At 40.1% G+C, this 144,179-nt stretch overlaps 4 protein-coding genes across 5 annotated transcripts; 2 read left to right on the top strand and 2 right to left on the bottom strand.

The window, feature by feature from the left end:
• Positions 1-1,291: 1,291 nt before the first annotated feature.
• On the bottom strand, positions 1,292-39,947 carry LOC309384124 (uncharacterized protein). The gene is made up of 12 exons (XM_081937316.1): positions 39,826-39,947; positions 34,814-34,915; positions 32,734-32,808; positions 32,321-32,472; positions 31,563-31,675; positions 30,760-30,917; positions 24,174-24,359; positions 22,858-22,965; positions 14,870-14,950; positions 12,171-12,322; positions 4,795-4,907; positions 1,292-1,849 (listed from the first exon to the last, which is right to left on the bottom strand). The coding sequence occupies exons 1-12, from the start codon at positions 39,866-39,868 to the stop codon at positions 1,708-1,710; spliced, it is 1,425 nt and encodes a 474-aa protein (XP_081793442.1). The 5' UTR covers positions 39,869-39,947; the 3' UTR covers positions 1,292-1,707.
• Positions 39,948-47,486: 7,539 nt separating this feature from the next.
• Positions 47,487-52,450, bottom strand: FBXL12 (F-box and leucine rich repeat protein 12). The gene is made up of 3 exons (XM_081956805.1): positions 52,319-52,450; positions 51,561-51,633; positions 47,487-50,532 (listed from the first exon to the last, which is right to left on the bottom strand). The coding sequence occupies exons 1-3, from the start codon at positions 52,420-52,422 to the stop codon at positions 49,732-49,734; spliced, it is 978 nt and encodes a 325-aa protein (XP_081812931.1). The 5' UTR covers positions 52,423-52,450; the 3' UTR covers positions 47,487-49,731.
• Positions 52,451-52,483: 33 nt separating this feature from the next.
• Positions 52,484-60,316, top strand: UBL5 (ubiquitin like 5). The gene is made up of 5 exons (XM_081956818.1): positions 52,484-52,625; positions 53,080-53,172; positions 54,449-54,532; positions 57,994-58,031; positions 60,089-60,316. The coding sequence occupies exons 2-5, from the start codon at positions 53,117-53,119 to the stop codon at positions 60,130-60,132; spliced, it is 222 nt and encodes a 73-aa protein (XP_081812944.1). The 5' UTR covers positions 52,484-52,625; positions 53,080-53,116; the 3' UTR covers positions 60,133-60,316.
• A 12,002-nt stretch (positions 60,317-72,318) lies between these two features.
• On the top strand, positions 72,319-105,910 carry PIN1 (peptidylprolyl cis/trans isomerase, NIMA-interacting 1). 2 transcript variants are annotated; one of them, XM_081935320.1, is made up of 4 exons: positions 72,319-72,445; positions 83,694-83,894; positions 96,947-97,057; positions 105,605-105,910. In XM_081935320.1, the coding sequence occupies exons 1-4, from the start codon at positions 72,388-72,390 to the stop codon at positions 105,712-105,714; spliced, it is 480 nt and encodes a 159-aa protein (XP_081791446.1). In that variant the 5' UTR covers positions 72,319-72,387; the 3' UTR covers positions 105,715-105,910. The 2 variants fall into 2 exon arrangements, with proteins under 2 accessions (XP_081791446.1, XP_081791447.1); XM_081935321.1 differs by lacking the exon at positions 72,319-72,445 and adding an exon at positions 75,017-75,135.
• The last annotated feature ends 38,269 nt before the right edge of the window (positions 105,911-144,179 follow it).

Raw genomic sequence — 144,179 nt, forward strand, 5'->3', positions numbered from 1 at the left:
AAGTATTTTGATACATTATATTAATGTATTTTATTTAGAACTTATATTTAAGATTGCTCATATGAATCTCAGAAAATGGGACGTGTCTCTATGTCAGGGGTGTCGCACTCTGTTTCATTGAGAGCTACATCAGGGTTGTGTTTGACCTCAGAAGGATGGAGTAGGTGTGGCCAGAATATGTGTGGCCAGCTCAATGTCATTGGTGTCGGGGGCATCTGTGGCAGCACGAGCGCTCTGCCAGAGAAAATGGGCTCCTGAACTCTATTTTCACCTGCAATGGCCTCGTGCAACCCTCCCAAGCTCCGTTTTCACTGGCAGAGGCCTTGTGGGCCAGTCCTTCGCTGTTTCCAGGGCAGCTCTGTGGGCCAGATCTAAGCATCCTTTGGGCCAAATCTAGCTGCTGGGCCTTGAGTTTGACGCCCCTGCTCCATGAGGACACATACCTTTGAGTCAGTCTTGACTTCTGATAGCTGCCCAGGCTAGCCCCTGCAGTTTAGTCAATAATTCAGAAATAAGATTTGTCAATATTTGCTTCCTTGAGCTGAGATAGAATGACAACCCAACTGGCTTTTCCCTAGAACTCACAATCTCAGAATTTTAACCACCACACCACTGACTTTCTTTGAATTTTACTCTAAATAGAATACACATTCCAAGGCCAGGTCACTTTGAAATCAAGTGGAGAACCACACTTTTTGTAGCAGCGATATTTTCACAGAAAAACCTTGTGAAATGAAAACTATTCCACTTCCTGCTGAACCAGATTCAGCCCATTGCAACATTGCTCATTTCTCTCTCTTAAAGGATGCAAGGGGAATGCAAGAGTAAGAGGAAATAAATATTGCTGAACTAACAATTGTGATTTAGCTCTGCAGTGCTTTCTTTATCACAGTGCTTACAATATAATAAATAAATAAATAATAAATAAATAAATAAATAAATAAATAACTAAATAAAGGCTGTTACAGTTCTTAACACTGTATGTTGTAGATATCTTTTCCCCTACTAGATCTTTTGATTTGCCTAAGATGTTTTGAGAGCTTTGTTTGGTTTGTATGCTACAGTGATGCTGTGTGATTGTAATAGCCTGTTGGTTATCCCTAAGATGTTTCTGAAGTAAGGCAGTGTTTTTCTTCCATGGTTATCTCTGTATTTATTGATCGCTCTCACCCTTTTCCCCAGCTATGGATTGATTTTATGATCAAGGCGTACGGTTGTGTCCTTATGCTCTCAGAAAATGTCAACATTTTTTTAAGGAAACATTTTATACAGATACTATGAGAACACAGTCTTTCCAAAGGGAAAAAGGACGGTGTTATTTTGCATGCTTTCTCCAAGTTTTTACATTAAAAAGACAAACCAAATGAAGAGAACACCATTAGAATGCTAAGTAAAAGAGATGAGATTTTGCATCGGTAGACCTCTGGATCCGTTATGTTGCTTAAAATATGACGATGAACTGTGGAAAGTTTGAATGTACATGTCCCACGAGGCCTCAAAGTATATTAAAAGCCAGACTAGCAAATTCATGGGTTCAGCTGCAGAATTACAGAATAACTAAATGCTGCAATTGGCCGTAATAGTAAAAATAAAAATCACTTGGGATTTATAACAGTAATGTCTTTTAAAGTGAAATGTAAGACACCTCTGGGAACATCTGCAGTATTTGGCAATTACGCCCTCAGTTCTTCTGTGCCATGAGAATTTTTAGAAGATTCTTCGCAAGGGTTTTTCACAGATATAGTAGCATAAATATGTGCAGTAAACATCGTTCCATTCTCCGTTGCCCCAGAGATGTGCACAGTCCTCATTTGAGAGGTCATTATTAGGCTCCCCTTGCTTCCAGTACCTGAGATTGGGGAGGAAAAAAACCATGTGTTTTAAACAATAGTCCACTAAAGTCTACAAAAGCTCGAGCAGTAACAAAAAAAATTATTCTATAAACTACCAGAAGATTTCTTTCTTTCTTTGCTGTTTTGAAAAGAAATCTAGCATGATCAAATGACTTTGTGGGAAGAAATTTCCCTCTGGGTTCAGTTCCAAGCTGGGAGAAAGACACTGGAAACATGGAGGCTGCTTGGAAAGATGGTTTAATGATGAAGCAGAACCACATGGGTTTGTGGTTCTGGTGCAGCTGACAAAATGGAGTTGGTTGGGGTGGTGGTGATTATGACTCCTCTTGGGCTTTGCACTTAAGCTTCCTGTTCCTGTGCAAGTACCTGTATTCTATTGGCTGTTGTCAGACTCCCATGGGCCATGTAGGAATTATACAGAGGTCATAGCTGGCTCTATAGGCAAAAGAGGAAATGCCAATCCTAATATTTGTCTGAGCTAGGTTTGATTGACATTTGGACTGCTCTGAGATGATGCAATAAAGGGGCTTGTGTTCTGAAAGGGTGTTGGGTAATTCCTATTGTGGCTTAATGGCTTTCATCCTGTTTTGGCTCTTGGGTGATAGAATTTGCTTATGAATAGAGCTATATAGATACTTGTCTTCTTTCAATAAGCTATTTATCTTTTAAGTGCTGACACCTGCTACAGGTTATTAAAATGACTGAATCTGCTTTGTGTCTTTAAAAAAAAACCACGTTTCTCTATTTCTCATCTGGGGAAATATAATATTCTGCCTTTTTTAAAAAAATATTTCTCAAAATATTTCATTCTTCTGGGGGATGGATGCTTATTTTCTACAACTCCTAACAACCACAGAGGTGGGAATGGAGATGCAGACTAAGGTTTTTATGGAAAAAGTGCCTGGGTGCAGAGGCAGGAATCATCTTGTTTTGTCTCTAAGTTTGACCAGGACAACAGTGGAGGGCAAAAGAAATTCACCTATGTCACATGTTGTTCTACTGAAATTCTTCTCTATGTGCTAATAGAACCTTTGTAGGAAATGTTCAGTCAGAGAAAGAACAAGTAATCTCTCATGTGGATCCTGTCTGGATTGATGTACCAATCACTGTTCTATTTTTTAAATGAAATGTTCCAGATATATTGTCATCATTGTCAGCCATTCAGTTGTGTCCGACCCTTGGTCACTCTATGAATCAGCACTCTCCATGGTCTGCTTCCTCACATGGCCTCCTTCAGATCTGCCATGGTCATTCTGGGGCCATCCTTTACAGTGCCCACCAGAAAGTACTCTTCTCCTTTTTCTGCTGATCACTCCCAGCATGGTTGACTTTTTGAGTGAATCAGCTCTCACGGCATGACCAAAGTATGACAGATTCTGTTTGATGAACTTGGCTTCAGGTGATATTTTTAGTGAGGTTCAGCCTAGGATTACTTTATTTGCTGCTTTTGAAGTCCATGGGATACATAATGCAGGTAATCCTGGAGGTATGAATGCAATAGAGCCTGCCAATTACATTAGTAACCCAAGGATTCGTTAATTGGATCATGTTAAATAAACGTGATCCCTCCCTGCTTTACCCAATCCATTTGCTAATCAAATGTGCAGATCGTTTAGTGCACATGAAGTATCTCAGGGTCGGGAAGACCATGAGGGGGCTAAGGCCTCCCTCATGCTTCCCACCCCACTTCTACCCTTTCCCACAGGTCTCCACAGGCACCCGGCTGTGAAGACTCATCATTCAAAGATCTCAATGATCAAGAAAGCTGTCTCCTCTCCAGCCTCTCTGCTGTGGTTTCTTTGGAGCACTGCCTGCTCCCAGTGCTCCAAGAGCAAAGCAGCGAGAGGAGAAGCAGAGCAGGATGGGTGCGCTCTGCTCACTTTGGCTGACTCACCGAGGCTGCCTGTGTAGGACACCTGATCCATTTTTGGAGTGCTGGACAGCCTGGGTGAGTCTGAAGGAGCATGAGATTCTGTCCCCAAAGGTTTCTGTTCTTTGCACCAAAAGCTTTTGCAAAGGGATGGAAGGCTTTGGGAGAGTCATCTTGTGCTGCTTCAGGCCTCCATCCCTTTGTAAAAGCTTTTGACATGGAGAACAGAAGCCTTTAGGCAGTGGTGGGATTCAGCCGATTTGCACCGGTTCAGGTGAACTGGTTATTAGATTACCCACCCCCACTATCAAAGGGGATCCTGGGTGCTGTGTTGCATTGCAATGGGGAAAGAGGCAACAGAGCAGCTGGCACGAGGGAAGGAGAAGGCTGCTTTCTCTCTTCCTTCCCTCATGCTGGCCACTCCATTGCCTGTTTCTCCAGCGCAGCACCCAGGATCCACTTTGATGGTGTAACACTAAACTGTAAATGTTAATTTGAAAGACAGGGAGAGTTATTAAATACATGAATTAATCATCTTAGCAACAGCTTCTTCTAACAAAATGTAAATCAAATCAAATAAAAAAATGCAGGGGTCTTTTTCCTGCCTTATCTGCTCTCCCTAGTAACATTTAGGACTGGAGAACAGCCAAGGAATAATTCTGAGTTTAGATTAATAACATTTGTTAGGATAAAGGTTGAAGTGAAAACGTAAGAACTCTAGCAAATAACTCTGCTTTCAAATACGGATCTTTATATAGGCCAAAATATTAGATTCTGGCTTTCCTCTTCCTGCATTTTGGTGTAACAAGAGGATCTTCTCAAGACATCTGCCTCTAAGATTTATTTCTCTAATAATTATTATGGTGTCATGTTGTCAGAGTGAGTTGATGTGACTGAATTCTCTCTTGGAGAGCTCAGCCCATTAGACCAATGTGTGGTTTTTGACTTTGAAAAAGTTTGTTTCTGTTTTTAAAAGAAGCTTTTGAGAGATTATACAGTATATGGGAAAACATTCAGATTGACACTTGGGACCTGGAGATAGGCAAACAAAATGTAATGTTCAGTGCTTACCTGAAGCCATTTCTGTAACTGCTACCATCCACCCATTTCCATTCCCCCTCTACGTCCATATCTGTAAGTCCTATCCAATGACGGGCATTCCTGGCTCGTGTCTGAAGGAAATTCTGCAAAAGAACAGGATAGAGAAGTAGAGCAAAGGTATGAAGATTGGGGTAATGTGGAATCTGTGTCTTGGACCACAATGTTGTTATTGGGCTACACAAATATGGGTTTGTTTGTAACCAAAATGCACTGTCCGTGGAAATGAGTTAAGTATCAACAATCTTTGAGGGAATCCACATTTTGCACAAATATACACAAAACCTGAGAAGAAGAAATGGGTGAGAGGAACAGCCTGAGCAACAAAAATTTCCAAAGACTTCCACTGAAGAGTATATATATTTAGAGGCCTAAGACTACAAGGTAATTGGTGCAAAATAGGAAAATAAAATGGTGCATCCTGGGAGAGGATGTAGCACTTCATACAGCAAATAGGGCTAGGAAAACCATGCCTTGATTAGCGTGGTTGAACTACAGCTCTCAATAGTTCGAGGAAGGTTGTCAATAGTGAAAGGTGATGGGAATCACGTAGTTCAGCAACTGCGGGGTGTCCAGAAATTCTCTACTCTTGCTTAAACATTGTCTGACTACCTTGGCTGCTGTATAAGCTGTTGCTTTGATGAGAATGGATAAAGCAAAGGCAGCCAGAATTGAAATCTTCAATTAAAAGGATGGAACGTAGAGTTCAAGTAGTCCTTGTTTAGCAATCACAAATGGATTCAATAACTCAGTCATTAAGCAAAACCGTTGCTAAGTGAAACCTTGACCATGCTTATGATCTTACCTCAACTTCCCTTTATAGACCTGCAACAGTCATAAATGTGAGGATTGGTCATATAATTACTTTTTAATCACTGCTGTAACTGTGAACGGTTGCTAAAGGCAGTTACCAAATCAGGGTCGGCAACCCGCGGCCATGGAGCTGCATGTGTTTCTTTCATCCTTCTGCTATGGCTCCCTGCCATTGATCGGCTCCACAATTGATAGGGCTTTCGGTTAAGACAGGTAGAGGAAAAAGGATGCCGTGCTAGGAGGAGACTCTATGGTGGGGGAACTGGACTTCCAGTCGACTCCAGAATTGAATGGGGGGTGGGGGAGCTTCTGGTTAGGACCTTTGTGGCTCTTTGAGTGTTTAAGGATGCCGACCCCTGCACTAAATGAAGGCTACATGTAAATCTCTCTGGTGCCTAGTATTCTAATAGTATTCCAATGAGGTGAATACCTCCTAAGAGCAGAGGTCCAGCAGTGATTGGTAGCAACGGACATTTGTGCTAAAATTAACTAGAAACTTTGCTGACATAGGAGGAGAGCTGTGTGTTACATGTTGGCAAATGATCAGGAATTTGGTAGCACCTTTTCTGACTCACTCATTTTATTTAAAAGCTGCAGTTTGGTCCATGAGATGCACAGGTGAGCCTAGCTTAGACTAGTGTGGGTAAAATACAGAACTTTGAATAGAAGATAGTTAGATTGTAATGGCCCATTTTGGGCTGGATCAGTTTCCTAAAATGAAGTCACCTGGAAGCTCAAAAGCAAACAAAGGCAATTGCACACGTGGAGAGCTTTTGCGGTTTCTAAACTCAATCAAGACCAAGTTCCCCAACCTTTCCGGCTTTGAGGACAGGCCGTGGGGTGGGCAGGTGCACAGGCAGATCCATTGCAAGGGTGGACTTCAAAAATTTTAGCAAGGGGTTCTCTGCTTAGTTACTGGGTAGGCATGGCCATGTTGGGTGCGGCCTAGTCAGTCTCCTGCACCACAGGGAGAGGGGCTTTTTGCCCTTGAGGCTTTCCTCAAGCCTCTGGGAGGGCGAAAACAGCCTCCCCAGACTCCCGAGGCCCTCCAGAGACCAGAAACAGGCTCATTTGTGGCCTTCCCAAACTTCTGGTAGGCCATTTTTCGCTCTCCCTGAGCCTCTGTGCGCACCCTGTACTTACCTGCATCCAAAATGGGGTGCGTGTGGACTCCTGGGAGGGGTGGGATTGGCAGGGCCAGCCAGGAGTGGGATTTGAGGGTTCTCTGAACTGCACAGCTAGATGTTCTCCTGAACCCCTACGAAGCCCCAGCAGCCCATCCCTGCATTTGGGCTCGTCACTCATGCAAATGGAGCATGCTTGCCCGCTCTTGCCCAGGGCTCGTGGAAGTAGGGAGTGCTTGCCCGCCACTTCCACAGCCTGGTTCCAAAAGGCGCAAGGCCCACTAGTAGGCTGCAGCCCGGGGATCGGGGACCTGTGATCTAAGAGGTATCAGCATAAAGGGAATTATGAGTAATGGTAAAGGACAACCTTTCAAGAAAGTCCATCCACATTTTATAATGTATTTATTTATTTACAGGGCTTATAATATACTCCATTCAGCTGATATCATGTAATGCGTATCTTCCCAAATATGTAATATGAGATTAATAACAGAAATATATGTTCTCACAGGGGATACTTTTGTACACTTCTGAAAATTTGCAGTGGGGGTGGTGGTATTTTGACACCACTGTTAGGTGAGTTGATTTATTTCTGATTCTGTTGCAATGAAATCAGAAATGGAAAAGAAAGCTATCTTCCTGTTTATAAGGATGAAACTCTTTCGAGCTGTTTTTTTTTCTAAAGGGAGGCATCCTTGCCTTTCCCAACTCCTTGAATCCTATGCTTGATCGATTATTCTGTTCACATGTCCTTAAAGAGAAAAAAAATAGCTGGAAAGGTTTCGCTTCCCAGCAAATTCTCCCCCTCTCTGTCTCTCTCTCTCTCTGCATATAAATGAATGCATGGTTCCTCTTTAAAATGCAGCTAGGATTGATGTCTGTTATTTGCTCAGCCTTGGAATTGTTCCCTAGTTAATTTTAACTCTACTTCCTGGGAATGAAAGGGGGGAGGATCATTTCTTTTCTTTTCTTTTCTTTTCTTTTCTTTTCTGTTTTCTTCCATTTCCTGCACCTTTTTTTTTTTTACAATTTTTATCTTTTGTAGTTTGTTTTATGTTTCTCTGAATAATCTTTAATTTATTATAAATAAAGCAGGAATAGTTCTCTAGGTGAAGCAAATACGGTGAGCTTGGCACCCTATTGCTGAAGGAGACAAGGCAGGAAGGAAAAGCCCCAGACCAGACCAAATGTATTTGGGGTGAGGGGCGGGGAGCAGCAAAAAGACCAATGTCACAAAAGAATAACAGAGTTGGATGGGACCTTGGAGGTCTTCTAGTCCAACCCCTTGCTCTGGCAGGAAACCCTATACCATTTCAGACAAATGGTTGTCCAATCTCTTCTTAAAACCTGCAGTGTTGAAGCATTTACAACTTCTGGAGGCAAGTGGTTCCACTTGCAGGGGATATTTTAAAGTTATTATTATCAGAATAAAGACATAAAGAGTTAATAAAAGTTTAACTAAGAAGGTATTAAGTAAATATAGGATGCAATATAATAAGTTGTAATTTTCCATAATGTAGATTAGCATATAGCTTATACATCATATTCTTTGTTTAAATTATCTAGAGTTAGTATTTTAAAAGTATAGCCACACTATTACATTTCCAAGGCACAGCCATGTTTGCCCAATGTGTGAACCCTGGACAGACACAGCTTCTGGTTTGAGATATGTACCAGGCACTGAGTTGTACAGAAAAACAAGATAGGAGAATACTAAAGAGATGAGAAATGAAGGGGCTAGGTGCTTAGCAACACAGGCCTAACTAATTTTAAAGTTTAGGTAGAATAGCAGATTATAGGCAGGCTGTTATTGGTGACTGACCTGGGCATATCAACTGGCAAGGAGGGAGAAGTGGACAGTGATAGAATTGTATAAAATATGAATTGTATACAATATGCTGAGATCTGTAACTGGGTGTGGACTTCTATTCTTGTGCCCAGCTAAAGTTTCACCAGCCTTTACAAACAACTTTTAATAAATCTTACTTCTGGTTGGCTCAAGTATTGTGTGAATCTGTTACCCACACGCTGATTAATCAAAGAGTAAGAGAAAGCAAACCAGGTCTAACCCCTGTACGAGAATCATTTGTATATATGGGGAGGGGGGGAAGGGAAGGGGGGCTGAATTCCTTATTCTGTAGTTGCGGATATATGTCTCAATGTGACCATAGATCCATCACTTTCAGGTGTGCCATGGCATTGCAGTGAAAGTTGTTCCTCTTTTGTACACTACAATGCAGATACAAAAGGGAGGAAGAAGTATGCATCATGGCAGCCCGATTCTGTTTTTGTTATTTGTCCCCATCTCACCCCTCCTGTGAATGCTGCAACTTATCATGTCCACTTTACAACAGACTACACTGAGTTCTTAAGAGTCCTGCTTTTTTCTGCTTACTGTGAGTGCGCATGGTGATGGGGCCTGAAGATTCATGATCCTGCATGGTTTGAAGTAGGAGACCTTGGAGTACAAAGTGCCAAGGTGCCTCTTGTTGCTTCAGTAGTGTACTGTTTTTAAATGCCTCTAGATGATTTTTTTCCCTTCTTCGTTCCTATAGGCATTATTTAGAACGTAATTCCCCTTTTCCCTAATCTAATGCTGATCTTAATCCTAATCTCATCATGCAGCCATGTTTATAGCCGCTTGTAAACGTTTTTAAAATGCAAAAGTGCCAACATTTATTTCTCTTTCAGCAGCTAATAAGGGGCTTTTAAGTACGGCAGAGAGATAGTGATTAGGCATCTTTGCCCTTATAGTAAATGTTCAGATATTTTTCCTCCAAGAAATGCATGCATCCTATTGTAAAAACCTGGATGAAGATAGGCTAGCAATTTATTTAATTTGTTACATGGAATGGGCATGATGTGAAGGGATTTTAATACCCCACAAAGTGCTATGGTTCATGGCAGGTCATGGATAGAATGTTATTTTTTTTATACTTTCTTATTGGCCAACTGAAGAAAAACCTATGATGTTCAGTCTCTGTTCTCTTTGTTTTGAAGTTGGAGGAATGAAGGTCTGGCATGTTTAAAACATGTCAATGAGAGACTGGGGAGTGGTGTGGTGTAAACTAATCAAGGAGAGAAGCAACTTAGAACTGAGGAGAAACTTCCTGACAGTTAGAACAATTAATCAGTGGAACAGAAGTTGCCTCCAGAAGTTGTAAATGCCCCAACACTGGAAGTCTTTAAGAAGATGTTGGATAGCCATCTGTCTGAAACGTTATAGGGTTTCCTGCCTAGGCAGGGGGTTGGACTAGAAGACCTCCAAGGTCCCTTCCAACTCTGCTATTGTATTGTATTGTAAAGATGACCTATAGCAGTGATGGCAAACCTTTTCAGCACCAAGTGCCAAAAAGGGAGCACTTTGCACACACACGACCAGGAAAAGGAGCTGCCCAGGGGGCATGTGCGCACCAGAAAATGAACTTCTGATTTCTGGCGTGCCAGCAACTCTTCCGGTTACTGCCGTGCATGCGCACGCACTGATCAGCTGCCAGTGCGCATACTCACACCGGAAAATGGAAGACCAGCTCTTCCAGTTTCCGGCACTGCCACATGCATGAAGGCCAGTTGATGATCGCGTGCGCATGCATGCCAGAAACCCAGAAGAGGAACAGGTGATGCCACGTATGCCAGGCGACATGGCTCCACATGCCACTTCAGGCATGTGTGCGATAGGTTCACCATCCCGGACCTATATTGAATTCATGTATGGTATTAGGATACGTTTTATTTGATTTTGACTCAGCTGCTATATGAGTGTAGCCACTGGTTTGAAAACCATGGCTTATTAGTAGTTTTATTATACGAAAGCATACAATTCTATCTGATATAGGTAAATAAATAAGTTAAATAAATCATCGTTTACATAATTTGTCAGTCAAGTCATAGGTTCTTCAGAGGATGCTTAGCAATCTATTAGGTCACATGTGAGCAATGTGCTATGAGGACCACATGCAACACACAGCCCTTCAGTGTAGCTCAAGAGCCTAATCTCTTTCCCTTTTCTTCCCTCCCCCTCCAGGAAACCAAACTCCCCTACTAGCCTGGCCAAGAGTTATTTCATAGGCTTGGAGGCATGCATAGGCAGTGAAATATGCATTTCCAGATTGCAGCCTATTCACTCTGAACACATGCAAGTGAGAGCCTATGGATGAAAAAGGAAACAATGCTGTTTTTCAAACTGTGTGATTGAGAAAAAGATTTATAGGATTTTAATTTAAGGTAGGAGAAAAGGGAAATGATAGTTCTGACCTAAAGATGTTTTCCAAAAGGCAAATGGATTTTCTTTACTTTTTTCCTTAAAGACATTTCTGTTCTCATCCAATAAGTTTCTTCAGTGATAGCAAGATAGCATGATATAGTATGATGATATCAGTTTTCCAATATTTTAAGGGGCTGCCACAAAGAAGAGAGGGTTAATTTATTCTTCAAAGCACCTGAAGGCAAAACAAGAAGCAACAGGTGGAAACTAATCAAGGTGAGAAGCAACCTAGAACTAAGGAGAAATTTCCTGACAGAACAATTAATCTGTGGAACGACTTGCCTCCAGAAGTTGTGGGTGCACCAACACTGCAGTCCTTTAAGAAGAGATTGGACAACCATTTGTCTGAAATGGCACAGGGCCTCCTGCTTGAGCAGGGTGGTGGTGGTGGTGAGCTAGAAGACCTCCAAGATTCCTTCCAGCTCTATTATTCTGCTCATCTGTTATTAAGTTCTTCAGCTTTTTGGATGAGAGGTGAAACATCTTCCAGGAAAAAACAAAGAAAGTCCAGTTGCCTTTTGGGAAGCACCTTTGGGACAGCCATGACCTGGATGACCGAGAATCTCTATAGAGGGCAGTTCTGACCATATGCACAACTGCTGCACATTACTGATTCCATCTTTGCCAAATGGCATGTGTTCCCTTGGAGCAAAATGTTTGCCCATCCATGCAACCTTTAGCCTTTATAAAAATATGCCATGGTTTTTGTAAGCTTTTAGGTACCCACTCATCCATCCATAGATCCTTCGAGCCATACGGTATGTCTCACACAGGTAGTCTGATTTCCACTAATTTTGTCTTATTTATTCCACTTATTTGCCATAACATTTGCCCGCCACTCTTTTCCTTAGAAACTCAAGATGGTCACTATGGTTCTTTTGCTTTCTCTCTCCCCTTTCATTTTATTCTTGCAGGAAGATAGGTTTAGGCTGAGAGGATACGTTTGAATCAAGATAACCTCCTAAGATTCATGGCTGGGTGGGGATTTAGGCTTGTGTCTTCCTAGTCCAAATCCATCTTGCATGTAGACATGGCAGAGAAAGTCTCTCTGAATGTAGCAAGCTTCTTAACCTTCATACTCTCCATATCTCATAGTTATGAGACCCGTCTGCTCTCCAAGGAAGCAACCACAGTTCCCCTCTTGTTACCTGTTCGGCCATATCATTGATGACAACCAGTTGGGCACGATTGTCCCTGCATTGATCATGGGCCAAACTCCAGGTAATCTTCTCCAGGGAGAAGTAATAACATTTCCCATTAAAGTACTCCCACTGTGCGTGGTTAGGACCACAAGGGAACACTGGTTAAGTAAAAAAAAAAAAGAGTGTTAATTCAAACTGGAATCCTGATTTGTTTGTTTATTTATTTATTTTATTTAGTTTGTCACTCATGTACAAGACAACAGGAGTAAGAATAAACATGAATAAGAACACTGGAAATGGGTACAAATCAATGGGACATTAGGACAGGGACATTAGGCACGCTGGTGCACTTATACACGCCCCTAGGTACAATCCTTATGACTTTTGGTCAATTGCAATTTCCATCTCCATTTTTGAGTCAGAATTCTAAGTTTTCCTTGGGCAGATACAACCAACCAAGCACTTAATGCCAGAACCAATCTGAAACTTTTGGGGCAGAAGGATGGAATATAAATAAAATGAAGTGTGGGGGGGAGGATTAAGGAAATACAGTTTATACATGTTTGGATGTGCACGCTTCGGATCTTGCCAAGCAATGAAAGACCTGAAGACATCTGACTTGCTAGGTTTTTAATTAGGCTGCCAGTTTCTGAGAGTCATGGCAAAATAAATTCCTATCCTGCCACAAGCTGAATCTCAAACTGCTGACTAATCAGAAACAAGTCAACAAGTGTTTAATCCACTAGGTGGCTGACTGGCACCGCATTGAAAGAAAGCATTGATTAATGTCATAAAATGTTTTTATAGTACGTGAGAAAATCTCTTTGCAAGTAAACCACAAAATCTCACGTCAGTTTTGGGAATGATTCTTTTATTTTTAATTACTATCAATAATGGACCAATCTTATATAGGTACGGAACAGATGTGGAAGATAAGTTGCTTCTGACTCCCCAGGTCTCTGTGGCTGATAGCCGAAACCATTTTTATTACATATACATTTTAAGCATACTTAATCTGATTGATTTCTTTTCTAAGGGGAAAAAACACAAAATCACACCTCTGTCTCAAATCTTGCACTGTGCATCACTTACCTATGAAAAGTCATTATCTATGGGAAAATCTACTCTCTCCCTGATGTTTTGACAAATAGCGTCTTGAGGGACAGAGTTTAACTTTGTGGGTCAGGATTTTGGCAGAAAACAGCACAAGGTCTAAGGTGCCTTTTCCTGAAAATCTTAATAATCAAGGTGCGTCATTTGGGTCATAAGAATCAAAGTCAAGGTTGTTCTTCATTCTCCATTTGCTAATCTGTGCTGGGTGGACTGTGAATGAGTGGCTTTTTAAAAGAAAGAAGAAAAAGAAATAAAAGAACAACAGACTCATAGAAAACACGCCTATTCAAGTTTCCTGTCTTGAAAACTCTGTGGGTTATTTATTTAATTTCTGTGCCTACCAGTGGTGGGTTTCAAAATTTTTTAGAACCTCTTCTGTAGGTGTGGCCTGCTTTGTGGGAGTGGCTTGCCAGCCATGTGACTGGGTGGGAGTGGCTTGCCAGACATGTGACTGGGTGGATGTGGCCAACTTGTAAAATGTGGTGAAACTCACTTAACAACGCTCTTGCTTAGCAACCAAAATGTTGGCTCAGAAACTCTGGCATTTGAGCACGCAAGTCTTAAAGCTGTCAAGTTACAAGACCCTTGCACTCCTAACCCTTTAGAAAAAAAACCCAGGGGTGTTCAAACTTGACAGCTTTAAGACTTGTGGACTTCAACTCCCAGAATTCCTCCTCTCGCTCTTCATCTTGATGATGGGCGGATGAGCAGGGGGAGGGAGCTGGAACCAGTTCTAAACGGCACTGTAGATTTATGGAACCTTTTTCTATAGAAAAGGTTAGAACTGGCAGGAACCCACCCCTGGTGCCCACCCATCTTAACTGGGTGATTCTGGGGCACTTTAAAATTCTTTTTACAATTCTTTATTACCACTCCATTGCAATCAGCATGCCTCCAAAATACCAGTTGCAGGAGAACCATGATGGGAGAGAGGTACATTATCACCTTCTAGTACTACCCCTGTTGGGTTAATTGGGTTGGCCATTGGGAGAAGCAGAGAGCTGAACCAAAATGGGCCTTGACCTGTTCTAACAGAGCTCTTGTTCTTAAGGTCTTAAGACCTTAAGGTGGTGTGATAAGTATCAAAATGCTAACATACCTAGAAAACTAAATGTCTCCCTTGAGACATTTTCCCCCTCTGGAGACATCACTTTATCATCTCTGTTCCAATTTCAGTCCTTGAGATAGTCCTTGCAATGAGGAAGAATATGTATTATCTTTTTTTAAGTTACAGTTCTAACTCCATTCCTTTCCTATTAAGTAGGGATGAGAAAAAGACCAATACAGATGAAGGGCCAGTCTGCTGCCCAACTTTCTATAATTTCTTATAAACAAGAAAAATGTAAAGGTAAGAAGACCCCTTCCACCTAGTTCTTGGAGTTAGCCATGGCCCTTCCAGTATCCACCTGTATATTCTCTTTTTCCTTTCATGAAATAGTACCAATAAGAAAGCAGAGGTAGTAAATGCAGAAAACAATAGAATCGTAAAGCTGTGATTATTTAGAGACCAGAAAACTTAGTGAAATAATGCTGTCATTTTATAGCCGGGAACTCTAGGAAGATAACTAGGAAGGGTTATAATAAAGACTTACATTTGTCATCAACGTCATCCACTGCTTGTGAAAAAGGCATGCTTTTACTTATTTTGTTCATTTCTGATGAAAGAGTTGTGGCTGAAAAAAATACAATGAAGGGAGGGAAGGTCAGATTTTTAGACTCGGCAACTTTTCACACTTTAAAAATGCTGGGTTTGCTTGTCTAGCTTGTTGTGGTTTAAAGGTGTGCAAGATCCCAGCTATTGGAATTTCTAAAGTATGATAGCAATAGCACTTAGACCTATATACTGTGTCAGGCCTGCAGTTATATTCCTTTTAGGATATGTGGCCTGCTACACTCTCTATTATTTTCCTATGCTGTTTAATTAGTGTAGTAATTGGGTGAGGGAATAGTAAGGAGTAGAATTGTAGAATGTGTTGTTGTCATTCCTTTCTAGAAGCCCAAGGTCATCTTTTGTCTCCGCACCTCTGCACCTGACCGGATCTAGATGGGTGGAGATGCCAGCGTGGCCAAAGAAGATTGGACCATGTGATGGATTTATGGGTATGGGGATAAGATCATTAACTTTCAACTGGGTGGAATCCCAGGAAGCTTTTAGATTTGGGATTCCACAGTTTGTTGCCAACATGTGTGTCTTATTAAATTGGAACTTTAAGGATAGCTCTGCCTTGGACTCTGATTTAATTCTGCATGATATTTGGAACACTGACATTCTCCCTTCTTACTGTCGTTCTGTGGTTTTCTCGACAAAACATCCCTCAACAAGGTTTTTGGTACTTGTTGGATCCCTGGGGTTTTTGTCTCTGCTGCAGGTGCTGCAGGTTCTGGGCTCTTGGGTTCAATCGTCCCTGGGTGGCCCTTTTCCTCCACTGGTGGTAGCGACCCAAATGCAATAATCAGTTTCCTACTGCCGTCTTCCTACTTTATCGTAGGCTTCCACTTGTCAAGCCATGCAAGCCCCAAGATAATTGATTCCGGCATCTCTAGAGCCACAATGAATCTGAGAAGCTCATAGTGGTGGCCCACCTGAAACTCTACCAGTTCAGTTATTAGCGTGGGTGGGGCCCCTCCAATTAGCGTTCCATCTATCTGCTCAACCCGAATGGGATAGGCTAGAGGTCTTGTGCATATGCCCAGTTGCTTTACAGTAGACATGCTGATTAAGCATCGAGTGCAACCGGTGTCCACAACTGCTTCAACTTCCACCCAGTTGAAAGTTCATGATCATATCCCCACACCCATAAATCCATCACATGGTCCAATCTTCTTTGGCCATGCTGGCATATCCACCCAGTTGGTTCCGGTCAGGTGCAGAGGTGTTGAGAAAAAAGATGACCTTGGGCTTCTATAAAGGAATGACAACAACACATTCCACAATTCTACTCCTTTCTATTCCCCTTCTCAATTACTACACTAATGAAACAGCATAATGAAATAATAAAGAGTGTGGCAGGCCAAAGATCCTAAAAGGAATATAACTGCAGGCCTGACAGAGAAGTTGTTCACCCCATCATTTCTTCCTCCCATCAAAAGGCAGCCCAAGTCACTAACCGAAGCCAGGATAAGCTGATGACAGCTATGAAATTGGCGCTCCCAACAGACCAGTGGCTCAACAATAACCAGGATATCCTAACGATGGAAAATGGATTAGCCTGGAAGGGGTCAAAACTGTATGTCCCCACGGGGTTGAGGCTGGAAGTTCTACAGTGAAGGCATGAGGCAGAAGTAGAAGGCCACTTTGGATTCCTAAAATTGCTCCACCTCGCCAGGCATCAATTTTGGTGGCCAAAGATGAAACGAGAGGTGGAAGATTACGTAAAAAGCTGTGCTACTTGCGCAATGATGAAACCACTGCTGGAGAAGTCCCCTGGAGTACTACAACGAGTGGCCAGCCCTAACCGACCGTGGGAAGAGGTCACAATGGACTTCATCATGGAACTCCCAGACAGCAGTGGGAATAGAGTAATCTGGACTCTGTTCTGGATTCTCAGAGTAATTGATTTGGTTTGCTCAGGGTTGCCATCTGCAAAGAAATTAGCAAAAATGTTTGTGAAACACATTTATAGCCTGCACGGATTGTCCAAGAGGATCATTTCAGACCGCAGAGTCCAGTTCACAGCCAGGTTCTGGAGGAGGTCCTGAGATCCATTGGGTCCACACAAGAACTGAGCTCAGAGGTTCATCCCAGCATGAACTGCACAGCAGAGAGAGTGAATATGGTGGTGGAGCAATACATCTGGTGTTATGTAGACTATCAGCAAGACAACTGGTCGAACTTGCTACCCTTCACCGAAGTGGCGTACAACAATGCGGTCCACAGCAGCACGGGATTAACGGCTTTCCAGATTACCAGTGGCATGGAATTTGTTGCCATGCCTGAGCTGCCTAGAGAACCTTCTTCCTCCATGTCTTTTAATGAATGGATGGACACGCTAAAGAAAGGATGGGAGAATACGAAGAAAGCTCTAGCAGATGTGGCAGATGCCTACAAGAAGCAAACTGATAAACATTGCTCGCTCCAAACCCCCTTCCGTGTGCGGGACAACGTTTTTGTATCTACCAAATACATGAGATTAAGAATGCCTGGCCAGAAATTTGGTCCAAAATTTCTAGGTCCATTCCCAATAGTGAAGATAATTAACCCAGTTATAGTTCAACTCAGTCTACCCAGAAGTCTGGGGAAAATTGACCCAAAATTTCATTGTAGCTTGTTGAAGCCAGTAATTGGGTCCATCATAAGACCGTCCACCCAAGCTTTCTCTCCTCCTGTAGTGATAGAAGGGGAAATACAATCTGAGGTGGAAAAAATCATAGACTCCAGGCTGATTACAGTACTTAGTGCAATGGAAGGGTTACCCTTTGTCTGAAGCTACTTAGGTGAAAAACTGGAACTAAAAGTGGAGAAGTTAGTAAAACAATTCCATGAGAAGTTTCCCGATAAGCCAAAGAGTACCCCCCCCCGGGGGGGAGGTGGTTAATTTTGTTATGTTAACTTTTATGTTATTCACTTGTCAGGAAATGTTTTTCTTCTGGGGGGGGGGGTGCCTGTCAGGCCTACAGTTATATTCCTTTTAGGATATTTGGCCTGCCACGCTATTATTTTCCTATGCTGTTTCATTAGTGAAGTAATTGGGAGGGGGAATAGTAAGGAGTAGAATTGTAGAATGTGTTGTTGTCATTCCTTTCTAGAAATCAAGGTCATCTTTTGTCTCCGTACCTCTGCATCTGACCGGAACTAGATGGGTGGAAATGCCAGCGTGGCCGAAGAAGATTGGACCATGTGATGGATTTATGGGTGTGGGGATAAGACCATGAACTTTCAACTGGGTGGAATCCCAGGAAGCTTTTAGATTTGGGATTCCACAGTTTGTTGCCAACATGTCTGTCTTATTAAATTGGAACTTTAAGGATAGCTCTGCCTTGGACTCTGATTTAATTCTGCATGATATTTTGAACGCTGACATACTGCTTCACAGTGCTTTATAGCCCTCTCTAAGCAGTGAAGAATTAGCATATGGCCCCACAACAATCTGGGTCCTCATTTTACTGACCTCAGAAGGGTGGGAGGCTGAGTCAACCTTGAGCCCCATCAGGATTGACTTCCTGGCTGTGGGCAGAGTTAATACTGCCTTCTAACCACTGCACCACCAGGGCTCCTGTGTACATCTTAGCATGATGAATGGACCCAGTCCACACTGACTCGTTCAAGGCCAAGAAGATGGTCTGTAGAATTTATGAGCCCCCACATTTCCTACAGTTTGCAATTGTTATAGAAATTGAGGATGCTGCCCAACAAGACTGTGGTGCAGAGTTCTGCATACAGAGGGTAGATGCACAGGCTATTTATTGGAAGCATTCCAAGATGAGGAGCAGCCTGGCCATAGCCGATTGACAACTCATTCCAGACAACTCATGCAGTAGATCTCCTAGTAATAGTAGTGCCCTTTGGCGAGGCTAGGAACTGGGTGGATAACCAACAGTCAGGACTGAAAGGGCCCATTGTTCAAATCAATGACATAACCATTTCAACTGGAGGAGTGAAAGATGATTCCATCAACAAGTAATTGATCCTAGAAATTGAGGCATCACACATAAGCCAACTGTGCCCAGACTCTTAAACATCCACAGAGGGAAATTAACCTCAGAGATGAGTGACAAGACAATTTCACTCCAGGGCAAATGACTGCCCAGGCTCAAAAACAAGACGATCTCTAGTTCTGGCAACTTGCAGAGCTTCCGGAGCAACAATTGTCATCCCTTCCTTTCTGCTTTCCTGGGAACATAGTTGATGCCAATCTCAATTCCCAGGTGGGCATTTTTGTGAGACAGGAACTTGCTTCCACTTCTCCCCTTCAGTTCTCAGTGTTACAAATCAGGACTCGCCTCTCATCCACCATCAAGAGTTGACACAATAGTCAGATAGGGGAGATTCCATTCTATACCCTACAATGGATGTCTCTGCATTTGGGGAGCGGCAGAGGTAGAAGACCTGGCTCACATCCTATTTGATTGTTGCCTGTATAAGAGGGTGAGAGACAGGTGCCTTGGTCTATATACTAAACGAATGATCGATTGGGAACTCCATATCAAAACAATTTACCTCATGTGTGGCCAGAATTTGAAAATAACATTTATTACAGCAAAATGGTACAGTTGAGATCGGCATATGTGGGACTGATTGGGGTAGGTTTTAGGGGTGACACTGAAATATAATTTCACCATAGTTTATTTATCCATATATTAAATTATTGTATTTTATTCAAATCTCATTTTAAATTGTATTTTATTCCAATTCCATTATAAAGTCTATTTTATTCCAATTCCATTTAAAATTGTTTTTATCAGATTTTAGTAATAATTTGTGCTTGGAACTCTGCACTTTAATATGGCCCATGGACTAATCATTAAAATAAATTAAATAACTAACACCATCAAGGTCTGGTTGAAGAAAAATATTTCAGGAATTAAAAGCAGCAGATGGATCCTATGGGCCTATTGAACTGTCTCTGACCAAAGGGTCAAAAATAGACATAGAATAGAATAGAATAGAATAGAATAGAATAGAATAGAATAGAATAAAATTCTTTATTGGCCAAGTGTGATTTGGCCAATTTGTCTTTGGTGCATATGCGCTCAGTGTACATAAAAAGACAAGATGCATTCATCAAGAATCATAAGGTACAACACTTAATGATAGTCATCGGGTACAAATAAACAATCAGGAAACAATCAATATCAATATAAATCGTAAAGATACAAGCAACAAAGTTACAGTCATGCAGTCATAAGTGGGAGGAGATGGGTGATAGGAATGATGAGAACGCTAATAGTAGTAGTAATGCAGCCTTAGTGAATAGTTTGATAGTGGTGAGGGAATTATTTGTTTAGCAGAGTGATGGCTTTAGATTTCCAATCTTCTTCCTTCAAAGAAGGGAAGAATTCCTTAGTTTCTACCACACTTACTTCTGCCTTTCACTATTGTCCAATTCAAGATGCTGTTTTTCACTTTTAAAGCTCTTCATGACACGGGATCAGGCTATTTGGGGAACTGCCTTTCCCCAATTACATCAGCCTACCCATTCGATTTGTCAGAGACAACATGCTGCAAATACCGTCAACTAAGGACCTACATTTGGTGGGTCCCAGCAGGAAACATGCTTTCTCTGCTATGGCATCCACCTTCTGGAATATTCTTCCTTTTTATATTTTAGTCTTCTATTGCTATACACCTAGAGTCGCATTTGTGAACTGGCAGCTATACAAATTTTATTGATAAATAATAAATAATTCTGAGAGAATGAAACATCAGCCGGTGGGATAGAAGAGATCTTTTCACTGCAGGTCCTAATTCTGACTTTGGTATCCAAAGAAACTTTTATCAGTGGAATTTAGAGCTAGGAAATGCTATTAAAATAAAAGGAGTTATGGTCATAAATTCCTTATTAAGTAAGCAGACTTCTGCAAAATGACAGAAAAGTCATTTCAAAGAAGACACTCGCAGATATTTGGCAGCATGAGTCTACCTACCGTATGAGAATCTCTCTCAGAAAGAATATACATTGATAAAGAGTCTTGACACAAGACTATTCTCTGTTCCGGAAAGAAGTTGGTGTTATCTCAGGTACCTGTTTATAAATGGATAGATGAATAACTCAATAAACATAAATGTAGGAAAAGGGAAACTCATGTTGAAGTTATCTGAAATAGGCAGCTCTGATTCATCTTAGTTGGGCAAGGTTCAAACGGATGTTAAGCAATTTTTTACAAGCCTTGCTATAGAAGCGTTCTTGGTACTTGTGTGAAAGCTGTGCCACGCTAAACTAACTGAAATCTTTTTGCTACTATTTTTATCTATTTTATTCTGTAATAGAATTCTGCTTCAGTAGAAAGAAGAAAAATGGGTTTTGCCTCAGAAAAAAAGGATTTCAAGATAAATATTGCATTTAAGTTCTCAAGAGTCTAGTCTAAGAAAACGTTTGAAAGTACGTATATGCCACTCAGTTAGATTGCTAGTTTATTAATCCAGTGCTATCAGTACTAAAATTTAGGAGTCTTCTAACATTTCATTTATTAATTTTTGTTCCAAAAGATGCATTAGGCTTTTTTCTGGTTAGGTCTTATTTTAGGGAAATATGGTTCTAAATGAGTCCATCTGGCTGACGATCTTTACTGGGGCTTATTTTTGGGCTACAATTTATTTTACGAGCATCCTGAAAAAATCATGCTAGGGCATATTTTCCGGTTGGATTTTATTTTCAGGGAAACATGGTGTGTGTGTGTGTGTGTGTGTGTGTGTGTGTTGTACCATCACTAATATTCACTAATATTTCAGTAAAAACAATCTTCTTCCCATACCTCATCTCATCAGTAATCAAATTGTAAAGTCAAATTAAAATAGTTTATAACAATTTTGTAAAATAAAACTATAAAATCATTCAGTCCTAATTTGCAAAAATCTATTAAGAGCTACCAGAAACAAAATTTCAGACATGAATTTTTCCAGAGTCCATATGGAGATGCTAAGGATCCAGGAACTAATCCATGTAAAACATATTCTCCATTATTGAGCTACAGCTGTGCCATCTCTGATACTTTTAGTTGCTCTGGGATTTGGGTGTCCAAACTTTTGGCTTGCCTAGGCCTCATATAAAATGTATAATATATATATATATATATATATATATATATATATATATATATATATATATATATATATATATATATATATATATATATATATATATATATATATATATATATATATAAACATAATATCAAATAATAATGTTAAAAGTTTATGATCTTGTGGGGCCGCATTTCTAGCTGTCCAGGGTAATGGGGCCCATGGGTTAGACATTCCTGCTCCAGTGTTTTCAGTCTGCTTACAAATTAACTGCAATTTACCCAGTCAAGATGTTAATAGGAAGGAAGGATAGTGGCAGAATACAATCTCTGGCTAAATAGCTGGGGAAAGTTCCTCCTCAAAACTCTGTGGCTTGTCCAGCAAGTGTGCATCAACCTTTCTCCAATTTGCTTGTTTTCCAGATGAGTCAACTCTTATTTCAGTCTCAAACTGTATGTCTCTTGGTTGTCTAGAGACTAGATAGCCTCACATCTTTTGGGGTGGAGCTTCCCTTAGAAAGCTGTTTTTGTGCAGGCTATAGCAGGTTTGTCAGGACTCAAGTGTTCTCATCTACTTTCTCAAAGGAACTGTCTCACTTCAGGATCCCAAGGATTATCATCTCAGAAAGCCCTCAAATGGAACATGATCCACTGTAAGTAGGATTCCTTGGATCCTCAACCCTTTTGGCTTTCTGCCATATCAGCTCAGAAATGATGATCTGCAGAAGGAGCAGCAAATGCTAGCTATGTTGTACAAGGCTTCATGGGGTCTTTGACTTGGGAATGCTTCAGTGAAGTTTAAGATTACTCTGTAATGAATAACAACATACACCTCTCTACCCAACTGAAGGAGACCAAGCCAAGGATTACTCAACAAAGAACAAAATTATGAAACACATACCTTTGGAAAGAAATGCAATGTAGAAAATAACTGTTAGGAGAAAAGAGACTGCCAGCAGAACATAGATATGGAAGTCAGATCTCTGGATGTAGTAAAGGTAATTCCTTTCTTTAAAAAAAAAAGAAAGAGAGAGAAGGGTCAAAGAAGTAGCAGGAATTTTGTTTGATTGCCATTATGCCATTAGGAATCCAGAAAGTTATTTTTTGTCAGTGAAATAACATATGGATTTTTGTTCTTGTTGAATGCTTGTACTACGTACCGAGCCAATGTTGCAATGTTGTTGGCTGAGCTTGCATGCCATCATCAAATATTACAGTTCATTTTCTGGAAATACCAAATGTGGTTGCACATTATTCCCTCGATATTTATTGATCGGTGAGGTGAGACCTGCCATTATTTGTAAATGGTATTATATGGTGATCAAACAATTGTGAGGAGACCCAGTTTGACCTGGTGGTTAAGGCACCAGCCTAGAAAAGAGGAGGCTGTGAGTTCTGCTCCCACCTTAAGCACAAAGACAACTAGGCAGTGGTGGGATTCAGCCAGTTCACACCACTTTGTGAGAACCGGTTGTTAACTTTCTGAGCAGTTTGCTGAACTGATTGTTGGAAGAAATCATTTGGGCAGAGAACCGGTTGTTAAATTATTTGAATCCCACCACTGCAACTAGATGACTTTGGGCCAGTCACTCTCTCTCAGGAAGATGGCAAGGGCAAACCACTTTTGAAAAATTTCCCTGAAAATTACAGGGAGTACTGTAATCTAGGTGGTCAAAGAGGACTTGAAGGCATATGCACATATTCAAAAGTATGTGTGTGAGGGAGGGACTCTTGGATTTGGTAGAAATCCAACAATTCTAGCTGAAATCCACATATACCATCAGCACGTCGGAAACAAGAAATGGCCACTAACCTACTCAATAGATCAAGAAAACAACCCACCAATGAAAATATGTCTTCAGAGCAACCAAATCAGGGCAGCAATAGCTTAAAACAGCTGTGCTCCCAAGCTGCAGTAGAGCTCAACATGCATAATCAGAAACATTCTAACGCAACTTTATTTTCTGAATCTTTAATTTTGGCAGTTTATCCATTGTGAAAGAAAATGAAAGAAGAACTGCAATAGAGGATTGTCCTCTAGCATCTTTTCAAATAGAAGTCTGCCTCCAGAAAATACGACACACACTAATCACTACTTAAGTACACCAACTCTATGATTATAAATTTAAAATGTAAATTTTACATCTCAACGTCGGAGGAAATCTGACACTTCAGCTGCTGATTACTGATTGCCAAGAAGGAAAAAAAAACATTTACTTTTATTAGTGCGAAGATCATCGTGACGTATTTCATCCTCCATTTGGTTGAGATCCTTCTTTGTAGAGTTTGATTTTGTAAAATAAGGACACCGCAGTTCACCTTGTCTTTTTGACCGAGAGGCCAGGCACCAACTGCTAGTGGCAGAACAGTTTACATACCAGCTCTGTTGCCCTCTGGCCTCAACTTTCTTTTTTTTTCCTCTCTTTTTTTTTTAATGTGGTCACCTCCTCCAACCTCATTGATTGAACATTACAGTATTTTTTTTTAAAAAAAACTGTTCTTGGGGAAATTGCTAATGATTTTTTTCCCTGTTCAAAATGGTCTTGGCCAGAAATCAATACTTTCACCTCCTTGCATGCAGCAGTCGATTTCTAAGTGAGCAGTATTGAAAATTGTCCTGCTTTATTTCCCCCCCCTTAATATTTTAATTAGCGCGGGGGAGACTTTAATGTTGTCTCAGCTATAGCTTAGGTAGCGATTGAGGGGGATGGGATCTTTTCAAGTTGTTGTGTGACATATATGGCCCTAACTCTAAAAGGCTTGGGTATCTGATATTCGAAGAATCACCTCTTTGCCCGTGTTGGACTAAGCAAAGCCCAAGCACAAAAAAAAGATGACAGATGTCTCACAAATCATAAAAGATACACGCTATATAGGTTCCAAATAATGATGCCAGGTTCGATGACAAACCCAAACGTCCTTCAGAAAACCTGCATCTTCAGCTTTTTAAATGGGTAGCATTGGAGCCAACTGAACCTCCTGTGGGAGGCTGTTCCAGAGGACTGACCTCATTACCCCCCCCCCCCCAAAAAAAATGCCTCCAGACTTTGCTCCCCTCCCCATCTTCCCAAAGTGGAAGAGACCAACTGCTTCTCCCAGCATGACTGAAGATGTTGGGCAGGCTCAGAGGTAGAGAAATGGAGTCTTTCATGTTCATTTGATGTTGTCTTAAATTGCTCTGAACTCTACTGGCATTAAAGTTTCCTTGTTTCACCCTCCCCCAAGAACAACCCCTCCCAATTAAATTTATTAATCAATGTCATCTCAGTGATCTCATTGAAGATTGTAGTAGGCTCACATAATGGGAGTGTCTGAATGCTGCTGCTTTACAACCAAAGACTGAAAAAGTTGGCAATTGCTGATCTAGAGGCTTGTAGCTTGCTCCGTGTTCCTGCATTCAAAATGGCTTGTTCAGTCCTGATTGTTGGCTCCTTCCTTCTTCCTAGCTGACTTTCATTGTTGACCAAGGCCATCGTGTGACTTGGGCTTGATGACATTGAAGGCAAGGCTAGATTACCTCATTGGGTTGTCAATTCTTGAGACTTAAGAAGTTGGCATATGAAGTAGAAATGAGATGTCCCAATAATGGGATAGAATCTCTTATCATTGATATGTGCAGTTCTTTTGAAAGCATATTCCTTAATACCATTAAGGAATATGCTGGGCAAATCCATTGAGCAGTGCTTATTTCGTACCACAGCCATGCATATGTTCAGTATGCTGCTAAACCTACACTCTTAGGAAAAAAACTGCTATATTTGATAGATAACTTTTAAATCTATCACTGGAGTGTCCCACAAGAAGCTCCACAGTCTGACACCAGAAAATGTTAAATCTACATGAATACCAGGCTAGCGATGTCCATTTGACTCTTTAAATCATACTGCATATAATGAATGAAATAAACACCATATTTTCACTGGACATCATTTTTATATATTAGGTCTCTAAGTCACAAAGAAAAGGGAGCACAAGAATAACTGTGGGAAGGGGTGAGGTGGTAAAAAAAAAAGTCAAGATAGGAACCACAATTGTGTGATCAAAACTTTCCCCTGTTTTAACATACATGCAATAAACATGAAAAGGGGACAAGGGCTTCAGGGCTTTGTTGATATCCCCAAAAGATGCCCCTGAAAGGACATCCAACATCTGCTATACAATAGAGATAATACCTTGAAATTGATATTTTCAAGCTCAGACCCATATTTGCCTTTATTACACTTTTCATACCATCTTGCTATCAAGGATCCAATGTGGTTGGTGTGTCATAACTGCATATAAACACTAATACTCTAAACACATATTTTTGGGAAAAAATCCTTCAATCATTTGAAAAGTAAAATAATTAAAAAGTGCAACTAGGCTCTGATAGGTTTTTATCTATCTTTAAAAACCTTTACCTATCTTAAAAAACTGCTTGAAACCCATTGTAACTGAAAAAAATGCTCTATATGTAGAACAGCAAGATGTTGCTGCAACCATTGATCACACTTTTCAAGGAAGTATATTTTAAAGGTTGTCTAGTAACAACAGGGAATGAAAACGTTCATCCCCATTGATTGCTCTGTTTCTCCTAATAATTGGCAAGATGCTTATGTCTTACTCAGTTGGCCATTCACTTTCTTCCTGCCCCTCAGGTTAATTCATTTATCCCCTTGAGCCATTCTCCTTTCTTAATTCTCACCTGGTTCTTAACATGGGTTTCCAGACCAATGGAAGGAGGAGATTTTGGACTTTCCTAGCAGACCTTTGAGGATGAGTTTTGCTTCATGGCTTGAGAAAAGGAAAGTGGGAACTGTCCAAAAGGTGCTTTTTCAAGCGGCTGCCGGACTTTCTTGTTTTTCTTTGAAGGCATTTCACTTCTTACCCAACAAGCTTCTTCAGAGATGCAGAAGCTTCTTGGATGAGAAGTGAAACATATTCAAAGAAAAACCAGAAAGTCCAGTTGCCTCTTGAAAAAGCACCTTTGGGACAACTATGACTTGGATGACTGAGAATCTCCAAAGACAACTGGGAACCCCTTCTCCATCCCACTCTCTAGGAATCTAAGGAGTGGGGTATGGAATGGTGGAAAATGAAAGGCTGAAAATAAATGAAAAAGCTAAAAAAAAGTGTGTGGCTTCAGAAACATTTCAGTAGTGTCTGCTACAATTTCAGAATGTCAACCATTCTGATAGAGCACAGGAAAGATCTGCATTCCACACTTGGAATGCTGCATCCAGTTCTGGTCACAACAAAATAAAAAAATTGAAACTGGAAAGAGTACAAAGAACAACAACCAGGATGATTAGAGGGCTGGAGGCTAAAACATATGAAGAACGGTTGCAGGAATTGGGTATGTCTAGTTTAGTGAAAAAGACTGGGGAAGACATGATAGCAGTGTTCCAATAATTGAGGTGTCCAGATCTTCTTCAAAGTAATAGACCAGCATCAGCTCATTGACTCATACCAAGAAAAGTTGGTCTTATTATTTTCCAAAACTCAGAAGGCAAGACAAGAAACAATGGATGAAAACTAACCAAAGAGAGAAGCAACCTGGAACTAAGGAGAAATTTCCTAACAGTGAGAACAATCAACCAATGGAATGGCTTGCCTTCAGAAGTTGTGTGTGCTCCAATGCTGGAGGCTTTAAAAAAAGAGACTGGAGAGCCAATTGGCTGAAATTGTATAGGGTCTCCTGCTCGAGCAGGGGATTGGACTAAATGACCTCCAGGGACCCTTCCAACTCTGCTATTCTATGTTCTCTTTCCTCCCAATGGATTGATTGCTTCGTTGTAATAATTAGCTCATTAGGAATGGTTATAACCCAGGAAGGTAGAGCATGCTTACTATATTATTTGGAACAGCTGGAGGAGGAGGTTTCTCTGTTTTTCAGACCTCTGGCAGTTGGCAAAGATCACTGCTGGAAGGTGAACTGAGTCAGGATCCATAGTTCTTGTTGGTTTAGGCATCTTGTAAATATTATGCCGTTTCCTAATCTTGGTAGCAGATAAAAGCAAAAACTGTAATACTTATTGTTGCTTTTATTGGCGATGTTATTTTGCTCAGATTTTATTTTTTTTCTCAATTATAAGATGCTTGCAATAATTAATAGGAAAGTAGGGATTATATTAAAATTAAAATATTACCAGTATTCAGTGGAAGAGCTCAATTATCCTCAGCAGACCCAGACTGAGGAAATTTAGACTGACTGGTGATATGTCAGCAGAAATGCTTAACTCAGAAATCAGCAACCTGTTCTCTTGTATTTATTTGAACTACATCTTCCATGTTCCCTCATCCTGTTTGGCATAATGGGAGATAAAATTAAGCATTCTAGGAGAGTATTGCTGCTATTATATTTCTCTTTCTGGAACTCCTTTGCTATTTTAGCTAAAGATGTTGAGCTAGAAACCAAGGGACTATGACTTCTAGTCCTTCCCCAATCTGTGACTCTGGGCCAAGAGTGGGCTCTATTACATTTCTATCTCCTGCTTTAACCCAGTAGCAAAACCATAGGCTCCATATGGAAAGCATTGATCTCTCAAGCCCTTTGAGGTGAAAGGCCACTCTTAACATTCCAGCCGCTGCCAGCCAAACACTTATGAGCCTTTTTCCTTTGCAGGATCCCACTCCAAATAGGATGGAGCAACCAATCAGCCCTTGGATGCAGAGTGTTCCAATGGAACTCAGTTCAGTGTGACCTCAGCTTCTCATTGTGTCCCTGAGAATTGCTGCAGATTGCATCATCTCTTTGCACCTATGAGCTGATTCTACCAGCAGGACAAGTGATGATATGTAAGGGGAAGTATCTTCATTCACTTCCCTTGTGTCTGTTTTCCCACTAGTCTAGACTTAGTTAAATTAATATCTGTTTAACAGACCCTACAGTTGTGGAATTTCCTGTGATCTTCTATCCAAATATTTTCCTTAACTCTTCTAGATTAGCTAAGGTCAGCTAAATGCTCTCAAACAATCCTTTGTGGAGGTGACAGAGTAGCCTTTGTAAATTAGAACATAGAATCATAGTGCTGGAAGGGGCCTCGAATCTCTGCTTGTCCAACTCCCTGCTCAAGGCAGGAAACTGTATACCATCCTAGTGAAATAGTTGTCAAGTGTATTCTTGAAAACTTTCAGTGATAGAGCACTCACAACTCCAGGAATTAAGATTTGACAATGCTCCCTTATGGATCAGACTGTCACTCAACAAAAACTCCTTTTCCACACACCTCATATAGAGGAAAGGCTTTATATGGCACTCAAACCTTTGAGGGCTTCCAAAATTACAGAAGCAAAATTGATATAGAGACATTAAAAAATCCACTCTCCTCCCCCTCTTTATGTGTAAGAGGTCATAGTTTCCCTCTTTTCTGCTAAAGGTTCTTAAATTACTTCCTTTAAAAAAAATACTTTCCCAATATATTTGGGGAGACATCAACTCCCCTTCTTGTGTGTCCTGGTCTCTCTCTCAGCAGCCTGGTTAAGAAAAAAAGGTTTTTCCCCCCATCAGATGGATCATGAACCTATGATCCAAGGTGCTTGTGAAGTCTCTGATTTAGCATCTTAACACAGTGATTCCCAAACCTGAGTAAATTATCCCAAATTTGGTAAAAGCCATAATGACACATGAACCTATTGCCTAATCACAATAGGAAAGTTTAAATAAGAACTTTCTGATAAGTGGTGAAAAAGTATTTTTGATAGGAGATTTTGTGGTAACAAAAGAAAAAAGTGTGGGTAAGAAAGGAAGCTCTGCTCTAAGAGCTGAAAGTTTGCTCTCTACAGTCCCTTGCCATGCTAAGATTCAAAGCAATGCTTATTGGGAAAGAAAGCATATTCAAACCCATCTGTAAAAGTGGATAGAGATCACTGGTTGAACTGGTGTCTTGTGTGATTTCATACATGATGAAAGTGTGTGTTGGGAATGTGTCCCATCCTGAAGAGTTCCTTGATTTGCTAATGTGTGAGATTAGATGGAGATGTTGACTTGCATATGTCCATAGCGGTTTCCAGAGATGATGTGACCTTGTTGCTCCTTCATGTGTGGTCCAAACCTACCAACTTACATGGCATCAAATCCTCATGACCAAAATCTAACTCATACTTGATACATACTTTGGCCTTTTGCAGTCTAAGAAACAATGTGTTTTCTTGGCTTTCATTTGTATAATTGGAGTGCAGAATCGCCCAGGAAACAGCCAGGATGACTAAACCATTATATGCTGTGTTAGGTTTTGTGTTAGCATGTCATGTAATAAACCATTACGGTTTATACGTTATGGCTTAGCTTGTAGCCTATTATACAAAGTCAACTGTGGCTGATTCAGTATCACACAGTTTAGTAAATATGTCTTAATATAATGCTTGAACCCTGGTAATTTTAACACAGCATCACCTTCTTCCCCCTGTGGTTGCATTTACAATTGTGCAAATATGAGGTTTAACTAGTGATTTTTTTTGATAGTTTAAGTTTAATATTTTCACATTATTCAGTGACTCGTATAATGACATAGCGATAGTAAGAACATTTATATTATACCTAATGACATTAAATTTATCTCCCTTATGTAATGATTTCAGGGATAGATTAGTATTTGATTCCTCCAGAATGCAGGAAACAATTGCTTAGAAAATTTACATGCATAATTTGATTTAGCTACAGAATTGCCAGATAATCGAGTGCTACCAATATAGTACTGTTTCCATGTTAAATTGAGATCTTTGTCTAACAAAAGTGTAGTGCTGCTTTGTCAGTCATGATGCGAGGGCTGCAGTCTTTCCTCCCAAATTGCTTTCTAGACATTTTGCTTCAAGGCTCAGGGACGCTTCGAGGCAGCTTTGGGTGTGCTCGGTCTGGGCTTTTCACAGACGTAAAAGCTGTCGGATGTGCAGATGTAATCATTCCATTCACCATTAATCCAAACTTGGGCGCAGTCCTCGTCACGACCCTGGTAAGTGTTGGGTTCACCTCTCTTCCAATTCCTGAGATGGAAGCAAGAGGTGGTGTATGTTTTTATCTCCAATAGTCAAAAAATAATCTCAAATTCAATAAACTTATCTCTGGAGCCACCAAGCTATTGTTTCCTAAACATTTCTATATAGTAAACATTTTACTGATAAATGTTTGTAAATGAGAATGAAAATTCCTCATCAGACTCACAGCGAAATAGATTTCCTAAATAGTATAGACCCCAATTCACCTTCCCTGGAAATAAATGGATTTATGTGGCTTATTTTAGGTCATGTGATTATAGGATTACAAGTCTAAAGGACGTTTAGAGGCATTATGTTGCTACGAGTGATTGCTGGTTGAGTTCATATTAAGCCAACATAAAATCATTTTATAGCTTGGTATGATGTTTGAAGCCAGTCTTTCACTTATTCTGCCTGTCAGAATTCAGAGATATTGGGAAAAAATGGAATTGAAGTTGAGTTTCTGTTTCATGATGCAAATGGTAGCCATTAAATTGGTGATGTACCACAGTTCTCAATATGTCCCTCTACCTTGACAGTGCTAGCTTGGCAGCTGGGAGGTGAAGTTCAGCAACAATTGAAGAGCCATGTGTTCCCCAACTTTTCTAACAACAACAACAGCAACAACAACAACAACAACAACTCAGTGCTCACTGAAAGCCATTTCTGTAATTACTGCCATCCAACCATTTCCAATTTCCTTCCGTATGTTGGTCATGGAGACCAATCCAAAAACGTTCATTTCTGGTCCGAGTCTGTATGAAATTCTGCAAGAGAAAAATCCAAGAAATTTAAATGATGGCATTTGGACTGTGGCAGTGTAAGAGTTTAAAATGCTATTTCCTTTGTAACCATAAAACAGAAGGAGGAAGAAAAATGGTGGTCGAGTTACTTCTTATTGTTGATCAGGAATCTGATGAATTTGATGATAGCTCAAATGTTAAGATGGCAAGGCTAAAGTTCAGGCCTCAGCAGTCCTTTGAGGCCAAGGAAAGTTTCACGGGAAACCACTAGCCTAGGGGTTAGGCCTGTGACCAAAACCACAGAAGGCATGCTTGACTATTTTTATAATTTCTATATTTCTATACCTTGTGATCTATTGTGTGCCAGCTTTCTCTTATGTAACTAAAGCAAAGAAATGTGTAAATATCTTCCTCACACTGTGTTCCTCCACCTTTAGGGGGATCCAACTTTATTCAGCTGAATAAACACATTTGACTTATTAAGACAAACTCAGATTCAGTCTTTTATGAGACTGTGAACCTGCGTAACATTATAAATTCTAGAAGTGAATGCCAGCTGAACCATAGCAAGGCACACGAAATAGGAAACAAATTTTACCTTAGGTTTCTCCATGCTTGTTATGTCCTGGGAAGAAAGTTTACATCAAATTTGTAGGTGTCCCATCTTACCTGTTTTCCAAGATTATCAATGATGACCAACCGTGACTGTTTGCGTTCACAGTCTGCCTTGGCTTCATTCCAGGGAACTGACTTCAGGGAAAAGTAGTAACACTTTCCACCAAAATATTCCCATTGTCTAGTGTCAGCACCACATGGGAACACTGAGTAAAAAAAATAAAGTCAAAAATTGATACTGGCTTGGCTTGACAATGCATGCAAAAGCAAGAAGATTGTTCTGATGATAAGGACTGATAAAAACAATCTGCACAGACAAAGCTAGATATGTCCTGCAGAGACATGCATTAAAGCAGTACTGTTTCTTGACCTGCAGTAGAATTGTCCCCCCCCTCTCCCCCAAAACAGATCCTGGAGCAGAATTGCCCCATGAAGTAGAGACCAGAAAGGGAAACAGAGAAACTTACAGTGAAAGTCATGGCCAAAGGGATCCTTTGAAAAATTGATTGCCATCTTGTTGACTTCGGATGAAATTGTTGAGACTAATATTGTAAAGGAAGGGAAAGAAATGCATGTCATTTTTTATAGTAAGAACAGAATTGTAATCAGAAGAGAAGCTTCACTTGTAGGACTGTTTCATTCTGGTCACTACTGCTACTAATGGCCCTTTGGAATCTTCCTGGAAGAAAAGGCAAGCAGATAAAGCCCACTTCAGAGTCTGTTCCAGTTGGGTTGCCCAACATCATTGGGGTGATGGTTTCAATGTTTCAGTGGAAACCATCTCCAAAGTTCTACTATGGTTTTATTAATAACATTTGTGCACCTTACACACTGATTTGATAAGGCTTTTTCCTGAAAGGTGGCATTTATCCACAATAATACATAAGAAGTGCTCAGCAACAAAGGATACAATCCTGTACTGTGTCATATAGTACCATTCTGCAATAGATATTGTATGGATGCAAATGTGCTAACAAAGAGCAGTGGGAATGGCATTGGAGAATGAGAAGGAAATGTCAAGCTCAGTTTTTAATGATAAAATTCTACCAAACGACAATACAAAACTGAACAAGAACAGCTGTTGGCAAATTCTTTGCAGGATTAAAGCTGTACTTACATTGCAGATATGTATTAGATACCAACTTTCATATATCTCCAGATTCAGTGGTGGGTTCTGGATCCCGTTCCAACCGGTACAGTTGGAAGGGGCCCGTCGTCGTCCATATGGACGCATGCGGTGCGGGTGCAAAAACATGCGGCAAGCACATGCGCCGTACCTGCCAGCGACGCCTCCACAAGCCTCTGTGACGCTCCAGCTGCTCGATGGAACATCGAGCAGGCGCTGTACGCGCCATGCACGTGCACGGAAGTGCCAAAGGTTTTAAAGGACAGATAAGGAGCTCGGCCGGGTGGGTGGGCCCTCCAGAGCACCGTACCGGAATGGTACCCGGTGCTCCGGGCAGGCTCCAGTACATCCGTACCGGGGCGTACCCCCTGCAACCCACCACTGCCCAGATTGTCTGATCTGGCTGTCCTGTCTGGAGCAACTGAGAGTTAAAATCCAATATAACTGGAAGGCTCTAGATCAGGGATGTCAAACTCGTGGCCTGTGGGCGGGATGCGTCACATGCTGGCCACACCTACCCGTTTAATGAAGGGGGGAAAGTCGCAATACGCCGCGTAATGACAACGTGACACTGCGAGTTTGAAGCCTTGCTGCAGATTGAGAATGACTGATCTAACCTTAGATTCCATGTCTGAGTTTCCTCAAAACCACGCCTTCATTTCCATCTCAGTAGAGGCCTATAGAGTTTATAAAGCCAGGGGGCTGCTTACAGGTAGTCTTTGATTTACAGTTATTCACTTAGGGATTGTTTGAAGTCACAATGGTACTGAAAAAAAAGAGATTTACAACTGGTCCTCACGCTCAGAACCATCTCCACGATCATGTGATCAAAATTTGGACACTTGGCAACTAGCATGTATTTACAATGGCTGCAGCATCCTGGGATCATGTGATCGCCATTTGCGATCTTCCCAGCCAGTTTCTGACAAGCACAGTCAATGGGAGAAACTGGGTTCACTTAACAGCCACATGATTCACTTAACTGTAATGATTCACTTAACAACCATAGCAAAAAAGTTCACTAAATCAGGTGTGACTCACTTAACAATTGCCTTGCTTAGTCATGGAAATTCTGGACCCCATTAAGGTCGTAAATCAAGGATTAACTGTATTAAGAAGCCTTCCTGAAATCTATTAAAGTACAATCCCCAAGATCCCTGGATTGTGCAGGGAGTATCACACAGCTGGGAGATACAATGTTGAGAAAGGCTGTTTTAGCTCAATGCTGCAAATTGATCCAGTGTTTCTTTCACACGTAATTTACCACAAAGATCCTCCATCTTGCTCAATATTCTTCTGGGCATTTGAGCCAAAAATCAAAGAGGATAAACTGGAAACCTGCTCTGAGTTTCTCAGCTTTCCTTAGAAATTCCCTCTTTTATTACATGAAATATTGCAAAACATAAAGGAAGAAAACATACCTTTGGAGAAGGACAATGCATAGCCAATGAGAATTAGCAAATAAGAGAAACCCAATAGCACATAAATTGGAAAGAATGATCTTGGGATCAGGCTTCTTCCTCCTTTACATGAAAGGAAAGAATGAAAATGTAGAAATGTTATCCAATTAATGGGTAGGATTTTCTGTAGGTGTTACTTATAGCAAAAAAGAGAATTGGCCTAAGCTATGTGCTTTCTCAGAAACCTTGTTTATTTCAACAATTTGGAGAATGAAGCTTTCATTAATAAATGGTTTACAAACCTTGTTTTGTAGACCTACTGGATTCTATTCAGGTCTTCTCATTTATTTTTAGAATTGGCTTTAGGTTAAGATGCTTATTTTTAACAGCATGCTGGAAATTGCATTCCAAACTCTTGGTATACCAGAAAAGCAAGTAGAAATTAAGTGTAAATTGGTATATGTCCTTGATTTTTAAAAAAATCATCATCAAATAGGGGGCAGAAAGTATTTCAAATTCAAATTTATTTCAATTTCAAAGTGAGCTCAAGACTTATTTTCTCTTTATTCATTTTTTTTGCAGGGGATATATCATTAAAAAGCCATTTTGATTTGTCATATAAACACAAAATAATTTTAAAGCTGTCCCTCCCCCATGATCACTAATTTATAGATGAAAATGAAACATTTTTGTAAATTATGCTTCATATTGTATCATTTCAATTTTTTAAACCAAGTTTCATTTTCCTTATTTTTTGTGAGATCGATTCATCTCTCATGGTTGGTATGACAGAAAATCAGGGGAATTGGCTATGGCAGTGTTTCTCAACCTTGGTGGCTTTCAGATCTGTGGACTTCAACTCCCAGAATTCCCCATACAGCCATTCTAGACAGAGAATTCTGGGAATTGAAGTTTTGCACATCTGAAAGCTGCAAAATTGAGAAACATTGCCATATAGACAATTCCCCTTTTCTGCAGTGGTGGGTTCCTGCCGGATCACACCGGATCGCGCGCGCTCCCTTTCAGCGCTCCACCTGGCTCGCGCGCTCCCTTTCAGTGCTCCACCTGGCTCGCGCGCTCCCTTTCAGCGCTACACCTGGCTCGCGCGCTCCCTTCCGGCGCTAAAACCGAACTGAAAAGACTTTTCAGGCGCTCCGCTCCGCTGAGGAAACATCTCCGTTCCCAGCCGAGCTGGTGGAGCGCAGGCAGGCGTCGTCGCTTCGCCAGGGGCGGGGCAAGACCGTACTTCCGGTTTTAGCGCCGGAAGGGAGCGCGCGAGCCAGGTGTAGCGCTGAAAGGGAGCGCGCGAGCCAGGTGGAGCGCTGAAAGGGAGCGCGCGCGATCCGGTGCGATCCGGCAGGAACCCACCACTGCCTTTTCTGTCAGGAACCATGATAGCTCATAGACTGAATACCGTACTTAGCAACTTACTGACAATGCATCCATGTCTGAACAACATTTGCTTAAGTCATTTTAAAGTCCCATTGGCATTAGGCCAGAAACAATTTAAGGGGTTTGCGGTATGCGTGTGAGAAAGATTGTATGTCTATTGACTAGTGGTGAAATTCAATTTTTTTATTAGTGGTTCTGTGGGCATGGCTTGGTGGGCATGGCAGAGGAAGGATACTGCAAAATCCCCATTCCCTCCCCACTCCAGGGGAAGGATACTGCAAAATCTCCATTCCCATCCCACTCTTGGCCCAGCCAGAGGGGATATTTGGCGATTCTTCGAACTATTCAAAATTTCCGCTACCGGTTCTCAAGAACCTGTCAGAACCTGCTGAATTTCACCCCTGGTATGTACATGTGTGTTTAAATAACCTTCCCTAAAAGTTCCCTATAAAGTTAGAACTTTATAACAAGTTCTTTTTGCAACACTACCCTAAACATTGAGGCAGTTTGATATGGGGGTTAAGACACCAAGCTAGAAACCAGGAAAGTGAGTTCCAGTCCTGCCTTAGGCATAGTGTCAGCTGGGTATCCTTGTGTTAGTCACCCTGTGTCAGCTTTGTGAAGCAGGCAAGAGCAAACCACTTCCAAAACCACACTAAGAAAACTGCAGGGACTGGTGCAGGTGGTTGTCAGGAGTCATACTAACTCAACACATGTTTAAACCTCTCTGAAAAATGAACTAAAATTAAAGTTAACAGGCCATCTTTCCATGGCAAAACGTGGAAGTCACAGTTCAAAAGTTCAGCTCTGCTGAAACTTGCAGTGATCTGGAAATGTGCACAAAGCTGCAACCTAATCAGTTCTATTTGTTCTAATGGTAAGTAAATGTAGGAAGTTAGCGGCCACCCCTCTCCTAGAAAAATGAAATATCCTGGGAAATATTAAAAAGGCAAAATATTATATTTCCCTGGATCAGAAATGGAGAAACATGTTTTTAGGCAGGAAGCAGATTCACTCTTAATAGCCCCCACCTTTGTCAATGGGCCATTTTTAAAAAGCCTGGATCTGTCTATTCTACATAACATAGATCTCCCCCTTCAGCTCCAGGGTAGTAATATAATAATAATAATAATAATAATAATAATAATAATAATAATAATAATAATAATTTAATTTGTTAGCCGCTCCCTCTCCACAAGGGACTCGGGGCGGCGTACAATAAAAACATACATAAATACATATAAACATACACATACACACATACACATACATATACATACACGGAGGAGGTAACAATTACATATATCACAATAATAATAATAAAATTAACCATTAAAAATACCCCAAATAAAATTACAAATTTAAAAGGACTGTCAGGAGGAGAGGATAAACTACGGTTGAGCCAGGCCAGATTAATGGCCCAGATTGATGGGATTAAGGCATGATAGTATTAGCCCTTTACCCATCTCACCACTGGGCACCTGGGAAGAAGCAGTGCTCAACCAAATATGGACTCACAGCCTATAGAGTTGCCCCTGCATGGCCCCCATGGGAGTCTGACAACCAATCAGAATACAAGATCAAGATCAAAGGCCAGAGAGGGCATAAAACCAGGAACTTTCAGCATCTGGTCTCTTTTTCTTCTTCACCCAATATCTGGAAGCATGTGATTCCCCCTTTTCTGTTCAGGAGCTCAAGCCATTTGATCCTGTTCACCATTAAACCATCTTCCCAAGCAGCCTCCATGTTTCCAGTGTCTTTTTCCCCACTTGGAACTGAACCCAGAAGGACATTTCTTCCAACATAAATAAATGCCTTATTGACTGTCCTACTGGAATTTTCATAGGAGGAGAAATGGGCCTCAAGCTATAGTAGTATATTTTTAGCTAGCTAGATTTTCAATCTACAAGCAAAGCTTTTCAAAATAATTAGCAATTTGCCCAAGTGGCTTTTAGAAAGCAAATAATAGTTATGCTTATCCAACTCAAGGCTGGGATATGATGATTAATAACAGAGTTCCATTGCCTCAACTAGATCACCTCTTTTGCTGTTATCTACACCTGAAGAACTCTTCACCTGGCTGAATGAAGCCTTTTTGGTCAATGTAAAATATATGGCATCCTCAATCGGCATCAGGACCACATTATTTACCTTTAGTATATTAAAGATACTCCTATGCTACTGCAATAAGAAAAGACCCTTGGCAGCTAACAGAATAACTAAAAGTCAAAGCATGCACAATATCAATAAAGCAGCTGTTAAAACAATCAAAAAATTGAAACTGTACAATATATATTTGCCTCCATTCCTGTACAATGTATGCTACAAAAGAAATAAAAGCAGAATAGCAATGTTCACATTAAGGGAAGGCTCTTTGAAAGAGTTGGGTCTTAAAGAGCTTCTGAAGCACCAACAGAGGGAGTCAGTTTGACTTCTATGGGGAGACTGTTGTTCAGGGTCAACCTCACTAGGTGAATTAGACTCCACAGGCTAAAACTATTTTTTATTGAGACTGACTGCTACGGGGCTTCCTCCTTTTTACAGTTTTACTGAATTAGGGAGGTGTCTGCTTTGAGCTGCCTCTGAATGTTATCTCGTAGTTTAGCACTCAACCAATGTTTTAGTCTCTTTTGCCTAGGTAACAGTTCCTATATATCTCCATCAAGGTAATCTTATTTACTCTATATACCAATATTCCTCCAACCGTAGCAACTTCAGTCCAATGGGTAGACTTCATTCCCAGTATTTCCTAGCCAGCATTGTTGGCTGTTGAATTCTGGGAATGAGGTCTACAAATTTTAAGATTGTGAGAAAGAGTTGTTCATAAACACAATGTCAGCAATGCTACAGAAATGCAGCACCGCCTCACTTCAGCCCCCTGAACTTCTCGATGTGGGATTTGCAGCATCTTCTTCCTGTTAAAGCTAATTGATCAGGCCTGCATTGGCCAAAGTAGGGAATCCTAAGGATACCTGGGTACCAAATCATATTGGGTGGGATTAGTAGTTGATAGGAGCAAAAATCTAAAGTCAATTGTCACTCCCCTACAAACTCTTGATGCAGTTTGGAATTGTTGTGTCTAAGCATATCATTAAAAAAACCCATTCATGCCACTGCTTGGATGCTGTCACCCCTCATTTTTGTTCAGATATTTCTAGCTACAGAACCTATTTGTTATTTTTTGGCAAATAAATAAATGCTTTAGATAAGTGGGAATTTGGAAGTCTCACTTCAAGCAACTTATTTATTTGAAACCTAGTTGCCTTCAAAGGAAAAAAAAGATGGGATTATGTGTGGAAAAACAAATTAATGAAGGAACTCTGAACATAAAATATGAAACGTCATATCAAGCAGAAAAATCATCTGAAGTATGGAGTATAAAAGAATTTTAAAAGCAGGAAGATCTTTACCCAGTGCTGAAAAGGCAGCTGGATAGGCACCAGACAAACTTCTATCAGTTATTGTCATAAAAATGTTTAACACCCTTGTTGCCACTCAACACACTTCTTGTGTCATCTGGAAAAGAGGCTTCAAAAAGCTGATTATAGAGCAGCTTGATAGGAAGGCAAGGGATCCTCCAGGATAAGTCTATATCTCAGTTAGAAAGACACTACATCCTGAATGGGAAGATAGATTGATACCTTTATATGTCCGGAAATCATCTGCAAATTTTTCTTCATCCATCTTGGAAAGCTGTGCACCTTTTGAGTTATTTGGAAACACTTCCCTGAACAGGGACTTTGTGGTTTTGCTGAAATTGCTCTAAAGAATAAATAAATAATGGTTAAATATTAGCTCAGGATGATTCTTAACTTTCCTGCCCTTCTGCTCATCTCTTTTTAGAATATAGCCACCTTTCAAAACTTACTCCTTGCATCAAAATCACAATGTCCCTATATATAATGAATGGAGAACTAAAAGAATCTTGTCATCAGGTTTTCCTTAATTATATAAAAGCCTACTCTTTGTTCTCATCCACCAACTCCATAAGAGCAAGATCAGTGAATAATACCTTACTGGTGACAAAGAACTGTAAACAAGCAAAGAATCCTACAAATTTCCTGTATTAAGACCAACACAAAGAACTGATTGGAATAGAATAGACGTCAATGTAATATTGACAAATGTATTCACTGTTATAGCAGTAGGCAGCTCATTATTGTAATTTGCATTACAATAATTTCAGAACAATTTGTAAAGGCAGGCACACATAGGTAGAAAGTCATGCATGCATTTTTGGAAAAATAATAATAATGTAATTGACTAATTTGGTTTCTTCAAACCCAAAAAGTATAGATCACACTATGGTTTAATATGAACAGAGGTATAGTATATTTTGCAGTGATGAAGTCTAGAAGTGACCCGGATATTTACAAGTGGCCAGTTCTTATTTTTCCAGGAAAGGACACAGCTGGCAAACCAGGTACAATTTGCTTACTTACAATCAGTTGAGGTTAGCAAAGGATCCAGCCTAGATCAGAGGAAACTCTTTTAGATGTGTTCAAAATAAAAAGAAAATCTGTTTAGTGCAGATGACAAAAGTTTAAAAAAGAACAAGGAAGAGGTGGAATGGTTCAGATTTTGCTTTGGCTCCATTTTGGTAACATCAGTGAAGAGTAAGCTAGCAGCTTGAGCTGGATGACAAGATAGTCAGCAAATATTAATTTAGCTAGAATAAATTTCAAATATCAGTTGAAAAGCATTCTAGTGGTTGGAAGAATCAGTGTGGTCAAACCAGAGGTGGGTTTCAGCCGGTCCGGTCCAGTACGCACAGACCGGTGGCAGAAATCCAGCATGCGTTTGCGTACCGGGGCCTCTGGAGGCCCCATACTGGAACGGTCCCTCCCCTGACCTGCCCCCACCCCCCGCTCACTCCCTGTGCTGGCCCGGTCATTGCTCTCTCTCTCTCTCGCCCCGCCTGTCTGCACAATGCTTGCCCCGCCCACCCGCTTCCTGTGCCGGAGCGGAGGACTCAGCTGTTGGAAGAAGCCCGCACTTCCTTCTGTTTGACAAGCGCCTTGCAAACCCGGGACTTTGCAAACCGCTTCTCAAAGAGAGGGAAGGGGGGGGATGGACTTCTTCAGATGAGCTCAGAAAGGCCGCTTTGCCTCCGCTGCTCTCCTTCCTGCACTGCAGGCGTGGCCTTGAGGGGAAGATGTCCCAGATTTTCTTTTTATTTTGAACACATCTAAAAGAGTTTTCTCTCATTTAGGCTGGATCCTTTGCTAACCTCAGCTGATTGTAAGTAAGCAAATTGTACCTGGTTTGCCAGCTGTGTCCTTTCGTGGAAAAATAAGAGCTGGCACTTGTAAATATCTGGGTCATTTCTAAACTTCATCACTTCTCGACTTTACAAATTGTTCTGAAATTATTGTAATACAAATTACAATAATGAGCTGCCTACTGCTATAACAGTTAGTACATTTGTCAATATTACATTGACGTCTATTCTATTCCAATCAGTTCTTTGTGTTGGTCTTAATACAGGAAATTTGTGGGATTCTTTGCTTGTTTACAGTTCTTTGTCATCAGTAAGGTATTATTCACTGATCTTGCTCTTATGGAGTTGGTGGATGAGAACAAAGAGTAGGCCTTTTATATAATTAAGGAAAACTTGATGACATTAGCAGGATTCCTTTAGTTCTCCCATTCATTATATATAGGGACATTGTGATTTTGATGCAAGGAGTAAGTTTTGAAAGGTGGCTATATTCTAAAAAGAGATGAGCAGAAGGGCAGGAAAGTTAAGAATCATCCTGAGCTAATATTTAACCATTATTTATTCTTTAGAGACATTTCAGCAAAACCACAAAGTCCCTATTTGGGGAAGTGTTTCCAAATAATGCAAAGGTACACAGCTTTCCAAGATGGATGAAGAAAAATTTGCAGATGATTTCCGGACATATAAATGGAAGGCGCCCTGCTGGCAGAGCCTCTGGGTGGAAGGCGAGTGAAGGGCGCAGTGGTGGGAGAGGCTGGCCATCCCCAAAGCCAGTTCTCTAGGAAGGAGGCAGAGATGCCATTCGGGGCTCGCTTCCCTGGCTCCTTTCTCCAAGAGCTGCAAGTGGCAGGGAAAACAAGGCTTCTTTGCCAGCCTCCCAGCTGGCAAAACAGAAATTGTTGCGGTTCTGTGGGCATGGCTAGGTGGAGAGGGTATGTGACTGAGTGTGTGTGCGCATGAGGGATGTGAAGTTGGCCATGCCCACTCAGTCACATCCCCCCCCCCCGACCTAGCCACGCAGTAGTAAAATTTTTTGAAACCCACCACTGGGTCAAACCTATGTTCATTTATCATGGAGAAATTCTACAAAAACGGATGAAGGCCTGACTACTGAAGCGATTAAATTTTATCTATCTTTTAAAAGGGGGAAGAGAGCTCTGCAAACCAGGCAGCCTGATAATATTTGGGGAGATTCTAGTTACATTAGTTAGTTGTTCAGCTCCTGGTGACTGCATATGTAAATACTGACCATCTCATTGTATGACTGTATATTAAACATATGTTATACATTGTACGAAGGGCAGTCCTATAATTTTTCCAATCCCATTCATCTACTTGTCCATTGTCTTTCCTTTTCTCACCCTTACCAAGCAGAGATGTTTTCTTCAAGTTCATCATCCAGTTGTGTCCAATGATGACAGATCTCCATGTGTAAAATCTTAATGTACTTGCTGCAAAATTATTGAGGGGAAATTTAGGAATGAGGCTTTTCCCCCCATTTTTGTTTCAATTCCAATTCTCTAATTGCCATACCTCCTTCAAAGACATCTTAACTCCACCCTCTGATGGCAATGGTGAAATATAAATATTTGAATTATCATTTTGTATACACACCCACACCATGTGTTTAAATTGTATAAATGGTTTACTACTTTGGGTAAAAATGTCCCTTTAAAAAAACAATTTTCACCTATCATAACCATTTGCACATATCACAACCAATTTAATTAGTTTCTTAATTTCTCTTCCATCTCAACGTCAAACTATGAACATGAATTTATACAGAAATTCCTGATCTGATATTCCCCTTTCTCTTTCAGCCAGCAGTCTGTCTTTGTTAAAAATAGATAAGCAAGCACAGCAGCGAGAGGATATATCATAAAAAATATTTGTATATCCATATTTTAAATATATTTTGAATAAATATTTTATTTAAATACTGCTTTACTTAAAAATACACAAGCTACATTAATATTCTGAATTTTACAAATCTCTTTTTGTGTCTTCCATCATTAAAGACATTGTGTACTTAAGCTGAAATGGAAGAAGATATAATTACATGCTGGGAACATCCCATTGTCTTTTATCTACAGTGCTTAGTGCCCCATTACCAAAATGGCTGCCCATTTCCGACAGCATGTTTTTATCTATTGAAGGCTACCCTGCGCTGGCAGTTCATTGACCACTTTAGAAGACTGGAATACCCCGTCAATGGAGTCAATGCTTGTTCTGTCTCGCTTTGCAGACACACACAGTTGCTAAGGAGTTAAGTAGGTAACAGTAGACAAGATCATAAATCAAGGCCTGCGCAAAGAGAGCTTGTCTGAATTAGTCCATTTGTATTTCAAGCAGCAATAGAATGGTACAAATTCCTTCCAGGAATTATTAGACTGTCAAGTAATCAGCCAGTCCAAAAGTTAAGGGTTCAAGAACAAGTAAATAAAGGAACAAAAGTCACAAGCTGGAATTCTGAACAGTTGTTTCCAATTGTTGGGAGAAATGGGTTCAGTTCCAAGTGGAGAGAAAGACACTGAAACCATGGAGGCTGCTTGGAAGGATGGTTTAATGGTGAAGCAGAACCACATGGTTTGAGGTCCTGGGCAGTTGAGCACATGGGAGAGGGAGAGGGAGGGAGGGAGGGAGGGAGGGAGGGAGGGAGGGAGAGAGAGAGAGAGAGAGAGAGAGAGAGAGAGACAGACCCTCTCTTGGGCTTTGAACGTGAGCTTGTATTCTGATTGGTTGTCAGACTCCCAGGGGGCCATGCAAGGGTACCTTTGTAGGCTGTCTTGAGTCCTAGGCTTGGTTGAACCTTACTGGATGATGCAATCTTCTCAGGTGCCATATGGTGAGATAGGTAGAGGGCTAATCTTAATGTCCTGATAGTGAAGGTATTTTGTTTTGTAGATAGGTTGGCACCAAAATATCTGCTGGGGGGAGGGCAGGAAGCTGAGGCTCTGAGTTTATGTCTTTAGAAACAGGTTTGTCCTTTAGGAAAAATATAATATTCTGCCTTTTCAAATATTTCCTAGAATATTTCATTCTTCTAGGACCATGATGGCGAACCTATGGCACGCGGAGCCATTTGTTAGGGCACGCGAGGTGCTGCCGTGAGCTCCAGTGCGTATGTGCACACTGGCCAGCTGACTTCGGCCTTCTTTGGAGGCCATTTTTTGCCCTCTGGAGTCTCTTCCGGTTTGCTCGTAGGGTCGTTTTTTGCCCTCCGGAGCCTTCAGGGAAGCATCCTGAAGGCTCCAGAGGGCAGAAATCGGTCCTACTAGGAAACGGGAAGTCAGTTCCTGAAGTTCCAGTTTGCCCAGAGGGCCGGTTTTTCGCATTCCAGAGGCTTCAGGGAAGCTCCTAAAGCCTCCAGAAGATCTCCCGGGGAGGAGGTCTGTTTTCGCCCTCTCCAGGCTCCTAGAAAGTCTCTTTGAGCCTGGGGAGGGTGAAAAAAGTGCACCAAAACAGGGAGAGTGCTTGTCGTGTGCACATGCGCACTGGGGTCGTGTGCATAGCATTATGGGTGTGGCGCACACACTCACAACCCCCCTGTGCTCCCCCCGCCTTTGGCACGCGAACCAAAAAAGGTTCATCATCACTTTTCTAGGATATGGATGGGCACTAACCTTCTACACAAGGAAGACTGAAATCAAAGCAACTACATAAAACTACATGCAGGTAGCTGGCTGCAATTAATCAGGCCTCACTCTTTGCCAAGTGAGGAGCCTCATTGACTGTCATTGCTCTGCTTGCTGCTGCCTGTATCGAGACCTAGGAATTGAGGGTTGTCTCTCTTCATCTGATTTTTCCAGCTGATCAGGAAATGCCTGTGATTGCACAGCTTCCTCAGAAGAATCATGGCTTGAAGATTCCCGAGGCTGACAATTGAGACTCAGCTGGAAGGTTGTCAAATCGAGTCAGTCTGAATCTGAATCATGGCCCATGACACTAGTACATTTTAGATCATGAGTGCTGTAATAACTATCACTCCTCATAGAGAAAGATGATGGCTTGAAACCCAGCAAAAATGTCATGTTTTGAAATAGCTATTTTTCTTTCCTTGAAATTCTACTTTTATCTGGACTATTAAAAAAAATCCAGACATGTACCATTTCACTATTTTTTTCACTTATCTGTGGTAGAAGGGTTCACCCTACCTCTGTACTTTGAGAACTAAAAATGAGTGATTGGGAAAATGATGAAACAATGAGCTGTTAAGACTTATTTTTTAGAAAAGAGCTCTCAGAAGACCTACGATCAAGAATTGTTGACTTGCATGAAGCTGGAAAAGGTTACAAAAGTATCTCCAAAAGCCTTGATGTTCATGTGTCCACGGTAAGACAGACTGTCTACAAATGGAGAAAGTTTAGCACTGTTGCTACTCTCTCTAAGTGTGGTCGTCCTGTAAAAATGACTGCAAGAGCACAGCGCAGAATGCTTCATGAGGTAAAGAAGAATCCTAGAATGTCAGCTAAAGACCTACAGAAATCTCTGGCACATGCTAACATTTTTGTTGACACATCTACAATAAGGAAAACATTAAACAAGAATGGAGTACATGGGAGGACACCACGGAAGCCATTGCTGTCCAAAAAAAATATTGCAGCATGTTTGAAGTTTGCAAAAGAGCACCTGGATGCTCCACAGCACTACTGGCAAAATGTACTGTGGGCAGATGAAACCAAAATTGAGTTGTTTGGGAAAAACACACAACACTACGTGTGGAGAAAAAAAGGCACAGCATACCAACATCAAAACCTCATCCCCACTGTAAAACATGGCAGAGGGAGCATCATGGTTTGGGGCTGCTTTGCTGCCTCAGGGCCTGGACGGATTGTTGTCATTGATGGGAAAATGAATTCCAGAATTTATCAAGACATTTTGCAGGAAAACGTACGACCATCTGTCCGCCAACTGAAGCTCCGCAGAGGATGGGTGATGCAACAGGACAATGACCCAAAGCATACAAGTACTTCAACAAAAAATGGCTTCAACAGCACAGAATACGCCTTCTGGAGTGGCCCAGTCAGAGTCCTGATCTCAACCCGATTGAAATGCTGTGGCATGACCTTAAGAGAGCGATTCACACCAGACATCCCAAGAATATTGCTATACTGAAACAGTTTTGTGAAGAGGAGTGGTCCAAAATTACTCCAGATCGTTGTGCAGGTCTGATCTGCAACTACAGGAAACGTTTGGTTGAGGTTATTGCTGCCAAAGGAGGGACAACCAGTTATTAAGTCCAATGGTTCACATACTTTTTCCTCCCTGCACTGTGAATGTTTACATGTTATGTTCAATTAAACCATGGCAACATCTAATGTTTGTGTAGTATTATTTTCAGCAGACTGTTTTTTTCTATTGTTGTGACTTAGATGACGTTCAGAGCACATTTTATGACCAATTCATGCAAAACTCCATGTAATCCCAAGGGGTTCACATACTTTTTCTTGCAACTGTATAGTCTAATATTCTATTACAGACCTCATGATAGTCTAAACTAAAGGAGGATAGAAGGCAACAGTAGAAGATTTTGTTCTAGTCTGTTATTTGACTCTTTAATTTTATATTCTAGACAACCCTCTGACCTATTGGGTAATCCTTTGAGAGAAAGGGAGTGTAATCTGATATGACCAGAATGATCATTAAAATTTTAGGCTGACCATATATTTTTACCCCAATGGTGGATGGTCCCTGATAATAAAAGAGCATATATCCTAAATAGAAAAATAATTGTACTGGCAAATGAACTTCAATAAGAAGTCAATATTTATCTACCTAAACAGACTAGAAACCTTGCATGGATTTTTTGCTGAAAGAAGAAAAAAATGATTTTGGGATATAAAAAGATGTGGACTAAGTGAGAGGTTGAAGGGACTTGTGTAACAACTAAGAGGGAAGGAGAATTATAGAACTGTAAATCTGTTGAAGAGGTTGGAAGTCATTATATTTAATAACTTTTTTTCTTTCACCTTTCCCCTAGATTTGACTTTTATTGTAAAATTCTCATAAAATAAAAAGAATTAGTTTCTCTTCCAAAATTTACAGGTGAATACAGAAAACTGAGTGGATTATTGTTACAAACATGACCAGAAAGGCTCAATCACTTTTTATGAGAAAGTAAGATTGAGGCTCAGCTAGGTGGCAGCAGCAAAGCTAAGCAGAATCACACCTGATTTAAGATTTAGATTGGAAACTAGCAGGAAAACACAGGACTGTAGGCTAGATTGCCTAATAGAGAAAACATACCAGAAGGCACTGACACAACTAATTCCAAAACTAAAACCAACAACCTATCTGGACATGCTCATTAACTCTTCAGGAGTCTAGTTCAGTTGGAAGGACTTTATTTTTAAGTCACCGTAGTGGTGGGAAAAAATGAAAAAAGACAAAGACACTGCAAATACAATAGCATGATACAATTAAGTCACTCAAACATATAATTAATGTGAAGGGAGTTCATTCTGTTCAACAAACTTAGGAAGGCAGAGTTTAATATGTGCAAAAAGGAAGTTGAAATACAGTAGATGCAAGATGATCGTACCATTCCTGAAGTTCCCATCATCACCTACAAGGATAGAGCACTGTAGCATTGGCTGTTCATGAAATTGTTGGAAAAGATTATAGCAACTCATACATTTTAATGGGAGGAAAGGGTTAAGGAATGCAGAAAATCAAAGTCTTGGTGGTATCTCTATGAATGGTTCAGTGTGTTCCAGGCATTGTCCATAACAGCCAAAGGCATTTCTATTCTCTGCTCCAGTGGTGGGTTGCAGGTGGTACGCCCTGGTACGGGCGTACCGGAGCCTGCCCGGAGCACTGGGTACCATTCCGGTACAATGCTCCGGAGGGCCCACCCGCTTGCCTGAGCTCTTTACCGGTCTTTTAAAGTCTTCAGTGCTTCTGCGCACACGCATGGCAAGAACAGTGCCTGCGCTCCGCTGAGCAGCTGGAGCATTGTGAAGGCGTTAAGATGCATGCACGTGCTGTGCGCATGTGCACTGTGCGCGTCCATGTGTACACCGCCGGGCCCATTCCAACTGTACCGGTCGGAACGGGATCTGGAACCCACCACTGTTCTGCTCGTAGTAATGCTAATGAGAACCAAGGTGGTGACATGGGGAAGCTGGATCAGTACTACAATGCTGCAAAGGTGGTTGGGAGCAGAGAAGATGTAAGATGGGAAAGGAAAAGGCATTCCATGGGTAATATGATAAATATGGATAAGATAAAATGATGGCTCACTCTAATTTCAGGTCTAATAATGTAAGGATGCTTTTTTTCCCCTTCAATCTGAGGATCACATTTGGCTTTTGGTAGAATGGCCAGGCGGTATTCCAAAAAGTATTGGAACAAAGGAACCAGAACAGAAATTAAATCAAAATTTAAAGAGAGTTCAATACCATGATATTATTCCCTAAGAATTTAATAGCTTTTCCATTCTGTCACTTTAAGCCTAACCACAGAGACCACACTTTTGGAATAGCCTGTGCAGGTGTCTTCTAAAGCTTCTGTATGCATTTGAGGCACCAGGTAGTAGGCTTTGTAATGAAGCATTTGATGGAATATCCATCACTTAAGTCCTGTTTGAAAGTTAATCAGTTTTGGAGTTCATGGAAAAAAATAATGTGGAATACAAACTTCAGATAATCTATTTTTAAAAAGCCAAAACTTGTTGTGCCAGATTTTAAGCAAATAAGCTGGTGTTTAAAAACAATAAAATGTGGTTGGCCTTGAAAATTATGCACTTTTGTAAGTGTAACCTTTGTGCTTGTTAAAAAGATATCAACTTTGAGTTATTCAGGAAGAGGAGTGGACTTCAGAACAGAGACTATGTCCTAGATAAGATGTTCAGAAATTTGTGCAGTGCTTTTAAAATGGCACAGTATGTCTAATAACATCTTATGCCTGTAGTACATAAATTATTTTAATTTTTAATCTCTCGGTCACTTTTTAACGTCATACTTTAAAGTCTGGCAGTCTCCTGGTATTCTTCGATACTTTTTCTATCAAGGTTCATAGCTTACTGTATTTGCTGGAACTGGTGGGAGTTAAGAGGTGTATCAAAAATTTGAAAGACAGTGGATTCTTTATGCTTGAGTTATGTCAACATCGCAGGACATCTGCAGTACAAACACTGGCCATATAATTTGCACAACAGTTAAACTAATGGCCTTTGAAATGTGTTACTTGTTCAGTCTGATCTATTCCATTTTTATCCTGCTACAAACATTTGGGCTGTAAGGACAAAAAGCTGCTAAGGAGATGTATCTGAATGCTGCCATCTTTTGACTTGTGAATAATATGCATAGGAAAAATTTGTTATCTACTAAGACATTGCACTGGAATCTGTGCAAGGGATGGTGTTTGCCACTGTACAGCTCGGCAAACTCAACTGGATCTTTTGGAATATTTTGTCTTCAAAGTCTATTCCGCTTAAATTAAGATGCTTCAGGCTGGGGAGTGACTGGCAAACAATTAAAATGGTTTCTGGAGAAAGTTGACTGCAGTCTCTCAAACAAAGTCTCTCTAAGTTTGGCAAACCACTTAAGCAAAGAAGACCTACATCTGTCAAGGAATTGGTCCTGAGATCTAAATGCTGCAGTTGCTTCATGTGGCGTCCAATGAAGTGCATGGCTGAATCACCAACTCTACAATGGCACAAGGCAAGGTGCTGAAGGTCTTTCAAATGTGGTGCTGCTTCCTGTATCCCCACATCTGTTATACGATAGGCTTCTGAAAGGATAAGAGTCTTGAGAGTGCCCTGGGTGGCAATATTAAATAGGTGCTGGTTGAAAAAAGCAGGGACATTCCAGATTGAAAGTTGTTGGATTCTTGGGAAAGCGCAGGGTGGGTCTGGCACTTGGAACCAAATAAAAGGGATCTCACAACGTCTCAGCTCCAGGGTAGTAAGAGAGGAGGGCATACAGCTCAACTGGAATAAACGGAGGTTTACCTCCGTCAAACTCAATTGGTGGAGTTTGGGACATTGTTTGCCCAAAGCCTGAAGCAGTGCTGAGGTAAGAATTTCTTGTTTTCGAAAGGAGTGAAGGGATCCCCGTAGCTTCAGACTCTGCAAGTTGCCTTGGAAATAGTTCCGTAGAAGATGCCATAAGATCTTGGAGGATATCTAAATGGAAAGGAAAAACAATAGAATTGGCAAATGGAAAAAATATTGGAATGCATATAATTACTAAAAATTATAATTGGCACAGAAACAAACCTAATTTCCAAGCCTATGACCACACCCCAGATATGAAATAGCTCAGTGAATCTTATTTCTAAAATAGATGAATGAAATAAGATTAGGCTAGACGGCACTCAAATGTTTCATCTAAACCAGAGGTGTCAAGCTCATGTCGTCATGGCGGTGTCAAGTGATGTATTAGGACTTTTTCCTCCTTTGCTAAACCAGGCGTGGCTAGTGCGTGATGCATCCGACCCGCAGACCAGGAGTTTGAGAGCCCTGGTCTAAACCTTAAAAAGTTTTTATAATTTTTAAAATAAATATGGGTTTTGAGAATTGTAGTTTATTCTCTGGTGCTCTCCTGAGCTTGCTTGTTTTCTTGCAGACATTTCATTACCCAAACTAGATAACATCATCACTGCTAGTAAGAAGCGCAGTTTGCTGTCATTTTATATTCTGGTGGCCTGCCCTGTCAATGTTGCCACCAGAATATAAACTGACTGCCTTTCCCAAAACCTCTATCTCCTATGTTCAGAATTATTTGTTTGGTAAATTTATAGCTTAAGAGAAAGAAGGACTAGGGGAGACATGATAGCAGTGTTCCAATATCTCAGGGGTTGCCACAAAGAAGAGGGAGTCAAACTATTCTCCAAAGCACCTGAGGGTAGAACAAGAAGCAATGGGTGGAAACTAATCAAGGAGAGAAGCAACTTAGAACTGAGGAGAAATTTCCTGACAGTGAGAACAATTAATCAGTGGAACAGCTTGCCTCCAGAAGTTGTGAATGCGCCAACACTGGAAGTCTTTAAGAAGATGTTGGATAGCTATTTGTCTGAAATGGTATAGGATTTCCTGCCTAGGCAGGGGGTTGGACTAGAAGACCTCCAAGGTCCCTTCCAACTCTACTATTGTATTGTATTGTATATAGCTGCCCTTCTCACAGATGCGACTATAAGCTAGGCATTTCTGACCCTGTAAGAAGAGAGGTCCACGTGTCGCCACAACGAATTGTCCCGCACCAAACGATGCCACCGTTTGCAGACTCTGCAGAAAGAAAGGTGTGTTAGCAAACATGCTCATCATTTCCCCTAAACGAATTGATCAAGATGACCCTGATGGCTTCTTTCCTCCCCGCTCCCCCAAGGCATTCCTACATGGATGTCATGGGAGTTAACAATATTAATAATAACAATAACAATAATAATAATAATAATAATTCTTTATTGTCAGTGCACAACGTATGTACAACGAGTTTGGTTGAACTCCCCCAACGCAATACAACTCACAGTGAAGACAAAAAGAAAAGAAATAAATAAAAATATCCCATACCCAATAAATCATATTAACAAACACCCAGTCCCATTACACCAGTGTGAACATGCTACACGCTGCGCCAGCCCTGCAAGTCCATCGTACTTAGTTTATGATGTTATTTCGCATTCAGGTGTCTGACGGATAAAAACTTCAGTTTATCTGCCCTTTGCGCAAAACGTTTCCACTGATACGTTATTTCGCATTGTGACGAGTTTAGCTCTCCCGCCACAGGCACAGCAAGTGGATGAAGCCATCAATCGGAGTTTAACCAAACGCTACGCAGGTGGCCGCCCCTATCCCGAGAGCAGGGACGCCGGACAGCGTCGTTGACGTTGAGAGGAGGAGGAGAAGGAGGGGGAGGGGGAGGCTGTTTCCATAGAAATGGAGAACGCAAGGCGGAGCCGACTATTATTACCTCGCCACGCCCATTCGGTCACGCAGCGGCAGCCAGACCAGGATCTGGAGCAGAAGCGAGTCCGGGAGAGAGGAAAGAGTCGGAAGGGATAGCGCGGCCATCATCTTTCACGGCTTATCTTCCTGCGGTATAGAAGAGCGGCAACTGTTGCCGGAAGTGGTTTGTAGAACTTCCGTTTTCCCGAGTGACCCCGCACTTCCGGGTTGGCGTGCCTGGATTGTTTTTTTTTTGCGGCGAGAAGTCTCCATATTCCGCTGAGGGGTTGCGGCGTCTCGGCTTTCTCGGTCTGAAGGAAGCCTCCTCCGCGGTGAGAGGGGCTCTTGCGGGGGGAGGCGTATTTCGAGTCGCGTTGGTGGTTGGGCCTGGTGGTTGAGGGCGGTTGTGAGAATCGGGGAATTATATGTGATGGGGGACTTTTCTTCCCACCTGTCCACGCCTCAGAGATTAAGCACTGGGGCTTTGTTAGGGTTCTGCGTCCTGTTAGTACACAGAGGCCTTCTAATGCAGCTGCAGAGGGTGAGTTTTAAGATGTATACAGTATGCCGTATTTAACAGTTTATCAACCTCAGCTGCTTAAAAGTGCTGAGGAATTCTGGGATTTGAAGTTCACACATCTTCAAGCAGCCAGGGGCTGAGAGACAATGACCATTAAGCTGGAGAACTCCCTTTCCTCTTCTTAAAATAGATTTTCAACTATATTCGGTGTTTACATCAGACTGCCGGATTACTTTTTTTTTTTTGACACTGATTATTTTGTTTAGCTTTCTAGCAGAGCCGAACGTGAAAGCCGTGATCGAGATGATTGAAGTAGTTTGCAACGATCGGCTGGGCAAGAAAGTTAGAGTGAAGTGCAAGTATCCGAGACCAAAGAAGCCGCTTTGGGATAGCAATTATTCCACCACCACCCCGTTTTTGTTTAGCTCATCTTTTTGGCTGTAAAATGGCAAGAAAGGGATTCTAGATAGAAAATACTGATTATGGAAACCACAGTAAAATTCAGTGTGAATGTGATTTAGATGTTTTTCCATTTTGCTTCTCTCTGATGTTATATAATACAGTGGATATAAAAAGTGCAACCACATTATTGTAAGTTTTGTATTATTATTTCTCCCTAAAGATTTATCTTTGTCTGATTTTTTTACATCTCAAAAACTTGGCATTTAAACGGGTGTGTAGACTTTTTATATCCACTGTATTTCCCCAGACAATCGCAGAAATAGGGATCTGTTGCTTTGAAATCTTTTTCACTGCATAACCCCAGGATGAGATGGGAATCTTAGGAATCTCCAATTTGGAGATGAAACTTTTGTTGTGCTAGTAGTAGAAATTGAAGGAGAGTGAAGAATTCTTCATGATTGCTCTTTCTTTGGTGACTAATTGATTAACAACCATTCAAAATTACAATGAACTCTGAAAAAGGTTCAAGGTTCCAACAGCCACCCCCCCACCCCCAGTCACATGACAGTAGTTTGGATGCTTGGTATCTGGCCCACATTCATGGCTGTTTGCAGCATCTTGTGGTCACATGACCATAATTTACAAAGTTTTTGGTGGAAACTGGCATTAACTTCCTGTTTCCAGCAAAAAATACCCCATAGCAAACCATGCCTTTGCTTAGTAACTCTGCAAAAATGGTCATAAAATCAGCTGTGGTAATGTGATGACCCATTTAACAACTATCACAACTTATAAACAGAATTGCAGGCTCTATTATGGTCATAAGTTGAGAACTAACTAACTATATTAAAAATATTTTGCTTAAGCAGTTGCTGAAAGCATTGTGTAGCTTCAGTGCTTCCTCAGCTCAAGGAAGGAGAATGCTATCAATCATTTTTAATAATAGGTTCACATTTAGGGGTTGACATAAAATTGGATATTCTTAATCCAGGGACTGTTTATAATAAATTCATGCAGATATATTTGTGCATAGATTTGAAAGTGCAAACAATAGTCCTTTAGTCATCTGTATGTGAGCAATGTACAGTACATATGCATCCATCCCCCATTTTACACTGTACAAGAGATTCAATTGTTTCTAATAAGTTATGCATAGCAAATAGCTTATTTAGTGCTTATGATATACTAGGCCCTATTTTCTCATTCATTTCTTTAACCAATATTACTGCTCAGCACTGATGATTGCATCAGAGACCTTAAGAAGCTTATTGCTGCCCAGACTGGTACTCGCTGGGACAAGATAGTTCTGAAGAAGTGGTAAGTAGACTCTCCAACTTACTCATAACATGCTTTGAATATAACTCCTCAGGTGATCAGTCAGTCAGATGGTTAGATTGGATTTGGCATCTTTATCTACCCATCAAATCCTTTACAAAGACCTGATAGGCAGATATTGTTGTCCTATGGTGTTAAAAATTATTGTCGCAGAATGTAAACTGTTCAAGTAAAGTTCCTTTTCGCAATTGACAGTGATTTTGACATACATCTTTTTATACATAACTTAAGGCAACAAAGATACATAACTCTTCTGCCTCTTATTTTCCCCACAACAACTTTGTGAGGTTAGTTGGGATAAAAAAAGTTACTGCCCCAAAGTCACTTAATCTGTTTTTTTTATGCCTAAAGCAGGACTACAACTCCTTAAGCTCCTTAAGTACCTTAAGTTCTACTCCACACTGGGTCTGTATGTATAGCTTAAAAACTGGGTTGCAATCAACCACTAATGTCAAAAGAGAAAGAACACTAAGATTTCCAATTATATCCTCTGCTGATAATTTCATTTCATAATTTAGTCACAACAAAGAGAAGTTTCTCTACTTAAAAGGAAAAGAAAGAATATCTCAAATTCATTGCATAGAAATTTACTTACCGCTGTTGTTTACTTACAACTGGTTCTGATTGACCTCCCCAAAACTACTTACAACCAGGTTTTGAAGTTATGGCTGCTGCAGTCCCCTGTAGTCACATGAAGAAAATTCTGGCACTTGGCAATAGCAATAGCACTTAGACTTATATATGGCTTCACAGTGCTTTACAGCCCTCTCTAAGTGATTAACAGAGTCAACATATTGCCTCTAACAATCTGGGTCCTCATTTTACCCACCTCAGGAGGATGGAAGGCTGAGTCAACCTTGAGCCTGGTGAGATTTGAACTGCCAAATTTCAGGCAGCTGGCAGTCAGCAGAAGTAGCCGATAGTACAGCACTCTAACTACTATGCCATCATGGCTTATATCTGCCTGCCATTACAGCTGATCGCAGGGATGCTGCAGTGCCCCATCACATACGTAACTTACCTCCCTTCTGCCCCACAGGGTCTGCAGGTCTTGGGTCTGCTACCCAGCCTGCTGCGTCTCAACTTTCTCTACACTCCTGTCACCATTTAGTAACGTCTCTTTTACTATACATCAGGGGTGTCAAACTCAAGGCCCACAGACCAGATTTGGCCTGTGGAGCTACCCTAGAAACAGCAAAGGACCGGCCTGCAGTCCCTCTACCATCAAAATCAGAGCTTGGGAAGGCTGCGTGCGGCCCTTCTGGGTCCTGTTTTTGTCTGTGATGGCCTGCTGCAGGCCTCTGCCAGCAAAAACGAAGCCCCCTGGGTTCTGTTTTCACTGGTAGAGGGCTGCAGAAGGCTGTTGCGGCCAAAAACAGGGCCTGTATGTGTGTGCACAGTCCCCCCCCCTCCCAAGCTCCGTTTTCACTTGCAGATGGCTGCAGGAGGCCATTGCAGCCAAAAATGGGACCGGGGGAATGCGTGGAGTCCCGCAGAGGTCTGTTTTCGCTGGCAGAAGGCTGCAAGAGACCATAACGGCTGAAAATGGGGTCTGGAAGGCACGTGTGCCCCCCCCCCCTTGGGCTCCATTTTCACTGACAGAGGGCTAGCAAAACAAACTAAAAGCAAAACAATGGGAGCAAAGTTTCCCCATTTGCATTTGAGCATACAAGAAGGGACAGGAAAGGAGAAAGGGGAAGAGGAAAGACAAAGAAAGAAAGGAAAGATGGAAAGAGAGCAAGGAAGGAAAAATAAGGAAAGAGGGGAAGGAAGAATGAAGGGGAAAGGAAAAGGAACATTATGAGAGGGAGGGAGGGTCTGAGGAAAGTCCTGCCTTAGCACTTGGCCACCACAGGTCGCCCCGACACGAGTGACGTCGAGCTGGCCACGCCCACCTAGGCCACACTCATCCTGGGCCCTCAAGGTCAAACAAACCTGATGAGGCCCTCAATGAAATCGAGTTTGACACCCCTGCTGTAGATCTTCTCGAAGTAGCTATTATGCTGTTCGGCTTTCCTACACAGTGGAGGCCACATGGCTTTGTCCTGAAAATGGGCACCGATTTTGGAACAGCTGCACTTAATTGGGGCTGTTCCAAAATGTTGTCTGCTTCTGAGATGGAGCCATGCCACTTCCACTGCATAGGAAGGCCACACACTGAAGCAACTGCTTCTACAGTAAAAGGCAAGTGACTGATCAGTCATGGGATGTGGGAAAGAGGATGTGGGAACCAGCAGGGTGGGAAGCAAGCCCAAGACCGATGGAGCAAGAAAGCAGGCCAAAGGTTTGTAGGGACCCAGAGCGGCAGGAAACTGAGCCTGGGGCGCCTTGGGGTGGAGAAGGCCCAGGACAGGCCACTTGTGAGCTGGGCCTGTTCTAGGTCTCTTAGGGCTTGTGACCCTGCTCTGCTTACTGACCACATCAGCAAAAGTAGGGACGGAATCATTAAGCAACACAATAATGTGATGCCTGGCTTAATAACTCCCCATTACAATCGTAGGTCAAGGACTATCTGTATCTTATAGTTTAGGAAGCAGCCACTGCAGTCTGTAATTGATGAAAATGGAATAAATTGTAACAAAGATTCATGCTTGAAAGAGAAACCTTGAATTGTGACTAGCAGCAGACTGATAATCTGTATAAGTATTTAAGTTGATACAATTTGATGGATGAGTTCTTTTACTTTGAAATGGAACAAACTTGTGATGGTTCCCACAGTGCCAGCTGTTTAATGCTGATTGGCCCTTCATTTTATTATTGTGATTGTTTCTATGAGCAGTCTTCAATTTATAACCAGTCACTAACTGGCTGTCCAGTTATAATGAATTTACCTTATTTACATACGACCAAGATTTGAAGTCATGGTGGTTCTCCCACCTCCTGCACACCAGTGACGTACGGTGAGGTTTATGGATGGTGAGGCTGGTGACGTCATCAGGAAGGCGGGGAATGGGACCACGTGTGCAGGAGGCTGAGGCAGCTTCAGCCTCCTGCACACGTGGTCCCATTCCCCGCCTTCCTGAGTCAATATGAAGGGAACCGCGGAGCGCGAGCCGGTAGAGCACGCTCCGCGGTCCCCTTCATGTTGACTCGGGAAGGCAGGGAATCAGACCACGTGTGCCTTTTCCCTTTTTTTTTTCTTGTCATGATGAGAGCGGTGAGGCTCTGTCTCCCCCGACCACACGTCTCTGCTGCACACTTACATGAATGAATGGCCACTATGAAAAAGGTCATAAAATCAGGTCTGCTTTATGATGATGATGATCACAACTTCTGACCGTGAAGGACAGGCTCCATTACTGTCATGAGGCCTACCCGTATAAGTCATAAGTTGAGGCCTGATAGTATTTGATTGTGATCATTATTGACTTATTGTTATTGAACTGTGTAAAAGCTGCAGTTATTTTTATACTTATATTTATATATATATATATATATTATAGGTATACCATTTTCAAGGACCACGTGATGCTGGCAGACTGTATCCTTTAAAAGCTTGACAATAGAAAAGGAAAATGTGACATTTTAAACTTTCTTTAAAATTACTTGCATGGCTTGTTATTTTTTGGGGAGGCATTTAAGTTTTAGTCAACTACCAAATCATTAATTGATTGTATCCCCTTTTAGATATTTCAGACATTTTAACATGCTTATATATAGTATCTATGTTTTCCACATAATGTTTTGATGCTGAAAATAACTCCAAACTCAGAATGTCTTGTTCAATCGTCAAAACATTTACACCATCAAAACATCAATTTCAAGTATATTGAAAGTGTTTCTGCAAATTGACTTTTATCTTTGTTCTGAGGTTGAACCACTTTGGTTATATGCAGAGCAGCCTATTTTAAGATCAGAGTGTTTCGGTGTCAAAATTAAAGATACCTTGAACTGTTTTGATCACTAAAATTTGAAAATAAGGCATTTTGTTAAACATGTGTGAAACAGCTCTCTTCCAAACATAAACAACTTCTAAAATGTTCAAAATGAGAAATGGCATGAAGCATACTCAACAGTTCAAATTGAAAATTAAGGCTTTCTAGACTTCTATCTTTCCCATTTCCCAAGCCTTTTTCATTCAGTATGTTTCCTTTATGACCGCAGAATTCTCAGCAATATAAACCTTTCCAGTTCTATCAAGCCTTTAAGACATAAATTGTTTGAAGGACTCCATATGGCATTTTTGGGTCATTTTTAGGAGTTGGGTACCCTGTTGCTTGATCCCCCACTACCCTGTTTCTCTGTCTTCTTGAGCTTTGAAAGAAATGGAAATTATAGATCTTGATACTAATTGACAAGCACACTAACATTCTTTGTCTCAAGAAAATAGAATTGGGCTTTAAATCCTGAATAATTGGGAGGGGGCAGATATTTGGGGCATTATACAAATATGTATATATATAGTATTTGTACTGATAAATAAATAAAGGGAGACTAGTATAGATCTATTTCGAGCTAATTAGCTCTCATCAGCTAGCCATACCCTTACTGGGATTTGAACCTGGGCTGTATTACATATTAGGCAGAAGTCTTAGCCACTAAGCCACAGGCTCGCCTCCTTATCAGTTGAGCCAGGGAAATAGGTATGTATTTGTGTTACAACCCCTGGTATGCCTAAATATGGGAGGGAGCTCACTACTCCCCCTTTCTGTCCTTCGGCTCATTACAGAAGACCATCCAGGCAGAAAACCATATTTTTATTTTTAATGTTGCCTTTTTATATTTGTGTTGTATTTGTACTGATAAATAAATAAAGGGAGACTAGTATAGATCTATTTCGAGCTCATTAGCTCTCATCAGCTAGCCATACCCTTACTGGGATTTGAACCTGGGCTGTATTATATCTTAGGCAGGAGTCTTAGCCACTAAGCCACAGGCTCGCCTCCTTATCAGTTGAGCCAGGGAAATAGGTATGTATTTGTGTTACAACCCCTGGTATGCCTAAATATGGGAGGGAGCTCACTACTCCCCCTTTCTGTCCTTCGGCTCATTACAGAAGACCATCCAGGCAGAAAACCATATTTTTATTTTTAATGTTGCCTTTTTATATTTGTGTTGTATTTGTACTGATAAATAAATAAAGGGAGACTAGTATAGATCTATTTCGAGCTCATTAGCTCTCATCAGCTAGCCATACCCTTACTGGGATTTGAACCCGGGCTGTATATATCTTAGGCAGGAGTGTTAGCCACTAAGCCACGGGCTCACTTCCTTATCAGTTGAGCCAGGGAAATAGGTATGTATTAGTGTTACAACCCCTGGTATGCCTAAATATGGGAGGAAGGTCACTACTCCCTCTTTCTGTCCTTCGGCTCATCACAGAAGACCATGCAGGCAGAAAACCATATTTTTATTTTTAATGTTGCCTTTTTATATTTGTGTTGTATATATATGTGTGTGTGTTTGCATAAAGAGTATTGACAGTATTTCCAAAGGTAGTCACTTTGGCATGATGTTATTTTCAAAGGCTAAGCCTATTTTTAACTTGTACTCGTTAATATTTTCTTGTAAAAATTAACCTTAACTCCTTACTTTCAGATGAAATCCATGATGGCATGAACCTGGAACTGTATTATCAGTAGTGTTTTGGTCATGACAAGTGCTCTTTTTGCTCTTTTTCCTTGTTCTGAATTTTCAGTTTATAGATGGGTTACTTTGTGGTTTGACATTAAGTCAGGAATATTTTATCCTTGATGGCAATAAATCAGGAAACCTGTATTCAAACCTTGTTTTATGTATTTGTATTGAATAAATGTGATTGATACATGTGCTCTATGTTTCTTTAAAAAATATTAACCATGGAGTGAATGTGACTTTAAAAACACAGCTGTCAGGAGATAAGCAAGAAAGTGCCCCCATCCCAAATACATTTTCACCTAGCTGACAGCTAATCTTGAAAAATATTTGAACTTGCCAGAATTTGCCATCACTTGCATTAAACATGACCTCCACATTTAGTGTTGTCATGTTACTGAATATTGTTCATTCAATTATTATCCAAAGGTGCAGAATTCTTGGACAGATTCAATAAACATATACTTGTAATTGTTGAGACAGTCTGTCTTCCAGGTAATTCAATAATTTCCCCTTCAAATCAGATAAAGGTATTCTCCTTAATCCTGATATGTGACAGATCAAAAAACCTATGTAACTAATTGCCAGGCAAAAGAAGGCTGATTAAAAAATGAAATCAATTTTGTAACATGAATTCCTGGCTCAAGTGTTAAGCATGTGGCTAAGAAAAATATGTTTCCCCCTTCTCTGGAAGTTAGGTGAATTTCACAAGAGATAATTAAAACCAGTCTTAAGAAAAGTCTAAACATGCCTTTTTATCTTTAGGTAGTTACAGCAAAAACAGTATTGAAAAGAAGTATAAAATTATCCTAATATCACAGCTGAAAGTTGAACTTAAACTTTTAGGCAGAAAATAAATATTGGTCTGCCCCTAATTTAGAGGACTTCTGCTATAGGTACTAAGCTGAATAAACCACACAATTTACTGTGTACGATGAGTATAAATGTCAGAAATAGTAATGAGAAGAAAGAAAGAAACCAATGCTAAATGTTGATTATCCTTTTAAAAAATAGCCATTTTTTCTGATAATCTCTTCAGTCTCCACTGTTTCTTTACTCCTCCCCCTTACAGTTTTTTGAAGATTCCATCAGTTAATTCTGAGGCTGTTGTGGAGGCGGAAGGTACCGTTTCTTTTCTCAGCTTCTATCCCCATTTTTTTTTTTGCTCATTTTTCCTAGATTTCTGCTGGTTTTTCAAAAGAACAAAGGCTCTTTAATATGGAAAGAGGTGGGGGTGGGTGGAGGGAATCTTTCTTTGCTATTGGTTCCAGGATATATAACTATCTCTTGCGTAGATATATATTTGGGGAAGTCTGAATTCTGGCGGCAAGCAAGAGGAATTGGTGATGAAATTGTGGTCTTGTAAAAGTAGACCAGCTGCTCACCAATAGCTTATTACATTTAATAGGAAAGAGAGGGCAGTGCCAGTTTAAAGTTGGGCTTTAGGTCTGATATGGGAGAGAATCTACTTTGGTTTCCATTGTATGTGATGATCTTAGCAAAGGAGAATTAGGAATGCAGTTCTGTTCTCTTTGACTTTGGGGGCAAAGAGATCATATCTTTCACCATCTTTGAACAAGGTGTTGCATTGCATATATTATATCCAGTGATTTGGCTGGTTGTTTCTAGAAATAAAGATTAGAGAAACTATGGCCCACTGGGTCATTTCTGTGAGACTTCTTTATCTAAACCAATATAGAATAGCCATGGGCAGGCGAAAAAGCAATGGAAGTGGAATGAATTCCAACTTCCTGCCAGCTTCCCCATTGACTTTGCTGGTGGGATGTTGACAGGAGCATCAGAAATCGCAACAATGTTACTGGCTGCAGTGTGATGCTGCAGTGGCCACAACTTTGCCAATACAAATAGTGTGAAGATCCTTGAAATTTCAATCCCAGTGGAATAACAGGTCCTGGATTTTGGATGCATTTTTAAGTTAGCCTACTTGAGATATCTTTGTTCAAAAAATGTTGTCCGATGAGGCATGGTTTTGCCCAATTGAAGATTATAAACAGATAGGAGAGTTTTAGTAGTATAAATAAATGAAGGTTTTTGCTCTTTGGCAGTACTCTTGGCTCAGTCCCATTTAACATATAATGAAGCTACTATGAGGTAATCAATGTGAACTGAGTTGTCATCAAGGTAGCGATGACAAAACTTTATCTCATTTTTCATCCTGTACATTGTATAGCAGCAGATAAGTATACAGAGAAAAGATAATGCATTAGAGAGGACTCTATAAGTGTAGAATGTCTCCTTGGGAAGATGTATATTGTATCTATATTGCATTTCCAGCATCTGGCTAAATCATTCATTTCCTAGGCAGTATAAAATTTGATAATCTGGGACTTCAGGTGGAGGCATGACAGAATGGAGTTGAAGACTGAAGAACCGACAAGTAAAGGTTCTTTGGAACGTCCCTGGATAAGGATATGATAGGACAGGGCTGTCAAACTGGTGGCCCATGGGCCAGATGTGTCATGTGCAGGCCACGCTCCCCCAGCTCCGCAAAGGCAAAAACATTTCAATACGTCATGTGACGCAATTGAGTTTGACACCTGAGGGATAGGAGATCACCTACATATGCTTTGGATGGTGGTTCCTTTTGAGGAGACTGCAGGATAACAGTCTCCCATGGGACTGAAAGCCAGGAAATGAAGGAATCAGCCATCTTACTCACAACTGGGGCAGAGTTTTTAAAAGGCACTGAGTTCATTATCCTTACTTCCTAATTATCTTCAATGATTGCATATTTACTTATTTATTTATTTATTATTTTATTAAATTTGTTAGCCGCTCCCTCTCCACAAAGGGACTCGGGGCGGCGTACAATAAATAAAACACATATTATAAAAATTACACATTGTACACATTGTACAGAGGAGGTATGAAACACAATACAATATTATAATAACATATAAATATTAAAATAAGTTAAATTAAAACCCCAATAGAGATTATAAGTTTAAAAATTGCCAGGAGGAATAAAATGAAGCTATGGTTGAGCCAGGCCTGCTAGTTGAAAAAGGTGGGTCTTGAGTTTTGAACGGAAGGAGCGGAGGTCGGTGGTAATCCTAATATCCGGCGGGCTGGGCCCATCACAGAGAAGGCCCTACTCCTGGGCGCCGCCCTTTGGCACTGCTTAGTGGACAGCACCCGGAGAAGTCCCTCTCTGTGAGAGCAAATTGGTCGTAGGGATGTATGGGGCAGGATGCGATCCCGCATGTAGCTAGGTCCTGTGCCATGGAGCGCTTTGAAGATGGTAATCAATACCCTGAAACGCACCCGATAGACCACAGGAAGCCAGTGCAGCTCGCGCAGGAGAGGTGTTATATGGGAGTATCTCGTACTCCCCATAATCACCCGCGCGGCCGCGTTCTGGACCAGCTGCAGTCTTCGAGTGCATCTCAAGGGAAGCCCCATGTAGAGAGCATTACAGTAGTCTAGGCGGGACGTCACCCGCGCGTGAGTGACTGTGCGAAGGGCATCCCGGTCCAATAGGGGGCGCAATTGGCGCAACAGGCGAACCTGGTGGAACGCCCCCCTCGCCACGGCTGCCACATGGTCATCCATGGACAGCCGGGCATCCAGGAGGACGCCCAAATTGCGCGCCCGTTCCATGGGGGCTAGTTGCTCGCCCCCAATGGCCAGTGTTGGAATTAGCTGGTTGAACCGGGGGGCCGGAAGCCACAGCCACTCCGTCTTGGAGGGGTTGAGTTTGAGTTGGTTGTCACCCATCCAGACCCGTACGGCTTCCAAACACCGGGACATCATTTCAACGGCCTCATTGGGGTGGTTCGGGGTGGAGATGTACAGCTGTGTATCATCAGCGTACAGATGATATCCCACCCCAAAACCACGGATGATCTCACCCGGCGGTTTCATATATGTGTTGAACAGGAGAGGTGAGAGGACTGACCCCTGTGGCACCCCACAAATGAGAGGCCTCAGGGACGACCCCTGCTCCCCTGCCAACACACGCTGCGTCCGGTCGGAGAGGTAGGAGCAGAACCACCGTAGAACGGTGCCCCTTACCCCCAGCCCCTCCAGCCGGTGCAGGAGGATACCATGGTCGATGGTATCAAAAGCCGCTGAGAGATCTAATAGGACCAGGATAGAGGAACAACCCCTATCCCTGGCCCTCCAGAGATCATCAACCAACGCGACCAAGGCCGTCTCTGTGCTGTGCCCGGGTCGGAAGCCGGACTGGCGCGGGTCTAGATAATCATTCTCCTCCAGGTGACGTGGGAACTGTTGGGCCACCACACTCTCTACAACCTTCGTTAAAAAAGGAAGGTTGGAGACAGGACGGTAATTGGCTAGCTCCGTTGGGTCCAGGGAAGGCTTCTTGAGTAAGGGTCTCACAACCGCCTCTTTCAAGGCGGCCGGTAAGAACCCCTCGCCCAATGAAGCGTTCACTAGCACCAAGAGCCAGTCTTGTGTAACCTCCCAGGATGCCAGTACAAGCCAGGAGGGACACGGGTCCAATGAACATGTGGTGGTTCGTAGTTGCCCGCGTAACCTGTCCAAATCCTCGATGGCCACCGAGTCAAACTCCTCCCAGGATGGTCTCTCAAGACTCGCCTGGGGCATCTCTCCTAGCCCACTGAGTGGGACCCATTCCCTCCGGATTTGATCGATTTTATCCTGCAGATATTTCCCAAATTCCTCTGCCCTGCCCTGTAAAGGGGCTTCCCGCGGTCTCTGTGAAAGAAGAGAGCGGGTCACCCGGAACAGGGCGGCAGGGCGGTTATCTGCGGACGCAATAAGGGCGGCACAATGTTGACGTTTGGCCGCTCTTATTGCCACAAGGTATGTTCTTAAGTAGGTTCGTACCTGTGTTCGGTCAAGTTCGGAACGGGAGGATCTCCATCGGCTCTCTTGTGGCGTTTCATCACCCTTAGCTCCTCGGTAAACCAAGGGGCCAGGGTGGTTCGTTGCCGCAGGAGAGGCCGCAAAGGCGCCACCCGGTCTAAGGCCCCGGCAGCCGCATTATTCCAGGCGGCTACTAGGTCCTCTATCCGGGGGCGGGTCAGGTCTACAGGAGGTGGCCCAAGCTCCGTCTGGAACCTTTCCGGTTCCATCAGGCGCCTGGGGTGGAACCATCTAGGACATTCTGGTTCCACCTCCCCGCGGCGGGGGGTAGCACCTGGGAAGTCAAGTCGGAGAAGTGAGTGGTCTGACCATGACAGGGGAATAATAGCTATGTCCCCTATTCCCAGATCACTCGTCCACTGGTCAGAGACAAAAACAAGATCCAGTGTGTGGCCTCCCTCGTGTGTGGGACCCTGGATTAACTGAGTCAGGTCCATGGCTGTCATGGAAGCCATGAACTCCTGAACCACCTCAGATGCTTCTCCCACCGATGGCAGGTTGAAGTCCCCCATGACCAAAAGTTTGGGGGTCTCAACTGCCATCGTTGCGATCAGCTCAAGGAGCTCAGGCAGGGCCGCTGATATATAGCGAGGAGCCAGGTATACAATCAGCAGGCCCAACTGTCTCCCTGGGCCCCATCTCACGACAAGGGATTCACACCCGGATGTCTGTGGCACAGTGAACTCTCTCGGCTCCAAGTCTTCCCGGATAATTACCGCTACCCCACCGCCCCTACCTTGGGCCCGTGGCTGGTGGAATGCTCGATAACCTGGTGGGCATATGTCCACGAGGGGTACACCTCCCTCGTGGCCCAACCAGGTCTCTGTTATTCCTGCGAGGTCCGGCTCCCCCTCCAAAATCAGGTCATTAATGAGGGGGGCCTTGATAACAGCGGATCTCGCATTGCATAACATCAGCCTAAGGCCCTGGCTCTGTAGATCCTGGCCACCTAGCATGCGGGGGTTGGTACAAGCGACCGGGTGTAACCAACAACCACGGTCTCCCAACCAGCTGCAGGTTCTTAGTCTGTCCTCGCACCCACCCCTCCCCACGACCGTTGGTATAACAGAGGCCTGTACTGGAATGCTATTATCACTCTCCTCCCCCACTCCGCTCCCTCCCCTCTTGACCACACCTGTTTGCCTGGCTCTACTTTCCCTCCTGGCCTGAATCCCCTTCCCCCCTACCCTGGAACCCCTTAAAACTGTTAAAAAATGATTAATTAAAAACCCCCTTAATTTCCGCTTCCTCCATTCTACTATTTTAAGGCTAGTAGCTATATTCAAAATGAAAAGTTGGGGAAACCACTGGGGAGTTTACTTTCCCCCTTCAACATTTTTTTTTCTACGTTAATAAAATTAAAGAATTGGAAATAAGCAGCAAAAGGTTGAATAAGTTTGATCAAAGAAAGGTATAAACTAATTAAGGTCCAGAAAGCTTTGGGATTTGGGCTTTTACTATAAGATTTTGAATAATTAAATAAAACACCATCTCACTGGAACCAGAATGTTTTTGCCTTTCTTAATTCAAAATAAGAACTTTAGCTTTATGAATTAAAAATTGGATATTAGGTCTAAAAATTCCAGGCAGAAAAAGAAAAAAAATGCTTTAACATTAGAAATAATTCATTTTTTCCCCAAAATTGGGCCAAATAGTAGTAGCTAAAGTTTTCAGAAATCTCAGCAATAATGTCGTCTGCTGTGGCTAGAGTTACGTCCAAAAGATGCAGAAATAATAGAACCCGTAATGGTTGTGGATCATAAGATAGATAATTACAAATGAGAAGCCAGGGAAGTGATCCTGATAAGGACTTTTTACTGGATATCCAGAAGCTAGTTAAAGCAAGTGGAAATACAAGTGACAAATCAAGACAATGACTTGGATAATGACTTTTTATTATATTTAAAAACGAGATTTACTAAAGCCTTGAAGAAGCCTCTGTGATGGGAAGAAGGAAGAAAAATCGAAGAGACCAAATCTTATGACAACTTCTGAATGAATTAAGGAATAAGATTGTTAGAAAAGAAAGGAAGGAATACAAAGTTAGTTAGCTAAGAGATGGGTTATGGGAACACTAGATACTTATTTGTAATCTTACAGGGGATAAAGAGTTATCAAATTTGTTTTTATTTTAGATAAATATTGGAAGTTACTTTACAGGTTTTTAAAAATCTTTTTCTTTGCATTTTTATAGTTTCATTTTTCTGAGTTTAATTTGTATTTGCTTTCATTACTGTAACCACAATATTTAATAAATATAAATTTAAAAAACATTTGACAACCTAGTTTTAATTTTAGATGCATTCATTATATTGGGATAGTGATTTCATATATGATTGTATATATTTTTATTTCTTGTACTATCTTTTTAATAGCTTACATTACAACCATAAAACTAATTACTGGGTTAAAAATTACCCAATAATGTAGTACATGCACAAAAATTAATTAATGAAACTGCAAAAAGTATATTTACATCTACCTAAACATGAGAATATTAGTCATTTAGCATATTTCCCATCTTTAAATGGGAGTTGCTTATAAAAACTAAATTTTGGATTTATCAATACATATTCTAATATATACTTAAGGAACATTCTTATTGATTACAGGGGAATGATATACTGCATATATAGGTATGTGGTTATTGGTGGGACTGACAACTAAGCATATATCATGTATATATGGGTGGTATATCTGTATCATGGATATACACACACATAATTATGGGTGGCTTAAAGTAACTTTAAAACAAAAAATTGAAACAATGCAACACAATCACAACAAATACACAATAACCTATAAAGATGGAGAGTCATTGGCAGTCAGAAAAATAAATTGTATAGCATAGCATGGTCTTTTCAACTAAATATCCTATAAATTAAAAGCATTTATGAATTATTTGAATCAATTTATATGGCTACTAATTTCAAAATAATAACCTTGGGTGACTAATATAGGGTTACTGAACAATGAGATATATACCCATTGACAACTGAAGAAAACGTAAATCAGCAGATGACATATCAATCTCATAGATCATGGTAATCTTCTAACCCCATAGCAATGTTTTAAAAGCTTTTATGAAATGCCAGCAGTGTTAGGGCCAAACTGGATCTTGGAAGGGCAGCATGTTCCAGAGGGCACACTATGATAGAAAAGCCTTCTAGGCCTTGCCAAATGACATTTTTGATAGATGGAATCTATTTTTCAAGTATTCAAGCAAGGAAAAAAATTTGAGAGCCTCTCCTAGGAACAAGCTATTTCGGCATTTCCATTTTTTAGCCTATAGAACATTTCTCCCCATCTATCCTGGTGTTAATTATCAGTATCAGTATACTTATATTGTAGGGACAAAAGGCAGAACAGTTTGCCCTTTAAATTCCACAAAAATAAAGACTTATAATTAAGTTTGACAAGGGCTATGAATATTTTCTGTATATTTCTATATTCTAACATGTATTTATTGGTGAGAATTATTGACAGCAGTAAAATAATTTAGAATTAGGATTCATCATAGCAATATATGGAGTTGTGCAGAAAAGAGAAACCCATTACATTCCTTAGTAAAGAGCTTGTTCAGAGTACAATGTTCCCTTCCTTAGCCTCCAGTTAAGTTTCCAATCCTGTTTACACATTCTCATTAGCGGTTACTTATTACTACCATCCTTATTACTTATTACTGTCACTTATTACTACCATCCTGCGATCTACTGTAATTTACAAAATGTTATAATAAAAATATAAGAGGAGAAATGTGTACTTATGGTGGCAAAAAAATCAGGAGTCCGTTGATACCTTTTTTGACCAACAAATTTTAGGGAGTTGGAAAATGTCAGGCCCAGCCCAAGAACTGACAGAACAATCCAGCCAAAGTTCAGGTCTTTATTTGCTTACACTATATAGAGAGAATCTTGTCTATACTGCTCTAAACCCTAACAGATACACGGTGAGAGGTTCTATGACTATCCCAAATCTCTTCCATTTTTTTCTGATCCAAGGCCAGACTGTGTTGTCTCTTGCCTCCCCCCGTCCTTGAAATGTGCTTCCTCTTCCCTGGGAAACTGCTGCTTCACTGTAATCCATCACATCGCTTCCCCTTTCATGGCCACAACTTGAGCACAGAAAAGGTGCTACCAAACGTCTTCCATTTTAATAGAATACTGTTCCATAGAATATGCAAACTAAGCAAGTATTTGCAAAGGGGTCAAATTTGCAGTCCTCTTGTGGATTTATTTTAAGGGCAGCTTTTTTACCATACTTACTAGTATGAAGATACTGAAATGGTGGATAGTTTCTGCCTTTTAGGATTAACCAACAATAGTGAAGGAACAAGCATAAAAATTGCTACAGATTAATACTTGGTAGAGTAGCCGTGAAAGCCTTGGAAAAGATATTCAAATACTGTGATTTATCTATACCTACAAAAACTAGAATGGTGCAGGCTATGGTATCTCCTGTGACACCGTATGGAAGCAAAAGTTGGACTTTGAAGAAGCTGGAGAGGAAGAGTACTGACACCTTTGAACTTGGTGCTGGAGAAGACTCCTGAGAATATGGTGGACAGACAAGAAAATAAATTACAGGTAGTCCTCGACTTACGTTATGTGATTTGCATTCAGATGCTTGACAACTGACTCACATTTATGACAGATGTAGTGGTCCCTGGGTCATGTGATCACCTTTTGTAACCTTCTGACAAGCAGAGTCATTGGGGAAACCAGATTCACTTAGCAACTGGGTTACTAATTTAACAACTGCAGTGATTCATTTAACAAATGCGGCAAGAAAAATCATAAAATGGGGCAAAACTCCCTTAACAAATTTCTCACTTAAGCTCAATTGTGCTTGTAAGTTGAGGACTACCTGTAATGGATCATCAAACAAATCAATTCAGTGATTCATCACTGTGATCTCCCTCAAGCACAAATAACTAGGCTCAAATTATCTTATTTTGGACACAATAGGTGGAGACACAGCTCTTTAGAAAAGGCTGTAATGGTGGAAGAGTGAAAGGAAAGAGGATGCCCAGCAACAAGATGAATGGACTCAGTTGTAGTGGCAATGAAAGCACCATTGGAAAATTTGACAGGAATAGATCGTCATGAAGTGTTTTCATGTGATTGCTAGGAGTAAAAAATGACTTGATGCCACATAATCAATTAATAATCTGCCATTTTGTGAGAGCAGCCTACTTTTGGTATCAATTACACCTGGAATGCACTTTGGACTCCAGAATGGGAGTTAAACAAATGAACGCAGGTCTACTAAAGTTCTCCCTTCTTGCACTCTCTGAAATCTGATAAAAACTGTTGCCTCTATTTTACCATAATGCGAAGATACAATGAAATAAAGCAAAGGATTGAGCAAAGAAAGATTACATGATCTTCCAAAGGCTATTGGGCAAGACTAGCTAGTTTGCAACACTTTTAACTTACCGTAATAACCTTATGATTAATTGCATATCATAAAACGTGTTTCAACTATAGATACTTTTATGTCAATAATTTGACACTTCAATATTGCAGCCCTTGGGCTAATTACCTCATTCCTCTAGGCACCCAAGATTTTAGTTTGAGACCACTCAACTATGCTGTACTGGATTTAGGCAAATGATGTTATTACCAAGCTGCACAAGCAATTCTTCAGACACTCAGTTGCTGGTCATTCTTTGTGTTTCCCATTTCAAGTCTCTTGCACCCAAACCAAACTGTTGTGACCAAGCATCTTAAGCATATGCAACAATATACTCACTTTTATGTGGTCCAAGCCTATGTGTAGGAGAAGTCGAGAGACTGCATTTGTTACTGTGGGAGACTGAATCTCCTGGTGTTTTTCACAAGTAAGAATAGAGAACGTTTCAACTTCAACCACCTCCATGTACAGGTAGTCTTCAATTTAGGACCACAATGGAGGCCAACATTTCTGTTGCTAAATGAGACATTTGTTAAGTGAGTTTTGCCCCATTTTATGACCTTCCTTGCCACAATTGTTAAGTGAATCAGTACACTTGTTAAGTTAGTAACACAGCTGTTAAACGAATCTGCATTCCACATTGACTTTGCTTGCCAGATGGTTGCAAAAGATAATCACATGGCCCCCAGGACACTACCATAAATATGAGTCAGTTATCAAGCATCTGAGTTTTGATCACATGACAATGAGGATGTCGCAATGGTTGTAAGTGTGAAAAATGGTCATAAGACACTTTTTTCAATGATGTAACTTCAGTCACTAAATGAACTATTGTAAGTTGAGCAGTACTAGTAATTTCACGGTAGAAGAGCTGAAAATGATCTTTGTTAGAGACCCAAACTGCAAATGGGTCTCTGACATTAAACATTTACTCGGACATTAAAAATTTACCAAAGAAATTTACATTGGCAATTGTACCGCTGGCTGAGCCACAATGAAAGAAAATAGCCTATAAATGTAATAATAAAAAACCCGGCATGGCCGTTTTCTGCTGCTTACGGAGGACCCAGATGCCAAGACTGGAAATAGTCATGAGGCTCAAGTAAGACTAATACTATCCTCTTACAGCACTTAAGTTACAGTTCGCAGATTGACTTTCAAAACAGCCCGTCACTAATCTTGGAATTGAATTGGAGAAGTGAGCAACTTATCTGCCTGCATCTCTAGTTGGTATTAACTCAATGGTTCTCGATTTCGTTATAGGCAAATTCTCCTCAAGCTCGAAGTCTGAGTTTCCAGCTAAAGACTGGAGAATTTTGAGGATACAATTCAAAATGGCACAGGGGCCAACAATTTAGATAATGCAATCCAATTTGCGGATATTATAAAGATTTTCCATCTTTGTGCCTCAGGCTTCAACAGAGCCTAGCCTTTTAAAGCTGATCCGCCTTTTAAAGATTCATCCTCCTTTCAGCCTTCCACTGCAGCCTCCACCACCACCTCCATTACCTTTACCAATAGTGTACGGAGATTCTCCGCCATGCAGGTCATGGCTGTACCAAAGGGGCTTTTTCAAGAGGCAACTGGACTTTCTGGTTTTTCTTTGAAGACGTTTGGCTTCTCACCCAAGAAGTTTCCTGAGCTGAAGAAGCTTCTTGGATGAGAAGTGAAACGTCCTCAAAGAAAAACCAGAATGTCCAGTTGCCTCTTGAAAAAAAAAACACCCTTGGGTTTCAATGAGGCTCAAATAGTGGACAGGTTAGATAGGCCTTCCTTCTCCGAGCGGGATTCCATCGCCTTCTTTTTTTCTCCCCTTCTTTTTTTTCCACAAAACCCGCCAATAGGAACGAGGCTTTCCCGCCAGAGAGGCCGGCGCGTGGTGCTTATTGAGCGCGCGCGCGGCGGTGGCGGCGTTGCCAGGAGAAGTGGGCGTGGCCGGCTCTGCGCTTGCCTGTGCCGTGAGAGGAGGAAAGATGGCGGAGGAGGAGAAGCTCCCCGCGGGCTGGGAGAAGCGCATGAGCCGCAGCTCCGGTACCGCCGCGGAGGGGAAGGGTTGAGGGCTGGATCTGGTGGTGCCCCGCGGGGTTCGGGGGGGGGGGTGCGAGAAAGTTTGTATGTGCACGTCCCCGTCTGAAGCGACGATAGAAGGCCTTGACACACCGGGGGTGGTAGCGGTAGCGGTGCTGGCGGGTCAATGAGGCCTTTTTGCCCGAGGGAGTGGCGGCCTTCCCCCCCCCCCCCTTTGGAAAAGAAGAGTTCCCGTGAAAAGACGGTTGAAGACGGGGAGGAAAATCTCCGGTATCGAACGGAGGGATTTGAATTTGGATGGAAGGCTTTCTGAGGGGGTGTTCAGTATGAGGCGTTACGTGTTAGGGCGGGCTGCATGCTGCTACGGCTCCTCGAAAAACAGCGCAGGCTTTTGAAAACGGGCATCATGTACATCGCGTTTTTCCCCCTCCCTCCCCCTTCTTTTTGTTAAATCCGTTTATCTCCGAATTCTTTTGCCCTCCCCTTTTGCTCCATCCCCTCCCACCGCTTCCCCCCCCTTTCTCCCCATAGCTATTCATTTCTTTGACGGTGTTTTGAAAAAAATAAAACAATAAACTTCCAATTAATTTTATCGTTTTTTCTTATTCGTTTCAATGAAATAAGCACCCATCCCTACCTGCCCTTAAGGGATTCCCCCCCTCCCCCACCGTTTCATTAGGAATCTTGGTGTTTTCAGGACTTAAACAACTCCAGAATTATGTAAGTGAATGTCATTTGGCACCCTCCCAGTTTACATTTTCAACCCGATATTGTGAATTCAAAATAGAGTTGTGTGTGTTTCTGGGGCGGGAGAGGGGAGGAGCTGTTCTGAAAAATCATGGAAGGATCTCTGATGAATCAGAAGAAGGATTCCTCCACTGCAGTAATCAGAATATTAGGAATTTGGGGAGGGGGAGGCGTTCGGAACCATTTAAGAAACAAAGCAACAGAACTTGAAGCTTTTCCACTACTCCTGTCCCAAATATGCAAACAGTACCAGCATGATTTCTGAATATGGACACTCTCCTTTATTAAAAAAATAAAGCACAATATTCTTCACTGTGAAATTGCTTAATCCCCTCTTAAAACTCTTAGACTTAGAACTGTGAATTCCCTAAGTTATGCATTTTGTGAAGCATTTGCTTGTGGCAATTCATTGTGTGACTTCAAATTTTAATTTTCTAAAAAAATAGAAAATGCCCCTGTTAATTTTCTCCATATTCATCATTTTGCAAAAAATTACAGTTACTCCTATCATCAATGTTCCTACTGCTGTAGCACAATGATTTAACTTCTTTTGAGCTCTCCACCATTATCCTATTTTTTGGATATCTGGCTTTGATTTATTTCTCACCAAGCTGGTCATCTTATCTTACTGGAAGATAGGATTTTGTAAATGTGTTGAATCTCTTTTGCCATTTTCATGCCTGCTCAGCAGTTCGAAGGTATACAATGGGAAGATTTCACTAGGTTAAATAATTTGTCTTCTACAAATTATTTTATCTGTTACCTTGTTCTCTAGCATGTAACTATCCTTTGAGAGACTAATGATGCACAGTAGCTATTTATTGCTACCCTCAACTTCCTACTTAAACCATTTTTGATTAATAAGATTTATTCTCTTCTCACATATTTGCCTTTGGCAAAGTTTTTCATGCATTTGTATGAAAGTACAGTAATTGGCCACTCTATACATGTTTTTTAACACTAATTGAATTTTAAACTGTTTTTAAGGCAGTATGTACTCTTATAGAAGTTACACGGATTCTTGCTCAGCAAAGTTCTCTTTTGGGGTATTCAGACTTTGATTTCAATTAATTTATCTTAAAGCAGTTTTTGGATCTATTATATATTTTTATAAAAAGCAAAAAGTGTATTACCTTTTGAATAATGGTGGATTATAGTAACTACATTGCATTATGACATTTCTTCCCCAATTTTACTCCAAGGTGGAGGCAGGGTTCCTGCCCATATTTTATCTTTGTAACCACTCTGCAAGAAGGTAGGCTAGGTTGAGAAATAGTCATCCATTTGAGATTTTATAACTGGTATAGATTGGAAGCTGGATTTCCCCCCAAATACTGTAGTTTGATCATGTTTTAACTATAATATGCTATCTAAACTTAAAGATTTTAAAGTTTTTAGTATGTCTGTTAAGCCTAAATGTAATTCTGTTGCATCTGTTTGATATAATTCTCCTTTTAGAAAATAAGGTTTTGCTGACTGCATTTTCTGCAGTCATGGCAAATGCATTCAGCTGCTTGTATTTTTCCTTAGTATTCTTTTTAGTCTTGTAATTTAATTGTGTAGCTATTCTGATTCTTCTTCCTCCACTTCTGATGGATCTAGAGATGTTGAAGTTTGCTTGGTCATTATTAATAAGCCAAACTTGAAAAAAAATGCATGTTTTATAACAATTTGCTCAAAATTATTTTAATATTTGCAGAATTAGAAAAAAAGATAGGGAAAGCAAATGGTGAAACCTCTCCCCATACAGCATTAGAAAGGGTTACATGTGTGTAGTCCCAGAAAAGAATAGAAAGAGGAAGGACTACAGATCAAATCAGGAAGTACAGAGACATTTAGCCAAGCTACTTCCTCTTTACAGGAGCTATATTCTCAGAGCATTAAACAGGCTCATATTGTCCACGGAAAAAAATTGTGCTAAGAAATGGAGGACGAAAAAGACAAAGGTAGGATGTATTGAAAATTTATGGAGCACAAAAAACATCCCTCCCCCCTCCCCCCATGAATAATGACTGAACATGCCAGTCATGCTTGTAGAATGTGTATCAGTCAGAAAGAGAAACAGGAAACAGAGTGGTTATATTGGATGAGCAAAATTCTGAATGTGAACACTCCGTTTTGCAGAATTTTGCTGAAAATAGTAATTAGGCTTTCCAAATTGCTTTGCTTTTTCATCTACTTTATTAAAAAGTAAAATTTGCTTTTGTTGGCATTGGGTTCTTTTTGCTCCTCTTAATTTTAGACTTCTACTTTTTAAAGGAAGCCTTTTTTGCCTCAGGACTGTTCATTAACCACAGTGACATCAGCTCCAATCTATTTGCATTTCTTATAGCTGACATTGCGTTCATTATATTGTAAGTAACCTTTTTTTCTTTCAGAGAACTGGAAATATCGTGCAATAAGTCTGCTTTGACTTATATTTAAATTAATATACCTATTTTGAGATGGCCGGTTTTGAAGTTAAATATGATCACAATGGGCTTCCCCTGCAGATTTCACTTTATTGTATTAGATTTCTTATGCTGCCCATCTCACTGATATAGTGGCTCTGAGTGGCATAGAAATTTTTAAATTTGATAGCGATATAATTTACAATGAGCACCAGCTCCATGACACCACTGGCTAGTATTATAAATAGCTGTTGTATAAGTCAGCGTGCAGCATTTACAAATGTCATGATTTATTTGGGATCATTTATCTCTGTAATGTGGAAGGAAGATGGTATCCAGGTTTATAGGATTTTTCTAATTCTGATTCATTTCCCCCCAACCTATAATGGGTTATGGAAATATATCTGAATATAATCATATCCCAGGGACACTTTCTATTTTGCAAGGTTTCTCATATATTCATATATCTACCAGGTTTTCCTCTTTGGGTCAGAATATTTCTGACACTATTGTGTGAAAACATACATATATATGGATAAGTCAGGATTGAAAAATATGTGACATCTCTTCTGTGACCTACAGAGTGCAAAAAAAAAAATTCTTTTTGAAGAACTCCCCTTTTCCAGTTTTGGAAGGGGAGTTAAAGTGATGACCTTAAAGCTCTTCACACATCCAAAAAGCAAATTGCGTCCACCTAGTTTAGGACATGAAACTTGACATGCTGTGCAAACTGCCTGCAGCCTGCAAACCAATAGAAATGCACTCCTGGTTTTGGCTGAACCAAACTTCCTATTTTATTTGATTGTCATATAGGCAATTATGCTAGTGTATTTTCCTAAGAAACCAGGTGGAACTGGTTTGAGCCTTTTTTTAGTAGCCATCTAATTCCATAACAACTGAAATACAGTTTAACTTAATCTTGACACCTTCATAGCAATAGCACTTGGACTTACATCTGCCCCACAATGCTTTTCACCACAGTGCTTTATGACACTGAGCAGTTTACAATGTCAGCATATTGTGCCCAACAATCTGGCTCCTCATTTTACAGACCATGGAATGATGAGTCAACCTTGAGCCCTATCAGGATTGAACCCCAATATTGCATTCTAATAACTGTACCACGAGGCAATCTCAATGAGGCTATCTTACTCACACATTGAGTTTTTTTTTTTAGCTTTTCATTGACTCTCAGGATAGGAAAGACTAAGCTTCAATTATGTAACATAGATTTTCAGATTGTTACAATATCTCCCTATTATTAGAGCCCCACAAGATCATCTCCTACAGTTTGCATTTTATAAAGTAAGCCATACTGTAATCAAACACCAGTCACAAGCTGGGCAGTGTTTTAGATTATTCAGTTTGATATTGCTGATAATTTTTTGACACTGTTCTTAGAAATTTTTCTAGATCTCAGCTGAAAAATAGCAGATTGCTGGCTAATTCCTTACTATAAAGAATTGTGCCTAGATATACATTCCTGCTTTGTCATGAGCAGATAATCATAGATAGCCATGGCTCTGAAAAAATGTCACATATTCCATTATTTCTTCAGGTGAACATGATTTCCAAAGTATCAGGTATTGGGTGGACTATCTAACTTTTTCAGACAGATGATAATTCTGCATAAACTAGTTGAAAACATGGCATAGTCCCCACACCTTTGGTAGCTTCTAACTTAGTTTTTCCTTTTAGTTTTTGCAAATATTTTTTAAAGCTAAATAATGCACATTGAGCCTTGTTCTTAGGTTTATAGTACTAATGGTTTAGTTTTTGTTTTCTTGAGTTCCGTATCTTTGCCAGAACTATGCAGGCACATTTGTATATTTTGATTTCTTGTCTTTGGACTTCCTTCAGTTTCCACAATGAAGTTCTCTTACAAATGTCCCTAAATATGTACATGTGATAGCATAAGAACTTGCCCAAAATGTATTAATTTCTTCCTATATTAGAATTTTTAAAATAATTATAAATATGGCAAGAAAACAAAGCTAATACATTCATCAATAGCTTGTTGGAGCTCACTGCAGCTTCTGAAAACCATGGGTGTGCTGTGCTGCCTTCAAAAACATTATGATGTATAGATATGATAAAATTGCATTAGAACAAGGCAAAAATAATTGAGAAGTTGTTTCTGATGTTCTTCTCAAGGTTTAAGGGAAAAGGAAATAATGTACTCTCTTATAAAGTATTCAGGATGAATTCCATATTTAAGTTCATTTACTTTTGTTTTTTTGGATTAACGGTTGGAAAATAGTGATACCTAAAGAAATAAAAATTGTGCAAAATTGTGTCATCTCTTCCCCATAACGTTTTGAGATCTATCAGTATTTATCTTGTGATTTTATGATAAAGTCAAGGTTCTTGGAACTTAGTTAAAACTAGAGTGATCCTGGGATTTGACTTGGAATCTGTAAGACTCTTTTAGGGATATAATAAGATAAAAAAAATGGGAGAAAAATGTAGTTCTTCATTCCACATTATATCTGTGCTCCATCATTCCATGATTTTAATTGGATACTTAAGAGAGAATGTTGATCATTAAAATAGCAGATATAGGCACTTTGCCATCACTGGCAATATGTAATTGAACAAGGCATGAGGAGCTAAGATATGTTGACAGATTTTTTTAAAAAATGCACATTCTAAAAGATTGTCCTTGCCTGTAGGTAAGGATACTCCTTTTTCAAAATTATCTGAAATAAGGAATTTCAGATTTATAAATTATAATGTTTAACCACTTAATTTTTTTATTTCATTGCTTATTTAATTACTTTTGCTTGTGTTAAGAGTTAAGGGGGTTGAAGTTGGTCACAGTGTCTAACTTTGTATACATCTACCTCCCATATATTTCATTTGCTGTTAGCAAGTAACTGTTATTACTATAACATGCTCTGCATATAAGAACACGTGTTATTTTTTTAAAGAAAGTTACTTTTTTCCAGTTAAGATTTAATATAGTTTTGCCACCAAAACCCATCATTTTATGACACACTGTAAACTTTATTAGAATTAGGTGTGAGTGTAGACTGAATGCAAAAGTAAATGATGATAGGGATATCTACACCGAGAAGGTTTAATTATGTAAAGAAAATTGACAAGTACGTGAATGGATTGTATGAACAGGGAAGGCTGAGAAAGTAATAATTGGATGAAGTTGATGAGATCCTCAAAAAGGGCAGTGGACCTTAGATTAGGTAGGAAAGACATAAACTTCCACTTCCAATCAGTTTCATTGGGGGTGTTTGTAGGAAGCACATATATATGTAGCATCTATACTGAAGTTTTCAAAGACAAGTTAGAAAAGAAGGACATGTTATTTGTATGTTGTTTTAAATTTGTAAAAAAAAATTGAAATGGATTTTTGCAACCAGGTTTAAATGTCAGGGCACTATATGGAAAATTTTACATTAGACAATTGATTCTGCAGCTTTTCTTAGCCTCAATTGGACTAATAAAAGTCTGTAAAAGTAGTCCTCAATTTACGACTGTTCATTTAACAATGATTCAAAATTACATTGGTTTGGAAAAAGTGATGATATACCTTTGAAATTACAATTGTCTCACCCACCCCCACCCCCATGATCATTTCATCTAAATTTGAGTGATTGACAACAGGCTTCCATTTATGATAGTGGCATTGTCTTGCAATTGCTTGATTGTGATTTTTGACTTTCCCAGCAAGCTTCTGAAAAGCAAAGTCAATTGCGGAAGCCAATTTCAATTAACAACCGCATGACTCACTTAAAGACTGTGTAATTCACTTAACAGCCATGCTGATTTGTTTAATGATTGTGCTAATAATGGTCGTAAATTGGATGTGGTCATGTGATGACTCACTTAATGGCCACTTTGCTTGGGGACAGAAATTCTCGTCCCATTTATGGTTGTAAATTGAGAACTATCTGGAGTTGAGTACAGTGTTTTTAAAAAGCAAATAACAGGTTTTGCACTGTCATGCAGTCCACCCTCATTTCTGTTAATGTTTTTGATCTTGGAATGAATTTAAGGCCTCAAATATAATTTAGACCTAAAATAGTTATTTCCTAACAGTACTTTCTGGAAGATGAGCTATAATCATATTATAATCTGATCTGTGTTCACACTGCTTAACAGTCTTTTTCAGTTTAATACAATGTTTGTTCCTTTGCCCCATTGTTGGTATGGGAGAGTTGGCTATTCTGCTATTAACTTTTTTTCTATATTATATCAGCAAAGTAGTTGAAAAGTGGTTATACTTTTTCATGATAGAAAACAGTATAAAATCATAATGGCTGAAAATCAATTGTTTCTCTGGATTTTTCTTTCTGTATTTAAAAGGCTCACTTAGATATCTATTTTTGACAGATAGATTGAAGTGAAGAGATTTTAAATATATGCTTATTTTTAGATTTTCATTCTAAACCAGACTGTTTTTCAGGTCATTAATAACATTGAAAAACAACTTTAGCATTTTCTGTAAATGATGTAAATTACAGTGAGAAATATGATAAATATGAGAAAAGAATATTAGGTTATTAAGATTTATCCAGCCTAACAGTTTGGCCCAATTTCTTTAAAGAGTATGTCTTACAGAGAAAAACCATTTTCTTCTTATCCCATTAGTGACTCAGGAGGTGTAATTGCAAAGTTTAACATTGCCTATAATCTTGTTGAATCTTTTGGCGCTAAAAATGAATCATGTAAAATTGCATATTATGTGTGTGATGTGCATATTGTATGGAAAAATTATTCATAATAGCAGTTGAACTTACCAAATCTCAATGATAAATTTGATTGTTGTTGCTTACAAATCACATCTTTGTGGGATAATGATTTTCCAGTGAAACATACCCATAATATTCTTTTTCATGATAAGCAATATTATACAGAGTGAGAAAAGGAGTAAAAAATAGTAAACCAACGATATTAGGCTACAGAAATGGAATAAATAAAGTACAGATAAATGCAGTACACAAAAAGAAAATATAGCTAAAACAACTTAATACCAATACCATTTACTTTACTTTTTCATACCATTCTATCATTGCAAAACATCCTTTCTTCCACTGTGCCACTTATGTGCTCTATACAAGTCTCCCTGCTTTATTGCTCATGCATCAGTAGGCCATTCCATCTGCATTTTATGTTTTTCATACTGAATTCTCATTTCCTTATAAAAATATGCAGAAGTATATTCTTATATACAGCCATTTATGCTTCTTTCCGCATTCACTTACACTAGGCAACAGACTGCTCTGTACTTTTGTATCAGCCTGCTTGTATCTTAGATTGTCTTTATCAATTTCCCCATCTTTAGTAAACATTCAAAGAAGCTTATATAAATTCATTTTTTTCATTTGCTTTTGCCCTTCATGTATAACTTGCCATTGTTGGCTCCATTTTCCCTATCCAAGGCAACAAGCTTGGCCTTGGTTACATTATTTTTCATATTTGTGTTTCTCATTATGCCATACAGCCTAACATTTACTGCAAATCATTTAGGTTCTTAGCCAGAAGTTTAGCATCATCAGCATACAAGAAACGTATATGTTCATATTCCTGATCAACATATCTATACTAATACCAGCACACGAATTTATTTTTATTCATTAAATGCCCATCTCTCTACCAAGTACCTCTGGACAATTTATAATGTCATAAAAAACAAGAGAATCAAAACATTAAAACAGCAGATGTTAAAAGCTAAAACATTACAATTAAGATTCAAATGGGTAAAAAAGAACCAGTGCATGCATGGGGTTGAGGTGAGATCTTCTAGTCAACTAGTCACCTCCAAAATGGGATGCCCTTGTTGGGTCCCAAGCCAGTTGGCAAATCCAGGTTTTCAGCCTCTCTTCTAAGGATGATAGGATGGTGATAGATTTCAACTCAAGAGGCATCATATTCCAAAGGATGGAAATCATGGCAGAAAAGGCACTTCTTCTGGATACCCCCTCCCCCAGCTGGAATTCCTTGCCTGGCAGGATCGCGAGCATCTCCTTTCTGCCAGAGCAAGTGGGGCAGGCCAATCCCATTGGACTGTGATGGTTCCTCAGGTAGCCTGGACTCATTCCATTAAGTGCTTTAAATGTGAGCACCTTGAATTGGACCAGGAAGCAAGTCAACAACCAGTGCAGTTCATACAACTGTGGTGTAGCATGGGCCACCCTAGGGGCCCCTAAGATTTTTCATGTGATTGTAACTTCCAAATGCTCTTCAAGGATAACCCCATGTAGAGTGCATTGGGGTAGTCTAAACGCAAAATGACCAGGGTGTGACTGACTAAGCGTAAAGCTTCTCAATCTAGGAAAGGGTACAACTGGTGCACAATCCAAAGTTGTACAAAAGGCCTCTTAGCCACAATGTCCATCTGCTCTTTGAGCAGGAGTCATGAATCTAGCAGGATCCCCAAATTGTGCAGATGATCTGTTTTAGGAAGTGCAATCCCATCCAGAACTAAACACGTTAAGCTCCTGGATCCTAAGTCTCCATGTATCTAAAGCCATTCAGTTTATCAGGGTTCTGCTGAAGCCTGTTGTACTACATACATCCAGCCACCCCCCACCCCCCAGCCTCCAGGCACCACAAGAGGGCAGCAAAAACTTTTTTGTCTCTTGAAGATATTTGAAGATATATTCTAAACAATTAAAGCAGTCAAAGGAACATCATACATGTGGTATCTGTTTGGCATTCAACTGTCTATTAAACATTCCATTTATTATGCATGTTTTCTATTCATCTTTCACTGTCTTTAGCGACCAATGTTTAATTGCATATTCACACAAAACATAGTTTAAGCTTTCTGTCAGGCACTTTCTCTTAACAAACATATAAGAAACTTTTATTTCTCACATTCATTTCTCATGACATGGCGAAAAGGACAACACACACCCTCTGGCTAATATAAAGTTGCTTACTTCACAAATTTTGCTCACCTTTCATAACCTTCCTATCAGAATTTGGCTGAACATTTTTCTAAGCACATTTAATCTCCCTCTGGTTTTTGCAATCACCTTTGCTTCTTTTTTGCTTCCTGTGTTTCCACAGCCATAACCCACATTATTATTTTATATTTTTTGCTGTCAACATCTGCAGTCTATCATTTTTAACATTCTCATAGCATGTATAACTTTTCATTATCAGTTTTCTTGAGAATTTATATTAATAGCATTTGCTTCAATTGGACTTTTTCACATGTTATTAACTGTCCCATAAGATCCCTACTTCTGTAATTTTTTTTCTTGCATTTTAAAATATATATTCTAATTGCATTATTCAGCTTATTCCTGTCATTCCTCTACAAATCTCCAAAATACTCCTTCCAGCATTGCCTTGTGCCAGTTTAATTCCAATTCATTTTGTCAATTTTAATTACATTAACTGCTGGAAGCTCCTTGTTTAGACCTCTTCTAAAACCCATTTTTTTCCCATCAAAATCACTCTGCATTTTCCTTTCCTCTTTTCCTCTTAGCTATTCCTTGCTCTTTTTAATTGTGTTCTCTATAAGAGGTTTTCTCTTGTATAATTTCTTGCAGCAATAATTCCCTTATATGCATTTTTATGACATTTTATGAGCCATTTATTTTCATATCTTTAATGTAAATGCATATACATTTGTGACATTCTATAATGTAAATCTTTACATTATGTTCCAAGCAGCTTCTACATGCTCTTTCCTTATATTTATTTCCCATGTATTCTCTTGGAAAATCAGTGAGTTGTCTAATGCTTTTTTACATGGAACATTTCTGCTTTCAGTCTATTTTTTAAAATTTCCCCCCAAAACTTTCATTTTTATATCACCAAAAATAGTTTATTAAAACTCATTTGGGATATGTTATTCTTTCATACAGTTTACACATTCAGTGAAATCACAAAATAATGTAATGATGGGGCTGTACTTGGTACTCATTGGGGGGGGGTATCTTGAATGATTTGGTGGCACAAATTTGAGAAGTAATACATCAACCTGACGTGGAAGAGAGTGAGAGTGGATTAAATGCTGGAAAGAAAAGCTGAAACCGAAATATTACAATGGGAAGGGAAGATCATGGGAAATTTATTTTAAGAAAGAACAAAGCTCTTAATGAATTGGTTTGCCTTAGAACTAATTCTATTTTACTTTGCAGGACGTGTTTATTATTTCAACCATATCACAAATGCCAGCCAATGGGAGCGCCCCACTGGCAACAGCAAGAATGGTCAAGGGGAGCCAACAAAAGTGCGATGCTCACATCTCTTGGTGAAACACAATCAATCCAGGAGACCCGCATCATGGAGGGAAGATAAAATCACAAGAAGCAAGGAGGAGGCCCTGGAACTAATTAATGGCAAGTAAAAGGAAAGGAAAGTGAGAGCATAACTTCTATAATCCTTCTTTCTGCCTCTGGCCACCTAGCACTTCATGCAATTCTGTCCTTCAATATTTTTGTGGAGCCTAATAGGCTATTGGGTGATAGCAGGTGGTAGAAAGGTCCTCCTGCTCGTTCTTCACCCCTTTTTTCAGTTTTATATGTTTCTGTAGGAGGCTTCAAAAATTCTGCAAATTGTATATGCCCAATACCATACTGATTCTGGTATGAGAGCTGATTCATGGGAATCTTATATTGCATTATGTTGTTATGTCAAGGCCTTAGAATAGTGAAATACATTTTGAAATGGGGAAGATCTACAAAAAACTTTCATTTGCTTGGCTTATTGCCAAAACTACCCATTCATTCATCTGACCTATATAGCTTTATTACGTTATCAATTTTTGCCCAGAATCACAACTACCACAGTATATTGTGTCCTATATAAAGTATGATAATTTACATATGCAAAATAAATGCAGTAGGCTGACCAAAAGCTTTGGTCAGAAGCATGAAGTGCTTTGCACTAGTTATGTTTATGTTTATGTTTCTAGTTATGTTTCTAGACAGATAGAGAGGGAGGGAGGGAGGGAGACAGAGCAAGAGAGAAACTGATCCAAATCACTTGTTGCTTGTATGTACACTGAGAGCTTAAGCATCAGAGACAAATGCCTTGTGTGTCCAATCACACTTGGCCAATAGAAAGTGTTCCATTCCGTTCCAATATTCTGTTCTGTTCCGCTCCGTTCCAGTATTCCATTCCATTCTATTCTGTTCCATTCCATGCCAATATTCTGTTCTGGTCTGTTTCATTCCATTCCAATATTCTATATTCTATTCTGTTCCATTCCGTTACATTCAATAGATAGAATAGAATCCTTTATTGGCCACGTGTGATTGGACAAACAAGGAATTTGTCTTTGATGCGTATGCTCTCAGTGTACATAAAAAGATACATTCGTCAAGAATCATAGGGTACAATACTTAATGATAGTCCTAGGGTTCCAACATTCTGTTTTGTTCCATTCCAATGTTATTCTGTTCCGTTCCATTGCATTCCCTCCCTCCCCTCCCATCCCAATTCAATCTTCTATTTGGTTCCGTTCCAATATTCCCCTTCTATTTCTATTCCTATTCCTATTCCATTCCAATGTTCTGTTCCATTCCATTCCTATATTCTATATATCCCAACCCACTCCACTCCACTCTGCTTGACTGTTCAGTCCTTGTCCGGTCCCTATTCTTCCTGTCCCTATCCCTCTTCCTCTCTCTCTCTCCCTTTTCTGTTCTGTTCCGTTCCATTCCAATATACCGTTCTGTTGCGTTCTATTCTACTTTCTAACAAATCTAGGTTATTAAGATCTATTATATCCATATACATGATGAGATGATACAAGATGAGCCATCTCTGAATGTTATCCGGATGTGACTTAAAAATGCTTTAGCATATCGCAATCAACATCTTCCTAACTCTCTATAAGAGTGGTAGAGGAATAAGTTATTTTTTAAATGTTTTTCTGACGCAAAAGGACCTCTTCCTTCTTGTTTTACTACATGGAAATGGCAGCTGAAGAGCCATTTGTCCATTCTTATTTTGATTCATTTTTACCATGGGAGTGCCAGCTAACAAGTCATTTTCAGTCCATTGATCTTGTCCCATGGAAGTCAGATCACTGTTGCATTGAAAAATGAGGGGAAGCGCCAGGAGAAGTGGTAACAGAAATGTTTTCTGAATGTATGTATGTATGTACCATGGTTCCCCGAAAATATGACATGTCCTGAAACTAAGGCCATGCCACATTTTTTGGGTGGGCAAAAATATACACCCCCCCTGAAAATAAGCCCCCTGGACAATCCCCCCCCCTCCAGTCAGGCAGTGCACCACTCCCCCACCTAGCGGTATCCCGAAGGCGCCAAGTCCCGGGAACGGGGGGGGAGGGTGGCAAAGGTGCTCGCATTGTTTGGTGCCTTGGCATACCACTAGGTCGGTGAGTGGCGCTGTGCCCAGCTGGAGAGGGGGTTCCTGAGCAGCTGCTCTCTTGCGAGTGGGCTCCCGAAGAGCCGGGCACAGCCTCAGGAGTGAATGGCTGTGTTGCGCTGTTGCAGCAGCCCAACACAGCAGCCGTGAAGTGACCACGCTCACGGGCAGCCACCTGGCAAACCCCTTTTCCAGCCGGGCACAGTGCCATTCACTGACCTAGGGGTATCGCCAAGCCTCGTGAGCGCCTGTTCACCGCCCCCTGTCTCCCGGGGCTTTTGGCATCTTCGGAATGCCCCAGGTCAGTGAATGGCGCTCTGCACAGCTGGAGAGGGGGATTGCATGAACGGCTGTTGCGGTGGAAATGTTGGTGCGTCTTATACACCGAATACAGCCATTTTTGGCCTCCGAAGCCCTCCTCCACATCCCATTTTTGCAACAAATGGGCCATTTTTCGCAAAAACAGAGGCGTTTTTGCCTTTCTCCAACCCCCAGAAGCACTCTGCAGGCTTCAGCATGGCTGGGGGAAGGCAAAAATACCCCCTTTTTGGGAAAAACAGACCATTTTCCACCCGTTGTTTGCAAAAACGGGCATTTTTGCCTTCACCAAGCCCTGCTTTTGGTTTCCTTTATCTGGAAACCAAAGTCCCAGAACTACATTTTCAATTAGAAATTCTGAGACCAGATTTTTTTCTGCATGTTATCTTTTTCAGATAGAACACCAAGTAAATGAAAAGTTGTTGCTGCAGTAGCAATAAATGGCTTCCATCATCTGATAAGGTTATAGAAAGAGACATTTTAATCTTGTTTTATATGAGATCCAGATGTAATTTTTATATTCAAGCATTGTTTAAAATGTAATAAAGTATCAGTTGATAGCCCCTGAGACAAAAGTCCCATCTGATAATTTTTGTGTTAGAACAATCTTCTGTGTCATTTAAGGACAGAAAGAAAGATGTGATTAAAGGTTGTTTCATCCAATTTTTCTGCTGCAGGGTTGATAAAACCAGTTAGGAATGTATGCATTTGTCACTTTTATTATCTTTTTTTATAATTCTCCAAAGTGTGAAATTCCATGGTCAGAAGGGAAGGAAATCCATTTTCTGCCAGAACCTCCATCTGCCCTTGAAATACTCCATTTACTGCAAAGGTCATAGAAGTTTGCATATAATTATTTAAAAATGATGTGTACTTGACTTGATAAAGAAAGATAGATACTGTTGACTTAGTGAGAACAGCCTGTTATTATCTTCCACAAATGAGCAAGTAAAATTATAAACAAAAACAACAACAAAATTCACAAAATGTATTGCATCAATGCCCACCTCAGTCGCAATCAAACAGCTGAGCTTCATTGAATTTCTGTGAAGAGAGGTATCGTATCTAATGAACATAATTATAGCTCAGAATTGTTTAAATAGATCCTTTGGGAGCCATCAGTTTGACAGGTGTATCGTCATTGCCTGTCATGTATTTGTTTAGTAGATTTTAACTCTGCTATTACTGTGTATTTGTTAAATACCATTGCGAGGTAAGGGAATTGACAGAAGCTTTGTGAATGTGTTAAATTGTTTAAAGGGATTGTCCAGATTCATTTATGAGTTCACTTGCCTGATTTGCTAGATTTAGGAGGACTGTTTGTGGTTATTTATAGTTGTAGTTACATGATTTAGAGAAGAGTGAGCAACTGATTTAAAAGTCCTCTGTTGGTATTTACCATTGGGCACAACCAGTTAGAAAACATTCACCTGTTATCTGATTGTATCGAAACAAAATGAATTACAATGTTGAGCGTCTGAAAGATGGCCTTTGAAGAGATTTTGAGAGATATTTGAATACCATGGACAGCTAAAGTATCTCATGATTTGATTTGATATAAGGCATGCTTTGCTGCTTACAAGCAGTCCTTAACTTATGACCAGTTGTTTAACAAATGCTTATAAGTACAATTGCCTCCGAAAGGATGCTTTAGGATCCATAAAGCATGTCTGGCCATCATAAAACGTCACCCTGCTGCTCTGCTGAAGTCACACAACCACATTTTAGGTGCTTGAAAACTTCATGATTTACGCTTCATTTCTGCACCCTGTGAAAGAATGCCAGGTCCCTTCAGCCAGCAGCTCCTTCAGCCACCCTCTTGAGACAAGAGGGAGTTGTCTTGGCAGGTGACAGCAGCGTGCAACCTTCCCTGCTGGTTTCCCCACTGACTTTCTGGAGTAGCTGGTAGGAAAGATCACGTGATCACAGGGCACTTGGGAACTGCTGCGAACAGGATCTAGGCTCCTTTTCTGCACCCCACCAGAGGAGTTCCCTTCCCTGTACAGGGGAGCGCTCACATCCTTCAGTGGGATACAGAAACAAAGCTTAAATCTTTAAATCATGAAGATTTAAGCTTTGTTTCTGCTTTTCTGCACCCACCAGAGAAGTTCCCTTTCATGCACAAAGCAAAACTCCTCCTCCTCCTGTGGGGTGCAGAAACAGAAATATTCTCCCCACCATTACACCTGGGAAGCCTATAGAGCCATGATGGCGAACCTATGGTATGCGTGCCAGAGGTGGCACGCAGAACCCTCTCTGCTGGCACGCACGCCGTCGCCCCAGGTCAGATCTCTGTGGTGTTTCTTTCATCAATTTCTGTTTCCCTGCAAATGACAAAACAGAAGCTCATGAAAGAAAAAGACCTTACCACTTGCCACGCTGCCAGTGTTGGGATTCCCTGCCTTCCACCGGCCAGCTGGTCTTCGGGTCTCTGCTGCGTGTGTGCACATGTCTGCACATGCGCACATTCACATATATCCGCACATGCACACATTCACACATGTCCATGCATGCACATGTCCACTCGTTCACACATGCACACACCCCTTTCTGTTTGGGCATGCACATGTGTGCAATTTGGGCACTCGGTGTCTAAAAGATTCACCACCACTGCTATAGAGAATGGTACTTGTAGAATTGCACAAACTGACCTCTGTAGGAAGGCTGTGCCTTGCATCAGCTGGGTATGAGAGGTAAGTGAAGCAATTTATGTGCGCAGTTGGGTTCTGTAGCCAGTTGAGACCTCCCAACTTGCAGCAGTTTTGCACAAGGTGGTGGGCCCTGTAGCTGGCTGAGGCCTTCAGGGTTTGGTGGGGAGCAGTGCAAGGCCTCCAGAACCTCCATAAAGCCCCGAGGCACCCCCCCTATCCCCAGAGGCACCCCCACACCCCATTTAATGACCACCACAATCATACAAAGGATGTTGGCCCCAATTATAGTAGTAAGCTGAGGACTGTCCTTTATTTAACAGATATTTTGCTGCTTGTGTTAATCCATTTATATTGCTAGCTTTGTCAAACAGGTACAAAATGTTTAGAAACAAAGCTCTGTGCATCATGAAGGTTTTTCATAAGGCAACTAGATTAAGTCTGAAAGCTTTTCTATAGTGCTAGAACATTTGAAAGAGCAGGCCTGGACTTGCAAATATTTCCACTTTTTGTTCTCTACTGCATTAGTTTTGATTTTTTGTTGTTTCTTGTTAGAGGGAAAGAAATGAAATCAAGGGGTTTAGTACTGAATTATGAATTTGTCTCATTCTCCCCCTTCCCCAAATTATTACTTATTCCCCTTTTCTTTGAGTTATATAGCCTGAGGTAGTTTAATGTTAGATAAGTTCAATTTAGATCCTGGCAGAGGTCCATGGTATCCCAAAGCCTGCATGCAGCAGGAAATAAGGTTTTGAAGGCAATGTTCTTAGCATCTCAGTAGTTCTGTTATTTCAGAAATGGTTATTAATGATCTTAGAATATTACTAAATTAGGCCTGCTGAAACCTCTAGCAGAGAAATTAATTATCACAAGCAAAGGAGTCTTCTATGTTCTTTATAGCTGGGACAAAGACAGAGGAAGTAATCTCTCTAATGGATGAACTCCAGCCAAGTTAGTCAGAGTACAAGATAGCAGGAAAGTGACTCAAAAAAAAAAATTTTTTTTTTCCATGGACACTTTCTTTTTTGTCCTTCTATTTGAGGTTTTTGCTGGCTCTCAAGATGATAGTAGTAGTGGAAAAGACTGCAGATCTTAAAACTTAAGATGCTAAGAAACAGGATTTAAGAGGAATTATTCCTTCTCATGCATAAGGTTGGGCTTGATGTGGCAGGGTGCCGATATCCTTTAGTTCATATAAATCAGACTAAGAGCCCATGTATGATCAATCGGAGCCATTCAAGATGTCAAAAATATAAGAGAAAAGGAGACACTAGTTCAGCCATTGTTGCTCCCTAGTTATTGGTATTTGTGGTATGATGGTTTAAAGGGAAATAAATACTTGTCAAAACTTGATCATCAGTAACCTAATTCCTCTTGAATATTTTCATCCTGTCATTACAGATAAAATTTCCTTAAACTTGGGCTCAATTCCTGGTGACTTCGATGATACATCCCATTTTATTATGCATTACTCCCATTGGTCCTGAATTGCATTTTAATAAAGGACCCAGAGTTAAAATATTGTATGTGAAAACTCCCCCCCCCCTTCTTTCTGTCTACATTTTCTGTACTTCTAAGATGTTTCCCTCGTATTTCTTTTTTCCAAACTAAAAAATCTTTAATATTTACAACATTCCTTCTTAGGGGAGCTGCTCTAGTCCTCAAATTATTCTGGTTGCTTTGTTTTGCTCTCCTCCAGCTCTAGAACATCCTTTTTCAGGCATAGCTGAAAATTTTATTTTATATTTCCTATCTTTTTAACTGTCCATCTCCCTCAAAATGCAAAGGATCTATACATTCTAAAAGTCAAGCACAGTGAAAAGGTGGGGCCAAGATTAAATATATACAAGATAAAACTAATGGCTACAGGTAGAATTACCAGCCTTAACTGACAATGAAGATAAGAAGTGGGTATTTTCTGCCTTTTAGAATCAATCCATTGGTGGTGAAGAATCAGCAGTCAAGAAATATATTGTAGACTAGTTCTGGGTAGAGCAACCATGAAAAGATGTTCAAAAGCTGTGATCTCTCTCTACATTCCATCGAATGGCGAAGTGCCTGAGAGCTGAACTGTGGGTTTGCCACTGTTAGACTGAGTGCCCATTCCTTTAAAAAAAGAAAGGAAGAACCCCTCCCCCCTTCCTTTTCTCCTCTTTTCTCTGGGTGAGAACCAGAGGTGGATTTGGTGGGAGTTTGGACAGGATGAGAGTCTAGTAGCCTGTGGGAGTAGCAAGGGAGGGCTGTCCCTGTATGTTGTTGTGAGTGTGTGTCTGTGAATTTCTCCTCTTGATGAGAGTTGGAAGAGGAATTGACCGTGTATAAAGGAAGAGACACCCTGACTGCCGGTGGTAACTACAGAGGAGAGGTGCCTATTTATGCTAGTGTGTGCAGGTGTATCGTAGTAGAGTGAGGGGTGGCTACTGGGTGACCTGACAAACTCTTGAGAGTTGGTAATGTGTCTCCCAGGTATTGGACTAGAAGACCTCCAAGGTCCCAACTCTGTTGTTCTGTTCTTTACCGAACTGAACTGAACTAAATAGTAGCTGGTTCCTATTCTTGGGAACTAAGGGCTTAGATATTTATATTCTGTTATTCATTAACCCAAGAACCTGAAGAAATAACAATATGGGGATGGGGCTGCTGTTGGGGGACACAGGTAGGCCAAACAATTATGATAGTGATAGGCAAGATGAGATATGGTATGAGACAAGGGACAGGCCACTCCTGGAGGATGCAGGACTATTGTTTATAGGTGTTCCACATTTCAGCCCCAATACCCTGTCAGTAGATCTTCAGAAGCCCTGGCGTTCAACTCCTCCTCCTGAATGCTAGGTCAGTCTAATAAAGCTGCTCTCATCAGTGATTTAACCATTTAACGAGTGGGCCATCTTGCTTGTACCACTTGATAGCTGGCTGGCTCTAGAAGGGATATGGTTCACCCAGAAATATGCCCAACTGGGTTTCAGGTGTGGCATCAGCCAAGATCCCAGGATGGAGGGTGTGATGATTGTTATCTGGGAATTTCTTATTTTAATATAATTTTTTATTTTTGAATAAACACAAACATACAAAACACAACAAACACCACAAAAATACCTGTATCTTCCATTACAAATTGTAAAAAAATTATCAATTGGTTACAAAGAGCTTTCGTGCATCCCTTCCACAGTCATCATCTACAATTCATACCAAGTTATATATTTTAAATCAAATATATTTATATATATTACTATCATCATACCTCAATCTTCATATAATTATTTTTACATCCCTTTATATAAAATATTCCAAAATTTAAAGCAAAACCATATGATGGCATTCGTTATCTATTTTCAATATCATCCAGCAATATTACATCTTTATAACACACACTAAATAAAAATTAATTATGTTTAATATCAAAGTTTCTAAACCTTTCTTAATCACTGTTTATAATTTATATCCAATTTTCTTTTATCATGTCAGTGCAAATATTATATTATTATCATTATCAATCATTTATTTAACAATATCCATCATCATTTCATATATATTTTTTGGTCCTAGTTTAACTAAATTTAACTTGCTCTTTTTTTTATATTATAAGCTTTCATACATAACAAAGTTTCTAAACTTCTTTTCATGATCACCATTTAGAATTTATACCAAATTTCCTCTTATCAAACCAATACATATGTGTACATTGTTATCTTTATCAATTATTTATCCAACTATAACCATTATCACTTCATTTTTAACATAATGCTCTAATTTTAACTAAATTTGACTAATATTTTGTTATTAGTTTTCATATCTCAACCTGTGTCTTTCCAGTAGTAGTGCAGTCTTATGTCTTTTGCCATTTGTGGAATTAGTCTTCTGGTTATTTCCTTAATCAAATTTGTGTGGACTTCTCTTCTCAACTTGTTGCTTTTTACATATCTTGTAAAACCTCAAGACCCTCTGTCAGCTTCTTTAATCAGCTTATCTTTGGTTATCAGTGCTTTTGTCAAAGTTTCTCTCCTTGAATCCATCAATTCTTCTCTTTTTTCTTCTATACCTTGAAATCTGGGGTAGAGCTCCTTTCCATCTCTCTTCCCTTTTCATATTCCACTCTTTCCATCTCCAACCACACTCAGTTCACCGTCAGTATCCACAATATCTTGTCTCTTTGTTCATTTCTCCCCTGGGTTTTTAGGACTCTAACGTCCACTTTTTCCATTTGCTGGATATCTCCAACTCTTCATCGAATTTCACTGCATTACAATCTGTATTTTCCAATCTCTTCTCAATTCTCTCTGTTGTTTCTAATAATTTTTGAATTTCAAACATAATCTGTTGTAATGTTATAGTTTCTTTTTGGAGCTGTGCCATTCTTCCAACTAGTAAAGACGGCCACTCTAATTTCAAAACAAGATTTTGTTATCACTTCTCTCCAGCTGCCACAGAAACATCCAAAGAGCATCTGCATAAACAACCCATGCTCTTCTCCTTATCTCTTCTGTAAACAAGCTGAAGCCTTTGAAGTGCAAAGTCAAAATGATCAAAGAGAAAAAAGAGAAAGCAATATTTCCAGGACTCAACCTCCAACCTCCAAGTGGGAGTGCAACTTCTTTTCCCTCTGATATTACTACCCTCTTTATATTCCTTTTATATCTTCTTTTATTCCAGGCTTAAAAGAAACAAAATTCTTAAATGGAGCAAAATAAAGAGAAAAAAACCATCCAAACCAATATTATAAAAATAAAGAAAAAGATTTAATCCATAGGTAAAAAAAGAAATAGAAGAAGAAAAACCAATACTTTCACTTTTAAAAGTAGGAAATATTTGCAAGACTTCCATCCATAAAAAAAGGATAACACACTGTCCAATATAGCTTAATTTCGCCGCTTATTTTCTTTTCTTTGCAAGTTTAATTCAGCTTTGATTGGGGGGGGGGCAGTCTCTTTTGTAACAATAAAATTTCCTCACCAGATGGACACACTTTCTCTTTCCGCTTTCTGCTTTCCTCCCGTTGTGGAGCTGTCCCAACTTCAGCAGCTTTTGGCTGTGCTTTTGTCGCCGGCAAGAAGAGATTCTCTTGGATCAATCAGGGACTTTGCGATGTCCCTGAGATCAACAAGATGTACTCTTCCCTGTCACTATCTCTTCAGGATGGTTTAGGTCCAAAAGGACCGTTCAGCAGCAAAAGTATCGACTGCGATCTTGGAGCTCCGAGATTGCACGTCGTGTCGTTGCGACGTCAGCTCCTGTCTCTCGTTATCTGGGAATTTCTTACCGGCTTCAGAGTTGCTGAACTACAGGTTGGCAGATCACTGAGATGCTGTTCATTAAGTGGAATTCTAGGCTTCAATTGGGATTGCTGCTGTTATATCAGTCTCCCTGCTACACGGCAGCTCCAGTGCTTCTTAACTCAAATTTCTGGACTGGCAGTGGATTTCCCCAGATTTACAGTTTTGGGGGACTTCAGTCTGCCTTTTCTAGATTGGAATCTGAGGTGGCTCATTAATTCAGGGATAACCATGATTGATCATGGGCCCACCCCAGATGGTCTGGAGAACAACATGGTGGGACAGTGGCCATACACGGGATCTTGTATACTTGTTGGAGGCATTAAATATGTGATATGTATTTATATAAATACTCATAGGAAGAAAGAGTCCACCCAAGAATACAGAAAATCTTCAGAAATAGATCTCATTTTCTGCAGTAAAGGGCTCTAAGTTGCGGCTCATTTTATTTAGGTGAATTGATAGTCACCCATTATCTCCCATCCCGTCCAAAACAACAGTTCTTGGACAATTCAAATGCCATTTGCTTTCTGTCCAGGTGCTATTGATCTGCATAAACACGTCTCACTGCAGGAGAGAAATCAGAAATGTATTTCTCGAGTGCTCAGTTGGAAAATCCTGCTTGAATGCTTAGCTAGTTTTTTAAGAAAATAGTTCATTTGATCTTGGTTTTCTGTATACTTCCATAAATTTGTTCAGTGTACATCTGTAGGTAACATCTGCTCAATTGTCTTGCAAGTAACACAATAATGCTTAAGCAGTGCCATTAAAGAAGTACTGGACCCTCTATCATACAGTTCCTCCTGAATGGGCTGCCATGTAAGCAGTTTTTTGTTGTTATAAATATATAAGATTAGAGCAGCCTCTCCAGGTGCTCCCGGACCACATTAAGTCATACGGGCTGTGAATTCCGAAAGTTGTATTCCCAATACTGAAGGACAGAAGGAGAATTGCCCAGTTTTCAGCACAATATATCAAAGAACAGCAGCATCTGCAGATTGTTGTAGAGTTGAGCTGAGCTCTGACTCTGTTCCTTAATTGTGATGCATACAAAGTAAGTGTCGGCATTTCTATTGAGCCTCTCTTGAGTCTCCATTTGTATTTTCTTTTAGCTTCAAACAACCACAATTGTTCTGATATAACAGTAGCAAAGAGAGGCTACGCATTTCTTCATTGGGATCTGGGTGTTATTTGAAATGCTGTTAGTGACTACTGGGGAAACAGAATGTATCAGAATATAACTACTGAAATGGCTTACGTATTAGACTATTAACATGCGGAAGATCCAGATTCAAATTCCAGTGCAGCCTCAAGACTCATTGAGTACCCTTTGGCTGCTTGCAGACGCTCAACAGTAACCAAGTTTGCAAACTTAGCAGCATGAAAATAAAATTATAAAACACTCTTAAGCACTTTGAACAGGATACAGATAACACGTTTGCACGTTTGTTTTACAAGTAAGTTAATGGCCATATGGAAATATACGGGATTTTTAAATAATCAAAGGAACATACTGCGTGGCAAATATGGAGGTTTAAAAAACCCAAAGAATGAATAATTGCTACTTCGCAATTAACCTATCGTTTTTGAAAAACTAAACTGCAAAGCAATTTGCTTTTATTTATATGGGAGGCAAGATGCCAGTACACAGAAGTGTGTTCATCAGGGAGTGAGGCAAGGGAATGATCAAAGAAAAAGAAAGAAAAAGTTCTTTTACAAAATCAAGGCAAATTACATTGCTATAAAGGTAAGTTGAGAACAGTTTAAAGCATAATTGAAAGAACTTAGATTTAATATTTATAAAACCTAATTAGCTGTAACACAAAAACAACAGGTAGATTGCCTCCCCCTCAATTTATTATTATTCAAGTAAGTTTTTCCAGGTCTTAAATTGCACAGGGAGCCAACTTAATTATACAAAGGACTCCCTGTTCAACCCCTCAAACAGGCAAAACTGAAGGACGGAAAATGGGGAAGGGGGGCACTCAAATCTGTGTTCACCTTCCCATTGTTTAACAGTGATTGTATTTGGGAAGAGAAAATGCCCAACAGAGCTTCTCTTGATTATAACTTCTCTCTAAAATTAGTGAAGGGAGGCTCACTTATTTTGGCTGTCTTCTGTTGCACAATAAATGATAATAGTGTTTGCTATAAGTACTATAAGAAGACAATTCCTGTTTATAGAAAACTACTGGAAAGTAATTAGACATACACAGATAACTTTCATATATGGTGCTTTTCAGCTTTTTTTTTTATACAGTTCTACAAAAACCAAATCAGATAGGACGAAGGTGAAATAGGGGAATATTGAACTGCAGTACAGAGGGCTTGTTTTTAGGAAAAACAACTAAGAAGTAGGTTTTGGATAGTGTATTTTAAGAATAAATAACTTGCAGTTGCAGGCAGTTTAGGATAATATATGTACAATATACCAACAGAAAGAGAATGGTTTAGAAGGGAGATTGGTATCCACAGAAAAACTTATCCACATTCAGCCACTTCAAATATAAGATAATGCTTCCCTTTCCCCCCAACCTTTCAAATTCCCATATACAAAAAACAAGTATTCTAGAAAATAAGCAACGTTAGCTCTGTGTTTTATGATACATAGTTTTCTATATGGAAATACTGTTTTTGTAGAAAAAATAATACGGTTTTGTGGATCTTCCCTTCCTAAAAAATGAAAAGAAACACCTGCAATTATCTAGATGTAGGATTAACAGTAACATCTAAGTAATCCTAATTTTGTAATTAGAAATATTCTCTTCTCATAGCAGACCCCTGATTCTCAACTCTTTTACTCCTTGTTCTCTATAGGCTACATCCAGAAGATTAAATCTGGGGAAGAAGATTTTGAATCCTTAGCATCACAGTTCAGTGACTGCAGCTCAGCCAAGGCAGGGGGAGATCTGGGTACTTTTGGAAGAGGTGAGTCAATTGATGTTATGGGGCTGCAGTCCTGCTTTCTGAGCAGGTTGGGGAGATCCATCAAGATTATGAAATGAAGGACACTGAAATTCCCTCTCCTTATGAATTAATTGGTGTTTTTTTGTGAAGCGTATGCTAAAGAGGGAGTAAAATGAGTAAATCAATGGGTTTGAATACAGAGCAACCCTCAAGACAATCACAACCTATAGCAATGGCCATATTATCAGGGCAATTCTTGAAATGAAAACCAAGCATTGAAAGTTGTCTGGGCTGCTGTAGGTGTTCTCTTTTATATTTCAAGGAAGCTTAATTTTGGAATCATTCTTTTGAAGAAGTTCTGGATATTATGAAAATAGCTCCGTGTTCAGCTTGCACAAATTATGTACCTAATAATAACATACATTTCACTAATCAGATCATGCATTATGGAAGATATGCCCTTGTTACAGTAGATATTGTTGAAGGAACCAACTTTTTACTATTTTTCTTGTACAAAATGTGACTACACATGAAAGTACATACAGCAACACACATAGAGAGATGACAGAGGGTATCAGAATGTCTATAAGCAACTTTTGAGGAGTCAAAAGCCACAGCTCAGCCTTTCAACCTTCAGGGAGCCTTCCAGTATGAAACCTCTATCACTAAAAGAGTTATGGCTGAGCTTTTTGGTCTGGTTATTTTTTGGGTGGAAGAGATTTTCTAGATAGGAATAGGAGACTTCTCTAAGAGGTGAACTGAGTTAAGGCATAAGGCTAGACACTGAGAGACAGTGAGTTCCAGTCTCCCCTTAGGCATATAGCCACATAGCTTTGGGCTCACTCTCAGCTGGAGGAACCAGGCAATGCCAAACCACTTTTTAAAAAACCTTGCAAAGAAAACTGCAGGGATTGGTCAAGGCAGTTTCTGAGAATCATACATAATTGAACAGGGAAAAAAAGGTGAGCTATTTAAAATTCAATGTAAGCCAAAAAAACCTAGCTGAAATGTGGCCATTTTGCTGCTTAGCGTTGTTGAAGAGAATTCAGGATCTACTTATGGGTGACTTATTGCAAATGCTGCCAACTCTGTAGCTTGCATATTAATATTCTGTGAATATGCTGTTTTGACACTTATCTGCACTGCTCAAGGACTCCTTTTCGACTATTTGTGATGTTACTGAATAGGTTATGTGCCTTGTTAAAATTTCTTTGAGAAATGGAGTCTATCGTGCATCTTGGATTCTGCTTTGGGTCAAAATAATTGCAGCATTTAATAAAAAAAATGTTCTAAACCATAATAGGTGAGGATGCTGCATTATTTGCATGCATCATGCATATGATAAACCTTTCTGCCTGCTCTGTCAGGCCAGCTGAATCATTGTTTCCCTCTAGTTCCTACTGTACATTTATATTAACAGATGCTTTCTTGTTAAGCAATTTACCACCTGAAAGTTGTTTCCTTCACATTTACGTTAGTTTTCCTAGCCTTGGGCACAGCATAATGCACCTTGAAACGCTATGAATAATCTGTCTTTGCCCTCAAGTATGCTACCCAGGACAATTGCATCCATTTCTGGGCCATTAAAAATCCTGAAATCATATATTCTTTAGGCTTGAAAAAAAAGTTTATAGGAAAGTAGTAAAATGTTTCATCTATCAATCAGTCTCCTAAGCGTGGGATATATATGCTTGTTTTGAAAATAAAAGGTGCTAATAGAAAAGACATGGCAATGTTTCTGTTGCTTTGTTTCTCCTGGCTTTCATGAGACAGTATTTCTTTTTGTTTGAAAATTAAAAGATGTTGAAACTCGATGACAACGAACAAGAATAGCTGCTAGCAGGTATTAGGAAAGGCCTTTCCATGCCTGAGATCTGGAAAGTTCTAGAATTGAGATACACATGAAGCAGATTCATATATTGAAATATTGACTTGTTTCCCAAGAACACTGGAATTCTACTAAACTTCTTCTAATTAATTCTAACATATTTATTTTGTATCATCTATTCTACTTGTTTTCCGCATTTCAGAAGGGAAAAAACCCTGTATCTCACGAGCTGAAGTTCTCCCATTTTGCTAAACTTAAACTTCTGAATTTCACTAGCTGCTGCTTGTATGATTCTTGTTTTAAAAGCTAGAAACCTCCTTTTCTTTGAAACTGGAAGTTTCAAGAAGTTGAATAGAGAACATGATGTCATCAGTTTGCAGTCAAGGTAGTATGGGTTGAAAAGATGGCCTAGAAATATCTTCCAGTAGAAATAAATAGGAGCACTCTGAGTGTAACAACCTTTATTACATTTGAATCGTTTTGCATTTATTTCCCATTATTTATTTGCTACAGTCTATTTTGTATTTCTATCTTTTCATCATTTTCTGGTTTTGTAGCAATGTTCCCTCTATTTCTTTTTCAGTGTGTGTGAAAAAGTATAGTGTTTGAGCAGCACATTTTCATGCCTGAGCACCTGGATTTTTTTTAGCCATAATTGCCATCAGAGCAGATGTTGGGGAGGGGGGCAAGGAGGAAAAGGGTCCCCTCCCTCTCCCTCAGACCCCCCAGGGAGGGAAGGAACAGAAGGGAGGGGGAGGGAAAGGAAAGGAAATGGGAAAGAAGAAAAGGAAAGGATGAAGAAGGGAGGGAAAGGGAAGGGAAGGGAAAATAAAAAAGAAGGGAAAAGGAAAAGAGAAAGGAAAGGAAAAGAGAAATGAAAAGAGAAAGGGAAGGGAAAGTGAAAGAAAAAGGAAAGGAAATGAGAAAGGAAAGAATGAAGAAGAAAAAGGAAGGGAAGGGAAAAGAAAAAAAGGGGAAAGGAAATAAGGAAAGGAAAAGAGAAAGGAGAAAGGAAAAGAGAAAGGAAAGGAAATGGAAAAGAAGGAAAGGAAAAAGGAAAGGAAATCGGAAAGAAGAAAGGAAAGGATGAAGAAGGGAGGGAAAGGGAAGGGAAGGGAAAAAAAAGAAGGGAAAAGGATAAAAGGAAAGGAAAAGAGAAAGGAAAGGAAAAGGAAAGGAAGATAGAAGGGCAGAAAGGGAAAGGAAAGAGAGGAATGGATTGGCAAAGCGAAGGGATCGCAGAAAGGCTGCCGAGTCCAGAACGGGGCTTCAGACGATGCAATGTCTGAGAAACGCGGGATGTGCAGAGAAATGCAGGCTACAACCAACGAATCGCATTTTCCCAGGAATCGACGAAGCCCCAGAGGACCAATGGGAATTCTCCCTTCTGCCGCGTAATCAGTCTCCTGGGCAGAGTCTTACTTGACTTCACCCGCTGGAGGAGAGAGTTCGGTGCAGAGAGGAGGGAGGGAGGGGGAATCTTTTAAGTCATATTGTAAGACATTAAAAAGCACTGCGCGGCAGTTAGAAACTGCCGCGCGGAGTTTTCTTGTTACATGCGCGGCCGCACAACTTAGAGGAAACATTGTTTTGCAGTTGTTTTTAAATTTGTTCTTAGACATAGAATATGTAGAATGTTATATATAGAATGTAATAAAGGTTGTTACATATAGAATATATAGAATGTTATATATAGAATGAAGAAAAAAGATGTATGAAATAATATAAATGCACCTATATATAAAGTTATAGCTATACAAGACTTATATGTACAGATAAAAGAATCACAACAGATATGTAAAAGAAGTGTAATGTGTTGCAAAGATGTGACGTTTGCATAAACAAAATAAAAAGTTTTTAAAAAGAGCATTCTGAATGAGTGGGCTGCAATGGCTAGTGCAGAATCAAGGAGCTACTGATGGAATAATTCATTCTTTGAAAAGGCATCTTCATCATTATACTCATTAAATTCGCATCGTGAATATTTGCTACGAAAATAATTTCTTTAGAAGAAATTGAGAATCAAACAATACAGTTTTTCATCTAGAACAAGAGGCAGCAATTGTTTAAGCTGGGACTCTGAATTGTAAGAACTTACAAAATATCTGGTATGAGGCAATGTTCCACTTAATGGTAGATAATTCTTTTGTGCAACTTTCTTGAACCTGAATTCAAATACATATGTTGTTAGGAAAGTATACTCTAATGAGCACAATGCAGAAAATATAAAGACTGTTAAAACATTTTAAATTTGCAATGGAAATAATTAACTACATATTAATTATACATGAAACTACAATAAAATATACTAGTTGTATTATAGTCTGCTAGTTTAGTTGGCCTGAGTCCCTGACTCCGGTGGATCAGAAATTGCAGAGAGAAAAATATGTGACTTATAGTTTCTCTCTGCAGTTGGCGTCTCTCCATGCAGAGTAAGTTCTATCCAGATCTGCTACCAACTTAATCCAATCATCTTCTTGAAATGAGCTATTTGAAAACAATGGCATAATTTAATATTTTAGTTTAATTTAATTTAATTAATTATGATGAAGTCATAGTCTGCACCAAATGCTAGAAATATCCTCCAACCAATAGCCATCAAATTGTCAGAGCCTGATATTGTTTTTTCTTGTCTACAAAGGTCAACATATGTGGATACCTTGACCAATACAAATCTGAAATCATTATACTGAGTGACCTTAACAATATTTCCAGAAAGAAAAGCTTTGTATTCTTAATATAGGCATTTATGTATTTCATGTGCTTTTATGCTGCTTATATCATCTGACTTTGTTATCCATCCCACCTTGGTCAATTACGAAAGAAAGACTTTTGAATATTTACACGAGCAAGATTCGAACAGCTTGACACAATGGTCAGATATAGGAGATTCCATTCTATTCCCTACAATGAGCATCTCTACATTTGCAGAGCGGCAGTGGTAGAAGACCTGGCTCACATCCTATTTGATTGTTGCTTGTATAAGGGGGTGAGAGATGGGTACCTTGGTCTATATATCAAACGAATGACCCATTGGGATCTCCATATCAAAATAACTTGCCTTATGTGCAGCCAGAACCTGAAAATAACATTTAACACAGCACAGTACTTAAACAAAATGGTTCGGTTGAGATCTGCATATGTGGGACTGATTTTATCATATTTTATCTATATCTTAAATTATTGTATTCTATTCCAATTTCATTTTAGACTGTATTTTATTCCAATTCCATTTTAAATTGTATTTTATCAAATTACATTTTAAATTGCTTTTATCAAATTTTAGTAGTAATTTGTTTCTGGAACTTTGCACTTTGATATGGCCCAAGGGCTAATCAATAATGACTCAATGTAAAAACGAATCTGGATTTTCACGCCCAAAGCATCTGGTTAACTTTTCTCCTGTCTTCCTGTCCCCCCATGGGTAATTTATTCAAATAAATTGTTTTGGTAGTCCCTGGCTGAGTGGGTTGGCTAGCGCTGCATTCCATTGGATGACCTTGGTTTACAGCAAGATACAATACATAACGTTAGAGAAACCAGGAATTATATGTGTGTGTCATAGTCATAAAAAAAATAGCATTTTATATTTTTAAAACAAGCAGATATATCCCAATTTAGGAGATTGACTTGATAGATGAAATTTTAAGCAATCCACCAAAGTATGCCCATTTTTTTCCATGTAAATTCTGTAAAAGCTTTAGCATCTCAATAAATGTATACCGGTAGTGTTCAGTAATCCTCATCACATGTGAATATTTCACATAGTTCAACCTGTTATGGGATTTTGGTATAGTAGAGGTTATGGTGGCTTTCAGAGGACCTGAAGGAGGCCTTATTGATATTACGAGCAATTTTGTGGCAGGGTTTGGTTTTTGTCTTGATGAGCTTCCAATAATACATTTGTATGTATTCCAATGATGAGAAATATTTGGAACATATATCGTCTTCAAATAGTCCCAAAATAGAAGTTCCAAATAGAATCCATCAATAGTGGCAGAATAAATTTAGAGAAAATATTTAATAATATTCTCACGATCTTTTTTAAAAGAATTTTTTAAAGAAATAAGCCTGTAAATTCATATCAATATATAGAATATGAATGTGGAACACAGGTGAAATAATTAACACAGCTAGTGCTTATCATCCAAGACCTTAGTTCCTTCTTAAAATAATAGACTTTGCTCTTGATGTTTAAGTGTTTATGTGTAACTGGAAGGGGGGAAAAAAGTTGTTAACTTTGGTCAAAAATTTTATTTTATTTTCCTGGGAATAAGTTCTTGGTTTGCACAAAGATACTGTTTTTTAAATTGTCCTTTATCTTCACAAATTCTGCCTTATTGTTCAGAGGTAGTAATTCCTTCCCGAGTCAAATATTTCCCAGAAGAAAAGATGATTGCTAATATTGGCATTTTGGATTGCAAAGTAATGAAAAAGCTATTAATCATAGGCTGCCAGTGACTGGTCGTTGGGTCTCATTTAGAAACTGTCACTTCAGCTGTGGTCTTGGGTGACTTACTGAAGGAGAGAGTTTAGATGAGACAGACTCAACGATGCAGTAGCAATGCTGCTGGAATTTTGTTGTCCACTAGATGGGACTAGGAGCACAAGCAGTTCTTCCATTATAACCACTTTTGGTCTTCTTGTACTTATTTGATAGGATTACTAACCATAATTTGCTACAATTACAAATCCTAGATATGTTTAGAAGTTTAAAAAAAACAAGCATTCTCATTTAGTTTTTTAAAAAATCAAGAGCAATTGATATTTCCTCTGTTTTATTAAATTCTGGATGAAGAAACTGAGAGGGTTTTTTTCTGATTCAGAAATTAAGAACTTTTGGGTTGAGATAAATCCAAATCAACATTTATTTGAAGGTTATAAAATATCATGTGCTGCACAGCTGCATGGAAAAAACCAATTATTTAAGGCAGAGTAGCATATCTTATTACAGTTGTAAATTAGTATCCACATTTCTTCTGCAAATATGTGCATTTTAAAAAATGGAATACTTAATTACAAATAGTTAAAAACTCAGTTATGAAATGAGAAACAATTTAAGTAATTTACTAGAATGACTTAATTACCCTCTTTCATTTTTGTGGTGGCGATTCAATTTAATGCATCCTGCATTTTTAAACCAGTCTTGCTATTTTTTTTCTTTTCAAAAAGAAATCCTATAGCTGTGAATTACATTGTTGTGGTCAGCCATTCATATTGTGGTTGTGCAAGAATGAGCAAAATTAGGATTGCAATGGTAGCATGTAGAGCATTGAACTGACGCACATATGCATGCATTTACATCCTTATGCAGCTCATGTTCGCATGTGCCAGAGTACAGGAAACCCAAAGACCAGCTGGCAGTGTGTGCATTTTTGTGGCCGTTTTCAGGGCATTTTTAGGACGTTTTCAGGCTGTTTTGGGGGCCATTTTCTGGTGCTCCGGCGCCCGCGAAGACCAGTGCCAGAAACCAGAAGAGCAGCTGGTGATGTCACGCATGCCCACAGAGCAGGCTCTGTGTGCCACCTTTGGCACGCGTGCCATAGGTTTACCATCACGGCCCTACAGTAACATCTCTACTGCTAGAAATTAAGACACAGCATAGCAAGAAGATTAGGCTAGAATTCTTTCTCTGTTGTACTTTATTTTTGTAGATTTGTCTGAAGCATTGGAGAATAGAACTCCCCCATATGTATATGCAAACCCATCCTGATTATGAATCATGAGGGTAAATTGAGCAGCAAAGAAAGTGCAGATAAGATACGACAAAGAGTGATTTAGGTTTCTGTAGTCAAAACATGCACATACTTTAGGTATTAACATTGGTTCAATCACATTTGAGCTTGACAGGGCTTATGGGTTGTGATGCATTTTCTCTGCTCCTCTGCATTTCAAATGGTGGACCACTGAACGTGTCGATGGAGAATGTCAGGGAAAGAACAGCCTACCATTTTAATCCCAGAAGCTCCAAATATTAGAAAATGTATGCACAAAGCTGGTCTTTAGTTAACATTTCATCACTGTAAAAGTGGTCACTAACTGAAAGAAAAGCACATATATTTAGCCAGCACTGAAATAGAATTATTATTTGGGTGATATTTTTCAGTAAGATCATCTAATATATCTTCAAATATTTAGACTCTTGCCATAAACATGTCGAAGTCCAGTCTACGAATATGGAATCCTATATTATAGGTTTTTGTGTGCTCATAGTTATTACAGGTACTCCTCGACTTACAACCATATGTTTAGTGAACACTCAAAGTTACAGCAACACTGAAAAAAAATGACACATGACGGTTTTTCCACACTTATGACCATTACTACATCCCCATGGTTATGTGATCAAAAATTGGATACTTGGCAGCTGGCAATATCAGGGTCATGTGATCATCTTTTTCAAACTTCTGGCAAGCAGTCAGTGGAAAAGTCAGAGTCACTTAACAACTGTTACTAACTTAACAACTGTAATGATTCACTTAACAATTGGGACAAAAGGTTATAAAATGAAGCAAAACTCACTTAACACCTGCCTTGCTTAGCAATGGAAATTTTGGATTCAATTGGGTGTAAATCAAGGACTATTTTATAGGATTGCCACTGGCTTTTTTCTGTTTAGCTAGAACCAGTGGGGCAACATTTGTTACTTCTAGATGTTCATGCTTGGAATTAATTCTACATATTCTTGATATGGCTGTCAGTTTTCCACTTTTCACTTGAAAATTTTTTCTGTCTGACAGGTCAAATGCAGAAACCTTTTGAAGATGCCTCCTTTGCGCTGAGGACTGGTGAGATGAGTGGACCAGTATTCACAGATTCAGGGATCCATATAATTCTGCGTACGGAATGAGTGTTTTGACACCATGCACTTGGAAAAGAAAGGGTGATGGGAAAAAAAGAACAAGAGAACCTTTATTCCAACCATTGGTACGCTCTCTATCCCAGAACAAACTTCATATCTAGCTTATTGTTTATTTTTGTTTATATATATATATATATATATATATATATATATATATATATATATATATATATATATATATATATATATATATATATATATATATATATATATATATATATATATATATATATATATATATATATATATATATATATATATATATATATATATATATATATATATATATATATATATATATATATATATATATATATATATATATATATATATATATATATATATATATATAAACAATAAGTGTGTGCATATGCAACACACATCAATGTATCTCTGTTTCATATTTCAGTACCTTATTTGACATGTTGAAGAAATGTTTTCCCCCGCCTGTATTGATGCATGTTAGCTGGGGCTGAAAACAATTGAAACAATGAGATAGTAGCATCTTGCATAGACACAATGACAGTGTTTTTAACAACAATAAAAAAGGAAATCCCTAGCTGCTTGAGTTTAATATTGACGGTTTCTTCCATTCAGGAGACATGTCTATACTTACAGGGTCATGCTTCAATGCTTTCCCTCTATATCCAACTTATCATAGAGTTATTTATTATTGGGCTGCACTGATGGTGGCAGAGTTTAGCTCTCAGTATCTTAAGTAGAATAAAAATTTCCTTTGCCATGATATATTCTGGTTTAAGTTCAAAGTAAAAACATCCCATTTCTTATCTCTCTCACCCACACTTCAATGTCATTCATTTCTTAATTTGGCCAATCATTGATAAATTGTTTTTGGATGTAAAACTAGAACACTCCTGTGGCCTCACTTTATTGCTGTAGATTTAGGAGATTCCTCATGATAATGTGCAAATTCCACTGGACTTCGCTTCCAACTTTCATCAAGGCTTGAGTTTCAGAAGTTGCAAAGGGACTTGATGTTGTCTGGATTGGAATTCTCTGTGCTCACCTAAGCATACACTGGACTCTGCGTCAGAAATATAAGTATAAATTTGCCATATGCTGATTACCATAATGCGTTCACATTGAATTAAATCTTGCTGATGCCTTTTTGAGGCAGACAGATATTTATCTTCTACGTTATTCCAGTGCAGCCCCTCCCCAAGTTTATTTAGCCCTCTAAAATTTCATTAGATATATTACATGTTAATCATTCTTGTGTGTTGTTCTTGATGCTGAAATACTATCCCGAGAGAAGGCCATTTAGTTATTGGCTTCCAAGGTTTTTGGTTTCTTTTCTTTTCTATTTTCTTTTGTTCAGAAGCTGGTCATGATCCATTTGTGGTTTAAGATAACACTGTAAGTCACTCTTTCTATTTTTCTGCATTGTTTTTTCTCTATATAAAATCAATATGATTCCCACCAAGTTCCCTGCTTTTAATCTGATGCAAACAAGCTTTGTGTATATATATGTACAGAGAGTGTTCCAGTTCTCTTATGTGAGAAAATAAAAATAAATCCCTGCCAACTATCAACATCAACATCAAGTTTGATCTTGGGTTATTTCTTGTTATTTTTAATGTCGTTGTGCAGATTTTATTTTAATGTGCTTTCTGATCAGTCAAATGGAATATAGGATTCAGGTTTTTTAGTGCGGACCTATAACTAGCCAAATCAACAGATCAAGGACATGCTCCTCCATAAACTGTAGCCTTCAAATTCCTTGATAAATCATCTGCTTTGAGCACTGCTGGATGGATGGAGGAAAAGAAACCTGATTAGTCTCCATTCATCCCTCTCAGTTTGATAAGTCACATGTTGTTCTGGTGATGAGAAAAGTATTGGAAAAGAGAAGTAAAGATTAAGGATAAGCATTGACTTATGTAATATCGTAAAGTTTTATATAGGCATAGCTAGAGGTGCCTTTCAATAAATGTTTTGAGCAGGTTTCAAATAATTGTTGGAAAATACTGGAAATGTCTATCACACTGGTTTGACATCTTTCTACCCCAAATTCTGACCCACTGAAGGATTTTTTTTTGAGAAGATACATTTTTGAAAATTGTCATCCAATTACTCTTAAACGAAAATAATTTTTGTTTATGTCCTATGATTTTCTGCATGTTATCTTCTACACTATAATATTACTTCATTTCAAAATGAATTCAGAAGACCAAAGTCTGCCTAGTTTCCATGGTGTAATTTATTGTATAACAGAAAAGAAGCACTTTTTTGAGGCTGGGAGCTACACTGTCAGCCTCTGCTTTGATGCTCGCTTTCGGCTGCCATTGAAACGGGGAGGGGGGGAGATAATTGGTATTTGGGAGGGGAAGCTTGAGCGTAGGAGTGAATGAAGAAGGGAGTCGTTTTCTCACCATCTGCTGTGCATGCCACAGATATGGAATTGCCGCCAAGGCCAACCGTCCGGCATACCATCCTGATGATGGGTTTTGAAAGTGCAGCCCACATGACACCTGTGGGGACTGGGGATTGGGATCACTAGGGGGAGGGAGCTGGGTCACATATTGATATCTATGATTGCGCGCACTTTTGTCTCAGATCTTGCTTTGCTAGCTGCTATCTACTCATAACCAGTAAAAGTACTCTTAATTCTAAAAAATGGACTTGAATGGTTTCTTTCTTGGTTACTGATTTTTTTAGAAGAAAAAAAAGAAAAACCCTTTAATGAGCTGAGATACTGAAAATGATGGATTGATGTCATCAAAGGAGGCGTGGCTGCATTTTAATTTTATCCCTTTTTATGCTTGCAATCTGATTTTTTTTTAAATCATCAGCTGTGCTAAGCTTCCCCTTGGCTTACATATGTAAGTGGTGCTGCTGGTAAATACCCAGTAGTATTAACAAAAAAAATTTCTAAAAAAAAATCTTGTCATTTAAAAATCTTTCTCAATGTTAAATCCATCCATCCTCCCTTCCTTCCTTCTGATGGATACTTACTGTGCTTTATGGAAGAGCAGTGGACGTATGCAAATTACCCACAATTTTTGCAGAGTCAATTTTTGTGAATATCTATTGGCATGAGAATCAAATTCCTCAACAAGAGACATGTTTAAGAAGGAGAATGACCTCCTGAAAATCTGCAGCGAGAGCAAAAGAGATCTTACCCTACCATATCTTCTGCTGAGAAATAGAGCTTGGATTATCTACCACAAGGCAAGGTCTTGTTCTGTGTACAAGACTTAATTGTTGAGGCACTTGAGACATTTGTACTGGGTCAATACTAGCCATGTTTTACAGGCTCAATTAAGCCTATGTGTGTTTTGCCTAAGGGCACGCAGTGAATTTGTCAGGGGTAAAGCCATGCCTTTTCACTATGTCAAAATGACCATTGTGTTTAACAACATGTACAAGGCACTCCGGGGGAAAAAATAAATGTAGTGTTATAGCACTGGATGGTTGCTCAAAATATGGGATATGTTCCATTATCATTTTCACCTCCTTGCTTTCATCAGTCAAACTCATTGGGAAAATGAGATAGTTGCATTGGATGAAAGTTTGTCTCCATGGCAACACATTGATTTCTTTATTTTTAATATAAATCTCCAGAATGCAGGGTGACAAGCAAGTGAAACATGGGAGAAGGGAAGAAAGTGAAAAGAAAAATCATCCCCAAAGGAGCATAATGTGGTGAGAACAATATCAAAGGAGAGAAGAAGGAAAATTAAGTTAAGATTTTCATTAAACAATGGCAGATTTAAAGATGAATAACTCTTTAAAAGCGAGTTACGAATGTATCTTCATTCCTGGAAGGGGATGGTCTTTGGAAATTTGATGGAGTTTCCGATCCAGTGGGATAAAATTGTTTTCAAAGTTAAGTGGCTATCTTTCTTTTACTTCCATGCAAGCAATCCCCACTGAATACCAAGTAAAAATTTAAATAGTATGCTTTTATTTAGTAGCTCTGAAAGATGAGAAAGAGTTCTTAAAGATTTTTAGGATTTTTTTCTCAGCTGCTCTGCTGTTTTTGCTACTTTAGGAATTTAATCCTGGTTTTTAGGACTAGAGTCCTTCAATAGGGGAGAAGTATTGGTGATTACTGGACCACAGCTCTGCAATTTACTGAATAAAATGACCAGGCCATCCTTCCTCCGTCTTTGACACCCCATAAATGCACGGAGATTCCAAGAATTTCTAGCCACGATGGATATTAACACTCCTGCCAGGTTCATGGGGTGGGAGGCTGGCAGAATCTCTCCTGTGGTGGCAGAATATGGAAACAAATGTGTATTCCTTCAGCAGACTGGCATCTTCTAGTTTGGGAGTTGCACCAAGTAAGAGTAAACAGTAATAGGCTAGGAAGAGCAATGGTTTGAATTGGTATAAAGCATTGTTCAGTTGAACCTCATTCTGTTTCTTAATGATCAAAAGTTAACCTTCAATGCTGAATGTTCAGAATTTGCCATCAAGTTTGAATTTTAGAAATCCACATTAAAAAAAGTAAAACCTGGCTTCTTCGGGCTAAGAACTAAGGACCATTAGTTCCCAAATTGATCCCCTTCACCTAACTCTTTTGAAGCTTTTTCGGTGAGATTACATTGCCAACAGGTCTCAACATCTCTAGATAAAGAGAGAAGGAAATGAGAGAGCAAGCCATTTACCTTAGGAGAGGGGGAATTTATTGCAGGGTATCTTCAATTGCCAAGTCGACATAACCAAATGCCTTCATTTCCTGTTAGGAAGGGAGGAAAATGATTTCTTGCTGTCTCTGCTTGAGGTTTTCCAGGTAGAACTGATGTATTTGTGAAATAACAGTTGGAAACCAGCTAAAGTGATGGCAACTTCTGTTGCTTGGCTTCATTGTAACTGCAGAAGGTAACATGAGGACTTACCCTTTGATGGCTTTTTTGAATGAAAACAGACACGATAAAGCGAAATTGAATTTGGGCCAGTCACTGCGACCAGATATGTACTCTTCTGAGCCTTCAGATTTGTGCTGGAGCCCAGCTTCAGGGAATTTCTCTACTGGAATATGTGCTTTGGGTTGTTCTGTGAATCATGTTTATGTGGGGCTTTCCTATTGGCTGTTTGGTATGTTGGTGGTAATTCAGCACTCCTGTTAACTGAGAAGCAGCCCATTTCACAGGCTTCAATCACTTCCCTGACTATCTTTGTACCTGAATGGCCAATGATCCTAGTTGCTGCAAAATTAAATGTGTGTCCTTGTTCATTGCAATGTGAGGCTACCAATGAGTTTGGGTTTCCTTCTGACCACTTGCTTACATTATTACAATTTGGTGTTTAGTGTGGGTCCGCCCCCCCCCCCCCCCCCCCGATTTGTCCTACATAGTGATAGGGGCAAACCATTCAGGGGAACCGGTAGATTACACTAGAAGTATCTCCTATCTCCAAGCGATCTTTACAATGCATAATTTTTCTTTGTACAAGAACAGCCCAAAGCATGTATTCCAGTAAAGAAATTCCCTGAAGAAGGGTTGCAGCATGAGTCTGAAAGCTTGGAAGACTAAATCGCTGGTCCTGGTGACCGACTCAAATTCGATTTCACATCATTATCCTGGGACACGTATATTTGCCTTCATTTGTGAGACATGATAAACTTTCATGGTTATTTAGCATGGAAGTTGACTGGCTTCAAATATTCATGTTGGGGGAATGCCCCAACTTCATTTTCAGTTTGATGGTGACTGTTAAAATTGTTTTGATCAAAGGTTTTATCCAATTGCTAATTGCCATATTTGAACTGGTCCTGAAGTTTCCATTTCAGCTGACTCTGCTCACAGCCAGCTGTTCGATCTGACTCAAAGGTGACTCAGCCTTTCAGCCTTTGGAGGCTGGTAAAATGAGAATCCAGATTGTTGGGGGCAATACGCTGACTCTGTAAACCATTTATAAATGGCTGCAAAGCACTACGAAGCAGTATATAAATCTGTGCTATTGCTACTTGCTACTTACTCATTATCACTGTTGCCTGTCTCAGGGATGCCAGCAGTACCTTTGCTTTTGTTTGAGCCACTTCTCTCATCAGTTTGGGCCACTAAAAGTACTGAAACCTGACTTTATTCCATCAAGAGCTATCACATCAAGTATAGAAGCAATTTGAGATTTGGTCTTAGAGAGTTGCTGCATGTGGGAAAGCTGTCCCTTCTTCTGTCGCTTTTCCATCATATTCTCAGACTATGCTGAAGAAGAATCGGTTATTTTTGATTCTGGTTCTAAAAGTAGTCAATTATGTCTTTACGAGGGCTGTCCTCCATTGCGTGATATCGGTGATTCTGGCCAGTTATAAGATTGCTGTGGCTCTCAGAAATTGAAAGATGAACCCAACCTACAGACATGCATAATACGCAAAGGGTGGTGGTGGTGTTTCCTAGCAAAAGCCTTATAGTTCTTGAAAAATCCAGACCGAACTCTGTAGGTGCAGAAACAGATTTATATGAATTCACAGGTGAACCTCATCCAAATATTGATTCCCTTTCTTTGTAAAGTGGGGCTCTTGCCTGCTTTATACTTCTGAGCCATATGCAGAAAGAACAGCTGTCCTATGACAATAACACCCATGCACGATTTCTATGACTTCAGTATGAAGAAAAAATGAAGACTTTTTCCTCTGTAATCATTTTCTGCATTATTCCACAAAATATGGTTATTTTGTACGATTAAATATACATACAATTAAAAGATGTACAGTGTTCACCAAGCATTATGATCTCTGGCCATAGATAGCATGGTCTTGTTTTTGGGCTTTCAGCATCCTGCTCAGAACGCAAAGGACACCACATGTTTGGTCTTCAATCAGAGGCAACAAATTCTCCAGTTGAACAGACGGGGATGTGAGCTCTGAAGACTCTCACATGAACCCTGTCTGACAAACCAATTTCAAGATCCTTTTTGGATCAGAAGCCCCCTGGAGGGGGGGGCAAGAAGGGGCAGTGTCTCGTCAGATCCAGAGGGAGCACTATTTTCTCACTGATAACTGATAACATAATCTTGCCTGTGTGAGAAGATTTAATTAACCACCTGCCATAAACCAGAACTTGGAAAAGTAGGATGCGAAGAGAAACATACCTGAGTTTGACTGTATGCAAATTTGTTCCAATTAATATATTTTGAGCAACTACAACCTATGAGAGGTGGAAGGTAAGAAGAGGAAAAAATAAATCAAGAATTGGGAAAATACAAAGTTTTTTTTCTCCGCAAAAGATCAAGATGGCTCCCGTTTCTCTTTGTTTTCACTTTAGCTGAATTAGCTAAATTTAAGGTGGACCAGAACTTTGAATTAAGAACTATATAACTAACTGCAATTTTGGTACTGGGCACTAAGGAAGAACAAGAGACTAAGATGGCTCCTGACGCTCTTCTTCACATCAGCTGAGCTAGCTAAATTTAAGGTGGACCCGAACTCTGAAATGAGAACTGCATCATTATCTGTAGCTTTGGAACTGGACATTATGGAAAGGTGGGAATTCGAAGAACTATGTGAAATTATAAAAAATATGCATAAATCATTAAAATCAAGTTTAAATAGAATTCTGAATTCAGAAAAGCTGGAACTGAAAGAAGAAGTGAAGGAAGAAGGGGGGAGGGATAATGAAACAGTGGGAAATAAAAAGCAGACAAAAAACTTCATTGGGTTTGACAGTGGTGTAGGGAAAATTGAAAAGAGGGGAGGTGTCCCAACAAAAGGAAACAAAAAGCAGACAAAGGACCTTACGGAGGTTGACAGTGGCATAGGGAAAACTGAAGAAGGGGGTTACGCCCCAATAAAGGGAAATATAAAAGATTTCTCTGGGTTTGACAATGGCCTGAAGAAAATTGAAGAGGGTGGACATGTCAAAACAGAAAAGGGAGAAGACAGGAATAGAGAAGTGGGACAAAAGGCTTACTAGGAAAAAATCAGACAATTAGAAATTATTATACGGGGAAATATAAAGCTGAGATATGTGGTTTACTCCTAAACATGATAATAACATTGAGTTGCTAAGTGTTTGAATATGATAATAGAAAGAATTAAGTAAAGGTCAAAATATATGGAATATGGACAAATATGAAATTGTTATGGGGAGATTGTAAAGGAGAGGTATGTGATTCACTTTTATACATGATAATTAAACTGAGTTGCTAATTGATTGAATATGATAATGGAAGGACAACTAAGCATGGGTTAAAATATATGAAACATGGACATATGTAGAACTTCTAAGATGATGAACAAAGTGAGATGTGTACCTCTTGTTATTCTATATAGTAGATTAAGGGAATTGTAACGAATATTGAACAGTAAGGATTGTTATTTAAAGACAATTAAGGGTAACCTAAGCCAAGATATGGAAAAATGGAGGGAACATGAAATATACTTACAATGGGAAATTACTGAGATTTAAAGACAGAATCACAAATTTGGGGCGTATGGATGCATAATTATATAAATATAATGATGAGAATAGCTGGGAATTGTAACCAGGTCTACATCTCGGCCAAAAATAGGCGGGGGGGGGGGGGGTTATTTAAAAGTACAATTACTATATACGTATATTTTTTGTTTTTCTCTCGTTTAAAAAAGGAGGATGATATATGTTAAAATTAAATCTGTATATTGAAAAGGAATTATAAATACCATCAACATAAAATGGAGCTCACTCAGAAGTTGGAATACACCAAATAAATGAGATGAAGTGTGTTAGAGGAGAGAGATAAGAGAAGGAGAGAGGGTAGGGGGGAAGAGGAGAGAAAGAAGGAGTGTAAAGGAGAGAGGAGAAGGAGAGAGGAAGGGGAAGTAGAGAAGAGAAGGACGATAGAGGGAAGAAAGGAGGTAGAGAGGAGGAGGAGAGAGGGAGAAGAAAGTGACTGATAATGTACAAATATGGTGTAGAATATGTGCAGAAGAGCCAATAATTGTTTAATTGTTTTTTGGGAGTTGATGCTAAGACGAATTGATGTAAACATTTAATAATATAATACAATGTTGGCTATGTAATAGTATACATGTGATTATATGTTATGAAAATGAAAAAATAAAAAACTTTATTTAAAAAATTGAATTCTCAACAAAAACATAGCCCATAATAATGGATAGTGACTGTTTCAATTCTGCAACCTTTAGAAGAACTCAGGTTCCCCACTTCCATTTTGAATATAATGAAAATTATTAGCACTTTCATAAAAGCCTCTCTAGATGGCATGCATGGACCCCTAAAATTAAATAAAAATAATTCAACTTTAGGTAAATAATTAAAATACTCCAGGAATGCTAAAATTTAATGCTCTTACACAAGAAAACTTGGACATAAGTGCTAATAGCTCATAAGATTTCCCAATCTCTTCAGATTTTCATTTTTAAAAAAGTAATAAAAAATTCAGGGAAGAGAAATAGACCACTAATGTTACATCAAAGATCAAGATTGATTCCTCGTTTATGTTAAGGATATTCTATGTAAATAAGAGGTCTATGAAGAGATTCATAAATGTTTGTGATAGATTCATAGATTTTTTTCTCTAAGAAATGTATACATATATGCATATTGGGTGTATTTATTTTCTGTATGATACCCGTGTTTCCCTGAAAATATGACCTACTCAGAAAGTAAGTCCTAGCTTGATTTTTATAAGTCCGCCCAATACAAGCCCTATCCCCAAAATAAGCCCTAATGAAGACCCCACCGACTCCAGGGTGCACAGGTAAAAATTAAGCTAGGGTAGGGATGGGGGGGGGTGGAGCTGCCCTACTACTTACCTTCGGACAGTTGCAGCCAGGCCCATTTCTTCTGCAGCTGGCAAGGTTTTCCTGAAGGCCTCTGGATTGAGCCCGAGCTCTTGTTATCGGCAAGAGAGACCTTCAGGAAAACTTTGCTGGCCTTGCCCGAGGAAGAAATTCCTGAAGGCCTGTGATAACGAAAAAGAGGGCGGGGGCGAAGCGCAAGTGAGGTGAGTCAGTGGACGACATTCCGCCCTCCCCGAAAATAAGACCTGGTGTCTTTTTTTGGTGGCAAAAATATAACACAGGATCTTGTTTTCGGGAAAACACGGTATATATTCACATAGAGAATATCAAAGGTCTTGTTCTTAATATGTCCAGGTTAAAAACTGGTTTGATGCAGCTAGTACTGAACTAGCCCAATGTTCCTCAAAATGTCTTGCGCAATAAGTCCCAGAATTCTAGATGGACTATTTGACGGATCAGTAAGACAGCTTCCAGTGTTTCTTCATAAGGGATCTTGCTGCAATTGTTTTCTGTCAATCATTAACAACACAGTGGAAGAATTGGTTGCTTTCTCACCAATTGAAGGTTCTGTAGCTGCCGGGCTCTAGCTTTCAATACATTTTCTTTGCATAGGCATGCATTCAAAATAGCTTTAGCCTTTGATCAGGATAAAACTGGCCTCTCAGTGCAGACATAATGAGGGCTCAGTGACAGGTAATTTTCTAATTACAGAAAATATGGTCTGTCTCATTGCTTAAAATGGTTCTGCTCTAGGAATTGAAGATAAAGGTACTTAAATATTGCACAGTAATAGGTCAGGATATTGCACATATTAATACCCTGTGCAGAGAAGTACAGGTCAGGGTACTGGTTACACTTTAAAATTGCACAGATTATTTTTTTTCTCTGTCGAATTCCTTGGAAGAACAATCAAAAAAATTTGTGTGTGCGCACCTTCAAGTCATTGTTCACTCCTGGTGATTGCCTGGACAAGTTCCTGCGGTTTTCTTGGCAAGATTTTGGAAGTGGTTTGCCATGGCCTCTCTCCTGGAGCTAAGGGAGCAAAACTAGACTAAAATCCACTAACTGGCTTTGTGCTTTAAGGCAGGACTAGAACTCTCAGTCTCCAAGTTTCTAACCTGGTGCTTCAATCACTGCACCAACCTGCAGGTTATACATGAAAATTGCACAGATTATTTGCATCTCTGCTAAGCTACCTGGAAAAATAATCAAACGTAGCTAGAAATTACGTTCCTTGCTTAAACTTAGAGACCACTGCTTAAACAGTGGTCTCTAAGTGCCACCTTTAATGAATGGAAAAAACAGTCATACAGGACTGGCACTGCAGTACACTGTTGTGTTGCAAGCATGGGCTAAGGTGGAAAGAAATCCCCAAACTTACTGTGCTTTGAAATAACACACACAATCTCCGCGCTGCCCCCCCCAAAAAGAGGTCTTCCATTGGGTCTCCTGTGATTGGTGGTCTCCTGCCATGCCTCCTTCCAATCTGGCTCAATTAGAGATGGAGCTAGCTGATCCTGCTGTCTTCTTTTTTTCTATTGGAAGTCTGTAGAGATTCTCAGTCATCCAGGTCATGGTTGTCCCAAAGGTGCTTTTTCAGGAGCAACTGGACTTCCTTGTTTTTCTTTTGAAGACATTTTGCTTCTCAACCAGGAAGCTTCTTCAGCTCTGACTGGGTGGTGGGGAATGGAAGGATTTATACTCCTTGCAGACATCTGGTCATTTGCATCCTTTTAGATCAGTGGTTCTCAACCATCCCAATGCCGCAACCCTTTAATACAGTTCCTCATGTTGTGATGACTCCCAACCATAAAATTGGTGTCTCGGTTCCTAAGACCATTGAACATATGTGTTTTTTGATGGTCTTAGGCGACCCCTGCGAAAGGATCGTTCGACCCCCAAAGGGGTCCCGACCCACAGGTTGAGAACCACTGTTTTAGGGGGTCATTGAAGCATTTGGAGGTTTATCTGTGTCCTCAGAGTCACCTGAGTAGGGCTAATGGTTCATGTAGTCTGCATTTTTTGTTTCTGGAAATCCATTCCTACTCCCACACCATCCCAAATTGTATAGATAAAAGTCTAAAAGTCTTCCTTTCTACTGGAAGGAACAATCTCACAAAGTTGCCAGCTTTTAAAATAAGTTTCCCATAATGTCTCTGCATAAGGCATAGGAGACATGCTCATGATAGTATGAGCAGTGGGATGCCTTGCCACAGATTAATTTTTAATGCTCCATTTATGGTTGAGATGAAAGAACTCCCCAATCTCATCCATTCTTGATGCTCTCACACAGATTCTTAATTTGTCATAGGGGCACTGCCCTCCCGCTCCTTTTAAAGCTGCCAGGGTATGCCTGCCTTCCCTCTGCTCTTTAAATCTGTGCTGGCCCACAGCACTTACTACAGCCGCTACTGTCTTTCTTCGCTCCCTGGATGACTTTGAATCAAGAGCATCTTGGCAGAGGAGAAAGCCTTTCAGTGCAATTTAGAGTTTAAAATGGAAAGGAGAAGGCTCTGGTGGGAAGGAGAAAGCCTTACAAAATGTTGCTGGGAGGAAAGAAACCAAACAAAAAAATAGAATCAGCAGTGGGATTCACTTACCTTCCCATGTGCCGCATCTGCGCACGTGCACCGCCTTCTGCGCATGTGCAGTGCTTGCACATGTTGGGGAGGGTAGGCGGAGCCTCCCGCAGCCACCGCTACTGGTTTGCCCAAACTGGTGAGAACCAGCTGAATATCACCCAGTGGTGGGATTCAGCCAGTTTGCACCTATTTGGGAGAACCGGTTAATTTTCTAAGCGTTCAGAGAACCAATTGTTGGAAGAAATCTCGTTGTCAGCGTTCCAAATATCATGCTGAATTAAATCAGAGTCCAAGGCAGAGCTATCCTTAAAGTTCCAATTTAATAAGACAGACATGTTGGCACATCTGTGGAATCCCAAATCTGAAAACTTTCTGGGATTCCACCCAGTTGAAAGTTCATGATCTTATCCCCACACCCATAAATCCATCACATGGTCCAATCTTCTTCGGCCATGCTGGCATCTCCACCCAGCTGGTTCCTGTCTGGTGCAGAGGTGCGGAGACAAAAGATGACTTTGGACTTTTAGAAAAGAATGACAACAACACATTCCACAATTCTCCTTTCTATTCCCCCCTCCCAACTACTACACTAAGGAAACAGCACAGTGAAATAATAGAAAGTGTGGCAATCCAAAGATTCTAAAAGGAACATAACTACAGGCCTGACACTCATTTTGTTTTGTTTTTTCACTTTACAGGGCTAATCCTGTAAGGAAGGCAGGAAGGAAACATTCTGGTGTTTCTAGCCTAATCTTTATTGCCCTCCTTACAGAAATCGCCTCTCTGGTTAACCCTTATTACATTGTAACAGCTAAGGTGAAGCACCCATCAACCTGAGTGATATAGAGTTGACTACGCCTACATGATCACATGACCACCGAGCCACGCTGGTGGCTACCCAACTGGTCATTAAGACAGAGAACCGGTTATTAAATTATTTGAATCCCACCACTGATACCACCTCTGAATAGAATATAAGTAATCACTCCCCCCCTCATTTAAGGTATTCAGTTTCAATAAAAAAATAACCACAGAATTGTAAAATGACCCATCCTAAACAGAACTGAATCTCCAAAATGAGCAATTCTATTCTTCATTAAGAATAATCCACTGTACCTAAAAAGATAATGTTCCTCGTCAGGCAAAGGCAGTAGGAAAAACATTTCTCCTATCAGAAATCTGATAAATAGAGACTTGAGAATATCTTTCTTTTGCCTTTTAATGAAGCTTTCGCAAGGACAGTTGGAATAATTTTTCTAATAAATAACCATCTCACTGTTGCATGGCCAGCTCTTCTTTCCTTGGTATAATAATCAATTCCCAGTTTCTGTAAACTGCTTCATGATAACTAAACTAGTTTTGGGTCAGCCAAGGTCGTGTATTTTAATATCAGTTACACATTATTATTTGGCAGAAGGATGTAAATCCCATTTCAATAGTAATAAATCCTTCTTAGGATCATGGATGTTATTAACTACATTTTTTATGTGAGCTGTATTTTTATAACTGTAATTCCAAAGGTGCATTTCCTCATATGCCATCACTTGTATGCAGGCAAAATGAGATAATTTTTTAGCAACGGAATGAAGTCATATAAAACTAGAAATTGAAAACTGGATGATATACTTCTATTACTTCTAGATCAGAAACATATTGTTGAGGTTCCTTTCCCTTTCTTTTTAAAAAATGTATGATTGGGCATATATCAAATATCAAATCTGGGTTCAGAATACTTTCTACTGGGTACAATTTTTAGGTTGTTAGGACAATCAACTGAGGAAATATATATTTTAGGATGCAGAATATTCCGCGGTCTCCTTACATGAAATCTGCCATGGTGGCAAGGTACATGTCATGGTTCCAAGTAATAAATCCTTTGCAAGCAAAAACTCTGAGACAGATAGATTCTGCAAAGTATAGCTTTATTAGAAATATAAAATTGGCACATATACGGTGAAAAGCATCTCTGAAGGGCCCCTTGGTTTTCATCTAATTTAAAGTAACAGTTCCTGCTCTCCCCCACCCCTAGTCCCAAACTATCAGTCACATGCAGTGGTGGGATTCAATTTTTTTTACTACCAGTTCTGTATGGTGTGGCTTTGTGGGCGTGGTGTGGCTTTGTGGGTGTGGCAGGGGAAGGATACTGCAAACTCCCCATTCCCTCCCTACTTCTGGGGGAAGGATACTGCAAAATCCCCATTCCCTCCCCATCCCGCTAACCTGCTTTCCTGCTCTGTTCTCCTGTTCAGGGCAACAAAAGATCAGCTGGGGCAGAGCCAGCCTATTTGCCACTTCTCCAAATTACTCAAAATTTTTGCTACCGGTTCTCCAGAACCTGTCAGAACTGGCTGAATAACACCTCTGCTCACATGGCCCAATCAATGCAGCATCTGCTGGCCTGGTTACATCACCACTCCTTCCTCCAGCCAGGTGTGAGAATGTCCTTGGTTCCCAGGGGAAAGTATTTTATTTTAACTACACATCCCCAGCTATCTCTAATCCCCCCTCCCTATCCCTTGCTCCAGTGTGGCAACACTGAAGCTCCAAGATAGCTTTAGCCAGGTCAGTTTCAGAGTTGACTTCCTGGAAAACAAATTTGTGACTTTTAGTGAAAAGACCAACACATGTAAATTTGATCATCCTCTAAAACACAAAGTTGATTTCTTGAGCCCACGATTTTCTGGTCCATTTTACAGAAGGTCATTTGATACGGAGACAAGGAACTTGGAACTTCCTTGAGGAGAATAGAACCCCAAATGTCACCCTATTACAAAACAAAGGCTGTATAAAATACTGCATAAGAACAAATTAAGATATCACATACACTGGCATATCTTTGCTTTTAAAAAGACAATACAATAGTGCATCCTCTGGGACATCTAATTTCACGTCCTAAATTGCTTTTTCCTTTCTTTGAGTGGCTTTTAAGAGATCAATTTTAAAAAATAAGCAGAGAGTTTGGAAGGAATCAAGAGGTGCTTAACTGCAGACGGGTCCACAGCCACTATATTGAGCAGCAAATACTTGCTTCTCATCCATCTTTGTTCACTTTATAATAGGAAGAAGAAACAGTGAGGAATGGAAGGAAGAGCCATTACCAAAACAATGATCAGATAAAGAAACCTGAGTCTGGGGCAGAACTGTAATCTGAGAAAGCCTCTCAGATAAGACCTCCCTGGCTCTCAGGAAGATGGAGGGAGGGAGAAAGAAAGAACATCCAGACTTGCAAGATTCTATTACCATAATTTATAATAAGAGTAATATTAACCTGCACGACTTTGGTTTCCTAGCTTTGAAAGACTGACTTAACTCTCATGTATGTCAACTCTTACAGTAATGGTTCTCATATCTGTGGTCCCACAAATCCCCTAAAATGATAAATTGACGTATCTCCGGGATGGTGAACCTATGGCACGCGTGCCACCTGTGGGGGCCATTTGTCAGGGCACGCGAGGCGTTGCTCTGTCAGCTGGCCAGCGTGCATGCGCGCACTGGCCAATTGAGTTCAGCCTTTTTAAAAGCCATTTTTTGCCCTCCCCTGGCTCCAGAGGCTTTATAGAAGTCTGGGGAGGGTGAAAAGAGCCCCCCTGCCACCCAGGCCCACTGGAGGCTTGAGGAATTTTCCTGAAGCCTCCGGAGCGCAAAAAAAACGGCCCTATGGGCAAACCGGAAGTTCAGGAACGAACTTCCAGTTTGCTCGTAGGGTCGGTTTAAGCCCTCCGGAGGCTTCAGGGACCTTCAGGAGGAAGTGACTTCCAGTTTTCTCGTAGCTTGGTTTTTAGTCCTCCAGAGGCTTCAGGGAAGCCTGAAGGTCCCTGAAGCCTCCGGAGGGCCTCGGGGGGGGGGAGGCTGTTTTCGCCCTCCCCAGGCTCCTATAAAGCCTCTGGAGCCTGGGGAGGGCAAAAAAAGCATGCAAAAAATGGGGGAGAGTGTCTCTCATGCGCGTGTGCGCACTGGGGGGATCGCACGTTGCATTGTGGGTGCGGCATGCCCGTGCATGACCCCCCCGTGCTCCTCCCCATCTCTCTGATAGAGGGACTCTGAGTGGTATACAAGCAAAATACTAAAAAGAACCCAACCTATAAAAGATATATATGATGCCAAGCTCTTGCTTTTTTTTAAATGGCTTGTGATCAGTGTTGCCACATGATTCCTCTACCAGGATATGACTTTTTTTTATGTGGCGGGGGGGGGGGGCAGCTTAGATAAAAAATAAAATAAACCAAGCATCTAGAGAAGAGAAGGTTGTAGATAGGATGTGTTAAGGGAATATTATTATTGCTGTCAACAAATAGAATTTAAAGTCCTTATGTGGGGTCCTTGGTGCTCTCTGAGCTTGGTGGTTTTCTTGCAGATTTTCATTACTAAACGAGTGCACTGATGATGTTACTTAGTTTGGTAATGAAATGCCTGCAAGAAAATCAACAAGCTCAGAATGCTCCAAGGACCCCAGAGTTAATCCTGAGTTACAAATGTTCTCTTCTATAGGACTTCCTTATGGTTTCTGGACTGAGAATAGTAGATTATAGTTCTCAAAAGTAGATCAGGCAAGACGATAGTGCCGTATTCAGCAAGCATCTTCTCAAGACCATAGTAGACAATCATTTCTTCAAATAAACTAACAACATTGATATAACAAGATTAGGTGGATTTATTTTCCCTTTGCCTTGTTCCCATAATAGTCAAGAAGCCATCTCTTCTTTCTCCTATAGCCCAGAGGATCCAATTGTGTCAATCAAAATTCAAGTTTCAGTTCATTTGGTGATAATAAATTGGTGGCATTTCCATGCATGTGGCGGTTGTGAGACCCCTACTCAAGAAGCCTTCCCTGGACCCAACGGAGCTAGCTAATTATCGTCCGGTCTCCAACCTTCCCTTTTTAGCGAAGGTTGTAGATAGTGTGGTGGCCCAACAGTTTCCACGTCACCTGGAGGAAGATGATTATTTAGACCCGCGCCAGTCCGGGTACAGCACGGAGACGGCCTTGGTCGCGTTGGTTGATGATCTCTGGAGGGCCAGAGATAGGGGTTGTTCCCCTATCCTGGTCCTATTAGATCTCTCGGCGGCTTTCGATACCATCGACCATGGTATCCTGTTGCGCCGACTGGGGGGGTTGGGAGTCAGGGGCACCGTTTTACGGTGGTTCGGCTCCTACCTCTCCGGCCGGACGCAACGTGTGTTGGCAGGGGAGCAGAGATCGACCCTGAGACCCCTCACTTGTGGGGTGCCGCAGGGGTCGGTTCTCTCGCCACTCCTGTTCAACACATACATGAAACCGCTGGGCGAGATCATCCGTGGCTTTGGGGTGGGATATCATCTGTATGCTGATGATACGCAGCTATACATCTCCACCCCGAACCACCCCAACGAGGCTGTCGAAATGATGTCCCGGTGCTTGGAAGCCGTACGGATCTGGATGGATGACAACCGACTCAAACTCAACCCCTCCAAGACGGAGTGGCTGTGGCTTCCGGCTCCCCGGTTCAACCAGTTGCTTCCATCTTGGCCCTGACAAAAATTCCTGAATGATATTTACATTTGCATCAATAAAATAGAAATCATTGAGGGAAATCAATCACAAGACAGCACTACATAAAAACCTGGAAAAACACACGTAGAGGTATAAGGCACATCCTGGCACACTTCTGAATTTGTTAGGACTTTACAGTTGAATTAATAACCCTAGCATTGGGCCAAGAAATGGAACAAACAAAATAAGGACTATTGAAACGCTATTGTCATGGGCATAATGAAAATAACCTTGGAAACCTGCCTAAATATTCCCCCTACAAAGAGTTGTTTTGAATGTCTTTCTTGCATTTTCTCTTTTCAGAATCGAGTTTTCATTTACTTAATGGTACTTGCACTTCTTCCTTGTACTCTATATTCCTCTACACTGAATAATAGTGTATAATATTCTCTTTTGAGGGCTATTATCTAGAACTGAGAAGCATTTTATCCAGACCATTTTGAATTAATCTTCAGTGCCACACCAAATATAAAGAAAATCTGTTGAGATGAGTATAGACATGCCTTATAAATGAGATGGTCAAGGCTTTTTAAAAGAAATATATTCTGCTTCTGATGGAATAGTATAAGGCACCACTGTGTCCCATCAGATTAATGTTAATAGCATGCCCCCTAGGTATAACTGAAGATCTGGGACAGGAGGAATTGATCTTCTGCTTAAATATAGTCTGAGTCTGTGAAAGCCTTAGACTTCCCCATCTGAAAACTCACATCGATCAATGGTTATTTGGATGCCATGAAACTAAAAATTAAATGATATTATCAGACATTTCCTATATTCAGAGTTTTGGGAATCCAGATAGTTCCATGACCCATTTGAGTCAATAACTAATTTAGGAAACTGATCTAAGTGAATATTGTTTCCCTCAGATTGAAACCGAGAGTTGCAAAATAAAAGTACTCATACAATATATAGTTTTGCAAGGCTTCCAGAAGTTGCCAGTAAGTTATCCTTGGTACTATGGCAGCGGAGAAATCAGAACATGGGTGGAATGATGTGAATTGCACTTAATCATTCTATAATAATTGAACCAATAGTACCAAAATTCATTTTTAACCTGGTATGATGGCAGAACTCGCATAACCGTGATACAAGAGTTGTTGTGGCACAATGGTTAGAATGCAGTACTGCAGGCTACTTGTGCTGCCTGCCGGCTGCCTGTAATTTGCCAGTTCAAATCTCACCAGCTCACGGTTCACTCAGCCTTCCATCCTTCTGAGGTGGGTAAAATGAGGACCCAGATTGTTGGGGGCAGTATGCCGACTCTGTAAACCGCTTAGAGAAGGCTGTAAAAAGCACTGGAGCAATATATAAAGCACTGCAAAGCAGTATATAAAGCACTGCGAAGCGGTATATAAAGCACTGTGAAGCGGTATATAAGGCTAAGTGCTATTGCTATAACACTCTCAAATATCCTCCAATCTCACTGTGCACCCCAATCTAATATATTTTCTGCCTGGATAGTATTTCTTCAGGATCAGTGAGAGATTTCTCTCTGTTCTGCCCTTTTCTGAGTCCTTCTCATGTTGGGTGTAAAGATTTCAGCTTAGGCTTATTTCTTTCTCTTTTGAAATGCACCAGTCACTTGTCCAGCTTCTTTTAGAGCAGGGGTTTCTAACCTTGTCAACTTTAAGACTTGTGGTGTCAGACGTGCCTCCTTCAAAATTCAAGAAAGGAAACTCCCAACTCCATTGTTTTAGAGAAAAGGTACTTTTACTGAATATGAAGTGATAGCATCTCAAGTAAAGCAAGATCTGAGGCTAAAAGGTGCAAAATTTTACATATCAAAAGTTTACCCAAATCCCTCCCCCCAACAACCCCAAGCTATATGTCCAATCTCTAGCCCCAAGTGTGTCATGTGGGGTGCATCTTCAGGAGGCCTCATCCAACTAGTATGCAGAGACAGTTGACCTTGACCAAATCTAAACAGGACCATTCAGCATGTGCAGAAGATGGTGAGAACAAAACTCCCTCTTCGTTTCAAGATATCACCTCCAGTACAATTCCCCTCCCAAATACCGAAACCCCCTACCTCCCCATTATTATGGCAGCTGATAGCAAGCAAAGCAATATGGAGACTGACATGTGGACTTCAGCTCCCAGAATTCTTCAGGAGAGGTTGGAGACCCCTGCTTTAGAGGGCAAATCTTTGCTTACACTTTTGATGTGTGCTTTAGCAATTTTGACCAAACCATTCAACCAACTTCATAGGAAAAAAAAACACATTTACAGCCCTACAACCAGTTCTCAGTTTTATCGTGACTGGCATCCACCAACTTCACTCCAAAGGTCTGGTAGTAAACAGAGTTGCCTTCATCTTAATTGAGCAAGATTAAGATCCACTTCAAGGTTGTTATTCCTTTCACTGGCAGCAGCCCCGTGAAGGAATTTGTGACGTCCAATTAATTCTGTTTGAGTTCAAGCCCAGAGACCCTTGTCATCAAAACACATGCCAAGCCTCTTGCAGAATTTACTGGCTGATCTAAAAGGAAATGGAAGAAAAAGCACATTAGGAAATTGCCTCTTTTTGAAGCCATGCAGAGAAGGAGAAGGGAATCCCCCACCGGGTGGGAAAGTCAATAGATACACTTCTCATCTGCCTGATTAAATGCTGGGCACCTTTAACTAGAAAGGTCAGATAGCAGCTCCCAGGTAAGACTGCTCTTAGATGTTGGTGAGGGAATGCCACTTGAGTTAACAGGACAGGACTATCCGAATTAGTGTTCCTCATTTGTATAGGGGCAGCTTCAGAACTAATTCTCTTTCATGTAATTTATGAGAAAAAGAGGAGTCTACCTTTCCCCCTATGTACACATCCTAGATCAGTGATGGCTTTTTGGCACCGAGTGCTGAAACTGGAGCGTGTGCGCCCGAGCACTGGAACCCAAAAGAGAGCAGTTGGCCGGTGTGCATGAGAGCGGTGGCCAGCTGCTCTTCCAGATTCTGTCATGCGCATGAGAGCGGCAGCCAGCTGCTCTCTTCTGGGTCCCCGTGTGCATGTGCGCGCTGGAACCTGGAAGAGCAGCTGGCCTCCACGCTAAGGCCTGTTATTTCAGAGCTTGTAGCATCGGTCAGTTAGAAAGCTGATTAATACTGAAGTCTAAATTATATTCAGGCACGTCTTCTTGTGCACATAATGCTCTAAAATGCCCTCCACATTATTGCCAGTGTAAGGAAATGAAAGGGGCCTATTGAATGAGAAGTTGTGAAAGCCAGCTCGCCGCTGCACATGTACACAGAGGGCTCTGTGCGCCACCTCTGGTACGCATCCCATAGGTTTGCCATCACAGTCCTAGATGATTAAGACATATTTATCTTTTTAGTTCCATCCATAACTCCTTCCTGGGCTTTGTTTTCCTAGAGTGGCACTAGGCATCCAGGCAGGGTATGTTTTATTGATACATCTGGGCACTTTTTCTTACATGAATGACAAAAGAAAGAAAAGGTGCCAAGAAAGTTAAATGGCCACAAAAAGGTGCTATAGATTCATAGAGGACAAAGCTCCACATGTATCTCCCTCTGTCCCATCCCATGTCTAATTTAATGAATCATTAAATGTATCAGTAAAAGTCTGAAGTTATTGTAGATATACACCGGTAAAAGCATTAATTTTTTCAGCAGTTACTGTTCAGTACAAGCATCATAGACAGTGTTCTCTTCTTTCTGAAGGCTGGAAAATTGAACGGATGGATCTGCAAGGGCTTTTAATCCAGCAAAAACGTCCAACAATGAGTCAACTTGCAGAAGTATACATCAATGTAACCTTGCTGCTAGCAGTTGTTCATATTTCTTATGCTCTTCTGAAGTATCTCCCAAACAGATTTTCCAAGGCTTCTCCTCTACCATCATAGAGATATTGCAAATTCAAACATTTAGCCCTCAAATCCTCTCTAGAAGTTGTCCATGGAGATTCTCAGTCATCCAGGTCATAGTTGTCCCAAAAGTGTTTTTCTAAAAGGCAACTGGACTTTCTTGGTTTTTTTTCTTTGAAAGCATTTCACTTCTCATCCAAGAAGCTTCTTCACAACTGTTTTCAAAGAAAAGAAAAAGTCCAGTTGACTTTTGGAAAAGCACCTTTAGGACTTTCCAACAGTAGTCACCAAATAGCAAAAATGAGGAAATTATGAAATATATAAGGAGTAGCCATTCTAACTGTATGCAACTGATCTAATTAAATGTTAATTAAATTTAATTGAAAATGAGGTTGCCGTTGTTCTGGCCCTGCCTACATTTTGGAAAGTGCTCTTCACATATCTCTTTAAAACTCAAACTTTACTGTTATGCAAAGTTATGCTGTTAATCAAGGTTATGCATCATTTCCCCCTCTAAATATTAGCACAATGGTTACAACAGTTGTCTTCTAATTAAAATGGCATTGATTAAAGTTTCATCCAAAATAATTTTGATTACTATTTTTCTTTCCTTGAGTTTCCTATTTTTTCTATGCTTTTAAAAAAAATTATTGGTGCATCACACTATAGTTTTCCACCATCTGATGTAAAATGGCTTTAGACCCCAGCTCCCCAATAATCAGAGGTTATTTGGACCACTAGATGACAGTTATCCTGCTTCCACACTTCCTCATACAAAGTCCCAAAACATTTTCCTGATGGGCACTAATGGGATATGTGCAATCTGAAGAACATGGAATATTGCGCCCCCAGAAGTGAGACCTGCCCCACCCTCTTGACCTTCTGTAAGAAGCCTCAAAATCTGACTCTGTCAATTGGCCTGGGCACCAAAAGTGGCATTCCATGTTGGAGGTGATTAGTGGATTAGGAAGAAAATCCCACTCCCCCACCCTCTTGTATTCTGGTTCCTAATTTATTTAACCTCTGTTCGTTTTAATATTTTAATACGTTTTCATGTTTGTTTTTATGATGTTTGCAAGGCGCCTAGAGTTGCTTGACAGTGAGATGGGCGACATACAAATTTAATGTCAGACTGGCCCCAGCTTACTCCTTAGGAAAGAATGACCTTGTCTACATAGGTGTTAGAGAAAAGGTACTTTTACTAGAGATGCTGAATGCAGCCTAGCAAGGCAAGCTCTGAAGAAAAAACACATGAAAATCATATACTGAAAGCAATACCCCCCTTTGAGAGTAGTCCAATCAGGTTCCATTGTGATGTTTTGGGACCCCGGTGTATCAGGCACCATTGTAAATTCCTTTCCCAGGGCCGGTGTGTCCTTGAAGGCAGCAAGGTGGCCTACTTTGGCACCTCTGATTTCTTTTAGTGTTCATACTCCCAAATTTCCCACAGCATTCTTTCACAGCTTCAGCACTCTGCCTCTCCCAAATGCCCCATGTCCCCCCCTGCCCCTGGGCTGGTTATGGCAGTTGCTAGCGAGCTTCAAAGAAAACAAAGATGGGAGATGACATTTAATTAATTAATAATTTTTTTTTGTTGCAGCTGGTCTTTTAAGGTAGACATAACACAATCATAATCACAATTTTTTTTCTACCGATCCTAATACCCTCAAACTTTATTCTCTACTAAAATTCCTGAACTCCCTTTCCAACCTGGCATCATGGCTTAAAGCTCTGTCCAACTGAATCTGTGCTTCCAAGTTATTAATCTGATCCATCTGGGTTAGCAAGGCAAGGCTGTTGCCAACAACTCACTTTTTCCTCTTTTGTATCTAAAATCTTTTTTACACCTTACATCTTTTCTCCCCAAGAAACAATCCTGAGCCTCTTTTTATCAAAACATTTTTTTTCAAGCTCTCTTCACACCATTGCTCCAAGCTGTGTGCAAAATCTCGGAGCAGGCATGTGAGAGAGGTCAAGTTTTGTTCTTCAGTTGGTTTCCAGCTGGTGTGATTGTAACCTAGCAACTGGTTTTTCTCTATCACCCCAGGATGGGCATCCTAAAAACTGTAAAGTTTGTTGCCAAGAGTCATCCTCTTTATTTCTTAACAAAGTGGAAAACACAATTTCTGTTTCTGAGTCAATCGCTTCCTTTACTTGTACCTGGAAGGTAGCTCTTTGGTCCCGGCACTGGATGGGAAACTTGTTTGCCAGTCTCTTGTATCCTGCTATTAGGTTAGGTCTGCAGACTTTTTCAGAGTTTATTACCCATCAGTCATGTAGATAAGAATCAACTTCCCTGGTATCCCCATTGTGTCTCTTCTGTGAATAATGCTTATAATGCAAGAGATCATCTAATATAACCTCATTCCTAGATTCCAGAGCTCATATCTAGGTGTCTCTGGCTCTTAGACCACCTTATGGACTGTCACCTTCCCAACACAATACCTGCACTCATGCTCATATTCATATTCACTGCGGTGACGCAGTGGTTAGAATGCAGTACTGCAAACTACTTCTGCCTGCAATTTGGCAGTTCGAATCTCACCAGGCTCAAGGTTGACTCAGCCTTCTATCCTTCCGCGGTGTGTAAAATGAGGACCCAGATTGTTGGGGGCAATAGGCTGACTGCTTAGAGAGGGCTGTAAAGCACTGTAAAGCGGTATATAAGTCTAAGTGCTATTGCTATTGCTACCGTGTTTCTTCCAAAATAAGACAGTGTCTTATTTTTGAGGTGCAGGAAGTGGTGAGCAGGGTCACCTCATGGCTGCTGCTGTGTTGCAGTATTTCTGGGGAGGACTTATTTTAGTTCATGAGCTCAAAAGCCCGATTGGGCTTATTATCCAGGGGGGTCTTATTTTGGGGGGAAACAGGGTAGTAGTATTACTAGTAGTAATACAAGGGAGTATTGCTCCCTTGTATTAAGAAGCCCTTTTTGATATACCAGCCGAAATGCACTTAATGCAGTTTGATGGCAAGACATAAACAAAGATCATATTCAAATACTCCTTTCTTAGCTTTGTGAAATAATTGCCAGATTTGCAAAGCAAGCATGCAGCTTAAAAGGCAACAGTAAGAAACATCACGAGCGTTGGAATATGCCTAGATGCAGGAGGCAAGCAGCTTATATCCAATGCTTTCAGCCTACGCAGGAGGGAAAGATTGAAGTGATGGACCAAAAAGCAAGGGAGTATCCAACCAAGAGGGCAAAACATAAGTCAGGAGCTAGATGGCAATGTTCCTCTGCCAGAAAGTGGAAACAAAGCATTTTTAAATAATTGCTTCCAAAGCCTATTAGACTGATGCTAATTGACTGTGGTCCACCCTGACTGTTTTGCTACTCCACAATGTTGAGCTTGCGATTGGCTTCTTCAAGAAATGTTCCAACTTTGGGGGATCTCTGATTGATGGAGAGAGAGGTGTGTCTTGGCATTTTGAGTTTCCATGCCTTTTTGACCTCAATTCATTAGCCCCTTTATTAACATTAGCCAGACTCCTTATTTCTTTTCACTCCTTATAGTATCCTCGAGAATACAGGAACATAAACATATCAACATTCTCTAAGACAGCTGGTTCTTTTTAATAAACCACCACACCAGCAGGCTATCAGTGTCGCATATTGCAAGGTTCACTATTTAGCTGAGATATCACATTGCTAATTAATTCAATATGTTAGAAAAATTAGGCAGACTAGGAAAGGCAAGCATAAGAAATTAAAAAACCAACCTTAAATGCACTTACACTTAGACTGGTGTATTAAAAGGTGAGGTTATTCCACAGGCTCGGTACTCACTAAATTATACCAATTCTGCTCATTTTTGATTCATGACTAATAAGTAGTTTGCTGGCTGAGGGATAGAAACCAGAATTTCTTCCAAGAACAAGAATTATCAGGCTCATAATGGTCCCCAATCACCCAGTCTGTGGACTGGCACTGGTCCACGGCCTGTAAGAAATCAGTCTGCACAAACAAGCGAAGCCCCACCCAAGGGATGTAGGCAGCACATGAAACCATGGCGCCTCGGGGTCATGGAAAAACCTCTCTCCATGGAATTGGTTCCTGGTGCCCAAAAGGTTCCCCCCACCCCTCCCCTGGGCTTCCCCGAGGCTTGCTAGGCCAAAAACGAATGGATGAGGTGGGTGCTATGAAAGAAAGAAAGAAAGAAAGAAAGAGGTAGGGATGGGAGAAAAAAAGGGAAGGGAGAAAGAAAGAACAGAGAGAGAGAGGGAGGGAGGGAGGGAGGGAGGGAGGGAGGGAGGGAGGGAGGGAGGACCACAATCCTGATGCTAGACGCAGCTTCAGAGGATATCTTGAAAGAGCACAGCAATCCAGGGCTGGAAGACCTAGAGGTTATCTAGTCCAACCCCCTGCTCCAGCAGGACATTGTCAAAGTGAATTTTTGTCTTTTGACTCCCCCCCAGTCACATGACTACACAGCCATGCCCACCTAGTCACATGACACCCCCCCCCCAAGCCATGCCCACAGAAGCGGTAGGAAATTCTTTTTAGTTTTCACCACTGTTGCCCCCACGCCACTGTTTTAGATAGTTGATCTTGAGTTTGTTTAGGGCTTTATTTATGAATAGCAATCTGGCTTGATAGGACATTGGCAAACAATGTAGAACTTCTAGTAGAGGTTAAAAGATATCAGGAAATTCTGGGCAAGTCCTAAGAGCGACTCCACAGAGTGCATTATAGGAAACCAATCTTGAAGTTACCCATACAGGAGTCACAGTGACAAGGTTTTCCTATCCTGTCCAGTGAGTGCTTGAGATGTAACAGGTTCTACTGGCAATGTATATTCCTAACCATGTAGGTTACTTGGACCATCAATCAGAGGTGGGTTCTGCCAGTTCGGCCTGGATTGGGCGAACTGGTAGTAGCAGTGGCGGGAGTCTCCGCCTACCCTCCTGGACACTTCTTTGCATATGCAGAAGCATTGTGCATGCATAAGCGAACTGGTAGGGAAAAAAATTAGAAACCCACCACTGTCACCAACAAATGAATTTAGGAGTTCCTCAGACTGTGAAACTTTTCCTTCAAGAAAAATATCACCTTATTCAAAGCACACAAAATTTCCAGATCCCAGTAACCATTCATCCCTGTGATCCGGTCTTACCGGGATTGGTCTCCAAATGATTGAAAAGATTTCACCTGTGTCACAATAATAAATCAATCTTCTAGAAATTCCACCAGCTGAACAGTGAGTCAAAGTCAAGGCTTCAGATGGAAATGTTGCTTTGATTGCAGATACAAGAATACTAAATATGGAATCAAGCAATTGAGTCCTCTAACAGCTCCAGGATTATCTTAAATCTTTCACCTGCCCTTAGACAACAATGGAGTGGAGTTTTTGATGGTTATTTTTTGAGGTTTTATGTGAAGGAAACTTGTATTATTTTTTGTAATCTGTCTATCTGATCTCACATCTTTTCTTCTGGCTTTGCCTCAATTATTACTGCCCTCCATCAACTCTATCACCATATTCAAGGACTACTTTAATCTTTCTCAATTCGGCTATTAACTACAGAAACAGAGCTGGCTATCATTGGCAAAGTGGTGACCCAATGCCATAATTCCCCAGATTACTGCATCCAGCAGCTTTTTATAGATAAAAACACTTGGGGCAAGATGGTACTCACAGTAGGAATGGTTGGGAACCATTGTAAATGAGAATCCTTAAACCCCAATAAGTGGAGCCAATGGAAGAGGATATGTTTGATACCAAAAACTCCTAAGGGATCTAACAAGAGCAGCTTGCCCCTCTCTCCTCCTCTCCATCTTTTATGACCTATGAATGGAATGGAAGCTGTGGACACAATGGAATGGAAGATGGAAGTTGTTGGCAGGGTGACAGATTGGTTGACCTGACAACATGATCTAAGGGTGCAGCATTTTCCTTCTTCATTATAATGTCCTAATTCATTATGCTGCATGTTTCTTTGATCACGTGGCTATATTTTTTGGAAAAGTTTGGATTTATGCAGGGAGGGAAACTATCCATTGAAGATAGTTTTGGTTTCAGTGAATAATTGCAGACCCCCAAATAATAAAACCAACTCTCAATGAAGGAGAATATCTGCAGCTCGGGGTTGAAATGTGGCACCCTTGGTGCTCTCTGATCTTGCTTGTTTTTTTTTGAAGAAGTTTCATTACCCAAACTAGGTAATATCCTCAGTGCTGCTAAGGAGAGATGTTTGCTGTCAGTTTATTTTCTGGTATCTTGTCTGCCTGTGTGAGGGAGGGGCAGTCTTAGGGATTCTTTGGTTGGGCTGTTTATTAATGAATCTTTGGTAGTAACCTAGTTAGGGTAATGAAACATCTACAAGAAAAAAAAAACAAGCTCAGATAGCACCCAGGACCCCTTAAAATCAAATCTGTTGTTGTTGTTGTTGTTAGTTGCGAAGTCGTGTCCGACCCATCGTGGCCTCATGGGCAACATTCCTCCAGGCCTTCCTGTCCTGTACCAACCCCCCGGAGTCCATTTAAGCTCATGCCAACTGCTTCAGTGACTCATTCTCTGTTGTCCCCTTCTTCTTTTGCCCTCAATCTTTCCCAGCATTAGGCTCTTCTCCAGTGAGTCCTTCCTTCTCATTAGGTGGCCAAAGTATTTGAGTTTCATCTTCAGGATCTGGCCTTCTAAAGAGCAGTCAGGATTGATCTCCTCTAGGACTGACTGATTTGACCGCCTTGCAGTCCAAGGGACTCGCAGGAGTCTTCTCCAGCACCATAGTTCAAAGAAGCTCAATTCAAAGTCTTTATCACCTCACAAATTTTGTAATAGGAAGAAAGCCTGGATATCAAGCTCCACAGGTCCTTGAATCATCACAACAAGTAGAATATTGCTCCTGTTAGTAGATGGGGCTCGTGGGGGTATAAACATCAGGTTGATTCACCTCTTGGCAATCTGTGCCAATGGCTTTCTATATTACAGAATGCTCTCTTGATCCTTCTGCCTTCTCTTACCCTGTGCTTCCAAAGAAGCATTCAGAAGCTGAAAATTGGAAGGGGAAACAGAAGGAACATCTACAGTTTCTTCCCTGCAGAGATTTAGAGTTTATGCCTTAGAATGTGAAGGCTTCTGTAGGAAATGCAACAATGAGACGCTGCAACAGGCAATTAAGGGTCTGTTTGGGGCCAGAAACAGAACAAGATAGTCATGTTGCTTCCTTCAAGACCTATGAGGGCAAGGGGGATGACAGTCCAGCTCCCAATGTGTTCTCTTCAACTGAAATAGTCTTAATAACTGAGCTAGGATTATTGTAGTTCTGATCTTGCAGCATATTGCCATGGTTAGCTATGGGCTATGCTCTGAGGGAGGCTAAAACTGAAGGGCCTCAGAAGTGGCTCTGAACTCTTCAAAATGCATAATTAACACCTTCTTCTCACAATGAATTTTCCACAGTTCCTCCTTTCAATTTTCCTGGGCTCTGGGATCAAGCAGCAAAATGTTAGTTAAAAACTACATTGGAAAAAAAACCTTTACATACCGAGATGAGAAGAAAGAGCAGGTTGCAAAAACCTCTGATGGTGTAGCTCTAAGGAGCATCTTTTCTCTATATACCTTCCATAGAAGAGGACTGGGTGTGAAGTACAGATATTTGCACTGATGGAGAAGGATGCATTCCCTTTATAAACTTTTTTTTGTGTGCCAATGTCCAACATTTGAATGAGACCAATTTTATGCTACGCAAAAGACTAGAACAAAATTGTATAAGTGCCCACTGAGTATATTTCAAGAAACAATCAGAGTAATCCAGATGGCAGCTGATTATAAAGTAAAAAGGGAAAAGAGAATTTGCTAATTAAAACTTACTTATCAGGAACCAAGATGTCCTACCGAAGCTCTTCAGAGACGCTCGTCTTGATAACTTCCCAGCTGTTAATAAACAAAAACAAAATAATAATAATAATAATAATATTAAATATATTTCTGCTAGAGTTGTGATTATGTGTCTAAATCAATCGTTGCACAAGCATATCATCTAATCAAATTAATACAAATGTAAAAAAAAATAGGACATAAGTCTAATTCACGGGGTTTGGAATCATGTTTCAAATTGTCAAAATCCATGAACATGAATTTCAAATTGGTACTGCTATCCGATCATATGCTTGATGCGTTCTAAAAGGAGAGACTACACTTTTAGTTTGCTTTGGTGGAAAACAACTCTATTGTTTTAGTAGCTATAATAATGAAAGACTAACACAAAGTGTTCTAAATTAGAATTCAGAGCCACTTACTTTCTGGTATAATTCTCCCAAGCAGGTGCAATCAAAGGAAGGATAAATCACTGTTGAGATTCCATATGCTTCACTGATATGTTATTTTTATATTAGGAAATTGGCTTTCATTTGCCCTTTGCCATTAATTACTCTGGAGAAACATCCTTCTGCATTTTCCACCTTTATTGTAGGGGTTATCTACAGTAGGTAATGAGTCATCGGCGATTTCCAAATCACAATATAGTAGTCAATGGTTATAATGTCCATCTTTTTCTATGCCTAATTCAAATTCAGTGAAAAGTAATTTCATCAGACTCAGAGAAGATGGAAGATATAGAGCTGATACAACATGGGGCAACTTACTATAGATACTTATTTGAAAACACTGTGTACACTACTCTGCGTGCATTGTGGATAGGCGAAGGAGACATTTAGAAGAGGGTAAACCAATTAGGTCATACGCACATTTAACAGAACCATTTTTGGAAGCACATAATGCATATCCAGCTCAATACAACTGGGAACAAAAGAGTTTATTTCTCTTTCATCCAAGTAAGTGGAATTGTGCAGCACTGAAATGTTGGCTCTGAATGTTGGTTGGTTATTTTGGTAAGTTCCAGGGCCGTTACAAATCCAGCCTTAATTGGATCCTCAGCCAATGTAATTTACTGAATTGGCTTCTCCCTGCGTGGTTTATTAAAGATAATGCCTAGATTCACCAGCTGGGTTGCTTGCTAATTACATTTTATCCTTTCCCGTGTTTTCCTTTCTCCCTGCTTGCTTAGGCTTGGCTAAACTTCTTGATCAGGAATTTCTATAGATGAATATGGGGCCAACGGGGAAGAGTTGGGAGAGCGAAGCATCAGAATTGGCCATCCTAATATCAACTTCCACTATTTGCATCATCAATTTTCTTTCAATCAAGAAGCATATTAGAGTTACAGTCCTGCTCCGTTTTCTTTAATGTTGTCAACGCTTTTCTCAGTTATATAATCTCAGATATATAGGTTGAATGTCTTGTAATTCCTGACTGCGACCATGATGATTAAAGATTATGGAAACTAGTTCAATAGCAGAGTCCAGGATGGCAAATGCATATCACATGGCCAACACATTCTGAAAGCCATGCTTGGCCGCAGTTAACTACTTTATCTATGTGTTTGGCGTAACACCTTAATACTCTTCCCATGACGTGTCATGTCAGTGTGCTCCAAACATAGTCGGTAAATGAATGATGTGAAAAAACTCAAATCTGCACTCTTATTAACAGAAGCACTTTTATTAACTTTTATTAACTGAACTTTGATGGCTCAGTGGTTAGAATGTAGTATTGCAGGCTAACTCTGCTCTCTGCGAGAAGTTAGAACTTGAGGGGCTCAAGGTTGACTCAGCCTTCCATCCTTCCGAGGTGGGTAAAATGAGGACCCAGATTGTTGGGGGCAATAGGCTGACTCTGAAAACTGCTTAGAGAGGGCAGTAAAGCACCGTAAAGCGGTATATAAGTATAAGTGCTATTGCTATTATTTTGAAGTACATGTAGTCCTTCTTGATTCTTGGCCTAGCAAGATTAGTTGGTAAACTTTTATATGATAACAAAGTAATACAGTAAAGAAATATTCTGAATAGAGGGGGTGGGAAAGCAGAGAAAGAATGAAGCTTAAAGGAATATCAACACTTGGCTTGAATTCAAATGCTGATTGCTGATATGTCAAATAGGCTAGTATGATTTATGAGCACTTTCAGTGCTGACTAGTGACATCCTCAATGGAAGGTCATCTTCTTCTTAAAATGCCTCCCAAACACTCCTTGTTATGTATAACACTGACCAACACTGCAACTCAGTTTGTATAAGCCTATGGCAATGATGCTCCCATCACCTTATGTACCAGTTAGAACAGATATATCCTTTAGTTATCCTGCCTAGATTGTTCTTTCCCCCACTTTTATGAGGGCAAGAACCAAGATTGCCCTTGGGAGTGTGAAACCCAAGAAAAGACTTATTTAATATAACAGAATGATGAAAGAAAAGAAAACCAAGAATATTTTAAAAATAGGTTAAAAAATGCAATAACAATGTAACTTGTATTTATAAGAGCTTCTTGTTTCACACACACACACACACACACACACACACACACACACACCTGATAAAGGAGGAGAGCCTATGGCTCAGTGGCTAATACATCTGCCTAATATGTAATACAGCCCAGGTTCAAATCCCAGTAAGGGTATGGCTAGCTGATGAAAGCTAAATAGCTTGAAATAGATTTATACTAGTCTCCCTTTATTTATTTATCAGCACAAATACAACACAAATGTAACAAAGGCAACATTAAAAATATGGTTTTCTGCCTGGATGGTCTCCTGGAGTGAGCCGAAGGACAGAAAAGGGAAGCAGTGTGTTCCCTCGCATATTTGAGCATACCAATATATATATATATATATATATATATATATATATATATATATATATATATATATATATATATATATATATATATATATGTGTGTGTGTGTGTGTGTGTGTGTGTGTGTGTGTGTGTGTGTGTGTGTGTGTGTGTGTGTGTGTGTGTGTGTTGTGTTTGTGCTGATAAATAAATAAAGGGAGACAAACATAGCAAAGGCAACATTAAAAATAAAAATATGGTTTTCTGCCTGGATGGTCTTCTGTAGTGAGCCGAAGGACAGAAAGGGGGAGTAGTGAGCTCCCTCCTATATTTGGGCATACCAGGGGTTGTAACACATACACACACACACACACACACACAAACACACACAGGCTACTAATTCATAAGATTCTTAATTTATAAGATGGGGGATTCTACATTGGAGATGGTTAGTGTACTAGGAAGAAAATTCCACCCTCATTCCATTGAATTCTGGTTTCTAATTTGTTTAGTTCTTGCTAATTTTAATATTTAATGTTTTGAGGATTCTATCTCTGCTTCTACAATGTTGCAAGCTGCCCAAAGTCACCTGAGAGGGAGATGAATGGCATATAAATTAAATAAATAAATAAATAAATACGCAAGGAGCATCAAATGGCTAATTCACTGGGTAATGGGGGGCATTCATGTGTCTTTCTGATGTTGAAGAGCAATTCTCTCGGCAACAATAAGGCATGAAGAATCGATTTCTGTAATCCAGCTGTCAATTTTTAAGTGATAGATATATAATTCCAAGGAATATGTTCATATGAAAATACTAAATTTTATTGCAACGTCAAATTAATATATACAATAACTGCTTTCTGGGTCACAGAAACCTTAGGACTTTGCAAAATTGCATGTATCTTAATGAAGCATCATTCTGGTTGCGTCTCTCAAAATGTGTTCGTTTATTCATTTCTGTTCTGCATAAGTGAAATACGATTCAATAAATTCAAAATATGGGGGGGGGAGGGGATTTGTGTAATCAATGTTTGAATTTATTTATTTATTTTATTTTATTTAAAACATTTATATGGCCATCCATCTTAAACCAAACTCTGGGAGGCTCACCTCTGCCAAATAATAAAAAAAACAATATCCACAAACACACTCATATACAGTACAATGCACTCATATTCATCCCACGATGCTCTCCCCTATCCCAGCATTTGGGAGAAAAGCCAGCCCTCAGGGGGAAGGGTGCTTCAGAGAGCAGGGGTTGCCATAAGAAAGGCACTCACAAGAAGGCAGCATTTAAGGGATAGAACCTGGAGCATGCCTACCCCATCAGATCTGGTGGGGTGGGCAGATGTCCTGAGGGAGAGGAGGTCCTCTACCACATATAGCTTTAAAGGTGAATAACAACTGCTGGAATCCAAGGCATGAACTCTCCTCTCCTAACTATGATTGAAACTGGTCACTGAAGAAGGAGGAAAACCACTCCAAACAGTACCTCCCACTTCCAAGCCCCCAAGGTCTGTCTGGAAGGATATCATGGTTAATGGTATTGAAAACCGCTGAGAGATCTAGGAGGGCCAGGATGATTGCGCCATAGCCCTGATCTCTCCAAAGGTCATCTAGAAGTGCAACCAATGCCATTTAATACAGTACTCCAGTCTGAACCCAGACTGAAAGGAATCCAAATAGGATAGGATAGGATAGGATAGGATAGGATAGGATAGGATAGGATAGGATAGGATAGGATAGAATAGAATAGGAGAGGAGAGGAGAGGAGGAGAGGAGACAAGACAAGACAAGAACAAGACAAGGCAAGACAAGACAATTCTTTATTGGCCAAGTGTCGTTCGACACACAAGGAATTTGTCCTTGGTGCATATGCTCTCAGTGTACATAAAAAGGCAAGATACATTCATCAAGAATGATAAAGGCACAACACTTAATGATAGTCATAGGGTACAAATAAGCAATCAGGAAACAATCAATATCAATATAAATCATAAGGATACCAGCAACAAAGTTATAGTGATGCAGTCATAAATGGAAGGAGATGGGTGATAAGAACAATGAAAAGACTAAGAGTAATAGTAATGCAGCTTTAGTGAATAGTTTGACAGCGGTGAGGGAATTATTTGATTAGCAGAGTGATGGTGTTTGGGGGGAAAACTGTTCTTGTGTCTAGTTGCCTTGGTGTGCAGTGCTCTATAGCATCGTTTTGAGGGTAGGGGTTGAAACAATTTATGTCCAGGATGCGAGGGGTCTGCAAATATTTTCACAGCCCTCTTTTTGACTCGGGCAGTGAACAGGTCCTCAATGGAAGGCAGGTTGGCAGTAATTGTTTTTTCTGCAGTTCTGATTATCCTCTGAAATCTGGTCTGTCTTGTTGGGTTGCAGAACCAAACCAGATAGTTATAGATAATTCTCTTCATCCAATCCCTTTGCAGCTTAGTGACAACACCCTCGCAACCACCTTTCCTAAAAAAGGAACAGTGGACACTGGATGAAAGTCATCTAATATTTTGAGGGTTCGAGTATTAAAATTAAACATTTTCCCCTTGTTTGGACAAAATGAGTGTTCCTTATTCTATTCATTTTTCAATAATTGCATATCAAATTCATTTATCAGTAACCTATTTATAAAGATTACTTGTTCACTGCTTAGTATTGTAGGATTTGATGATCTTTTGTAATCACTCAGGTGATGCTGAGGCTAAAAATGCCACTTGGTCCAAATAAGGTATCAATAAGTATTGTAATGTAAATACTCCATTTGGTGGCAACTGACAATTTATATTTATTTTTTTGATATACCAAATTATAAAACTTCATGGTGACTATCCAGTAATTGATCTAATATAAAGATTTCCGGATCTACAAAACTTTTTGAAATCAACTTGGAATTTGGGTTACACATAAGAGCCATTTATATATAGCACTAAAAAAAGAGGATCAAACCACATTTTTCCGGAAATAATATAGCACATTCTTCAAATCAATATAATCGTAACAGGAAATTATATTTCTAATCCAAAAGTTAAATTATATATGTTTATATGCAAATATTTTATTAGGACCCTGGAAAGAATATGTGTATTAAATGAAGAAGTCCACAATTTGTTATTAATCAAAAGGCATGCATGATGGGATAGTTCAAGATTTGGGAAACTGAATCCCTACATCTTTGATAATTTCATCATTTTCAAATCGTCTTTGGACCTAGGTAGAGGCAGATGTAGGGTCTCCTGCTTGGGCAGGGGGTTAGACTAGATGACCTGCAAGGTCCCTTCCAACTCTGTTAATCTGTTAACTTAAGAATGCTAAACAAATTTACCAAACAATATATTGAACTTGGAAGTATAGCTTCCCAATACTCTGGTATGAAACTAAGAAGAGAGCAGTAGAGTAGGTGTCTGCGGAATTTAGATCCCTGTGTTGTTTCATGTATCCCTCTAGAGACCCCAATTGTATTTTTGGAAAGGGAGTGAGTCAGTGTGTCAAGTATTTATACACTTGATTTTAGAAGAATTGGAGAAGTACCAAAGAGGTTCTCCGTTATATCCCAAGTGCCTCCAATCACTTTGCAGCCTCAGGCAACTAAACATGCTTCAAAGGACTCTGAAGCTAGTTGCATAGGAGGAGATAAGTCTATGAGACACACCCTGTGCTTCTCTTTCAATGCTAATAAGAAGAGCAAAAGTGGTTCAGTCCAAAGGAAAAAAAAAAATGGGGAAAAATAGCATGCATTTCAATATCTAAGGAAAAGAGAAATTAATGAAAGCACAGTTAGATGGCAAATACTTTTGGTAGGTGCAGATATATATCATGAGTACATAATAATTTTCAACTCATCAGCTCACATTTGACCTTTGAATCAAATTTCAGCAAAGAGCTGAAATGGTACTTTAAGGGGAGGGGAAAGAAATCACTAAATAAATAAAAGCCTGTTTTAAAAAATAAAATTACATTTACTCTTATTCTTTCTTATATATTTAATATTTTTTCCTCACATCAAGTTTTCCTATAGAAATGGTAAATTTCATTTTCAAATTATAGGAAGTAATAATTCCATTTGGTTCAGCCAGGTCAGGCTCTATGTCAGAGTTGTCAAACACAAGGCCCACAGGCCGTATCCAGCCCGCAATGTGATCAGATCCTGGAAAATGTAAGGGGCCAGCCCGCGTGGGTTTGGCCCGGTCTACGCAGTTTGGGAGTGACATAAAACTGGCCACATCCACCCAGTCAGCCACACCCACCTGCCCCCCCCCAAGGTCAACCACAGCCCTGATGTGTCTCTCAATGAAATTGACACCCCTTTTCTATGTTGATTGTTACTGTATGTTCTATTCTGAGCCTTACCTTTCAAGCAGGATTAGGACAAACTGAAAGAGATTCCGAGAGGGGCACTGAGAATGACCAGGGACAAAAAGCTAAGCCTATAGAGAAACTGAGGCACCTCAGAATATGTTGTTCCAAGACTGACGGGATGAAGAAGGATGCAACCTGTTCCTTGTGATCCCAGAAAAAAAAACATGTCACAATGCTTTTACATTACAGGAAAGCAGATTCTAGTTCAATTTTAGGGGGGATCATGATAAGTAAGAAGAGTTTGGCAATGGAACCAGTTACCAAGTGATACAGTAGGCTCCTTTCACAGGATGTGTTCAAGCAGAGCAGGGTCAGTCAGGTGTTGGGGATGTGTTGACTTCAATTCCTGCAATTCCTGCACTGAGCAGAGGATTGAATTTGAAATCAATGCCCCTTCCAACACTGTGATTCTAGGAATGTAGCAGCAATTTTTGGAATGTCTCTGGGATTGCATTCTGTTAGCCATTGAGGTAATCTAGAAGTATTCACTCTAATGTAATTGTAAAGTTACATTGACAGAATCTTGCAAATCTAAAGATGCACCTCTCCCTCTTCACCCTTACAGTTTAAGAAATTAAGAATGATCTCTTCTGAGAAATTTATCATGTCTCCACTCCTTCTATGAGCTCAGTTACCTTTTATTTGACCACTGCTTACTCTGCAGCTCTTCCTTTGTCTCCCCAAATCATTCCCACATATCATTAAACATTCAGTGCTTTGCATGATTGTGTTGTGTGTTCCTGTTGCTTAATTCATCAGTGTATTCGCCATACTGTAGTTACCTGTTGATTGGATCACACCCTCTATATGGGGCTGCCTTTGAAGAAGGTTGGAAATTATGGCTGCTCTGGAATGCAGCCATTCAAATGATTCAGGCTTAATCAGCCATGAAGCATATAGTTTCAGTAGCTTAAATACCATACAAAGCTGTTACCTGGATCAAATAAGGATGGATGAGAAGAGGGTATCCATTGCCTGAGATCTTTGGAGGAAAGGTAACTTATGAGAGAAATAAATAACGTATGTGGTTTAAGAGATATTCCTTAAATTGGTACAGAATTCACATTTTTGTACAGAATTCACATTTCAGGAATAGGTCTTGAGAGATGGGTACAATGGAAACCTGGGAACTTGGCTGAAAAAAAAGTAAGATCAGCGCTTTCATTTTTTTCATTATTTTTTCTCACATCTTTAGATGTGAGAGTTAAATAGAAGGAGAAATATTGTCAGTCCCAAAGCTTGATTAAAATCATAAATGGGCTGCATGTTTGAGAAAAAAATGCATGATGTCTATCTTTAGGTGAAGTTTATACACAGATACAGATGAGGTAATAATAATAATAAATTTAAATTTATTAGCCGCTCCCTCTCCAGACAGGACTCGGGGTGGCGTACAATAAAACATATAAAACATAAAACATGTGCAAACACATAGACATCCAAATACACACATATACTAAGACATACATGCACGGACATACATGCACGGAGGAGGTAACAGATTACATCACATTTAGACAATTAAAAGTCACCATTAAAATACCCCATTAGAAATACCACAATTTAAAATTTAAAAGGACTGTCAGGAGGAATAAGAAAAAATTTACGGTTGAGCCAGGCCAGATAATTGAAAGAGGTGGGTCTTCAGCTGTACATGGAAGGAGCGGAGATCGGAAGTAATCCTGATGTCATGGGGGAGGTCATTCCACAGGGCTGGGCCCATCACAGAGAAGGCTCTGCTCCTGGGTGTCGCCCCCCGACACTGTTTAGCGGACGGCACCCGAAGAAGTCCCTCTCTGTGTGAGCGGATTGGTCGTAGGGATGTATGGGGCATGATG

The sequence above is a fragment of the Natrix helvetica genome (genome assembly GCF_964273705.1).
Source record: "Natrix helvetica genome assembly, chromosome: 1".
In the NCBI taxonomy this organism is placed as follows: domain Eukaryota; kingdom Metazoa; phylum Chordata; class Lepidosauria; order Squamata; family Natricidae; genus Natrix; species Natrix helvetica.

Coding starts and splice junctions, on each gene's coding strand:
- PIN1 (XM_081935320.1), top strand. CDS start 72,388: ATGGCGGAGGAGGAGAAGCTCCCCGCGGGCTGGGAGAAGCGCATGAGC. Junction 72,446..83,693: donor GCGCATGAGCCGCAGCTCCG/GTACCGCCGCGG, acceptor TTTACTTTGCAG/GACGTGTTTATTATTTCAAC. Junction 83,895..96,946: donor GGCCCTGGAACTAATTAATG/GCAAGTAAAAGG, acceptor TGTTCTCTATAG/GCTACATCCAGAAGATTAAA.
- FBXL12 (XM_081956805.1), bottom strand. CDS start 52,422: ATGATGGCCGCGCTATCCCTTCCGACTCTTTCCTCTCTCCCGGACTCG. Junction 51,634..52,318: donor GACCGAATGGGCGTGGCGAG/GTAATAATAGTC, acceptor TTCTTTCTGCAG/AGTCTGCAAACGGTGGCATC. Junction 50,533..51,560: donor TGGACCTCTCTTCTTACAGG/GTCAGAAATGCC, acceptor CTTTCCATTTAG/ATATCCTCCAAGATCTTATG.
- LOC309384124 (XM_081937316.1), bottom strand. CDS start 39,868: ATGGATGAAGAAAAATTTGCAGATGATTTCCGGACATATAAAG. Junction 24,360..30,759: donor ACCCAAAGCTGCCTCGAAGC/GTCCCTGAGCCT, acceptor AAAAAAAGAAAG/TTGAGGCCAGAGGGCAACAG. Junction 4,908..12,170: donor TCAATGATATGGCCGAACAG/GTAACAAGAGGG, acceptor GTTCTTTTGCAG/AATTTCCTTCAGACACGAGC.
- UBL5 (XM_081956818.1), top strand. CDS start 53,117: ATGATTGAAGTAGTTTGCAACGATCGGCTGGGCAAGAAAGTTAGAGTG. Junction 53,173..54,448: donor AAAGTTAGAGTGAAGTGCAA/GTATCCGAGACC, acceptor ATTACTGCTCAG/CACTGATGATTGCATCAGAG. Junction 58,032..60,088: donor CCACGTGATGCTGGCAGACT/GTATCCTTTAAA, acceptor CCTTACTTTCAG/ATGAAATCCATGATGGCATG.